A 144,179-nucleotide genomic window follows, 5' to 3' on the forward strand; every position below is an offset into this window, starting at 1 on the left:
TGTTGATTAAATCTGCCTCAGTAAGAGGGTACAACTTTTCTTCTGGATACAAAATGGCTGGAGATCTTCAGTTTCCTGGTGATTGGGTGTTAAGTCTTCGCTGAGTTTTCACATAAACTAACACGAATAAGGGAGATCAGATCCATAGCATGCTACCTCCTTTGTCCTGTCGTGGGTTCAGAGTGCATTCCTGTCCCTCTCTCTTCTCAGAAGTAGCCCTGTGTAAGGGTCTGCGTGTCCCCACACATCAGAAGCTGGTGGCCATGGTTTCCAGAGGTGACCGGGACCTGCAGCTTCATGTTGAAGAGCGAGATCATCTTCTTTGAACACAAGGTCCTGCGTCCTTAGCAGTGGAAATAGCTCATCCCACAAGTGCAAGCCCTTTTCCCTTCCATGGGTGGAAACCTCACAGGCATACATGAGATTTCATAGTTTGAGACCAAGCGTGTCATTCCACTCAAGTCAACAAAGACTTTGCTGTTGAACTTAGCAGGGCTCCTCCCCTTCTGTTTTAGGCTGTGGCGTGAAGGGCTGGGCAACATGCCCTGCCATGCATGACGTTCAATGCACTGAGTAACTGCAACTGTACTTTCAAAAGGGAGGTTTGCAGGAACCAGCTTGCCGATGTACACGCTCGTTTTGTGTGGGAGATGACACGACCTTCACGGACATCCCTAGATGCCAACTGTGGTCAGGTACCTGAGCTCCCAGGGCTTGTCTTCCAGCTGTAGCCAAGGGCTTCACACACATCTCAGCCCTCTCCCAGATTGTGCCTGCTAGGAGAGGCCACTCTCATGATGGACAGTGAAGCATTTCCACGGTGCGAAAAATGATCATTTTTCCAGGCGGACGGTCGCTGTGCTCAGAGGGAGGGAGAGGGAAAGCTTATGGACCAAGGCCCTGGCCCTCAGCAGGAGCAAAGCAGCCGTACTGACTCAGTCTGATAAGAAAGCAAAAGCAACGTGAGCGACTGGCAGCCCAGGGTCCCAGCAGCAGCCCCCGAGTGGTGGTTTTTCTTCTAAACCATTAGTGATTTCCGAAGTTTCAAGGCACTTTAAAAGGCCCCTATGAGTGTGGAGCAGGATTTGGGCTTATTAAATTAAGTGCCGTTTATTTTTTGTTATTCTCTAGGAGGACATTATATCAAAGCCTGATCTTGAGAGGTATTTACAGTCATTAATTTTCATTGGCTTCAGTGGAGAGGTGCATATTGCATACAGCTTGGAAGCAGTTTCTCCGAGCTGCCTTAAGAAAGCCACAGAGAAGAAATGCCTCTCCTGTCCGCAGGTGCACCCCCATTTGATGCCCCCATTCAATACCTAACGTGGGTTCAAGGGTAGTCTGTATCTCTGTTTTGGCCCAAGAAATCCCTTTCCATGGTAATGTTATTAGCTTTTATGGACTTCCCTTTACATATTTAAAGTGACTGTAGTTCCACTAATGACTATAATTGTTCCAGACACCCATTAATTTTGATTTATTAACTTATTCAATTTCCCATATTGTACTCTTGCCCACTCTATAAGTAATTTACTGTTTTAATATTGTGGGTCAATACTAATCATATAATCTGTAAGTTGTTTAATTAATAACAATTAGCACCTCCCATCAGGAGATCATTTTCCTGCATGAACACTGTTAATGTGATTTTCAGAATAAATCTACCCGTTCCCTCCCTCAGCTGCCTAGCTAACTTGTTTCACCAGAAAAGATGCTTTAAGCAGCCACAGTAGCTTGCCATCTTCCATGATTTTATCAAGTAGGTTGTCATATTTGCTTTTCTTAAAGCCTTGGCCTTTCAGCTGAGTAATATCATGGGAGCCTGGTTTTCAGTATAACAAAAAAGTGTTGATAACAGCATATGAGTGTAAGAAAAGCCCTTGCAAGCATAAACAGCATTCTCAAAAAACAGAAGGTAAGTAATAACCAAAAAGAATATATATATATATATTCCTTTCATTCTTTTGATTTTAAGCTGACTTCTGCTTTTTCTGAGCCTACCATTATTTTTTAATATCGGCCATAGGTGTTACTGCAGTATTTAACAAGGAATGCACCGGTATAACAGTATTTAAGCTCCTTTCAGAAAGACCTCTGCAACCTCCTTACAGCGTGGCCACTTAGTCTTTCATGTCAGCACAGCAGTAAATAACAGAAATTAATATTCATGTTAGTTAATATCTATTTGCAAACCAAATACTCATCTTCTAGCAGTTTTTTTCCAGAACTAACTTAAATCTAGCTTCTGAAATTCAACTGGCTTTGCTAAATCTTACCCAATTCCCCCCCAAAAAATGCCACATTAATATGCAGCAACTTGCCCAGTGACATAGGAAAGGCAATGAGCTGGTACACATCAACAGGTGGGGGTTGTTCACGCTCATTTTAACAAAGGAGCTAAGCAGGAATGGAAAGGAACTAGCAGGCAGTGTGTTGAAAATGGGAAAGATACTCATCTGCACGGTGGCTAGCCAAACCTGGCAGCACATCCCGTGGGTGCCGAAAACTTACAGAGGTTTGAAAAAGGATCAGACGAACTCCTGCAAGAGAAATCCCTCCAGCACCATTACACAGCAGCTTTAGCTGGGGAAGCTCTTGCTGGGAAACCCCACTGTACCTCTGCTTTCCCCTGGGTGCCCACCAGTGCCCCGGCTGGAGGATGGCTGCTGCTGCACCTCCACCTGCTGCTGGGTGTGATTTCCACCAGAGGTCTTCTCCTGTGTGTTTTTAAACCCAGAAGCGAAGGCAAGGGATCAAAGGTCCTGCTGGAAGGTACGTGCTACCCGAGTGGGTCAAAAAAGCACCGCTCACGCAAAGCCCCAGCAACAATGGAAGCAAAATAGAAGACAAAATATACGTACAGCAAATTTATACATCATGATTGTAACCAAAGCGATTGTTTCTCATTCCACTTCCTACTAGTATTTCACTATGAGGAGGATATCTGCTAGATGTAACCAGCTTAAGCCACTCACAAACCACACATCGCTTTTGTTGCTGCGTTAGCGTAAACCCGGACTTTCCACGTGGTCAACAGAAACGCATACAGGGCAGCACACACAGCAGCTATTACGCTCTCAGTACCTCCCGAATCAGCCCGGGAAATGTGGTTAACCCCACATGTGGTACAGCAATGCTAGCAGTGACAGAGCAAACGACATGACGTGGAAAAAAGAAGATCAATATTCCTATTTTTACACAGATAAGAAAGTGATGCAAAAAGAGGTGAAGGAAGAGCTCGAGCACCACGGGAGGAAACCCACAGCAGACCTGAGCTGGCTCCTCCAGCCATCCTTCCTCCTCATGCTCCCCTCGTGGGATGGTCCCAACTCTGCGTGGTTTCACCACATCCTCGCCTTTCCTCCCCTGAAACCGGCTCTCCTGTGTCAGGTGTCCGTTCCCAGTTTGCTCTTTCCCAAAGGAATGGGAGGCAAGCGAGCAATAAATACAAATACTCAAGGTTTCAGAAAAATACCAGACGTGGGAGTTAGCATTAACTGCTCCCAGGAAGCTTTAACACTGTCAAAAAGATGTTTACCCCAACATATCTGGAAAAGGTGTTACAAGGCGATCTTTGGCAGTTGCTTTATCTTAATCTTCCATGTTAAAAATTAAAGACTGTATTAACACAATGTCAGACTTACTTAATAGTACTCTTTTATCAAGTTGATATGATGGTAGCTAATTATTAAACGAGTTAATGTATGTCTTGTTATTTAATCTACCATGACTGATAATGAACCGTGTCAAATACTTATTAGACACTCGTTCCCTCTACACCTAGCTGACACTAACATGGCCCACAATTAAACACCAGTGCTCCCTCACTGCCAGGCACAATCACGCTGTCAAACGTGATCCCACTAGCTATTCCTTGCTCATAAGTGGGAGACGTGTCATCCTCCATTTGCCTGGTCCCAGAAACTGTCTCAAGAAAGAAGAAAACCAATGAAAGTCTGCCGGGAAGTGGTCAAACTGGCTTAGGTATGCCCAGAGGTAGCCAAAACCATTGGTGAAAGGTTGGTGTCAAAAGTGACAAAGAGTGAAATCACCCTCGTTGGGTTGGAGGTTTCTGCTACATCTTGTTCTCGAGGAGACGCTGAAGCAACATCCGGGCTAGTAAAGGGAAGGGCTGATGGTGAAAGGCACAGGCTCGCAGGCTCTCCTTCCCACCAGGCAGCATGGCCACTCCTCCCTGGGCGCCGACTCAGGGAGGACAGGTGGGCATAGACCAGGGTTGCACCTGGGAAACTCATCACAGTTCAACACTCTCTGGGAGCAGTGCCACTTGACTACATGGTGCACATATCCTTGTCACACTGTGGTGACTACCTTCACAGACCCCCTGCTCTCAGCCAGCATGGGGTGCCCCCAGGAGCAACTGTCTCTGCTCCTGTCCCCACCTCCCAGCAGCTGGGAAACCTCCTCTTGGCTAGTCCTTCACTGTCTGACCAGGAGAATGGCAACAAACGCAGCAATTTTGTCTTACACTGACCTTCCTTCATCCAGTTCAACATCAGCTTTTTCATAAAGGTGATAGCAGTAACCCAAACACAGCCAAGATACTTAAGAAACTCTAGGGCTTGCCAGGCCATAGAAACTTCATTGAAACATCCTTGAAGCTTCATTGCAAGAAGTAGAGCTGCAACCAATTCAGACCAAGATTGAAGTTTCCTTCGACCAGAAGAGGTCTTGCATTGCCAAAGGGTGACCACCCCTCATCAAGGGGCAGCTACCACAAGGCCACCAAGGACTGCTGAGAGCAAGCAAATTTCTTAGGCCACGCTCTCATTGCCTCTCTGCACCACCATTCAGTCCACCCTTACCCCCAGCATCGGCACCCAAAAAAAAAAAAAGGTAAACAACCCACCTACCTTCATCTTCAGCCAGGCCGACTGGCCACCCCTTTTGGGGTTGCTGTCAGGGCCAAACTGAGCCTGGAGGTAGGAGCAGTGAATGCTGTTGTTCTGGAGCGAGGCTACTGCTCTCAGAGCCAGAAAGAGTGGAGATGAGGAAGAAGAGCAAGATGCAAAGCTCAACATATCTAGTTTGCTTTAGGCCTCAAACAGCTGCTCTCTCACCACTAAAAGAACAGTTTCCAGTCAAGCTGATGAGCAGCCTACTATTGTGGTCACTTTGCACATTAAAAAATATATCCTTCCTAGCAGAGACCTCTGAAATGTCTCACAATCACCTAGAAACACCAATACAGTGGGGAGATTTCAGTCAGAGGAGCATTTTCTGAACAACTGCGTGGGCCATACTGCTAGCTTACCAACCTGCCCCATGATTTTGACTTTGTTTCAGGGAGCTGAAGCTGGGATATCAAACGCTTGACTTCATCGCTTAGTTATGGAGCTGGCTTCGGCTCGTGTCCACTTTCAAACATCCTGGCCAGGGGAATGTTCCTACGAGCAGCCTTAAAGTCCTGGTTGCGTGTTAGCTTGCTAAGCGCGTGGGGTGCATGGGGTTTAGCAAGGCATCTGTGTCTCTGTTTATACCTCTAGAAAATGTCCCAGTGGGCTTTCATAGGAATCTGAAGGCTGGGAAAATGAAGGGCTTGAGTTATTCACACGCTACTCTCACTTCTCTGGAGAAGTTTGTATAGCATCTAGCAGAGTTAGGACAAGTCTTGGCCAGGGCTTTTGGCCCCTAAGTTGTAATAAGGCCTTGCAAGATGCTAGGGCATTTTGAAGTTCTTTTTACTGGCAAAATCAAGAATGAAGCAATGGGGTATTTTATTTTATTTGCTGACTTACTTGGGGGAAAGGGCAGAAGTCAGAAAGTATAATATTAAAAACCAATCATAACTTCAGCTCATACAAAGTCTCAGGAAAAGGTTTAGTCCTAAAAATGGAAGAAAGTTGTTTGTTTGCTCATCAAGAAGTAAATTGAAAATAGATTAAAATACAGCCTGTATAAGAACAGCTTCCCACCTGCTTGTGAACGCCTAAGGAAAATTACCTGAAAATGCAGAAATCGTTATACAGATCAAACAAAAGCACTTATCTATAATTACTGGACTTATCTGTTTGTCTCGGGACTAGCAGCAACAGCTCCTGTTGTTAGGAATAAATTTGGTGCTGTGATTTGTATTCTCTTCTTCTATCTCTTCCACCAAGATCACTCAGGAAGGATTCAGTTTATAAAAGAAAATGGTTTCCTTAACTTTACTAAATAAAGGCAGATTGAAGAGATTTGGCCAGGTAAATGAGGGAGGGAAAGACAGCAAGAAAAATAGCCAAAAGCTCTTTAGAGAAGATTTTTTTTCCATTTAATAACTTTACAGCTGGACCTGCTAGTATCCCGAAGACTTTGGAAGGTCTCCTGGGAAACTCCTCGCATTTCCGCTATGTCCTGGCTCTCATCCTACCTATTCAATAATAATTATTAACGTTTTAAGCATTTGCAAAAGAAACTTCCTGTTGCTAAGACTGCGCGGGCTCCTGCCAACTTGACAAGCTGTGCTGGTTTTGGCTGGAGTAGAGTTAATTTTCTTTCTGTATCTGCAGGTACATCTCGAAGCATCTGTGGCTGTGGTTATGTCTGTGCCGCAGCAGGTATATCTCTGAAGGGATTGTGGCCTAAGGATAAGTCCACACTGGAGAAGGTACACCTAGAAGCATCTGTGGCTGTGGGTAAGTCCATGCTGCAGCAGGTACACCCTGAAGCATCAGTGGCTGTGTATGAGGTCATGCTGGAGCACCTCAAAGCATGTGGCCATGGATAAGCCCATGACAGAGCAGGTACACCCCTGGAGGGATTGCAGCCATGGGTAAGGCCATGCTGGAGCAGGTTTACTTCTGAAGGGACTGTGGCTGTGGGTAAGGCCACGCTGGAGCAGGTATATCTTTGAAGGCATTGTGGCCCATGGAGAAGGCCATGCTGGAACACATGCACCTCAAAGTGACTGTGGCAGTGGATGAGTCTATGCCGCAGCAGGTATACCCCTGGAGAGACTGCGGCTCATAGATAAGGCTCCACTTGGAGCAGGTACACCCCTAAGGGACTGCAGTCTGTGGGTAAGTCCAAGCCGGAGCAGGGGCAAGGGGAGGAGTTCATTGCAATGTTAAACCCTGTGGTCTGGTCCAAAGGGACCAGGGGTGGAGACTGTAATGGAAATACCTTTAAATTGTTGTTACCTGGGATTTGAGTTGCATGTTATGGGAATTACTATAGCAAGAACCCCTTGTTGCTAGCCAGGCTAGGAGCAAGGGGAGGAGTTCATTGCAATGTTAAACCCTATAACCTGGCCCAAAAGGACCAGAGGTGGAGATTGTAATAGAAATATCTTTAAATTGTTGTAACCCATGATTTGAGTTGCATGTTATAGGAATTACTATAGCAGGAACCACCTGAACCAACGGAGGACAAGCCTTACAAGAAGCAGTGCAAGTGCGGCAGTGACCTGACCTGAGCTGGCTTTGGTGCCCAGTAACTCCACGCAACACACCACCTCTCCTGTCCTGAGTGACCACTATAACAGATGGAGCCCAAAGTCATGGACTAAATGAACTCAGTGGACGTTTTGTGGATATTTATGGACATTTTACAGACATTTCACGGAGGTGGTCCATAGACTAAAGGAATGATATCTGTGCACTGTATCAAAGGATGGGAAGGGAGGTGGTGGTTAATGAGGATGTATTGGATAGTGTGTGACCTGAGCATGACGTAAATGGTACGGAATAAGGGGTGGAGAATGTGCGGGTTTTGGCTGAGGTAGAGTTAATTTTCTTCATAGTATCTCGTATGGGGCTGTGTCTTGGATTTGTGCTGGAAACAGTGTTGATAACGCAGGGATTTTTTTGTTATTGCTGAGCAGTGCTTACATGGAGTCAAGGTCTTTTCTGCTTCTCACCCCACCCCACCAGCGAGCAGGCTGGGGGTGCATAAGAAGTTGGGAGGGGACACCGCTGAGACAGCTGACCCCAACTGACCAAAGGGATATTCCATACCATGTGATGTCATGCTCAGCATATAAAGCTGGGGGAAGAAGAAGGAAGGGGGAGACGTTCGGAGTGATGGCGTTTGTCTTCCCAAGGAACCATTACATGTGGTGGAGCCCTGCTTTCCTGGAGATGGCTGAACACCTGCCTGCTGGTGGGAAGTAGTGAATGAATTCCTTGTTTTGCTTTGCTTGCGTGTGTGGCTTTTGCTTTGCCTATTAAACTGTCTTTATCTCAACCCACGAGTTTTCTTGCTTTTACTCTTCTGATTCTCTCCCCCATCCCGTCAGGAGGGAGCGAGCAAGCGGCTGTGTGGTGCTCAGTTGCCAGCGGGGGTTAAACCACGACAAGCCAACACTGCATTGATGATACCGGCATCAAAGCCAAAGGATAATTATCCAGTTTATGCGAAGCTGAAGGAAGTGGGTACCCCTGCTAGTTTGTAATCATTTGCCGTTGGCCAGTGGCCATAAGAACTTGTCTCCATCGTACGCCCTCAAGTTTACAGCTTTCTTCTGGGAAAAGCTGTGCCTGTGCAGCTCCCACTCAGGGATGAAAGTGGTTAATCATGCTCTGCTAACTGTATTAGAGTTAAGGCGGCAATTTTAAAGTGAATAGAAGAAATCTGTCTGCTATCTCCTAGGTATGCCTAAAATGCATCTTGAAACAGAACAGGATGGACAGCATACAACATCGACATCCAGGCAACCCATTTGTGTCACACCTGCCCCCGTACGCAGTTAGAGACCCTTTCTCCATGAGTTCTTGCACCTCCAACTGCAAACGCGCACGACATGCTGAGAGCTGCTGAGAGAAGACAAGTCACTCCTACCTGAGCTACTGCAGAGTGTTGCTGGATCCCCAGTGTCAGCAAACATCGAGGTCCCGGCTGAGAAACGAGATGCCTGCACCCCAACTCCTGCACCCAGCAGCCACCCCCGCATCTGCTGGCACCTCCCTCCCTGCCCCATGCGCTTAGCAGCCGGTGAGAGACCAAGCACGGCCCTTGTGCCACGGCCAGGGCGTGAGCCATTTGCCCTGTCTTTATGTCACATTTACAGATGTTGCAACAAGGTTCTCAAATGCAAGCAGGCAGCCCAGAGAATGGAGCATGGGGCTCAAGCACGGGGGACAGCCTGGTCTGAGAGGGATGGGAATGTTGGAGGGATGGGGTGGGACTGGCCCAGGGGGGTAAACCGCACAGGCATCGGGATCAGAGCTGCTCCCGGTAACTTCTAAGCCATGAAACTGTCATTTCGGAGAGGATGTAATTGCTAGAGGAATTACTTAGTTAATCACCGGGGGACAGATTCATTATACAAAAAAAAGAAAAGCTCTATCCGCGGGGCTCCCAAAAAATCAATTACTGGAAATGGTCTGCCGTGGCTCCCTGAAACCTCTGTTGGCTTAACTGATTATTTCTAATTTAATACGAATCACACACTCCCCCTCACACTTTCATCCACCCACTTCCTGGAGGTCGACCTGATGCCTGTGCCTGGATAAAATATTCGATGAATCCCAAATGAGTGTTGCTGCTGCCTTTCAGAGATGAGAATTTAGCTGTTACATATTTCCAAGGACTTGATTATGCCTTTAGGTGCAGTGCTGAGTTCATCCTCCAGGCCTCTGTGCAAGAGCAGGTCCCAGGAAATGCTCAGACCATTATCCATTTCGAAGGATAGCTCCTCCGCCTTTCTTCCCTTTTCCCCAAAGGTGATAGAAAGTCTGTAGTGAGGCGCATCAACAGCAAACTGTGGTGCTCTTCCTTGGAGAAAGGTCCAAGCTCTGTTCATCTTCCTCCCACTTGCTCCTCAGAGGAAAGGTGTAAGCAGATAAACATACGTGTCTTGACACTGCAAGTCTTCAGATAAGGGTTAGGATGAGGTTCTGAATCAAACACAGTTTTAGGATAAAATTAGATTTTCCACTAAGCAATTTTTTTGCAAACATTTGGCAAGCTCGCTTTTTCATTAAAACATCTAAAATCAGATCCTTGGATGAGGAGGGGAGAGAAAGTGAGACATTTTGGCTATAAAGTTCTATATTTTAAATCTCTCTAACAGGAGCTGAAATTTGTTTCTCCAGTGCCTTTGCCTCCCCCATCTCAGGCTCCCTGGGCAGATATATTTCTGCATTTTCCATCATGGACTGTCCCACACATCCCACCAGTAACCCTGGAGGTGGTGCTTAAAGGAGGTGGTGCACCTGCTTAGGAATGCAACGCTGTACACCCGATGCGCGACAGCGTGTGGAGACCAGGGAGGTGAACCCCACAGGTCGGTCTGAGGAACCCCAGAGTTTCCCAGGAGCCAGTCGCCATCTCCCCCTGCCTCCACCAGCGACAAGCCCTGCCTCGGCTGCTGAGGAGGAGCGTTTCATCACGCACTGTGGCTGGGGAGCTGACAGGGAAAAAGCCATGTGGGAAGAAAACCTGGATCCTGATAGCTCTGGAGACTTTCTAAGCAAGTATTTTTATATTTGTAAGGAAACCAGCTTCTGTCTGTGTGCAGCTGTAATGGTTATTTGGGCCAAGTTGTGGCGGAGGTAAAAACCATCAGTTTGCCTCTGCACTCTCCCATCCCACACGTTTCAGTCACTCACCCGCCAGCCTGCTCACCTTGCTTTCTCCAGCCTCACTGCAATGGCTTGCAAAACAAAACACTGCGCACTGCAAGCATGGTTAGCAAAATTTAGCCCTTTCTATTTTTTATTTTTTTTATAGTGAAGGAATGACTAAATTCACAGGCCAGGTGTATTTGTATGGTGAGAGTGCAGTAGGCTGTGTGATGTCAATATTTTCCCCTTTAAAGGCGAGTGATACTGAAACTAGCCTCTTTTTCTTAACTTCATCTATTTTTTGCTAGCTTTGTGGTTTTTAATACGCAGGAGGGAGTATTTTGGGAAATGTTTTCTTTTCACGGCTTTTTTTTTTATAGTAACCCTTTTTAAAATGCTGACTATACGCTTGCTCAGATAAATGTGTATCTGAACACACAAGTGATTATCCTATTTTCATATAATTAATTTTTTTTGAGTTTCCATGTGCATTTCCTGCTCATTTGACCATGTAATAATTAATTAGCATTAATTATCTTAGATTGCACCTTCACTGTCTACACACACATTCAATTAGAAAGGTAGGCTTTTCACAGCCCTCTTCTTTTCAGAGGGGGCATCCACAAGCAGTGAAAACATATCCGCAGCGAGGACACATTTTGCACCTGCTAGAGTATTCTGAGAAACTATTACTATTTTTCAAGAAACGCTAAAGTCAAAATCTAAGCCACAAACCCACGTGGTCTCTGCCACATCCACGCTGGGGACTGGACTTTTCCCCCTCTCCCTCACCATCCCAGTTCCCCGCATCCACGGGCATATTTCCTTCCTCTGGATATATCTCTACCTTCAAAGTCCTCTGATCTCATGACTCTTTGATGTCCACCTGGCCATCTCCCATCATCATCTCCCATCATCTCCAGCTGGTGCTCCAGCTGGTGCTCTAGCTGGTGCTTGCAAACACCCAGTTTAAAGCCCTCACATCCCCTCCCCACCCCAGTTATCTCCAGCAGCTCTTTCTTACCACCTCATGGGCCAACAAGTACAGCAGAGGACCAATATCTAACTAGCTTTATTGCTGGCAGCTGAAAGGATTTCACCTCAGTGCTCCTAAAAGCTGAGTATGTGCTTTGTCACCCTGGGCAAGTGTTTTGGTTTCCTTCAGGGGGGATGTGCCCACTCACTCCAGGGAGAGGTGTTTGGGGAGACTCTTCTGGTAGTGTGAGACATTTTCAGCCAAACCATCTCACCACCTTCAGCCAAGTCCTGCAGGAGTGAGACTGGAAGATGCCGTGGTAATCACTGCCCTCCTAAAATATTAGGGATGCGATGGCAAGGAAAATTGTTGCTCCCAGATACATGATGCTATCCGGATGCCACATAAACCCAACCGTAACTCAATAAGAAAGCAAAGAGCAGAGAGTGCAAAAAGCCCAGACGGCGCTGCTCAGCAGGGAGGGAGGGAAGTGGTGGCACATTTCCTAGAAGACCAACCACAGAAGACAGTGCCCCTGGGACTCAAACTTCTGAAGCACCGGCATGAGGACATGAATCATCTGGGCATTGAAAAAAAAAAAAAAAAAAAGAAAAAAAAAACCCATCTGACCTGAGACTATGCAGATGAGCATCGTACCGATGCCAGAGATGAATCATCTGCCACCTGCACTGACTCAGAGAAGTGACAGCCACACGCCACAGGAAGCAGCCGGTGCCAACGGCAGTGCTGCCGAGCCCCTGCGCCCACACACCGGAGGAGACCACCCTAAACCCCCTGGGAGGGAAGGAGGGAGCCAGGGACGGCAGGGGACGTGGCCTGCTTCATCTCTGTGTCACTGAGTCAGACCCCGTTCACCGCTAAATGTTTTGGGTGCACATGCTGTATATATGCATGTGTGTGTATATATATATCAGTATTACGCATGTATGTATATATTTGTGTGACTGCCTATATAGTCATACATATACCCACAGAAAGCACGCATAATTTGGCAGCTATTGGCACTGAGTGCCGTTTGTGACTTCTGAGAAACTAAGCATCCTTAAGGCACATGTCACAAACCTGTCACCCGGAGGAGGGAGAGGGGTTTCCCCTCGGAGGCAGGTAAGCAGTTTGATGCTGCTCTCCAAGCTCGGATGAAGGTCTGGCAGGTGTCAGCAGAAGTGCAGGACTAGACCTTAACTGCCTGTGGTGGCAACGGGATACTCGCCATGGAAATAATTTTTCTCCAGGAAATAATTTTTGTTTACCAAAAGAGGGTACCACAAAATGAGCCAAACCCGTATGTCGTCATCAGTGGGCCCCAAGTGAAGGGCCGCTTGCACCCCATGCCTGTGCCACCCCCTCCCCATCCCACGCATTCCCGGGAGCGCTCGGTCCATCCTCGGCAGCCTGGTCCAGCCGCCCTCCCCTGCCCTGTCTCTGTGCAGGGGATTAATTTCCCCAGCAGCGTTTTGTGGTGCTCCCGAGGTCTCGCTTCCTTGGAGGGGAGCCGGCAGTGAGCTAAAGCCCCCTTCCCTCTGGGAGGCAGGCCCCTTTCTGCAGCGGGAGCCATTTCCTCCCCGAACAGATGCTGTGAGGAACAAACCCGGCCTCTAGGAACAGCCACAGGTGTGAAGCCCCCGCACCTGCCTGCACAGCTGGAGGCTCAGCTGTGGCGGGGAGGACACCGCCAGCACCCCTCTTCCCCCAGCAAAAGCACGAGACGATGGGATAGGAGGGGGAGAGAGGTGCAGGAGCCACTGCTTCAGACTGGTCCTTTGCAGGGCAAGGGGAAGGAAGCCCAGGGAGCAGAGAAAGGGAAACGCTGAGGGGGGCTCCAGGTGGCAAACCCCCAGACTGATTGTTCCAGCTAAAATAATGCACATACATACATGCATATTTTTATATATATCTATATATACTGTTCTTGCTTAAGCTACCTTCAGGTTTCCCATTCCTAAGACCCTGAGCACCCAACCCTTCCCTCCTGATGGCTCCATCACCACCTTCTGCTCCCAAAAGAGATGGTGCAGGGAGGACAAGCAGGCGATGCTGTCACTGCCAGGGTCCTCAAGCAAAGGGGTGCAAAACTGAGGGGGGCAAGGACAGGGAGCCCCTACCTGGAGCACATCCCCGGGCTCACACCTCTCCTGCTGGCACTGTGACACCACGGTCCTGACAGCAAAGGGGGTTTTGCTGCCTGGGAAAGCCCAGGTGGTTGTTCTTTGCTGCTTTCCTGGAGGAAAGTCATCTAACTTCTACAGCTTTTCCTTTTCCTTTTCAGTTCTGCCCCCCCCTACACTGCAAATAACAGCCTTCCTAAAAATAGCAAGCGTTTCTTCCTTGATGTCACCAATGGCTAGGCTTGTTGGTATGAGAGCACACAGGGTAGAGGATGCCTGCATCTCACGCCAGCTTCTGCTTTGGGCTAAAGCAGCGTAGTCCCATCCACATGAAGATGGGGGGTCTCTGCTGCTTCCAGGGGGGACTGGCCTCCCTGTCCCCTGCCACCCCGACTGATTTTTCTCGAGCTGAAAGATCAAACCTACTTCTCACATTCCTTTGTAACAGGGGGATGAAGAGACTTACCCCACAGGAGATTTGTGGGTTGATTGAGGAAGAGCATGTTGAGGCTGTATTTTGAAGTCATCAGCCTGGTGTTCAACTGCTGGTCCTGACTTTGCTCCTGGAGCACCTCAGAGCATCTACCAAAGTGCCCTTCTGTTCTCCTAGGCTTCCTACATCTGCCTGAGGATTTTCAGTGCATGTCTCCCTGGAAGTATGGCCATTAGGCAAGCTTGGCGTTTGTTTGTTCCTTCAGCCTCCCTTGAGACTATTTTAGGCAGATGAGATTAAACCAAACGGTCCCCAAATCACCCAGCAGTCCTCCGTCCCACCACGCACGCAGGGACCAGCCCCCAGGCCAGGTCCATCCACGGTGCACAGAGCTGAAGGAACGAGGGAGGAAGATTTTCACGTGTTGGTGGGAAGCTGGCCAAAGGATGTGCCACCACCCAGGGGTGTATCTGCCTCTGGTGGCTTCCCAGACCCCCCCCCCCGAAAGTCTTCCATGGAGGAAACTGCTCACCAAAGCATCCCTCAAGTCCTGGAGCAAGAGTTAGGCACATCTGATGGCTCTCCTCGACTGGGGATGTGTGCAGCCTCTGTTGGGAGGCAGTCAATAGGATTACTGTGGTTCATTACAGACAAAAGTGGGGTTGTTAGGTTTTATTTGCTTATATAGATTTTGTTGTGTAAAGTAACACCAAGGAGCTAAACTTTGCTGGGCAAATTATTTTACTTGCAGTAGGCTAACAATTTGTATGTAGCTATTTATGCCAGGGTTTCCACGCTGACAAGATATTTTCAGAGAAGGTGGTTATAGTTCATCACATCATGGGGCCGTGACTGAAAATCAGAAAATATTTCCTCAGGACAAGGTTTTCCAAAACCCAGGGGGGCAGGACGAGGGCAGATGGCTTTTGAATGAAGGTTGCCCATGTCTGTAGATCCCTCCTGCAAAGCAGACCTAGGGATGCAAAAGCTGGCCTCAGGGCCAGCATCCCAGCCAAATCCTACAGGAAACCTCCTGACATCTTCATAGCTGTGCAAATGAGAGAGAGAGAGACTTATACACGAGCATTGGGGGCGAATTTATGTTCCTGGGCATTTTAAAACCTTTTAAACTACGTTGCCTACAGTTAAACATTGTAAATGAATTAATGCTTAACACTACCACAGGCTGCGTCAGCAGCTGGCACCCCCAGCAGCGTTTCATGCCCGCGGATACCGAAATGGCAAGCACTAGGCAGCACTGGCGGCAGCCAGCAGCTTCACACCTCGGGTGGCCAAGGGAGGTCTGCAAAGGGAAATCTTTCAGAAGGCTGAACGGCGGCTCCAGGGGCCGGTGCTGCGAGGCATCTCCAGCAAACAGCATTTCGTCCCAGCTGCCCTCGCAAGCCGGAGGGGATGGGGAGGAGGGTGGGAGGCTCGGGAGGTGCCCCGTCCACTCAGCAAGCGACTGACCTCAGCACTGGGATGTGTCACTGAGGGCCAGGGTTGCACGAAGGGCTGCAGGAGGGGCTGGTGGGAAGAGGGGGCTCTCCACACTCCCCCTTGTTTTGCGTCAAGAGGAGGAGTGGAAAGGTTTGAGGAGGAACAACCTCTCCATTCATGTTAAAACAACACTGTCTCTTCACCTCTCTTTCCCCAGAAAGATTAAGTTTATCCTCATGCCTGACCCAAATCCCAGCTCCATGAGAGTGAGCTCCCCTCGTGCCTCTTGCGCTGCCCCTTCAGGCCAGGAAACCCCCCAAAAAAGACTTGTGCCGCATCACCTTCTCCCACATCTTGGAAAACAAACCCAGTAAGGGACAGGGACAGAGGATGAGGATGAGGAGACAGGTGGGAGCAGCGGGCTGGTGTCCCCCACACACAGCAAGGGCCACCTTCCCTCTCAGGCTGCCCTTGCTGCAGGCTACGCTAGCCCAAAAATGGGCTGCCGGTGCTTGGCCCCACGGGAGATCAAGCCCTTCCCCAGGCTGCCCTCTGGGAACCACGATGTTCTCATTGGAGCAGGAAAAAAAGCCAGAAAAAGAAAAAAAAGCCCCAACCCAAGCACTCTCAGATTTTTCTAAATAAGAATTTAAACGGCTGCCAGCCTATCTGCTGATAGCAGAAAGCAGATTGCAAGTGTAACAGGATGCAATCGAGTCAGACGATTCCAGGGAGAGCACCAGAAGGCTTAATATTAGCACTACTGGCATTCACAGCCTTTGCTAATGACTTAACGATTGTTTGCGCTGATTTGTGTTGGCTTCGATATGCAGAGAGCAACACTTTCCGTTTAAAACTGGGAGAGACCATCAGGGATCTTACTAACTATCCGATGGCTGCTTTCTCATAAATATATGTTTTCAACACCTTAATGTTAAATAAATATGTGGAGGAAATGAACAACCCCCCCAGAAAAAAAGTCAAGTCCCCAGATTGCGCACTCCCCAGGACTGGCATTTTATAGGCAATTTCCTCCCCAGCAGCATTACCTCGGGAGACGAAACACACCTGCAGGACTCAATAGGATTTAGTGCCATTGAAATCCAGCAAAAAGCACCAAAAGGAGAGAAGAGGTTTCTGCTGCGCAGGGCTACATCTCTCTGCGGGGAAATCCCTCTCTAAATTCCCACTCCTGCAACAGCGAGCTGTGCTGCCCTCTTAAATTAGACGGGTTAAAGCCCAGGCAGGCTGGACCACACTGTTGCTCTCAGAGATTTCTCTGACTTTAAAGAGCCTGTATATTTAAATTAAAAGCATTTCTCCGTGCTTGGGATGTGAGTTTTGCTGCTCGTTGAGCTGCACCAGTCGGCACCCGTCCTTCCTCAGGACGCCCACCCTGAAGGGTGCTCTGCCCTTATGGTTCATCCTTTACCAGCACAGAGGCACTTTGGAAAGAGGTCCCCAACCCTCACCTCAGGAGAAGCAGCACCGATCAGAGCAGGCACATGGGGACAGCCACCCCATGTGCGTACGCTCCCAGCCACACGTATGAGACTAATTAGCGTACGCGAGGTAAATAATGACAGCTCCGTGCCTATTGTTCGGCGCCTAACAGCAGGAAGAGTGTCAACACTTTTTTTCGGGGGCTCGGAAATAGATGTTAATTGTTAATTCCCATTTAGCGCTTCCCTTGGGATGAGGCCTGGCATACTGCGAGTATCTTTTCAAAATCCACTGGCAGAAGGAAAGCCCAAAAGTTAAGTGGGGAAAAGTGGAAAAAAAAAAATTAAAAAAACCCCAACAACCTGGAAAACAACACGGCAAGCAATAAATCTATTAGGAGGGACAGCCCCAGCCCCTCGGGAGCCTGCAGCATCCCGCCCAGGGCACCTGGTTTGCTTCTCCCCTCACTGGGCAGTAGTACCGACAGCATCCCGCTTGCCCCATGCTTGGGCCAGCCAAAATTTGGGAGCCCTTAAAACAGGGCTGGGTTTAGAGCATGGGGAAAAGGAGATGGATGCAGGCCCCCCACTTCCCCAACATCCCTGGGGGGGCCATGCCTTAAAAAGAAGCTTTCCACGGCTGCAGCCTGCAGATGCTGCTACGGCCACGGTGATGGGGCTGCCAACCAGCTCCCCCCAGAAAGAAAAGGCTGCTGCTTTTCTGTGGGACCAGAGGGCGGACCAGGAAGGTGACTGGGAAAGGAAGCAGGGGATGGGAGAGAGGGAGGGAGGACCAGAGGAAGACAAGGCCAGGTTTCATTAAACCTCACTCTTCTTACCCAGGTCAGCGTGCCTGGACCACCCCGGGACCAACCCTGACCCACCTGTGACCCACACTCACCCCAAGAGCCAAGGCTTGGGGTCACCCCAAGTCACCTGGCTTCCCAGCATCTTCTCATTTGTAGGGGGACGCAGAAAACTGCAGCCCAAGGTGCTGGTTTTGGAGAAACTTCAAGCAGTCGCTACCCACTCAAACCCCAGATGGTTCAACACAAACAATGCAAAAGTTATCACAAAAGGAAAAAATAACATTTTTTTAAACCAATCTCACAGACCTTTGCTGACCAGATCATGGGAGTTTTGTATTTTTTTAATACCTGACAGTGCACTTGCACATTCCCCCGCTGCAATCCATCATGGCCGGGAGGAAGCAACACTCTGTTTGACATACCAATGCAATACCCTCCCGGAGCAGATACATCATGCCCCAGGCAGCTGCCGGGCTCTCTCCCCAGTGGCCTCTGCAGCAGGCAGTCACACCAGGAGCACACACGAGACCAGCCCGTGGGGCACCAGACCATCTGTGGAGAGGACGGGGAAACCCCCTGGAGCAGGAAAACGCTTCTGCCAGGCCCACAGGGGTGAGGAGACTGCCGATGCTTCCCTTCAAATTGGCTGCAAATACCAAACAGAAGCAAGCCGTGCCTGCGCAGTTTCCGACGGTGGCCCACCCCTCGCTCTGGCAGGCGAGTGTTTGCCGTTTGGCTTTCTGTCCGGTGCTGCCTTGTACCCTGAGCCGGTGCCGTCACCTGAAGGGTGCCAGCCGGGAGCTGGGGCTGCATCCCCGAGCGCGGCGTTGCCCCCCCTGCCCGCCCCTCAGCGCTCTGCCAATGGGCAGCTTGCTGCCTTCGCCGCCACCATACCTAAGAATTGAAAACAAGCCAGGGAAGCAAGACGGGAGGTAACAAGGGAATTGGTTAAAAAATGCAAACTCCTTGTGGCTGTTGGATCAAGAGGACATGCACACGAGGTCTCTGCGCTCCCACGTCGCTCTTCTCCGCTCCTCCCCATGCATGGATGCCACTGCAGATGTGCACGAGCCAAAAGGGGTTGGAGACATCATTAAAACAGGCTGTTCCCTCCGGACACCAGGTGATGCACGTCAGGTACGGTGATGGCACAAGGAGGCTTCAGACAGGGATTTTTACTTCCCCGTTGCTGCTGATTTGCATGTAGCAAAACCATGGAGTTGGGAGAAAAATATCAACAAGTTTAAATAGACTGAAATGCAAAAAACATCAATTCTAGATGATGTTCAGCTCCAAGACCAGATCCTGCCCTCCTCACCCCGGCAAAGTTTGTCCTCAGTGAGACTCACAGACTCCGACCTGTACTGAAGCTCCCATTGACAAGACACATTTTGTTGCTCAAGGGCTTTGCCGGAGAAGATCAGTGTGAAAGAGCCAGCACATTATGGGGGACATGATGAATGTTATCTGCTGGGAAAACATTGCATTTGAAATGCAAGAGGAGCAAAAGAGAAATTAGGAGCTTGGTTTCCAATGTGGAAGGTGTGGGTCTCACCTAAGTTTGGAGTGAAGGGGTATTTAGTTCATCAACTGCAAACTTTTAAGCTAAGATGTCTTTCCTGAGAGCATTTATGCACACATATGTATATGTACATACCCTGTCACTTATCTAATATAGACACATATGTACATATATGGTGCCTACCTTCACTTGAGAGAGGCGTCTTTACCTCCAGTGCAGCTGACCCGGTGAAATCTCCCAGCAGATGCCCGGAGCTGCTACAAGCACCGGCCTCAGCAAACATCAGCTCTGTTGCCCGTTCATTCCCTCTAATGCAATTAGAACAGATTAACATGGGTGACTAGATGTAAAAGACAAATGCACCTCACCATCTCCGTCCCACTCACATTTATTAATTTGAGTCCTGCCCTTTTCATAAACTTGTTGCTCTCTTGACCCCGCTCAGATGGAGCACCCTTTTTTTTGTTGCTTGAAAATTAAGAAGAGCTCTGGCAGGGAGAGACGGCTAGCTGAAACAGTCAAAGCCACAGGAGCCCTGTGGCAATAGCCCACAAAGTTTCTTTTACCAAGCAAGACACAGGTGGGAGCTTCACAGGCTCACTAGTGAGCTAGCAGCCGCCTCTCTTGACTCCTTCGGCAATCCCTGGCTTAAAAAGCCCTGGAAGGACTGTGCAATTATTACCATTACAATTCTTTTGCGTGGGGCATCTTGCACTTCACCTCTTTGCTCTCAAACACCAGATGTCTGCTCACTGGAGAGACCTCCAGCAACAGGGCAGACATCTTCAGGTTAACCACTCACGTCGCGCTTTAATCACAGTAACAGCACAAATGACATAAAATCATGATCCACAGACTAGATTGGACCACACAATCTTGCCTGACCTCTCATACAGCACAACCTTCAGGTAACCAGCTAAAGCACCGCAACATGTCTTTTAGACAAACCCTTGATGGAAAGGCTCTGCCATTTCCCCTGCTAAATTGTTCCACAATTTAGGAAAAGAATGCCACTTGCTCTTAAAAATGAGCACCTTTCAGACTGAATTTCTCTAACTTTAGCCCCAGTCCACTGCGTTTTGGTTTGCCTTTGTCTGACCGATTAAAGAACTTGCAGCTACCAAGAATGTTTCCCTTTGTAGACATTTGAAGACTGTGATCTTAACCTTGGCTTTCTTAAAATAAATAAGTTGAACTTCTTTACATCTCTCAGAGGGAGACAAGTTTTTCTGACCTCAGAAAAAAGGTCAGGAACTGATGGCAAGCTGGCAGGTCCTCTCCGAACCCTTTCCAATCTGTCAGCATCATTTGGATGTGTGTCCCCCACCCCCAAATGGGTATAGCCTTCCAGTAATTACTTCGAATGTCCCTGCTTCCCTATGTATTTCCCATCAGAATTTTATTTCCTTAATTTGACTTCACATTTACATATTTTTATTGTATTTAAGTCATTTAAAATACTTCTGAAACTTGGCTTTGTTGGACTGCCATCTCTATAAATCAAAGAACGTTTTCCATTCAAGTCACTCCTCAGTTTACAACTAGCCATATTTTTTCAGTGCATATTTTAATATTCCAGGTTCAGTCCTCTCCCCAGCATCCTAGAAAAAAGTAACGTAAATTGTGCGCCCTCCTTCACCTGTGATGATGTGGCCTGTAACTCTATCAGTGTGGATAGCCCAGCAAATGGCACATCTCCGCTATTTATCTTACTTTCAGCACCCAGATTTTATTTTCTGTATGGTCTCCAACTGGGATGCTGTTGTTCTTCCTGAGACTCTTAAAAAAGTCCATAATTTTCTCGGTGTGATGGAAACGTGGGTCTGAGAAGGACTGCAAGTGGTTTCCTGGTCCACCCTTGGCCTGCGTGGGTGGACGTATCCTGACAGGCTCTGCCCTACTGAGCCTCCGGTGCAATATCTTCTGTAGGCAACTTGTTTCAGCACAGAACTATCTTTACAGTCAGAAATTATTGTCTTGGCAGTAGATGTGCCTTGCTGCCAAGTACCCCAGGTTTTTCTTGCTTTATTTCCAGTGGATGGGAAGGGCAGTCGATGCTCAGCGTTTTAACAGAATTTAACACGGAGCAGACGACTTAGCATGTCCTCACAGCTGCCAAAATCCCAATTCAGCCGTCCCAAACCCTTCTGCTCGGGGGAGAACCTCGCTGTATAAGCTGTCGTTCCTGCAGACCATCTCTGAACTCCCTCACCTGATATATTACTGGAAGCACGGCTCTCCAGCTGGCTGCATTTCTCCATCTGAAGCTTTACCAAGCTGTGAACAACAGAGGATACCTCCCCATGGCAAATACACCGTGGGGTGCCGTTTGCCCTTGGACATCACCGTCCGGCTGCTGGCTCCAGAGCAGCACCCACCGGCGCCTTTGGAGCCTTTTCTGCTGTATGTCCCCGGTGTCCCAGGCATGCCGAGCCTGTGCCCCTCTCGGGGACTGTCCCCCTGCGGGCAGGGGGTAGGTGAAGTCCTTCCTCGCCAATGGGTGACTGCTTAGCGGCTGCTTACGCAGCACCTTCCCAAACATCTCCCTTCCGACCAAGTGGGCTGTAACAACCCTCCTCTTGACACCCTCCTCTTTTCCCTCTTCATCTATCTCCAAACTCATTCAGTAAATCTTCCTCTTGCTTCCTCCCAAATGTGAGATGGAGACCAGCCTTTCTTGGTATTTGCTGCAAAATTTAACCCCTGTTTTCTCTGCTTAGTTTTTCTAAATCAGCCATGCCCTTCCCTACCCATCTTTCCCCCTTTTTGTGATCTGTCCCCCAGAGTCTCCATGGTGCCTACTAAATCCTGGTTTGCTTCTGTGCTGAGCCTCCAAATACTTCTTGTTTATTTTCTGTACTTCTGGCATGATTTCTGAAGGAATTAAAAACAAATCTGTTTATCTTCACTAAACCCCTCTGCTGATAACGGTATTAGTGGTTTTATTTACAAACAGAAAAGCAAGGCAAAGTGGGACTGGAAGTAAAAATCTCATAAAGCAGGTCCCTAATTTGAGATGCCCTAAAAGCATCCAGCAGCTGAATTTTCTGAAAGTGCCAGATAACTATCCTCTAAAACTCATGCCCCTTAAGATGCTTCAGTTTGGGGACCTCCAATCGGTGGCACCCCCACTCGCTTGGCACTGCAGAAAACCACGGATGCTGTCATGCAGGAGGGGAGCTCATCCACAGCTTTTTCCTGGATGGAAATAAAATAAATACATTGCAGATGATGTGGCAATCAGAGTCTGCGGCCGCAGACAATCTCCTTCTCTCACAGCAATCACTTTTTAATACATCTTCTAATTTTTCAGAGATGGAATTAGCAAGGCAGAGATTGTCCCAGCAGCTACAATTTTTTTTTCTTACTTTTTACCAGCTTCATAAAATAATTTTTTCCTTGTCTCTCAACACCCCATTAAGGGAAGGAGAAGACAGGGCAGGTTGTCACTGCCGAGCAGCACTGCGGCTATTTTTCATTTTGACAGCCGGTGGCATATTACATTGGAGGCATCAGCTGCGTGGAAAGGTGCACAATGCCGGTTGAAAGCTGACCACCGGCCGTGCTCTGGCCACCAGCCTGCAGCCCTGCCCTGAGGCACCAGCCAATGCCAGCGACCGAAAGTGAGTCCCACCTGCTGCGGCATCGCCCCACCACCCGCCAAAAAGGGGTGCAGGATGGTGCATTTTGCCCATGGAGAAAGGCTGGCAAGAGTGAAAGCTGCACCAATGAGCTGTGAAAGGCAGCCAGCTTTTCCCCACTGTCCAAACCCACCAAAAGAAGACGCAATTTGGGTTTTTTTTTAAAGTTGCTCGGGGTGGCAAGGACTTCTGCTGGTGCCTTGTAGCTGCAGAGCCCTGCCAGGCTATTCCTCTTGTTCTTCAAATCCTCAGACAAAAACATACCTTTTAATACATATATTGTGGTGACTGTGTGTCTGATGTACGTCTGCATCTTTCAGTAGAGCTTTTCTACAGCTTTTTGAAGAAGGGAGGAAGGAAGACCACATATAACATCCCCACATTCACCAAAAAAAAAAAAAAGGACCAAACGCATAGCTCCTTCCCCAAGCTGCAAAACCCCAGGCTGTTGCCAGGTCATGTCCAAACCCAGACCTCTTGCCCGCGAGGAGCTACGGTGCCGACTCCCTGCCTAAAAGAGTAGCAGGCATGCAAGAAAAAATCAAAGCAAGCTGACAGTTCAGCTAGGACCACAGACAAACTGCTCTGCCAGAGAAGGAAATCAAAAGAGACAAAGACAGCTATAACATTTATCTTCTTTATACATTGCTTCTAGATTAGAAAACCTGCATTAACGGGATCACAGGTACACAAGCATTTACATTGCTTTTGAACACCATTTAGCTGCTTAAATGCATGCTGCAAAGCAGTTGGCTTTGCACATAGCTTTTATTTATAGGGCAAAATTGATTTAAGCAGAATTTAACTCAATATAATTGTGCCTGCACTAAGGATATGAACGGAAGTGACACAGTCACTCCTGCTCAGAGGCTGAGAGTTTCCGAATCATGGGAGCAATGGCAACCCCGTGATTAGGTTTGGGCTTCTCATCTGGATGCACTGGGAGAAGGGAAACCAACAAGCCAAGTCCCACCGAGCTTGTTAAAAAGGCAAATGATAATTAAAAATTAAAAGGTAAAGCTCTTTATGAGTCACACGACCATGCAACCCCTGCCTTTCCCAGCTCGTGCCCAGGCACACAGCTAAGGCTCCTTCCAAAGGCCAGCATTTGCTGTATCGCAGCCCAGGTCTTCTGTGTGTCACCCTGTTTAGCTGTTTCATCAGCCCCTGCTGGTTTTCCCTCAGCGCTTTTCCCTTTGCAGGACTTCTTAGGAGCCAGCTTTCATATCTGCCAGGAAATCACAGGCTGCACTGCCAAAAGCAGCACATCTCCTTGGCTTCTCCAAGTCAACGGCAAGACCTCTTCCCTCCTACTCATGAGATGAACTGTAGAAAATGACCAAATTCCTGATATGTGGAGTTGTATGTTTAATCTATATATTGGAAAATATCTAACTAAAAGTGACTGGTACTGATTCCCTGAGACTGTCACTAGTGACACCAGTGGACATGAAGCTCACCCGAAACAAAGCCACCTTTCTTCGGTGTCTGACTACAGACACAGGGAGCCTGTCTTCAGACACCTAATTTGAAAATATAGTTGCAGGAGGTAAGTGCTCAGTCACTCCTTCATCTTCTACCCCGATTTTCCGAGGAAGCCAGAGTCAGTTTCCAAGGAGAAAAGACGCCGAGTACCTCTCAGGGACCAGCACCCATAGGAATTCAGCCCTCCATCCATCCCCTTCAATTCGTAGTCGACCAAAAGTCACATCCAGGGACAGAGGACAAAGTGACCCCTGAAAACAAACCACCGTTCAAATTGGGACACTTTTCGGTAAAGCTGAGGAGAAGGCAGGGCCCAGGAGCAACATTGTGCTGGCTGGAGCCAACGCTACTGATGTCCATATCAGAAACAGAAGCACCGAAGCCGCCTGCACCTGTCCCCGCTTCGCACGGGCTCTGCTCATGCACCTACTGAGGGCTTGTATGCAAGGGATCCTCCTCCATCACCGCCACCAGCAGAGACCAGGGAGAGCACGTAGGAGACTCCATGGCCTCGTCCGCCTGTCTGCTCCCGTAACACCACTGCAGAGCCGCAGGGCAAGCACAGTGACGCCAGGCGGTGCAGCAGACCCTGTGGGCAGTACGCGAGGATGCATGCCAGGATGCCGACCGCAAGGCTGTGGAGGGCTTTGAAGATGAGGAGAAAACCAAATGTCAGTAGAGAAACCAGGGAAAAATTTTGGTAAAGGGATTTGGCAGCTGTAGGCTGCCTCTTCTGCTCAGTCCACCCGAGCCCTTAGCTATTCATGCAGCAGTAAAATGCTCACAGCTCATGGGTTATCAAAGGATTTTAATTCCTCCAACAATCAGAGAATCAATGGATACAGGTACTGAATGTTGCTCTAGCCCAGAAAGGCAGTGTGAAATGCACGCTGTTACATACAGAGCCCAACACCGGTGGGCTGATGGCAGCGGGCAGGAGCACTCCCGTTCTCACATCATTGCTTTAGTGATACCGTGGAGGGCTAACAGCACAGCTCTGCACTGGCGTGGCTTTTCTCCCCAGAGCTGGATTGACGGTGACGGTGGGGTTTCGCGACTCCTGATGGCTGCGTAATGTACTTGGCAGAAATGCAGCACAGCTCACCACACTCTGCTACGACAGGCATTCGCCTGTGGGAGAGCATTCAGCCACGGCAAGCAAGACTGATGGAGCAAGACTGGTCGCCCCCTCTGCTCCCAGAGGCAGATATTTTGGGGAAGGGCTCCCACACACTCTGCTCTTGTCCACCTGCGTATGTTGGTCTGTGGTATTGGGTTGATTAATTTGCTTTCTCAGCTTTGCTGCCCTCCCAAAGGCCCTGCAGTCCGGGAGTGGAGACGCCCAAGGGATGCCGGCAGGGTGGGGAGTGGGATGAACAGATCAGGGAGAGTTGGCTTTGGTCCCAAATGTCACCAACTCAGTTGCGTCCAGGATCTATACACGCTGCTGAGAGCCCTTTCTTTGCGGGTCAGTTGCTGGCCTTTTTTTGGAAGGTTATTCCTGGAAGTCAACAAAGTAAAGTGCCAGTCCTCATGAGAAACCAGAGACCAGGTCTCCATCCCTCAGCCCTCACCTTCCCCTACAGGCCCATGAGAGGAGTCTCCGCTTCCCTTGCATGAAGAATTCAAGAGTTTACTCCCACAGCCGTGGAAAAGCAAGCCTGGAGCCCTGAAAGAACAAGCTGTGCCTTCAGACCCGCAGAGGGTCCTCCCGCTTCACCTCTCCTTAAGCCTCCCTTACCCCTGCTCCCAGGCCAGGGGCTTCCTTGCCCCGGGGTGTGCATCCCGGCCATGGTCCTGGGGGCAGGCACTGCCCAGCGGGTGCCTGAGGTGCCCAGATTCAGGCTTTCCAGCCACAAATGCCTGAGCAATCACGAGGCTACCATCACCTTCAAGCCATAAACACTGAAAAGCAGCATAAAGTCATCTACAACCATTGGCACAAAGCCAATGGCTGAGAAGTTGAACCACCTGCAGCTCTTCTCCATCACTGAGAGACACGCACCTCTCACCAGCAGAACGATGGCACTGGGCGGATAACACACTACAGCTTTGATGTCGTCCCAGCAGGTATCCCAGCTGTTGGGCACCTTGTTCCCCAAACTCCACACTGAGCTACTGCGAACAGACCGGGCTCCCCCCACGTTTCCTCTGCACCATCTCATCTGTGTGGTCCTGGAAAAGCCCCCTCCTGTCCAGGGAAGGAATGCCAAGAAATGACAAATACTGACCTTTGATGAATTCAGGGAAAAAATAAAGCTGCATCCTGTTGTGTTGGGGTCTGACAGGGCCACCCCCCACTGCCCGCCGGCGTGGCTGCAGCCCCAGCATCAGTCCGATCCCTCAGCTCTGAGGCTGGACTCTCGAGCACATGGACAAGCAGATGTCTCAGGACCTGAAAAAGCCCTGCTAAAAGTATAAACCAAAGCAAAATGATGGCTCGCTGAACCGGTCCCATTGCCGTTTCCACACTGTGTCCCTGTAGGGCTTCTGGTGGATGCTGCTGTGATCCAGACGTGGCCCCATGAGAAATCGGTGTCCCTTGGTGAAATACAGAGACAAATGTCTACGTGGAGAAAGGATAAGAGAGATTTTCTGTGGGGTTTGCTGGAGGAGGTGAAACGGACTATCTAGCAAATTTGTTTCCCCTCACCTCGCATAGCTGTTCACACTTTATCACAGGGGGAAGAAAACATGAATAAAACAACATGAAGAGTGGCAGGCTCAGTAGAAACAATTTAATTACGGCTCTGAACTGGTTTTTGCACAGAAATTTTAAGTCAGAGTTGAATTTGGCCCAGCAAGCTACGTGACGTGGGTAGTTAATATAAACCCCCTTATTCTTCAATGCAGGGTAAAGGCTGAAAAATTACTTGCACTGTACGTCTTTCTGAATGTTTCACGCGGGTGTTTGAGGGGGCCAAGTACATTACATTCCTTCAGTAAGTCAGTCGGGTTTGGTTGTTGCAGCTTTAGAGTTAGGAGGAAACTTCGGCTGCAGCTCGTGCCCTGGCCGTCCCAACATCCTTCACGGGGAGCAAGCTTTCCCTCTAGCAGAGGGGTAAGGCCCACGCTCTTTTAAACCATTCATCTAATTGTGCGCAATTACACGTTGTACACACAAATGCTCTAATTGCCAAGTGACAGGATGCTTTTTACCTGACATTTTGCCTATGAAACGTTTGCCTCGCTGCAGTGCCCGTTGGGGAAATAAGAAACGCCGCTCCAGCCACGACCTGCAGTGACTCCCCCAAGCGCCTGTCCTGCAGTTGCACCGTGTGACAGTCAGGCCCCTGGACTTTATTGCTATTAACTCTGCTCAGAGAGATCGAAGCAGATTATTCTGTTCCTGGCAGGTCTCGAAAGGAGCAAAAGCTGTTCCTGATAAGGATAGCAGTGGATACACATAGTCTGGAGTGGGTTTTTTTGGTAGGATTCCCAACTCCATGCATTTAATCAGTTGAGATGTCCTTTTTTTTTTTTTTTTGCTTTTCGTTGCTTACAGATGCAAAGACCAACTGAGAAGAAAAATCGTGTGGCTGGGATAGCCCTAGAAACAGCTCCAAAATACTGCTTGAGGTAAGTGCATTTCGGTGCATTTCCAAGGAAGCTGCATACCGTTCTTTACAGCAGATACTTGTTATAAAAAATGCATGCAGCTTCAGGCTGGGAACAGCATGTTCGAGAGGTAAAAGGCTTTTTTCCCCCCAACTCCTTAAGGGTGAGAGGGTGTGGGGTTTTTTAAGTCACTCCTCGCTATGGTCAAGTTCAGGCATTTTTTCTCCCCGTTTGATAGGTAAAGATACGGCAAAACAAAATGGGTCAAATTTTCTCATTCAATAAGTACGTTGAAGCCAACAGAACTGCTCCACGAGAGAAATTAGATCCATGCCCCTCTCATTAGGCTGCTAACAGATACCAAGAAACGTGCGTTGTAGAGCAAGCTGCATTTGACAGAGGCATGCGTAACAGAAAGCCGTTGATTTGGAAGCCAAAAGATCCTGCGGTCTGTCAAAATGTGGCAGGACTACAGGAGGGCACCGGGTCAATTAGGAGGCTTGTAGGTCAAGATAGCTGAGCACAACCCAGCCGAGCAGGGGAGGCTCCGGTAAATGCGCCTTGTGCTCCGGGAGTACTGCTGGTTCAGCAGGACTGCTCCTGGGTTTATTGAGCCTGGTGATTACAACAGGCTGTCATTAGGGCAGTAAAGTTAAAAAAAAAAAAAGAGAGAGAAAGAAAAGAGTAGAGAAGCGAACCACACCTATGACAGGAAGCATTTCAAAAACGCACGCTTCTCTCACATTCATACGTGCAGGTCAGGTACGCATGAGTTGTCTCTTTCTTATCTTCAGCACAGGAGCACAGTCGGAAAAGAAAAGAAAAGAAAAGAAAAGAATCCCAGCTCAGTGTAAAACTCCTGCTTGTGGCTTTGGGGTTGTTTGGGGTTTTTTCTTTCTTTCTTTTTTCATTTTACCCACCCAGTTAGCCAGGTTTGCAGCTGCTTGCTCGTGCAAAGGGAAGAGAGAGCTGTGCTGCCACTGAAACCGGGAGCTGGTGTGGCAGGGTCCTGCCAAAACCAGCCGCCTGCTTTTTCCAGCCACGAAGGGCGCACGGGCACAGGAGGGATCTGAGCCATGCAAAGGAGGGTCACCTCACCCAGCGCAATGCAAATACCGGAGAAAAGCGCTGAGAGATAGCGGCCTGGCCGAACCCTGTCGATGCCATGCCCCGGTTAGGCAGAACAAGATGGTGCAGAGGACAGAGGTGTCTCTGCAGGTGCTGTAAGAGCAGCTCGGGGAGGAGACAGCACTTTGCACCTGCTAAAAGGTCGAGCGTGCTCATTCCTGGTAATGTCAGCTGGATGTGCCACACCAGGGGAAAAAGCAACCCTAGGCTTTAATAAATACGCAGACCTAAAAGAGTTTGAAATACTGATTAAAGCCTGCTGGAAATCGAGCAAGTGCTGTGAAAGCACAAAAAATCTGGCAAAATTGAGACAGACCTTGACCGTTCTTTGCGTCATTTACTCTTCCAAAAAGAGACAGAGACTGAGCCTATTTGCACAGGTTTAGGCTGCACAAGACGCTGCTGAAGTCAGTTCTGTGGAAGCAAACACAAAGACCTTTGTCTAGAAAACCCATGTATTTTCCTATGGGATAGGGCTAGCCAGGCCAGCACCTTTCCGAGGGCTGGGGAGAGCCAGCTGCCCGGCACGGGTACAGGAGTGACACTGCTGTCAGCACAGAGCTATTTTAGCAAGTTGTAAGGGCAACCTTTTACTTCCAGTCTGCTTCTGAAATATTTCACAGAAATTAAAGCAAAACCAAAACCCAGAGAACAACATGTGATGTGAAAAACAAATTATTCAGTGATGACCTGAACTTCCTAGAAATCACTCTGATCTGCATCGAGTGCACCGGATTTGGCATCTAACTAAAGCCCTTTCTCACCAGCCTGCCTTCCCTGGAGAGGGGACAGCTGGGGATTTGGCTTCTCCCAGGCACCGTTGATGAGCACAGCACCTGCAGACCCCCTCCTGCCACCCCCGGGCTGAAGGACACATCCGCGGGTGGGAGAGGGTCTGGCCGGGAAGCTAACGCTCTCCTAAAATCCCCCCCTGGCCCGGCCACGCCTCCCGGGCAGGATGGAGTAGAGCAGCCTGCAGGCTGCTCTAGTTTGCACCGTGGGGACGGCACCGTGGAGGGGAGGCCATCGGGTCAGTCTGGCGCCCAGGACTCCGGGGCGGTGTTTCGGCGGTGTGAAACCCCAGCGCCGGTTCCCACAGAGGCGGTTTTGCATACTCTTACTTCTGCTCCCCATAGCCGCCCAGCTGGAAAGGCTCCAGCTCCTCCAGCGAAGGAGGGCGGCGAGCAGCACGGGAGCGGGGCGGCGTACAGGGGGGACGGCAGCGGCAACCTGTCACCCGCTGGCGAGGGCTGGCAGGCCGGGGAGGCACCAAACCCCTCTCCCGCGGCCGCGGGGCTGAGACCGGCGGTCAGACCTCCTTCTGCGGCTCCAGCTGCCGCGGGCACGAAACCGTTTCTCCCGCGGCGAGCAATAAAACCGGAGTTTGGGAGCGGCGTAATTAGCCCCGCTCGCCAGGGACGCGCGAGGGGTCACGCACCCGAGCCGCGGGGCCGCGGGGTTTGCAGACGCGTGGAAGCGGGTGCTCGCCTGGCCGGGTCTCCAGCTGGCCCCGCGCTAGGCAATCCCCGCGCGCAGCCGCGGCGCAGCACGCGGGCCCGGGTGTCTGCGGGCACGGGACTGACTCTTGGGGAAACCTGGGGAGATTTTGGCGTTGGTTGGTTTTTTTCTCGCGGTTTTTTTTTCGGCTTTTCTTTGACGCTGCCAGCCGGCTACCGAGCGGCGTTACCGGTCCCCCAAGCCCCCAGCCGCAGCCGGGGGAAAGCAGCCCGAGGAAGAAGTCGCGGCCCCCGCAGCCGCCCGGCCCGCGGGGACGGCAGACGGGCTCCCGCGGCCGTGGGAAAGAGCCGCCGGCCCCCGGGGAGGGGGGGGGGGGATGCGGGAGGGGGGCGCCCCGGGTGGCGGGGGCTGCCGCTGGCGGGCGGTACCCTGTACCCCGCGGTGCCCCACGGACCCACCAGCTCCCGCGCAGCGCGGGGCGCAAGACGGTGTGCGGCGAGAGGCGAAAGCAGAAAAAGCGGGGGGGAGGAAGAGGGAAAAGGGGGGGAAAAAACCCCAAAAGGCCAAAAAGCGGCAGCAGCCGGGAAAAAAGCCTCAGGCGGGGCCGCGGCCCCGGGGACGGGGACAGGGACGGGGGCGCCCCCGCACCCGCTGCACGGGGGCGCACGGCGCCGCGCCGCGTGGAAGGGGGGGCGCCGGGGGGGTGTGCTGCGCGCGCGGGGCGGTGCGGCGCGCGGGGCGGGCGCCGACGTCAGGGCGCCGCGTGCATATTGATGCGGGGGCCCGGCCGCTTTCGTCAAGGAGCAGAAGGAAGCAAGATGGCGGCCCTGTAGGAGCGGGGAGCGCGGCGCCCGGCTGTGCGTGCTGGATGTCGGCAAGGCTGAGGGACGCGGCAGAGGTCAGAGCGGGCCCCCCGCGCCGGCCGCCTTCCCCCCGGTCCCCCGGGGGTGTCGCGGGGCCGCGCCGCGTCGCTGGGTGTCGGCGGGGGGTGGGCGCCGCCGCGGCTCCCCCAACATGGCTGACTGACAGAGGCGGCGGGGGGCGCCGCGGCCCCCCGCCGCCCCCTCCCCACGGGGCCGGCCCCCAACTTTGCCTCGCCGCCCCTCCCCGCGCCTTTGTCTGCGCGGCGGCGGCGGGGGGACGGGGACGGCGGCGGGAGGCGCCCCGCCGCCTTTGAGCCCCCGCCGGCCGGCCGGCGGCTCCCCGCCGCGGGGCTGCCCCGCTCTCCCCTCCGCCGCGCCCCGGGCGGCGCTGCGCCCCGCGGGGACCGGCTTCCCACCCCCACTCCCCGGCTTCCCGGGGCCGCCCCCGCGGAGCGCGGCCGGGGGGCCAGGGCGGCGGCGGGCCCCGGCTTTGTGCCGCTCCCCGGCCCCGGGCGGACACAAAGGCGGGCGCAGCCTGGGGGAAAGGGAGAGAGAGGGGGAGCTTGCGGAGTTTGGGGAGGGCGGGAGGGGGGTGTGTGGGAAACGAAACCCGGTCCTGGGGGGCGAGGGAGAAGTGCGTGCGGGTGTGGGGGGGGCTCCTTGCGAGGCCTTCCTTTTTCTGTGCAATCTACACGCGCGTTTTGTCCGCGTTGCTAAATCCTGCCGTCGGGGCCACTTGCACAATGTGGCCACGGGAAGAAAAAAAAAAAATTACTTTCTCGTGCATGTTCCCCTAAAATAACGCTTTCGGCGAGGTCAGACTTGTTCCCCGCCAGATGACAGACAAGAGCAACAACCTTATCACGTTTGTAAGTCGGACGCGCGGCACTGTATGCGCTCGCATCGTGGCATTTATTGGCGTTAAATCACCCCCTTAGACACCAGCAGTCGTTTTCGTGCCCTTAGTTAAAAGGAGGCTTTTCGACTCGCGGTTTGAATCTTGGAAATTTAGCAGACCAGTCCTTTTCTGCTAAGTAATTTTCCTTTTCAGAGAGTGAGGTGAAGGGAGAAGTGATGTGGTCTAGCGTGCTTCCATCGAAATGTTGCAACCAAAGATCTCATAACAAGATTTGTTTTCCATGATGAGCAGCATGCAAATGTGCAGGCTCTAAGCAGTGATCAGCAGCTCTGAATACGAGTTCAGCATAATTTTTTTCTTTTTTTTTTTTCTTTTTTGAATGTGAAGTTTAGGAGTTTCAGAGATGAGGAGATATTGTCCCTAGTGAAAGCAGGTCAGTGGGTGTTGTTTGTCGGCTAATGAGGCCATTCTATTTGCATGTTAATGACAGGTTGACTTACTGCAGCAGGGGGTGAGTGTAGTAACATGTACATTCACTTGTGTATCTGCATGTGTATTCCACTACGGCACTTTCTCTGGAGGTTGTAAAGTGCAAAACAGGACGTGGTTGCTGAAGATATTCAACAGGGAGATGTTAATGGTCAAGAGTCATGTATAAACTCGAGTTAGAGAGGGATCTGACTGAATAAAAGGTGGCAAAAACAACATCGTGGTACATGCAGTGTCTTTTTAAGAGATGCCCTCAGCATGGTAGGCTGACCGTAGATTATAAATCATTCCTTCTCTTATCTTTCAGGAGTTAGACAAATTTCCTTAAGTGGCGTGTGATGAACGTATTGGTTCCTTTTACCAGGAGCCACGGAAAATGAGCACGTTTCTTTGAGCCCTTAGGGCTGCTTGCCCCTCAACTACCGTTACACTTCCCAAAACTTCTTTCGTTCTTGGTGGTTTTTTTTCTTTTCCTGGTCACCTCACAGTCAATTTCTTGCACGCCTCCAAACAAAAGTAAGCTTCTGCAGTTTCTATATAGATTATCATTTGTATATCATTGCTAAAGGTCTGTGACTAGCAATGGTGAGGTAACAGTTTTTAAGAGTGTCATACAGAAACACTACTTCTTTCAGCTCTTTCTCTCTCAAACACATGGCACTTTGGTTGGTGTTGTCCTTTGACACTTCAGTTCTCAGTTGCTAAATATCTGGGGGTTTTTTTTTCAAAAGACTCAAATAAAACCGGATACAAACATTGGTACTATTTTGCTGCATCTCTATTAAGACAGTTTTGTATTTTTCTTTTCCTGTTCCCAATTTATATTCTTTCTATTATATTTAAGTCCGTTGTGTCTTGAAAACATTGTTAAATCTCACAAGTCAAGGACTTTTGGTCTAGCCAGATCTGCTGCTGTTAACACTTTGAAAGAATGTACACGTCTTGAATTTTATCCTGCAGAAAACCAACAATTTGGAACCAATGTAAATAAATCACTGTTGGGCAATATTTTGTCTCTCTTCCTCAGTGTCACAGAAAGCGTCGTGTGAACCCTGCCAGTGAAGTCAGAAAACATTTAAATCTAGCAACCAGGGTGTAGGGAGGAGTTAAAAAGGGGAGGGCAAAGACGTGAAGAATAACAGTGCTTAGGTGGTGGGACTAAACTGCTGTTTACATGAAATGAAGAACTCAAAAGTCATCTTCCAGTGGAAACAGTTGTTTCATTTTGGGAAGCGACATCAAAAAACTTTGTGAATGCATCCAGGGAACCTCAGAAAGTGGTTTTGTATTGCCCATTTCAGAACTAATTATTAACAAATATTCAAAAGAAGAAAAGGTTGAACGGGAGACACTGAGGCTCCCAAATTTGCCGAACTATCACTGTTCATAGTAAGGCTTTTAACGAGGACTTTGGCATTGTGCTGATTCCTGGCTTTTAGCCAAGGAAACTGGTATTGTTTTGATATAGTGCGCATGGTCCTAGACTTTGGCATGTCAACATTGTTTAAAGAACAAGAAACGTGTGCCCGCTGAGGAGTTATTATGACGGACAGATTTCCAAGGTCTCTTGTTGGCACCAGTGCTGCATTGGGTAACAGAATAGGAGGTTGTAAATGTTTTGGTTTCTGTGTGCGGAATCGGGAGACCCTGTGGTTGCTGCTGGAACGGGGATTTCAGCTGCTGGAGTTGGAAGGGACCGTTCCCTCTTGCCCTGAGCACTTTAGATGCTGCTGGGACTCTGTCTCCCATATGGTTCCTTTAAATACTAGCAACAGCCAGACAGCCCTAAAGGGGAAAAACAAAACAAAACAAACCTCACCATGTTTTAGAATAAACCTGCTGCTCAGGTGTTGAAAAATATGAAGTTTGGGTTGGACTAATGTTATGGACCCTCTTTGGGATTACAGGGAGTGCTTCACTTCTAAGTTACTTGCATGGGCAGTAGAGTGGTTTTTTCAGTGTGCCCAAGCAGTGACTTTAAATCCCTTGCTCTGTTTTGTTCCGAGTGGAAGATGTGTCTCATGTTTCTATCGGAGTCAAATAAGGGCCTTTTTTAAAAATTGTCCATTTTTCAAGGTGGAATTTCAGATGAGCTGTCAAATTTGGCTTGTCGGAGCGAGTGACCCTTCTACCTCTCTCACTTGACTGCCACACAGTAGCTCTAAGCGTGGTAGCAGCATCTGTAAGCCAGCTTCACAATTGGAGCCTGAAAGTGGTAGAACAAAGTCGCCAAGTTTCAAGTAGAGTTGGTGGTTATCTTGGAAACTGTGCTGGAGAACACAACCACAAATGATTTTGCCAAATAATATACAGTATTTATTTAGTCCAGCTCTCTGATTGCTGTTAAGGCAGTCAGCCAGCAGCAGTAAGTGTTGTGACATCATTTTGAAAGGCAATGTGCTGGTTCTGAAATGGAGTGGGATGTACTATGATTCATTATTTAAAAAAAAAAAAAAGCCGTAGTCTGAACAGAGATAAAGCATATGACTGCATCATGGCTGAAAGCCAAAGAGGGAATTATATGAATCAGTCACACTTGTAGCATTATTCCGATCCCATACACTATAAGGCAGTGAATACCTTCTTACTCATTTAATGATATTCTGCAGGAAAAATATCCTTTTGAACACTGAACAAGTAACTAGTAACAAGTTGCCGTAGTTCCGGTTGTTACACTTTCAGATCGCCACTGCTTGCATGTGCAATTGGCATAGCTGCTCCCAGTATCCTAGATAATAAAATGTTACAAATGGAAAGTACCATGAGTAATCAACCCTCAGTCACCCATTGAAAATAAGTCACTTCTGCCTTCCCTTAGGGCAGACAAGACTCCAAAAAAAAAAAAAAAAAAAAAAGTCACCGATTTTCCCAAGGAATTGCTCAGTGGGTGGAGACAGAGGTGGTGGGGTTAAGGAATAAAACTCTGAACCTCCAGCATCAGCTGAACTAATCCCAAGGACAGCTGACGACTGACCCAAAAAGGTTGTTTGGATTAAAACACTGGGAATGTGCCTCGCATTGTGTAGTAGGGAGTAACAGAAGGAAGGTAGAGAAAAACAAGGTTTGAGAGATAGGAAGAACAGCTAACTAATTTCACCCACATATCTCATACTGTTCTTGAAATGGGGAAAAAAAAAAAAAAAAAAAAAGCCCTGCTTTATAAGAGGATCTGAGTGTTCTACCAGTTGTTCATAGTAAAGGATTTTAAATCTGAGGACAATTTAAAGAAAGTTGCTATGCTTTGAAAAACACTTTAATAATCAAAAGCTGTAAAGATTTAGATTCCTGTCTATGTTTTCAAGCAGGCTTGTTCATCTCTGTCAAACACCTTCCAGAAAGCTGAATCATCTTAGCAACCTGAACAAAATTCAGGCTGTCCTTCAAAAATAAAGTTTTCTGTGGAGGTGTGGATTCCAAGTTGGAGTGTTGTTGCCTTGTATCATACATAAGGCAAGAAACCCTAGTAGAATTATTCTTACAAATAAATAAAGGTTTGCAGTATTGAGGCTTCAGTTTGACCTAATTCTTGGTGTGTGTGGTTTTTTTCCTCTTATTAAAATAAAATAAAGGCAGCATTTCTATTGCAGTGTGCAAAGGAATAGGCTTGTTCTATGCTCAATTTCAGCAAGAAAGGAAAAGTCAGCATTTTAATCTTAATCAGGTACAGCATATCTTTTAAGACAGTTTCAAAGAAGTAGCAAAGAAGTGAGCAGGTGAGTGGTTAGATAGCTAAGGCAACCAGGAATAGCTAAATAACCAAGTACCCCTTGGAAGTGTCTTCCACGGGTATGGGGCAGTAGCCTCGGCGCTTTCTGATTAATTACTATGATGCAATTTAGACAACATGAAATATCTTCACGTGTTCTATGGCATTACCTCTAACCTCAAATATATTCCACGTGGGTTCCCAGCATATGAATATTGGTTTCACCAGGTGTATGCATAGGGTAGGAGAAGTTTCCAGGTTTAAATTGAATTTTTCGCAGGCATATAAAGAGGATAATGACTTCTGCATTCTTTACTCTACACGAGCTACCCTATCCTTAAACTTACATTTCAATGACTAAAATTTAAACAACTTCTCTGTTCAATCTCCTTTCTAATAATGCGTAAACAGTCCAAGCTTTGTCTTCCAGTGTCCTGGCATGAGCTGCTTTAAGTCACATCGTGTTGGAAAAGGATTTGGCTCCATTGCAGTAATACCCTGGCTTACCAAGTGGGTAGACGTTTAGGTCAGGACGATGACTCTCCATGTGGTTGCATGCACGTGGTTAGAGTGTTTACAAACATTGTCCCAGCATCCTCGGCAGCTGCCTTGACGCAGCCAGTGAGGACAGAGTTCTAGGAATGTCCCTGGTCCTCACGGGCAGCGGAGGAGGGGGAAAGAAATAAAAAATGCAGGGTTTAAGAAAACATATCGTAGTTTGGGTTTTGGCTGAGCTTTCTGCATCTGTGTTGCATTCTAGATCATTGGTTCCTTTGTCAGACATCGCTGTTTTTTCCCCCCACTCGAGCGCAGTCTGGGCTGTGTTGACGCGTTTGGCTGGAACAGACTGACGGGGGTTAAGGGAATTGTTGCAAAGGTTTCAAATTATTTCCCTGCCCCCCCTCCCCTTTTAAAAAATTTATAGGGAATTCAATCCCCGAAAGCCTTCATGACAAAACAGCTCTTTGCAATACAAGAATCCCACTGTAAATGGTTATATATTTTTTCCTTAATTAGGCATGACTCACTGCCTGTTAGAATACTAGAACAATTCCCCTTTTAAAGAACAAAAAAGAAATCATGAATCCTACTAACTTTATAAGTAAAATCAAATAGCTGACAGTCTTTATTACTTAATGAGACATGTTGACACAAAGAGGCGTTGCTGTTACGAAAGCTAATACCACTGCAAGGCAAGTTTTGGATCTCCATTAGACATGAGAAGCTTGATGGAGATTTCTGCATTTACTCAACCAAACGAATAATGCCACCAATCTGTTGTTTAAAAAAAAAAAAAAAAAAAAGAGGGGGGAGAAGTGGTGGTAATTTTGGGGGTTGTCTTGCCAAGATGGTTTTGGGAAGCATGGATGAAAATACATCGTAGCTGGTCAGAAGCACCCGACTGACAACATGTTTCATGCCCTCCTCTGTGGACCTAAACCAAAGCTGTCAGACATGTTCTGGTCTCTGGAGACACTTGAAGCCTATGTGGGACCTTACTAGCAGAGGTTCTGCCCCTCATCCAGAAACATTACTTTCCAGTCCCATGCATGTTTTCAGACTTTCTCATGCAGTTTTGCAGCAAGCGCTCGGGGTGGTGTGCAAAGCACATCACTTGCTCTACAGAATGAATCCTAAGAACTGGTTTTTCCTCATAGGGAGGAAGCAGTTGGTACAAGTGTCTCTTCCATATTCTGAATTTGTCTATATGAGTCATGGTATTCACCATCATACAACGGAGTACGAAGGCCAGTCCGCAGATTTTGTCATACATGGGACTTCTGCTATTAGTTGTATGTTCACATCAGTTGCTTCCATTTTATGTTAATGTCAATTACAATCACTGTATCTTTGTTATTGCACTCCAGTGGTTTCTTTCTCACCTGTCTTCTCATCTGTGAGACGCAATTATTTGGGTCACATCCAGAACCTGCTTCTGTTTCACTAAGCTCTTCACCTCCTTTCATTTTCTTTGCTGACTTCTTTTTGACCAACAGTTCCCTTTACTCTTGCAGCAGCTGGGTAGTAGAAGGTAGCAAGCAAGAATAAAGAATATATGAAAGAATATGTGACAAGGCCATTTCTGAGTTTGCACTGACTATTTGTTCCTTCTCTCGCCACTTTTAGTGCTGTTAGAGAGATCAAAGGGTAAATGTTAACCCTGGGCCTGATGCTGACAGGAGAGTTTTGCCCTCAACTTCAGTGCCCTTTAATAACTTTCCATATTTGTCTCTTAGCATGAGAGACAACAACTGTTCGTGCAGCACTCACCCCCATCTCATGCCTCTGATACTTTTTTTCATCTTTGTTTAATCTGTTTGTTCTTTCAGTGCTACTTCACTTGTGTTTGAAGTCACGTACTTTGAAGTTATACAATTTTTATACTTGCCAAAGGACACAAAACTCCTTCAGCTCTTATGTAAGCAAAAAAGAGAAAAGAATTATTGCATATTTCCTCTTGTGTGCAAGTAGCATTACTGTCCTGTTCACGGTAAAATGAGGAAAATTAATTGTTGCAGTAAAGCAGGAGTTGCTTCCCTTCCCCCAAAGTTACTAAAGTTCACAGAAGTAAGATACTTCCTTGAAGCTTAAAATGCATGTATAGCTTAATAAAAGGAATGCAGTTTGTCCCTGAAAGAGAACATATGAAAGCTGGAAAATACACTGGACTCGCCTCTCCCTGGGATTTGGAGAAGTGGGGGTGCGTGTGTGTGTATGTATTACAGACCTTAGCATATTTTCTTTTCAAATGACCAACTTTTTGTTCCCACTGCGCTCCTTTGCTTGCTTGTCTGTTTGATTTCAAGTTTGTCTGCCCCAAAAGGTCTGAAGTATTACTAAAATGGCAACAGTAAAAATCAAAAACATGAAAGCTGAGCAACTGAAAAGGTCAGATTTAACACTTACTTAACTCATATAACCAGTAGACATTTTGGGGGAAAGAAAACCTATGTTGGTGAGTCTCCATTCCACGCACAGTCAGTTTGCAAGTGTACACATCACATACCCAGGAGCGAATGAAAATATTGACCAAATAGGAAAAAGCACTCGATATTTATAAACATGAAAAATGCACAAACCAGAAAAATACAGCCTTTCAGTTCTCTGTTGTTTCTATGGCGCTCTACCATGCTTTCCACAGAACATTAATTCTCTTTAAATAAGTTTGGACCTGTACTTTTCTGCTTCCCTGTAATCCTTAATGCAGAGAAGAAGCTTTTGTAGGTGTGAGAAAGTAGTAAGAAAAATAAGAATTGTGTTGATTATTTTCTTTCTCTCTATTACTATGTGTAGTGCCTGAGAAGTGAGAGACCAGCTGGGAAAACACAGATTTCTATGTATTTTTCCACTGTGCCTATGTTGTACAGTTGACAATACCCTAGGTATAGGTGGCTTTTTTTTTTCTCCCCCAATGCTGTCAGCTGACTTGTGATCCTGCAAACTGATGGCAGCCCTTGCCATTTTCACAAAGCCCTATTCATTTTCCTTGGGCTCACAGAGCTGTAGCAGTCTGCCTATGTAGAGACACTTGCAGGAGTGAGGCACTTGGTCACATACTTTGTAGTGACTGAAAAAAAGAAAAGTAGTTTTGAGGGTATTTTTTTTTTCCTTGAGCAGGGAGGGAGAGGAAACGGATGGAAAGACTTAGAGGCAGGTATAGAAGCTAAAAACTAATTTTTGCTTTTTAAAAAAAAAGTTTTCAAAGCAGTTGCAAGTTAACCTGTTTTTTGCTATAAAATATAAACTCTAGCTGATGGATTGGAAAGAAGTTTTGCCTCTGGAGGAGTGAGTCTGTAACTACCTACTGAATAGCTGCTTTTTCTTGAAACAACTGCTACTAGCTGGTTGGAGATACTTTGTTGGACAAGCTGGAGCATGAGTCTAATTCAGGATGGCAACTCTGATACTTCTAAATATAAGGAGAGTGGATAGAGTGAAATTAATTATTGCATGTTAGGAGGCACCTCATATCCCAGCCATGAAACAGAATCCCACTGTGCTTGGGGCTGTACAAACATAAGCCATTTTTATTCCATTTTGCTATTTAATTCAGTAAAGGAGACAGAGAAAATGGGTCTGGCAGCACACAAGGGGCCAGAGTGTTAGTAACTCTTGTTTATAAGCAGAGCAGAGGCAGGCAGCTCCCTTCCAAAAAACTAAATATTTGCAGTAAATAAAGCAAAGCTGCTATTGCTACCAGCTCTGTGTGTGTGTGTGTGTTAAGAGGAGTTCCTAACCAGCATTGCTGCAGTCTTTTCCCTAGGGTGCTAATATTAATGAGCAGGCAAAACATGCAAAGAGTAAGAGAAAGGGTACAAAATTAATAAGCAACAACTGAGAGCCAAAGCACACACAGATCATGCAACGTGGTACAAGCCCTGCTGGAGCCATTCATTTCAGTGCCCTTTTTTTTTTTTTTTAAACCCTAAAAGACATACAGGAAAGCTGTGGTATAGCTGGGAACTGAACCCATATCTCCTAAGCCCCAGTGCTTTACCCATGATACCCTCCTTCCTGCTCACTCAGAGGTTTACAGATAGTTTTCTCTGCTTACTAAGATAACAGAAGTATCAATTTTAAGAAACAGAAACTAGACTCAGAAACAAGTAGCTTTTCACTTTTTTTTCAGAAGTTGGTTTTCAGTAGCATTTTCTGTTGATTGGCAACATGTTCTTTTTTTTGCTGCCCAAGCCTTTGGACTTGTAAACCAGCAGTGCTCATCCAAAAACAACCCAGCAAATTAAATAGTGTTGTTTATCTCCTCAGTGAAGAGGACGGCGGCTTTTTGCACGCTGCTTTGACTGCAGCACTGTTGAAACCCTCCACTCCAAGTGAGAAGGGGTGCAGGAAAGGATGTTATCTCAGTTTTACTGGCACTGCAGATGTCTCCATGCACCTCCAAACAAATAAGTAAAATCTCACAATGAGCTAATTATAATTAAAAATAGTATGTTGTGTCAGTTAATTACACTGTGTGAAACTTGAGTTGTGTTATGTCATTTCAGTAAGTAGGTACTCCAGTAACTCCCATTAACCTTTAATACCCTTGATCCTCCTATTCATTCAGGCAAGATTTCCCACAGTCTGCAAACTGTTCCCGTACATCAACCTACCACACGACTCCCGTTTTGATCTGTTTTACCAATTAAAGGTTCGTCAGGGTTCACGAACCCTGACGTTGACATCGTGCTTGGTAGCAGAGCTCAAAGGAGGGAAAAAAAACCCCAAACCCAAAAAACAACCAAAACCAACTTTAATTTGTTGTCAGAAATCTCTCTGCTGGAGACAGGATGCACAAACCCACGCAGGTGACACCACCTTAGCAGCGTTCATAGCTTTCTATACAACAGTCACCTGTTATCTCCTAGACCTGAATTGGAGAAGGTAAAATTTAATGCTGTCTCTCTCCGGTCTTGTGGAGTTCCTTTGCTGGGGGTAGTCATAGCTCAGCCTGCCTGGTTTGTTACATAGTGCATTTAACTAAGAGCCTACCCTAAGTAACTTCAGCACATTCACAGACTCGTGATACAATCCATGATGAAATGCATTTGGAAATAAAATCCGATGGGTAATTTAGCTCATGCAGCGTCTCTGGATGCTGACAGAGGCAGTTGACCGTGAAGGACAGATGGATTTTTCCCTGCCATGTTTAGAGATCCGATAGCACTGCAAACTACTTTGGAAAAAGATGGAGCGGGGGCATTCGGACTTGCTTCCCCCAGTTGCTCCTCTCCCCACGGCAGTTTGGAGGTTCAGCCGGCCAAGCCCCCACGTGGTTTGCATGCACGTGGCTACGCTGTTTACAAACACCCTCCCAGGCGGCCCCGAGGCTCCACGTAACAGGCAAGAGGGTGCCACGCTGCAGGGCCGACCTCCCTTCGTGCGGCTTGCGAGAGCCCCTGTTTTTCACCCGCGTCCGCGGCTGCTCGTAGCAGTCGTGGCCAAAGGCAGGGCTGTGATGGGCTGACGGAGTTAGCTAGCTCGTTTGGATTTGCTCGTTTTACATTTAAGCGATATTCAGGCCAGGGGTTTAGAACAAGGTCGTCCACAGTGAGTCAAAAATAGAAACTTTATTGCTCGATAGAGTAGTAGTGCTGGAGAGCGCTAGCTAGACATACATGCAACAGCAAGGAAGGTACTTTTCTGCTTTCCAGAGACGCTATTAGGGAATTGGGTAACATTTACAGTAGGGCAGGATTTCAGAAAGCCTGTGGAAATGAATGGACACATTTTTTTTATTTCCCGCTAACAAACTGGGGACCACTTTTTGTCCCGGTTTAAGAGATGGGTCTCAGTGAAACATAAGTAGCTTGGAGAAGCTAGTATTTGAAACCACAGTTGCATTATCGCTCGAAGACTGCCTTGGTTTTGTTTTGTTTTAGCGGGCCATTGGCATACAGCAAGAAAGAGGTTTGAACAGCTGGTGTTGCTGCATTAAATGGCCTCCCATAGCTGAGGCACAAAAAGACAAAGCATGCTTCTTTCCAGCCGCTCAGCTAAAATTGTATTGACTTACTTTTTGCTGCTCTCCTCACGAGTTCAGAGTTCAAGGACTGGTATATCTACTGTACCTTGAATTCAGATAACAAGATATAACTACATGGAGGGAAACAAACAGAAAAGTTCGTGTTCTTCAAAGATGAGCATTTTTCTGTACTTGTTCCCCTGTTTTGTTTCGGGGTGTGCACTGTTTATTTTTCTCCTTTTGTTTTACTCTCCCCCCCGGCGCCCCCTCCCGCTTACCCTCTGCTGCGTGCACACCCTCTTCCAGCCGCCTCCCTGGCTTCGTGGCCCAGAAGTGCAGACTCAGCAGGGACTGGTAACACTTTAACTCTTTGTCCTATTCTCAGCTCTCCCAGCAAAGGTCAAAGCAAATGAGACTTACAGCTGCACTTGAAACAGAGCTGGTATAGGAGGGAGGGGACAGCGACCACGAACTGTTCCCCCCCCCCCCCCCCCCCCCCCCCGCCCCCAGCGTTTTTTTTTTCTTGAAGCATATGAAGTATGTGGCCAGGGTGAGATGAAACTTTCCATAGGCTTTGGGTGGTTGTATCTGCTAATTTCTCGTTAAGAGGAAATGAAAGACTTGTGACTTTTGTTTGTACTGGCCATATCTAGCTTCATGCAACCTCTACTGATAAACAGAAATAATTTAGGAGTTACTTCCTCAAATGCCTGAAACGTGGTCTTAATTTCATCAGTGCAAAGCCAGCAAAAAGCTATTACAGACACAAAGTCTCGGTTATCTGTCTTTGAAGTCATTTTGGAAACTTTGGCAACCTGCCCTTATACAATTCTTTTTCCTAATAGCCATAGTTTTGCATTGTGTTGTGGGACCACGCTGGCTCCAATTTCAGTGACTTAGGGCAGAAATGAGCTTTATTTTTCTTGAGAACAATTCAGTGCTGCCATTTGCTTACGGCTGAGAGAAGGAACCTGCCTGGACACCATCAACATTAGCACATGTCCACGTGTGCCACGTACAGGAAAAAGGTTCCCATTTGCCCTTCAAATAACGCACCGCAGCATTTCACAGGGCTGTGAGGGGCGCGCGCCAGCAAGAGAGTTGGCGCTAGTTGGCTTAGCGACATCGACACTGGCGCCAAGGTTTACCTCTCCGCTCGGCGCTCCAGGTCATGCTGGTGTCTCGCCACGTGCTTACGCGCACATGGCAGCAGTGTTTACAAACATGACCCCAGAACTCTTACGGGCAGTTATGAAAGAGCCAGCGAATGCCGCATCCCGCGCACGAGGGTGACCTAGATCGCCAGTGCTGGGAGTGAATAGCGAGGCGCTCGTACCGAACGCCGGCTCTGAGAGCACATCAGACATTTGAGGCAGATGATTTTGCTTCCAAACTGTTTTGAAATATCATTGCCACCATGAGAGAGTTTTCCACCGTAAACTAAAAATAGCTACTATTAACTAGGAGGAGCGGCGGGTAAGTGATTCAGCAACTCGGAGATAGAACTGACGGTGTTCTTCGGCACCGTCATGCTGTTTCTGCGTTGAACTAACTCAGAAAGTACATTAAATTTTCAAAGCGGGAAGGAACTGCAAAGCTGGCTTACTTTGGCTAAAAGAAAAGAACACCGCGTGATCGTGTGGTTCCTGATTGACAGTTCCTTTTTTATTCCTTTATTAACACTTGCACTCAGGCACTAATGAATGCTTTGTAGTCAGGTTGTGACCATCCATTTAGGAAAAAGATGACTTAGTAGTTTCAAATGACATACCTCCATCTACAAAATACGAATACCACTGTTCGGCTGACTTGGTTTTTTGACATGGGCCTTAAGAAAAAAATGCATAGCTGAAACGCCCCTTTAGCAAACCAGGCATTGTATGCTCAACTGTGAAATGTCCACATTCTGTCTTGATATATATATTTTAAAAATCACTTTTGGACACAGTAGATGTCTACTTTATAAAGAAAAAAAGTGTGCCTTCCTTACCCTTGAAGTTCTCCAAAGAAGTTTGTATTGTACGCCGAATTACTCTAAAGCAGTTTCCTTCCTAGAAGTTAGCAGTTTATTGTAAAATGGAAGTACGTGGTCAGATGATTAGTTTTTGACAGATTCTAGCATTCTTGAAGTTTTCTCAGAAATACATGTACGTGGAGGAAGACAGGCTATATAACTGTGACTGGTTGCCAAAGATAAACTGAGCTTTCTTGAAAAAGCTGCTAAACTAGCAAAAATAACCCATGCTTGTTAATAAATCACTTCCAGTTTTTACTTTTGGACTCAAAGAATTTAATCCCAGCTTTGCAAAAGCCTACTAAACGGTGAAGGATTTTTTTTTTCCTCCTCCCAAATAGAAAGATTGACCTTTCGAAGCAGATGAGATGGTAGAAAGATGGTAGTTCTATTTTATATTAGTTACTATGATACATCTTAGTGTTTGTAAATATCATAATGACAAAGCCCTTAGGAAAGATACACTATGAGCTTCTCTGTGCCTCTTCTCCAAAGTGATTCAATCCCATTACTGAATAAAAATTAGTAAGTCCATAGTCCTCACTTTTTCCATCCATACCCATGGCAGCTCTGCATTAGAGGTTGTCAAAGCTCCTGCAGAGTTTTTTCACTATGTGAACAAAATAAAACAAGAGAGGATGACACGTGTCCACTCTGGCCTGGTCACTAACTCATTTCATGTGGTCAGATAGCTCTAACCTGAGCAGGTGAAGTGCTCTGCAGGTCAGTCGCTGACCCATCGCTGGTTTTGTCCAGTCTCCTAGCTGATTTTTAATGTTGCATTTTGAATGTGAGCAAATGTGCTTGCATCGGTTATTGATGTCTTTTCACTGCTGAATGTTCGTTACAATGTTCATTACAGTGTATATAATAGACCTAGAAATAAGAATGGCAGTACTGAAAATAGGTTGCTGCTGTGTTCCTATTTTAAGAGTTCTTTGTGGCATTTCTCCTGCCTGAGGAAAGCAAATCCACCTTACTGTGAAACTGTACAAGTATGGGCAGACTCGGAGAAAGGAGAACTAGAGCCTTACTATAAAATCTTCCCTAAACGTATATAGCTTTTTTCCTGGGTACATCATTGTACATCTTCTGGAGTCTTTCTCCAGAAGCCCTGAAGTGCTTTTTAAAATGTTCTGAATCAGAAAGTACTGAGGTTTACAAGGACTGGTTTATTAGTATTTATGATGTCTATGGGCTTTACCAGTACATTTAACTTAACCAGTGTAAGATCTATACAGATACTCAAATGATGTGTCTGGTGCATCTTTGACTCAGAGAATCTTCTTATTGTTACCATTTACGATATTTTCTTACATGAAACAAAGCGCTTCTTTTAGTTGCCCAATGAAGAGAATATAAGGAAAGAAATGCTGCTTATGATGAAGATTATTTAGTCAATGCTTTTAGTTGGGGGCAGGATGGAAGCGAATAGTGTAAGATTACCATTGTATGCTACAGGGTGAATACCACCATTGTGTCAGTTTAGATGAGTATCTCAAAATAAATACAGACTCTGTCATGGGTTTGTCCTCTAGGTAAAAAAGTAATAGAAATCCTGTTTAACAAGTTCAGCGAAAGGCACACCTAAAGTTTAATTATGTCTTCAGATGCATGGGTGCAATTCTTACTAAAGAGTTTTACCCAACTACCAGAGAACAGACGTGGGACTTCTGATTTTTTTTATATTTAGAACATACGCTGATCAATAATCATGTCAGTGCATAGTTTGGGGAAAGAATCCCTTGGCATAATAAACAACTATCCCCAGCCATAGCTTTCTCTGCCGCATGTGTGTGTGTGACAGCGAGCGAGAGATTATTCACCAGTTTATAATTTTCTGCCAATCCCCTTCTCCCCACCGCCCTCTCCAAAAGCCAATCTACCAAAAAAGCAGGGGGAGCTGGAGAAAAGATGAAACAGCGCCTGTGGTATTTACCTGAAGGATTTTTCATTGATGTCTCCTGGAGCTGGGAATCTTGGATGGGATCTGAATTGCGCTACCAAAATTTGCAGCACTGAATGAGGCAGCGGGAGGACTCCTTGGCCCAGGGGGTAGACAGACAGGGACCACATTGTTCCTCTCTCTTACTCATTGTTTTCTCAGCAGAACATGGTTCCTTAACAGACCAGCTGCTTATTCTTCTTGTGCACAGAGAAGAAAACATACAGAACACCTGCTGGACAATACATTAAGTTATGTTAACGACTGCCCACAGCGCTCAAAGGCAAGGTAGGAACATGCAACAGGCCTGCAGAATATCTGCTCAGCACAAATCACAGGCAGAAAATGCTTCCCATCACCCTACTTAAAAACAAAACAAGTCCTGTTAATTCCAAAGTCACAAGAACTACAATGTGTGGCAAAAGAGAACAAAAACAATGAAAGGAATAGGGAGTATTTTAGATTTTTACAGTACTGGGGAATGTATGGGGAAAAATGCCCAGAGATGTTCTTAGGAAAGCAAGAAAATCCCACATTATTGAATAAGTTTAAAAAAATAATAGTTGGCTGGGCCATGCCAGTAATGGCTCTTCATGTTCACAGGTTTAAACCAGTGAGGTGCTGATGTTTCTTCCCACGTCTTTCAGTACTACAAGAAACACTACTGTGCTTTGCCCACCAGCCTGCCTTTGGCCAGGGCCAACCTCCAAAGCTTCAAAATACGATGAAACCCCCATTTCTAGAAGCCAAATTATACATCAACGAAAGAAAACAGCCTTTATTATGTAACAGGCAAATAGCAGAAACCCTGATTTATGAATTCAATAGAGATACACCAGAAGCAGCAAAATCAGGCCTTCTCTTCTACTCATGTTCCACTATCCTGGCAGCTTTTTTTTTTCCCCTCATTATTTTTCCTTGCCATAGGTCCACGAGCACGGAGAGAATGGGTGTCTCAAGCATGGCAAATATCATGAAACTCCATGTAAAAGAATGTCATGCTCAGGTGTAAAGTTTTGATGTGGAAAACTGGGGTTTGTTTAATTTTGGGGGGAAGAGTGGTCAGCATCTTCCCTTTGTGAGCCCCTGTGCAAATTTGCTTGCACCCTCATCCAGGAAAATACTGGATATACTAAATGGAGTTTTCCTGTACCAGTGCACAGCAGTGAGAAAGACAGACAAGTTGTTCCTAAAAGTTGTATGAAATAGCCATGGAAGAGACAATTTAATCCATCTTCTTCTCCCAAGCCAGATAAGTCATAACTCTCACTTTTGACAAATACTTGGATGATCTGCTCTAGAAGACCTCTGCTAGTGGAGATTCTGTATTCTTCCAAGTCTTCTCGTTTTGATCAACTTTTTCCTTTTTGGACAGATGTAGCATTCCAGCTGAGGCCTTGCCAAGGCTGAGAAGAAAGGTAACTTAATGCCTGACAAAGCCACACAAACAGGACTATAGCCTGTGCAAAAATTGCCTTTTTTCTCAAAAGGATTGACATCAACTGTTCAGCTTGGTATTCACTGTAACTCCGGGAACTGCTGTTCCTCATTCAGTGTTTGTGCTCATGATTGTTTCTGCCTTTTGAGACACTGCCCTTGGGTTACCAATACAAGAAACCCCAGAAGAACTTAGGAAAAAAACCCAGTGTATGAAAACAGAGAAGTTGGTGTCATCAAGGAGGAGGAAATGCATACTGGGGGAATCTTAAAATAAGTAATTACACATTTTTGTGAGGGTCCGGTTCTAGTGGTGATCCACTAGACTCCGTATTTCTTGGACAAGGACAGTGTCTGTGTTACCTGGGCACACTGCCGCTATTCCATGCATAGTGCAAAGAGTTCTCTCCCACAGAAGAAGATCTGGACAATATCATAACCAGCTTAGTGTAGGCACTTGCTCAATGTGGCAGTAAAGAGAAGTGGGAAAAACAGATGCAATACAGTACTTAATCTTAGTAGTATGTACGGTTTTGTTAAGCTGTAGCAGGTGGAGATAGAAGTGTGTTTCAGAGAACCCAAAACACTAGAAAATATTTCTCTTGAGCTACAGTGCCAGAGGTGTGTGTTTTTGCCATGGGAAGATCTGAATTCTCCTCCTCTTGTTCCAGTGAAATTTTCAGATTAAATTTGCAAATTATGAGCTTTCCCATGTGTTCTGACTCCAAATACAATAGCCTGTGCTGGGTCAGGGCCTCAAAACGGGCAGCACAGAACGAGGGAGCAGGAAGTAGAGCACAGTGAAAATAACGTTGGAGAGTGAGCTAGGTACCATACGTTAAAGGCAGAGAAGAGAAGGGCTCTCAGGAGCTTACCTTCAGATCTCTAGCACAGTTTGAAGAAAGAGAGTATTTGAAGAAGTAGCAGCCAACATATTTCAAATTGCTGAAAGGAAACAGATAGATTGGGTGTGCTTAATCCAAGGACCTTGCTGTCACAACCTGTTGCTGATGCAGGTTCTTTTGTAAGTAGCAGGCGTTTCTGTGAATTAGGACAACGTCTAGGCTCCTGCTCCTTAGGATACAATCTATGGGGGGTTTTAAGTCTCATGGTTTTGGCTGTAAGCTGGAGGTTGGCTGAATGCATTACTGAGTGTTTATACCTTTTTCTGAGGCATCTGCCCTTTAGCAGACTACGATAAAAACAGACAGCTGTTTGCTCCAGTGTGGCACTTCTCAGCTGCTGCTGCCCGTTTCCCTGTGTGCTCCCTCCTCTAAAGACTTTGCCACAGTACGGCTGAGAGTACTGCTACAAAAACAGGGTCAAGAAAATCTGTGATTAGGAGGAACATATACAAAGTGACCACCTACCCCAAGAAACTATTTTCTTCATTTGTTTGTTGTTGCAACACCCAGCAAGTTGTAGTTTATGCCACCAGCAGCTAGTGTGGTCACTTAAACAGTTCTTTCTAAAGCAGTGGCATGAACTTAAATTATCTAAAAAGAGCAAAGCAGTGTTAGGGTTTTTTAAAATAGATTGAAGGAACAGGAAAAAGCTCTCTCCTGTAGTTCTTTCCTTTTTGTTTCTAGTTTTAATATTTAATGAACATGTGATATTGTTTTAAGCTAGTCCTGATGGTCTTGTGAAGTTAATATTTAAAGCAGATGGCTGCAGTGCTTTAATAAGATGGTTACTATAGAAACACAGCACTGTGAAAGCAATAGTTTCTGTAATGCGCGGTCTCCTCACTAAACATTTTAAAGACTCTTGATCTACATGTAGCAGGCTTGAAGAGGACTAACCAAGAAATGGAAAAGAAAGATAGGATGCCTGTGTGGAGTATTTACTTCAGCTGGGGTCCACTTAAACCTAGCTGGATAGCTAACATTTTTGTGGCTTGCTAAAGAGCTGCTTGAAACAACATGAAACATGAGAAGAGAGATAAGCAAAAATATTGATGGAGGAGAGGACTGTGGGCAGGAGACAGATCATTTCAGTTATCTTTTTTTGGAAGGTGAGTTGGACTCAAACATTAATACAAACGAATTCAAAAGCGCAAAACACCCACGAACAGTTAGCTAATACACCCAAATATTTACTTTGCAATCCTCAGGCTTTTTGTTTACTTCATCCTTGCGTATCTAATGTTACCTATCAACACACTTGTTGCAGCCTAATGGATGGGGAAGGACACATGTACTTTCAGGGATTTGGGCTTTTTATTACTGCTTCTAGTTTTCTTTATTCTGCCAAAACTGTTTTAACCTGAAAGTACCTAAATTCCTCTGCATGTGCCAAAGAATTTTATAGGCTATGACACAGACTTTAGAAATCCTTTTAAAATGTTAATTGTATATATGAATATGAGTTTGCACTAAATCAGGATATTCAGGGGGGTAAATGGCAGTCTTTTTGGAAGGGTTACTGGTTCTCCTGTGCAGAACTGGGCAGAAAAGTGCTGCCTCATCTGCCTGTGTCTCTCCCTCCAGGGAATTAAGAGGTAGTTTTCAGCAGTCACAGAGGACGAATACATGGAGATATTGGTTGTAGAACTGTAGAAACTATGAAGCAGAGAAGGTTTCAAAGCAACAGTAACCTGATGTAAAGATAGCACTTGTGAGAAATATCCATCCTTCCGTAAAATCTGGGCATCCTGCTAGAACTCCTATCTTGTGGTATAGCTAGCAACAGTGCTGACCTGGACTAGGTTCAGAGAGAACTGGAGACAACCTGGGCATTTTCTTTGCTTCATCCTTTCTCGTTTCTTTCTGTTCTCCTAAACTCAGCAGGTGTTTGTGCTTGCATGTTTTTGCTTCCCTTCACACTTTAAAACTCTTAAGCTGGGCAGGCCCAATTGCAGCGTTTGCCTCTTTTATGAAGCTGAACACATCATCATTTAAATGAAAAGAAAGAAGGGAAAAAAGCTGTGAGAAACACTCAACTAATAGGGTTTTCCTCTACCCCGAGACTTAATTTGTTTCATCGGTTCCTGTTTCTGTATGGTCATATCTGATTCCTCTACGGGCTTTTTCTATGACTTAAAACTTTCAGAAGAGGAAAACCACATACGATCTAAAACGCCTCCCACCTTTCTGCTTTGTCACTATGGTCCTCACCACTATCATCCTCTAAACACCAGTCAAAGTACATCTTGCTTACTTTGCACCATCCTTTAGTTTCTTTCCTTGGAAACATTCAAATATTATAGCTCATCTCACTCGTGAGGCTTAGCCTGCCTCATTCCTGCTTGTATTTTTCTCGCTCTCACCCCTGCGAAGTATTACTGTGAGCAGCACTGCCCACAGCTTTGCAAGTCTAGAAGTCGGAGGTATTCCCTGCCCTGCTTTACATATTGTCTGCTTTGGTTTAGAAATATTTATAGCACAGCAGGAGAGCTATAGCCAAATACTCTGAAACAAACATCAAGCCCTTATTCGTGAAGCTCACTGTTTTAGTTAATTCTTCAGTGCAGCATTCACGCTCCGTGGATGAGGAAGCTCACCCTCAGGCTTACTCCACATGCACTTACACATACGCTAAACACACAGGCACAGCACACAAAAACAGACACAGTATCTCTGTCTCTATTTTCATAACAGGAATATTTTTAGGCATGACAGATATTATGAAGGAACACTGCCCAGCTGCACTCAGGGTAGATGTGGCAGGCTATTCTAGGTTATTACATAGCAGTTCTCAAAAAAAGAAAGCTTTATAGCATGCAGGCGAAAGCTTAGCAGGGAAATCTGTCCCTGGGACACCAGCAAAAGGAGCCCTAGGGGAATGGGTAACCCTGTGGTCTATATGTAGATTTAGCCCTGGACCCACTCGGTGGCCTCAGGAGGGCTTGCTTGATGCGTGAGCATCTGTTTCCAGTCCTAGCCTTTGATTGCTGCTCCGTGTAGGATTGTAGTCCCTGCACTGAAAAGCTTTTTTCCCCTTTTCCCCTTCATTAACTATAGACCTGAACATGAGCGCTTTTCCACAGTGATGATTAGTTAATCTCACAAATAATGTCATTGACTGCAGTGAGATCACATGTGGTTTTAACTGCATCCATGTGAGAAACTCACAATATAGCCCTTTGGGAAGAAACAGATAACAGTGAGGAGAATCAAAAGCACATTATATACCCTTACAGTGTCTAACAGAAGGAGGCCCCTAGCTCAGCTGAGGCCTGAAGACATTGCTGTGGTACATAAATAGCACATAAATATTTTTTTCTGTATAATCTATTAATTATTTGTAAGTGCAAATACTGGGTAGAGGTGCAAAACTCAGAACCCCACCAACTGAGACAGTGTAAAGTTGAGGAAATCCTTGCACCCTAGAGCTCAAAATACTGCTTTTATGGTAGAATACAAGAGTCAGAAGAGGCAGAGAGCTCTTTGTAGGAAGATAACAGTGGAAAAAAACAAACCCAGGCCTAGCATGGCTTGCAATAGTAACATTTTGCCACTTGTCTGTGGTGCGGTGGCTTATCGTTCACACGAGCAGAAGTAGCAAAAAAGTCTGGTGATCACAACCTCTGGGAGTACTGCTGTTGCGATTATCTCATAATCTTTTACGTTGATGCAGTCATAATTAAATGTGATCCCATTGCAGTCAGTGGAGTTATTTGTGGAATTAACTAATCACTGCTATGAGTAAGGGGCTCATAAGTCAGCCAATAGTTACTGTGGGAAACCTCTGTGGGTTAAACTGAAAGCTGTTGAGAAATGTTGATATTTAAATGGCAGACACAGTAGCTCAAGAACGTGGGGAATAAGAAACTCTGCTTCTAACATTTCCTGGCATATGACAGTTTTGATAAAGGGATTACTCTAAACAAAATTCTCAGTCTCAAGTATGTTCATAGCTTTAATTAGACCAAGAGTAGATGGAAATTTACAGTCTGCTTAACCTTCTATTTAAATCTCTGTGATATGTTCCCTTTGTACACCTGTTTGAAATAAAGTGTGAGTGGAAAGAATAACCTCGTGGTGCTCTTTCGGGCTTTCATTGTACAAGATAGGTGGCTGTGTCTGGGTAAGTTGTCTTAGTTACTTAGTATTTAGAGTAATTTTTTTCTAGACAACTGGGATCTGTGTGTGGAGAATGCTTGTTAGTGGGTGCAGTGGGCAACTGCAAGTCGGGGACTACAAGAGGATACTGTAACCTAAGTAGCCTGAAGACTCTCCACTAGCTAAATTGCCGTGATAATATGCAACTACTAAATAATCCCGTCCCAGTTCTGTCTGTAAATTATATTTTCTTGAGTAAAAATACACTGTTCACTCTTCTAAAACCACAAATCTGAATGTTACAAGCTAAGGAGGTCACTTCTGAGAGGCAGGACCTATCCTCGTAGGTGAAAGTGTGAATATCAAGTCTTTAAATGCAATTTCACATGAATTTTGCAATACGTTCTGTGTTTGCTAAAGCGGGTCTTACATTTGTTTAATCTTGAAAAAACTACACATATGGGGGCTGAAGATCCTTACTACAAAATAAAAATTCACCATTGTGTGGTAAAATTAAAGGCCTGAAGTGGCAGCTGAGAGATTATGGCATCGCAAGGATTACGCAGCTGTACCCACCACACCTACCAGCCTGACCGAGGAGACCACAACCCGCAAGCTATGTTCTAAATTACAGGCGTTGCATATGTGCTGACACTCTTTTTATACATAAATTCTGAAAAGACCTTCTCACAAGAAGATGTAACCACATGAGACAACTCTTGATTTATTTTTAAAAAAAAAAAAGCACGCTCCTTAAACACCCCTGCTGCACCCCCATAAAAATGGTGTTTTTTCAAACTTAATCCTAAACCCACTGAAGTGGCAGAAGCAAATCTGATTTCAGTGATCTTGGGATCAAATCATGAAGTTTGATTAAGCAAATGCTGCCCAAGTGTATGGATATGAAGAACTGCATTGACTTTTCATTAGAAAGCTCCCATTAAAATCCCACCTGAATTGTGTCTGTAATGAGGGAGGTAAGCCCACCAACCTTTGGGATCAAAGTTTCTGATGATTTATATTTTAGCGGCAAGCTTGCCTGGATGCTGAGTATTCTCTTTTCTCTGCCTGTTGACTTCCCTTCACCCCCTTCTCCCTCCCCGTTATTTACTCTGTTCTTTTCCTATCAGTACGTGCCACTGTACTGTACGTTGTGCAGTTACATTACCATTTATCTGATGGAGCTGAAAGCCTAGATCTTTCTCTGTAACTTTTGTGAGCCAAAGTTTAAAAGCTTCTCCCTCTCCTCCCCCTCCCAGATCCCTTCAGGGAAGAAGCAATATGAACAAGAATACACACAGATCTCTGAAGAATACAAATTATGTTCTGAACAGAAAGTTGGCTCATGCACGTCAATTACTTGTTATAAAGAATAAAATGTTCGCCTATAGTTAACCTTTAGAGGGAATGGAAAAAATAAAGTTATTGCTTGCTATATGCTATTTACTAAAGTGGCAACTGGCAGGATGAACTGTAGAGGGGAAAAAAAAGTTGCTCTAGAGGATTCTGGGAGAGTAATTTTGAGCCGGCAGAGAGAGAGAAAGTCTCACAGCAAAAGACAAAGTTGATCTGTTGCCAGCGTGTGCAACATGGGAAGAAGAGACATGCTCAGCAGTGGCGCTTAATTGTCCTTTTTTTATACTTTCTGCACTGTCTGTAGTCAGGCCAAAAAAAAGCCCAGTCCTGAGTCAACTAATAGAAACGCAGAGGAGTTTTGGCCTGCTTGATCCAATGGCCCCTGCTTAAGCTCATTGCTTACGTGTGTTAATGAAACACTTGTGGTTTTGATCACTAGGAGATGTGCCGTGGATTATTTTCTTCAGAGAAAGCTTGTTTCTGGTGTATCTATTAGTACGTGCTTTTTCAAAACGCTTTTGCTTTTTCGTTGAAGAGGATCCCTCCCCTTGTATTAATGCTAGTAGTGTTTGACGCTTGCTTTATTTATTTATTTATTGTAGATTTTTTGCCCTCTATTGCGGGTTCTCAAAGCAGTAATATCTTTAGGAGAAGACTGCATTGGCCTGTAGTGGCATAATTGTAAATCTGCCACTCTCATTAGATAGGATTAGCATACTCCTTACTTACTAATGTAAACATCTGGAAAAGTAATGATTAGGAGGGCAGGGGGAATAGAAATTGCCTGGCCAGCAGTAAAAGCATCAGAGCTGTTGGACAAGGTAATGAAACATGCTGCCAACAGAAATCAGATAAATATTTTTTGTGATAATGCATAAATACAACTAGAGCACCTAAGTTTGAAACTTTTTTTGCCCAATGTTCATGAGAAACTGGACCTCACACAGTTCTCCCCTTGACTTGAACCCATGCTGCTTCACAGTGCTAGGGAGAACAGACTCACACCCTTCACACTGAAGTGTTGTGCTGTAGACCTCTTCATACATGGCAAGGCCCAAAACATCCACTACAGTTTAGTGGATAAAATAAACCTCTTAGGACACACTATAAGCTACAAATGAATAGTGATTTTTAATTTTTTTTTTTTTTTTTTTAAGAATAGAAATATTATTTGCTTGGGATCTCTCTGGTCTCTGTGTACAGGTATACAGAAGCCAAAGGCTTCTCTGTTCACGGTTCAGACCCAAGTGGGAAGTTGACATGTGAGGTTATTTAGTAGTCTAGATCCTGATCTGATGATGTGTGCCTCAAAAGGCACGAGGAGTAGTTCAGTCCCATGCTTGCTCCAGACACTCACATTCCTGAGAGAGGGAGGCTGGTGCATAACTGTAATATTACCCATGGTGACAGTCAGGTGATGGGGATGTGGCTGGGATTGCTCAGGTCTTTACATTACTCTTGACTTCTGGTCACCTTCTGGAGGTGAAAGCAGAGCACTTGAGCCAGTCATCCAGCTAGACCACTGGGATATCAAGGGGTGCAGGAACTGCGATAAGTCATTCCTGGTTTGTTTGGGGTGGAAGGTGTTAAACAAGGGCATTTCCTTCTTCGGGAAATGGGTACTTGCAATAGAAAGTTATTTTTAGTCACTCTGCGCTCCAGGAGTTGATACATAGAGCCCTGACCTGTCTGCTGATAACACATTACCTCATTTGCAGCTCCACTGTTGACGTGCGCTCCACTATGTCCTTGCTTGAACCTGGCAAGCACCGCGTGGTACAGTTGTCGTGGCACTGTTTGAAGGATTAAACTGCAGCAACGAGGTTGCTACCTGTTCAAACCGACGCAGAAACCCCAAACAAACTCTGAGCACCAACGTATCTTAGCAGTAACGCACGAGGGGACAGGCTTACATCTATGTTATACCAGAAATACCTGGAACGGTACCGTTTCACAGCAGCTTAGGTAACACAGCCTCATTGTGCTAATGCCATTGTTCAGGCCTTGAGCCAAAACTCAACCGGTGTAGCTCTGCTGAAATCAGTGGAGCTACCCCAATCTACAGCAGCGCGACATCTGCCCTTGTCTCCTCCATTTCTTGCAAAATTACCAGGTTTTTTTCGCCAAAGCAAACAGGGCATCTTCGGCAAGTGTTCAGTCTCCTTAGAAAGCTCATCACGAACGGCCAACGACTACCCAACAGACTCCCTTCCCCCTCTCTGCCAGGTTTTCACTGCTGCCAGCACAGCGCCACATCCATCTGGACAGCCAGACGAGTCACTCCCTTCAGAGGCGGCCCGGTTGCCTTTCCATGAATTGGCGCGGGGATGGCGTGGCGGCGTGCCGATCGGCTGGAAGCCTTCCGCCCGGGAGTACGCACGTCACCTCTGTGGCACGCTCGACATCCCTTGGCCCAAGGCCCATGGCCTGCAATCCCGAGTCAATGCTCAAACTAGGTTTGTCACCCAGCTGACAGTGTAGTGACCTTACTCCGTGACACAGATTCAGTTCCATGGGTCACAGGAAAGATATCGTATAAGCCATTTGATCATTTTGAATGGGATGTTCATAGCAGCTATTATGAACTAGCTAGATGGGCAAATTCATCCTCACGTGTATTTTTGCCTGTGTAGTCACTAGAGACCTTTCACTCGTCATGTCCATCTCTATTACCATTTGGTCACACCACGCTAGCTCTAGAAGTAGGTAAGAGCAACAATCGTCATTCACAGAAAGCCAAACCTCACAATTTTATTAGTGGCATGGCTTTAAAAGGAACAAACCAGAAAGTCTTATTTCTTTATCGTCTCCTTTCTTGGCTATATAAACTTTGTTTCACCTCTCGCTTGCTCTGTTCACTTTCTGCAAGCTGAAAAGCATCACTGCTTTATTTCAAAACTTGCTTTCGTAAGCTTTTTCTTCCACTGTATCCAGAACCTCTTTTTTCATATCTAGCCTTCCCCATTTCACTCATCTATTCTTGCCCTCCTTTAAGATCCTTCCTTTTATCTCACTGCTTTTTTTCCCATGCCCAAAGAAGGCCAGACATCTGATTTCTCTAATCTAACCAAGGTCTGTCTCTGTATCTGGATAGGTACAGCACTCTCCTTACTTAATTCTCTGTAGCCTGCTTGCTCCCAAAGCACCTACACATTTTCTGCTTGTGTGACTATGCTGCTTCCTTTCATAGCCTTCAAACTTCTCTCTTCAGTTCCCACCACCAAACTTTGCAACTACCTTCAACTGTTTCCGAAACAGTTCCCTTTCTAAATTAAAAATTAGGAATGGACTTCCTCTAACATGCTCCCAGCTTCCAGGCCCTTTTGGTTCTGAGGCTCTCCAGCCTTTCATGTGTGTGTCACTTTAATGTGTGTGAAATTGTTCTCTGGGAAAACTTGTTGACTGGCACAAAATTCCTACCCTGCAGTTGCATGACTTAACATGCATTAAAACAACCCAGAATTTTTCTAAACTGCACCACCTGTCTGCCCTGCCCCTTTCTGAAGCACTGCTCTGGGTGCACTGTCAAACACTTCTGATTTGCTTTTCCCAAAACATCAGTTGCCAAGTTTCTCTCCATAGAAGACAAGAAAGCTATCAATCCAAAGTACTGTCCTCTAGCCAGTCCCAAATTACAGTAAGTCTATTGCTTGAAAAAGGCTTGCTTGGTTTTACTTCTTACCTTCTCACCTCTCTCTGTGAACCCAAACAGTGAGTGTCTTCCATGAACCTGTTCCAATTGCCTCCAGAGGATACACATAATCCCCACTGACCTTGCAGGGTCCAGGAGTCAACTACTGTCCAGGCTTGTTTAAAAATTACCCTTCTCTGTTGTCTCCTCTCCACTTCCACTTCTTACAGATAGTGTTCCCTGATGTCCTCTGACTCATGGTTAAGGTGGCATGTCTGACAGCTTTCTGCTTTTTGGTTTGAACAGATTTCCCTTACCCATTAATACCAGCGACCACTCTGCTCACTACCACAAGCTAATGCCGTCACACATCCCTCTTGTGACTAGGAAAATATATATTAAACTAGTTTCTCAGCAAAATGAATAATATGTGATGATACCATGCATATGCGCCTGTCCACCTCCCACAAAGAGAGTCTGAGTCAACTGGCTGGTTTCAGCCATGTGTGATAGATTTAGTGCTCCAACTGTTGTGACGATCGGAAGCTGGGTAAAGGAGAAAAACCCTGTAAACATCCTAAGTGAGGGAACAACAAATGCATAACTTCACATGTTATTGAATGCCAGAGAACCCTCATGGGAGAGAACCTTTATACATGTTCCAGCCACAGGAAAAGCTTCTGCTGAAACTCACAGTCACCCAAAAAAAGCAAACCAGTGGGACTCTCAGGCTTCCTGAGGCTTGCTGCTCCCAGAACTACCTGCTTGGAAAGGTAGTTTCCATGGGTCCCAAATCAGGAATAGTTCCCACTCCAGTGAGAATCATTTAGCATTTGCATTGCAGCTCAGGAGTACCAAATACTAGTTCACTGCATTGTGTTCTTAAACCTCAAAATACAAGTAACAGAAGTGAAACCCCTTGTGTGAATGCATGGCCTGGAAAGACGTTATTTCTTAGGTTAGTGTTTGGGTCTAAAAAGTTCTGTAAGTAATTCGGGTAACAATAGGTATGTACCAATTCTGGAGGAATCATCAGCCTGTTGGGGTTATTGATCTACTGACTCATGTCATAGCACTTCTACTTCTCCAGTGATGAGTTTTTTTGTATAACCTGCTCACTGCAGAATAACCTACTCCAATGGGATGGAGGTGGAGCTTTACAAGATCCTAATAAAGGTATTTATTCAGTAGAAACTGCACGACAAACTGGGACGTTTTGAGGAAGTCTCAGACTACATAGTATTCATACAGAAATAACTACCGTAAAAGGCAAGAAAAAATTATTTTAGATAATGCTAAAGTGATTTAGAGTAACCTACGCAAGGCTAGAGGGGTGAAGGAAAGCACATGGCTGAAAACACTCGGGAATATTCTGGCTTGCACACAGCGTCACGCTCACTAATACAGTTACTCACATTTCTATATATAGCTCTGTGTATCCCAGAGATTGTCAAGGTGTTCTGTATAGTTTATATAAATAAAAACCCAACATGTAAAGATCACTCGTTTCAGTCCCTGCCCTCTCCTTACTCTGAACAAAAATGTAGTTAACTATTTCAGAGGAAGACAGATTTTTGTGCCTGTAAATCAAGCTACTTTGTCTTTCTGTGTTGAGGGTTTGGTGCTAACATAAGGGGAAGGTGGTTTTACATACGGAAATACGAGCCCTACTTCCTGCAGTATTTGGCTTTTCCTTGTAACTGAGTTAATTTACCTGCTTAGCAAGGGAAGTCCAGCATCACGGCTCAAGGTGGAATTGCTACTGCACTTTTCTTTTTTTGCATAACACTTTGACCTCAGCTTCATAAGGCTGGTTCTGGCGACTGTCCACATATTGACAGGATCTCGCGGAGGTCAGCAGCAGTTCCACAAACTACGTACAGGATGGCTGATTGAATGCCAGAGGCAGGCATTTCGGAGAGCTGGCTACCAAAACACCAGCAGTACACAGCAGAGCTCGGGTACCTTGCAGGAGAGTTGCGTCCGCAACATCTGATCCGTGCGTACTGTGGTCACCAAACCTGCATACCTGACTTCTGGTAAGACAGTCCCTAAGGACCGTCTCTCCAGGGGCATTTAGATGTCTAGAGAGTCAGATAGGTACTTCTGTAATTCCCATGAAGTTTCTAATTACGTTAACTACCAAAACGATTTTGTAAATCCCCAGGAGGTGCCCATCTGCATGCCTATGTGCTTGAACACCATTGCACGTTTTGGCCCATCTTTTGCTCATTTCTTCAGTCTTGTACTCAAGTTTTGTTAAGGTTTCCTGAGCAGTTGCTGGGAAGAACAACGTCCACCAGCCACCTGGAGGGTGGGCCCTGTGCCACACGGTTGTCCCTTCCTAGCCTCGGCAGGAATAAACACGGCTTCCCCTCCATGTCCCTGTGCATTGTGGGCCCTCAACCAGCAGCCTGGCTGCACGGAGAGTAGAGAGCTGCTTCCTCAGCATGTTCCTATCGGGCAGCTGGCTCAGGCCCAGCGAGGAGGCTGCCTCCAAAGCACGTGGATGCGCATGCAGCTTTTTCCAGCACAGCAAAGCTGTTCCCCTCCAAGTCTAGAGATCAAGGTCCTCACAAGGAGCCAACTCCTTTCTCCCTTGGGGATTTGTCCACTCTGCCTACAGGAAAACTCTTATGCACTTGAAAGTTTCACCGCAATTATTCCCAAGTTTAGACAACAATGAACACACATGCAGCGGAGTAACAGTGAAAGCAGTTCCTCAGTGTTTCAGGTGCGCACAGAACTCGTGTTAGTCAGGTACAACAGCTAGATAAAAATCCAGCCCGTTGCTTCACAATCTCCGATCAATGTGGAAATCCTTCTGTTGCCCGCTTTGCAGCAGTCACCTCACCATTGTGTTCTTCTCCTGCATTTGCTGGTTTTCCCCATTACACAACCCGGTTAGCTCTTTTTCCTGAATTAAAGCTACTCCCATTCCTTGCATGTTTCCGTGATTACACCATGGTTATCTATGATGTAATTAAGAGCTCTGCCCATTTGGCATCATGTGTGCTTTCTGGAGTAACACAGCACTCTGCACTCCTACTTGGTGCCTTCTGGTTTCCAAGCAAGGCCGTGGGAGGACAGACACTCCGCTGAGTAGCAGAACCCAAAGGGTTTCCTCACCAAGACCTAACCTTCTTGGCTTCACAGAAAATCTGTTTATTCTCATATCGAATACCCAAAGTACTTTTGGGACAACAGAAACAGAACTCTTACGCTTAAGCATATTTCGTCCTTTTTCACTATAATTAAAAGTTGCCTGGAACGACCCACCTTTCCCCATACAACCCCTCTTGCAAGACTTCCTCCTGGTTTGTACCTTCCCAGCAATGCAGGCAGCCATCAGGGCGTGGGGGAAGAAAGGGACAACCACCCTTGGTATTTTCTTCAGACAAAACTGTTCCTGAAGTGCTCTTTCCTTAGCGTGTTCGTTATTGTTGTCCATAAAATAATGAAAGGAAAAACGTGCCTATGTTAACTGGTCGAGGGAAGGAAGCAGGGCAAGAGGCTTGTTTTTAATTAGTCATTTTGTGAACATTTGTGCAAGGACAGAGTCTGCTGCCAAACAGCGTCTCAATTAGTATGTCCCTGTGGGCAGACCTTGCTTGGGCTGATCTGTGGCTTACAAAGGTGGCAGAGGGAGAAGATGCAGAAATGCTTTGTTTGCTTTTTTTATCCCCCCCCCCCTACTTTTTGTGTTGCTAGGAGAGGAGACTGGTACAGTGGGTGGTGTCTGACTGGGACCAGTGACCCAGTTCAATAAACCCGGCTTGGCTTCTGTGGGATTGAAGTGGGGCGGTGCAAAAGAGCAGGCTGCGACCCCACCAGGCACGGAGCAAGAAGCTGTTTCTAGTGCTTTTTTAGGGAAGAGAGGTGAAACATGAAGCAGTCAGACAATGACAGGGAAGGATCTGAGGAAGTACAAGGACACGGAGCAAAGACATGCAAACCCAGCCAGCAGTTTTTGTCACTGACCAGTATTTCTTTGCAAAGACCACTGTATTTATCAAGTTCTCCAAACTTGGAGGGTATATTGGGGAGTGGGGTGGCAGGGAGAAGAATTGAAGGAAAGGAATATCTTTTGCTTCAGAAAAAGTTCACAAAGAATAATTTTTCCTGGCAAAAACAAGGTGTGCATCCAGGCTTCAGAAAACACAGGATATTTTACCACACAGGATGTTTTAAAGGTTTTGGCGTTTTTGTCACACAGCAAAACAGTGTTTTGCATCGCTGAAACTCCCTGAGGAGTGCAGTAGCATTTCTCAGCATGTTAATTGTCAGATAATGCAGCCGGTAGCTTCTGCTCAGGAGAGGGGGGTGGCAGTGAAGAGATTAAAATGACGATTCAATCAGGAGACTCTCAGAAATCTGCCTAGTGACAACTTTCTTTTTTTTTTAAAGACTCGGGCTCTGTGGCATAGTTACAAAGGAGGAGTCTTAATTAAAATTAGCAGGCAGATGAAGCGTTTGAATGGGCATCTTTCAATTCTTTTCCCTTTCAGCTCACAGTAAACCCTCTTCTCCTTTTCTGTCTTTTCTCACTACAGCTTACGTTTGCTTCAACAGTTTCGCTTGTCCATTTTCTTTCCATCACAAAAAAATTTCCCTTAAATTATACTCTCTCTAGAATGTGATGCAAATAACTTGCATTTCTATGATTCCTTTCAGCCAGGAGCAATTTAAGAGGCAGTTCTGCTGCTTATCAGCCTGCGAGTTAGTCTGTATATCACTCACTATCCCCCATCACAGCTTGTGAAACAGGCACAGAAATTAACTTAGGGTCTGCATCACGATTAGCTTTTGCTGGGCATCCATAACAGAAGTTACATGTGGTTTATTTGCAAGTTTATCAGATCAGAACAGAAATGTTGTTCAGCTCTGGCTCCAGCTGCTTCTGTTTCTGACACCTGTTGACAGTTAGGGATAAAATTTCCTGCACTAGGAAAGGCAAGCAAAAACTCAAACTGTGCAGATCACAAAGCTAAAATAAGCCCTTGAGCATTCATATATATATATATATATATATATATAAAAATAAATATGCAAGATTCTACTGTTAGTGGCAAAAATCATGTCATACTACATGAATTCAGATATAGGTGTTATAAATGAGGGTAATCAACAATTTGATTTGCACCCTGTTTCACTACCCATTAATCATGCAGGAGAGCAGGCAAAGCTCCATTGCCTGCTTTCACCAGAGAAATGAAATGCGTTTGGGTTTTCTTATTTACGGTGTCACTTCCTTAAACCAAATTGTCCTGACAGAGCAGATAGCAAAGAAAGCACATACTCTTGAGTAGAGTAAGTGCATTTAATGGACAGACTGATGAAATTCATTTTCTGTTTATCATCATCGTACAGTTAAACAGAGCGCAAACAAAGCCAGGTAACTTGGCTTTTAAGTTTGTTACATTCCTGGATTTTGGATCAGCTTTCAGCTCTGCAACTTGCTATGTGTGTACTTTGCCAGGCAGAGGAAGCCAGCTTGCTTCATTTCTTGCTAGGGTTTGGAATTAAAATGTAGATTCAAAGCAGATGGGGATGTTTCTGCAGCAGCTGAATAGAAATACACAAAAATTGAGAAAACTCCCTCTCCCCCCCCCCCCCCAAAGTCAGCTATCATCTCATTCTGACAAAGGCCTATTCTTCTGCGGACCACATAAAATTATCTGTCTGGTGAAGATCTGAATTTATGTACTATCAGGGCTTTTTGTGAAGTGCTGGCGAGCCCTTCGGCCAGCAGCAGCCACATTGCTCACAATGCTGCTATTACAGAGGAGCAGGGCAACCTCTGTTCAGGAACTCCGTGAACGCATGTTTTACGTACAAAGAGAGGGGAAAACAAAACAACAAGAACCAAAATCAGTGAAACAGAAAATGACTTCCTAGCTGGCCGGTACCTCATCGGCATTCAATCTAACCTGTTCTGTATTGGAGCAGCACAACAAAGCCGTCCTCCTGGATTAGAGGTTAGAAAGTACAGACAGCTGGTCTCCCCCGGGGATCTCTCCCCCACACTGACCTTGCACAGGGAATCCCTCCCTCCTTTATCCTTAGATAAACTCCCATCGTCCCTGAAACTGGAATAACTGTGCCATCTCACAGTCACGTTGCTTCTGCATCTGTCACGCATCATTGTGAACCACCTTTGTTTTCAGCAGGGAGTTTCAAGTCATTACCTGCTTAAAACAGGATTTATTCAATGCGTTAGTGACTCTGAGGGTTTTCTTAACCCCGGCACAGGAAGATTTCCTGTATTTGCATTTTTCTTTTCTTCTCTATTAAATAAACATTTCATCAGATGACGATAAAAAAAACCACCTCATCCCATCCTTTCTTTCTCTAAAAAAACAGGACTTTCAAATCTGAATGCCAATCTCTGCCATTCCACCCGTGGTGGGTGCATTTTCCTTCTACAAACTTTGGATCCTCCCCACACTCTCTCCATCTCTTTCTCTTACAGTCTTTTCAGTGTAATTGATAGCTGTGATACTATTTATTTTCTCCTTCCCCTGGGCAAAACATCCCCCCCAAGAAGTTTCTGTCTGTTCTTTCCCTCCCTCCTTAAATAGTAACTTACCTTTTAGGAAAACACAATTGCCTCCCCCTGTGATACTATCCTTATCTCCTCCATGCACAGCAAGAACAAGAATTTCTGCTTCTTGAGAAAACACCCATAAGCTCAAGGAGAGAAAAGGTCAACTGTGACAAGGATTATGCATTTCTGTAACTCCTTTTTCTCCTAATCTAGAAAGATTCCTATTTTATGTCTGAACTACAGAACTAGAGTTTACCCTTGCAAAAACAATAATCTTGCTACAGCACTTGTATCGCCTACTACAAGGTGAAGATACTGCTCTTCATTATGACAGAGGTTTGTTTTTCTGGATTGCTAAAATGCCATTTAAAGCTAAGAAGTAATCCCTTTCCCTCACCCCTGAAGGTAGCCAAGAAAAATCTCAGCTCTGTTTTAAAACTGGGAAGAATAAAAGAAAAAGGAATATAGAACTTTTTCTGTAGGACAAAAAGTATAAGCATGAGATTTGCCTAGATTTTCTTCCTTCCTCAGCAGCTCTCAAATACAACTAATGTTGAAATGAAAACAATAAAAACAACCAACTGTGAGGACTGTGGAACTGAGGAGAGAAAGAGATTTCTGCCCATCCATTACAGATTCAGTTTTCCTCTATAAAGCATTTTGCAGTTCTGCTTATAGGACAGACACTGACCATGGACCAAAGTCATATGGGATATGAAAATACATACCTTTGTGGTTGTGGGGTGTCTTTTAGGAATATCCCTCTTATCTAAGACTTTGCGGTGGCATTGTGACTTCCCTGGGCTTTGACTCAAATGCTCAGATGCTAAATTGTCATGAGCAGAAATGCAGCAACACAGATGAGGGGGATTTTGGAATACACATTCAGGAGCAACATCGTACAGGGCAGGAAACTCTAATGCAACTACTTTGTGCATTTTAAAATCACCAAAGATTTTAAGTGAAGAAACACAGTTTCTCATTTGTCATCTGTGGTGACTTGACTTTAACTAAGCTTTGTGTCATGACTAAAAGATAACAAGTGAGAGAACTGTGTAAATCTTCCCAGCAGATGATCTATTTGACAGCATAACTTTGTCAAATGCACTTTCTAACTATAACACTGAAAGAGAAAGCTGATGATCTTTGCTCTTTGGAGGTGTCAGGTACTTAATATTATCCGTCTTCTTCATTCAGATATTACAAATCTATTTTTTTCCCTTTGAGAAGATGAGAAATACAGAAACTAGACTTCAAAATTAAAGTGTTGTGTTTTTTTTAAAGGCTCACAGAAGCGTTTCCCTTCGAGCAAAAAATACAAAGAACGCAAATAAACATTGTCAAGCAATGAAAGACTCAGTATTACAAAAGAAGAGCACAGTGGGAGTTACTGGGGCATGACCAATATAAGAAATACCACCACTGACTACTTTTCCTATTATTGAAAGTAGCACCTCTTAAGTTACTAGAGTCTCTAATGTTTCTGTGTAAAATCTGGTCTCTGGTCTAGTCAATGCCAGTTTTCCTGTCCATTGCAATGGATGCAAAAGTGTATGATCCTCTTTTCCATGTATAGTACATGTAAATGAAAGTGTAAATAAAGTAACAAATCACTTCGCACTTATTTAAGTAGTTGTAGCTAAAACTAAATCTAAATGATAAGGCCACAAATGAATACGACAGTTAACAACAGATGTTGCAGCTGCTCCTCTTTTCAGTCTGCCTATTGAAAACCCACTAAATCTCAAGTCAACAAAGTTCATTTAAAACTTAAAAGTATAGCTATTTCTTTTACAATGTCTATGAAGAGTTCATCCCTGAACTTCTGGTCACAGAAAAACACCCTATATCCTGTACTATGTGCTCTACACTTTGCCATGCCAAGCTGGCCACTGTTTTACAGATACGCGAGCTGTGATTTGAACAGGCAGATGCATAGCCTCCCACTTCTCATGTTAGGTCCTAAGTCTCCTAAGTATTCAAACGAAGAACCGTGTATAGATACAGACACAGTGCCTACCAGGTGCCCAAAGGGGAGCCAAAGGTGGGAACAGCATTTTGCAAGCTGCATTCCCCAGGGATAGAAAAGGTGCTGGGGTTTCCCAGCCATGTAGGTCTGGGATGCGGTGGCAGTCTGGCCACTCTGAATCTTTCAAGGAGAGTTACTGTTCAGCGTAACATGTGCACTAGTTACCATCTTCATGTCTTTGTGTGTGAAATGCAAATCTGCTCTTAAAAGATAACGTTGGCAGTACTTGCCTTAATTAATCTGGTTCTATATATTATAAATATGTGTCAGTACCTTTAACAGAAAGAGGTAACAGCGAGTAATTGAAGTGCTTACAAAATGTGTTTCCTAAATTTTGCACATTGTTATGTATTGGTTACTGTAATTCCCTGTGAATCTGTATCTATCTGCAGTGGTGACCTGTATGAGCAAAATAGCTGGTGAAGGCTGATGCCCTGTTTCAGCTGGAACATAAAATGAAGGCTAAGTGGTGTCACGTGCAAGCCCCGCTATCATTCAGTAACCCGCTGCTCACTGCAGGGAGTAGGAGGGCTCTCCAGAGACTGTTAGCCTCAAAGAAGTGGCTTCATAAATCCCACAGTTGGTATCTCAGGTCAAATGAGCGTGTCTCCTGGTACCAGGCTAGATCAGAGGAGAGGATTTCAGTGCAAGTCAGCAGGATCAGGGAAACGTACAGAGTTGCTCTGCACTGGGAGATACAGAGGGTCATGTGGGTGAGACTGATTTGAATCAAAGTTTTTTCAGTTACTTGGAAACGCGTGCCATAGTTGCAAAGCAAGAGCTTAAACTTTCAATTAAGAAGGAAGGCTTTTCTCATCAGCCTTATCTGGAGGAACTAGCTTGATTCTCCTGCCTTTTTGGGCCCTTGAATCACTATTATAGTTCTAAGCAACAGACAAACAGACCACAAATGCTCTATGTGCAGCAAAAATGCTGCAGTCATTTCAGCCAGAATTTCATTAGTCCTCTTCTGACTCCTTTGCACACACAGGTATTTTGTATGTATCCTTTTGCTGTTTTTTAAACAAAAACTTTTTATAACCAATAAAAACAGTGATAACTTTTAGTTCCACGGTCAGCACAAACTATGCAGTAAGTTCCTAGCTGACCTGAGCAAGGGGGAAGCCTTCCGTAATAAACACACTATGAAGGTCACTGCCTGCCAATCCCTGGGGACAGGCTAACCCCGGCGGGTGCCGCAGGAGCATCCCAACAAGGGGAGACTTGAAGACCGGCTCAGTTGGCAGTCCTCGGTAATTTCATGTCCAAAAACTACTGTCAGTGTTTGTACTCATCTTATCAAAGTCTTTAGCTCTAGTCTCTAGTTGCTGCACTGCCTTCCTCCAACTTCAACCTCCTGCAGCTCTGTGGAGCACGTTCCCCCATCCCCATCCACTTCCTCTTGTTAACCTTGTCATGGAAAGTCTCTCTCGAAACCTCTCTCTCTCTTCCTTGCTGCTATCTGAAGTACACCAATCTTTCCTCCAACACAAATACAATCTGAGACAACAGAGGGAGAGTTATTACTGCTGACAGCGTATTTTAATCTTTTGTAGCAATTTCCTTTGTAATCCTGATCGAGCTTTTCAGTATTTGGTAGATGCAGGCTCTCCCCAACAGGTCTCTTCTTGTAAAAGGGACTGCAAATCCTTGAGCTTTGTATTTCCCTCCTCACAATCTAAAGCAATAGCAATGCTTAGTAGCGTCTAGTTATTTGCATGATAGCCTGTTTGATCAAGTCAGGATTTAAAACCTAGCATCAAAGAAGTGTCTCTCATATCACGGAAGTTTTATTCTTTTGCAAGGCTGTGTACATTGTTAGAAAGCAGTTCCTCAGCCATCAGCTGACAATACCAGACTGGTTTTAGCGTAATCTCAGGATCTTTTCTCAAACTGATTGGCAGCAGCACCGCTAGAGTTAAAGTGTTTTGGTTTTCTGTTTTAGCTTTAATATCTTTTTGCAGATTTCTGAGTATCTTGTTTTACAATAGCCTCCTTCAGGCAATAGAGTCCAGAGCAAAATTTAATCTTCAGAGAGCATAACAAAAGAAATCAGCCTTAGTTACCAAAAGATCATTAAGTAGTAGCAGCTGTTTTTAAGACATTGAATTTTTTCAATGAAGCCAGAAAAACTAAAGCATAAACTAAGACACTGTGCTGCCTGATTATATTGCGGTGTATGAGGAAGTGGGACAGGAGGAAAAAGAGCAAACAAATATTTAACATCAGAGTAGCCAGCGTCCTGATCGTACAAGTCATCTGTCATAAGCGTCTGACAGCTCTGAAGACATCCCTGCCTCCACACCTCTGGGAACAAGGCCTGGGGCAGGGAGCTCAGGCGGGGGAGGTCGGGAGCTGCTGGGATCCCCATCGGTTTCCAGGACGGGACTGGGGCCTTGTGGGGTGGTGCTGACACACACCCTGTATTGCTTGCATGCCCTGGGCCCGCGTGCCAGCCGTGAAGAGAGGAGCATGGTTTTGTTGAGACCAGCCAGTGAAAGGACCTTAACGGTGCCAAAGGGAGAAGGTAGGAAACAGGATGGGCTGGGAGGCATAGCCCTGAACATAGGCTCTAAACAGCTTAATGCCATAATTTCTCTGAAGGACGTGGCATGCTGCAGGGTTGATGCACAGCAGTATGGGAGCACATATCCAGTCTCTAGCGCTCACCTGATTGCTTTAGTCCTCCACATGCTTTTTTAAAGGTTAACTGCAGGTACTCCAGAATATTTTTTTCTGCCCATCTCATTTTTAGTTCTAATTTTAGGTGCAACTAAGTTTTCAGAACATTTGCTTAATCATCAATACCTATCATAAACTTTTAAGATCATTTTGGTTTGGGGAGCTGAGGCATGCTTCTGATTTATTACACATCAATTACACGCAAGCTTTTGTGAGCTAGATGAGGCTGTTAGGAAGAGTTGTTTGCTGGGGAGTGTAATGAGCAGATCAACTTTGCCATTCATCATTGTCCCCCACCTTTCCCACAGTAAAATTATTAGTTCATTTTCTCATAATCAACCTGGCTGACCCTCAAATTGTTAACAAATCAAAAATAAAGCGTCCTTATATTCATTTGACAGTGTTAGCTTAAATGACTGCATTAGACATTTAGTATCCTGATAGCTGTCTCCTCTCTTCTCCCAACCCCCCTTTTTTCTTTCTTGAAGGAAAAGCAGCTGTTCATTGCCCCCAAAGACTGTATAGAAGTAATACTGCCAAGCGCAGACTGCGTTGCATTTTCTTCTGAGCAAAACTGGTTGCATATGTTAGAGCTTAATGCCTGTCATCCTTGCTTTGCCCCCAACCCTGTTCTCTCCCTGATGTGTTTTGGGGGAGGGGGGGCAGAAGAGGGAGCAAAGGTTTGTGTTGGCAAGAAAAGCAGCGACTGTGCTACGCAATCACACTTCATGTACAAGGACACACATAAGCTTACGGGAACTCGACCAGCACAATGCAAGGTGTTCATCCCTTCCCCTGCATTCCTGAGCTCAAGACCACCACAGCTATTAGACTTCTGGCTGAAGGACTAGCCTGGCAAACACTTTGCATAACCTTGCCAGCTAGGAGCAGTTCTGCAGGACTTGCAGGATCAGGTCCTTGTTGCTGGAGGTGTGGATTTAAATAACAGAAAGTCACCTGATCCTTTCGAGGAGAGCTCACCTGCCACCCTTCCAAGGAAGAGTGAAGAGAGGCATTTAAAATGCTTCCATTAATTTTCACCGTCTGTGGTAAAGATGTTTACTTAAGCTGAAAAAATTCTCAACTATGATTTATGAGTTTCATTCAAAGTAGTCCCGTATCTTACGTTTGTCTATAGTTCCCAGCTTTCTAAATCCAGTTGAGTGTGTACTTTACAATGGTGAGCTTTTCATCCACACTGCTTCTTTGTGCAATAAGAGCGTGACTGTGTTATGGACAGACAATAATCAATTAGTGAAACGGTATCTCGTGACTGAGAATATGAAGCGGGCTTTGCAGGAACTGACAACAGCTCTTTTAACTCACCCGTTTCTGTATGTCTCTTAAATATCCCAAAATATCAAAGGTCTTTCATTAGAGCTTCAAACTCTCTCAAATCCATGCGGGCCACTGGATACCTCGGAAGACTATGAACTGATGTGAGCCGGCAGCAAATGGCAAGTTGCCAGAACGAAGAACAAACGACTGTTTTCAAAGCTTTGAAAATATTTGAAAAGGAAGGACAGAGAGAGGAGTGTTGCAGTTCCCTTCAGGACTGCTCAAATACTGCTCTTCCAAGTGTCAGCTGCAGGAGTCTGAAAGTCTTAGCGAGAGTTAAAACACAATCTGACAGTTTTTCCCCCCCTCTTCTAGCTTGGCAGCAGCGAATTTTCTGTCTCTTCATGTTGCGTCTTGCCATAAAGAGGAAAATTTAAACAGGAGAAAGAACATGCTTTGAATTATTGGAAATTAAAGGAAAGCAGGAATTTCTGGGATTGCTTGTTCTGGGATCCCAACCCTTTCTCGGCACAGCAATCCCAAGTTTTTATCCAGTCTTGTAATTTGGTTAAAGGGAGAAACTTTCATGTGAGAGCTGTGTTTTTAAACAAACATCCCATTCACAAAATCTAGACTTTTTACTGGTTTCCAGTTTCCCTGAAACACCGAAAGGAGATTCCACAGAAAGGCAAACGCCTGTCTCCTTGTAATAAACTTTTTTCTCTAGTAACTTTCTAACTAAATGTTTCTGGCCACAAAATACATAAAATTCCCCATATACTGCCCATTTATGCTTAAATGTTAAGAAGTTTTAAATGGCTATAGATAAAAACTGCGTTCTATGTAAGCGAGGATGTAACAAGATAAGAAGGAACTCGGAAATGGCCTCGGTTGTGTGGAAGCACGAACTGGAGCCCGTCGCTTGATCCTCAGAAGAGGATTAATAGTGGCCTTCTAAAGAAAAAGCTAAAAATTCTCTTGCCAAGTAATAAAAAGCTAAAATTAGAAAGGGGGGGAAAATTACTGTAGCCAAGATGGTAACTACAGAAAATCTGTTTTTCAAGCCAACCCTAAGAAGCTAGGCTGTAACTCCTTGATAAATGCTGGCATGATGTGAAGTGGGCGTCTCTTGACTTACAATTTGTTTGGGCCATTTTATCTAAGATTAGTCAATGACCAAGTTCTTTTCAAGCTCGTATGTTGAGTATTCAAAATGAAAATGTACTCCCACATCTTCATCTCCAACCTAAAACTGAAGGGTATAGCAACAGTACCCATGCCAAGCGCTCTTGTGTGCTCAGAACTGTGGCAAGGCAGCACCGGCTCCCATGTTTCGTTTCTCTCCCAGAGTTGTGCTTTTATCAAGGTTAGATCTCGACTGCTCTTAGGTCGTCGGCTGGCTCTGGTCATCAAAAACACCTTGTCTTTCATCTCTTGTACATCTGGAGAGGCAATTGTAACTATTTTCTCAGATGTAGATTCCAGCACGATAATCCATGCCATTGTTGCATGTAGATTGCAATAACCCACATGAAAACTGCTCTTGAAGACCACACACGAATGCAGAACGAAGCTGAATGGCAACTGTGGCTCCAGGGAGCATCTTCTAATAGACCTCTAAAAATGCATTAGATTCTTATCTTCTGTGGTGCCTCAGCAACAGTGGAAGTCAGAAGAGATGTTTGTGCCAGTAGCTCACAGACTTAAACATACTGAAGTCAGAGGTTTTAAGGAAACAACCTCCTCTATAAAGCTCTGCTAGAAGTAACAAGCCTGTTCTGTTGATTTCAATATGATTTATACAGTCCCTCTCAAGCTGAGGGAATACAACTGATTTTAGTTTGATTTGCCTCAGTCTTCACCAGCAAGTGCTCAAGCCACTCTGCCCGAGTTGCAGAAGGCAAAGGCAGGGACTGGGAGAATGAAGAACCACCCACTATAGGAGATCAGGTTCGAGACCGTTCTAAGGAACCTGAAGGCGCACAAGTCCATGGGACCTGATGAGATGCATCCGTGGGTCCTGAGGGAACTGGCGGATGAAGTTGCTAAGCCACTATCCATCATATTTGAGAAGTCGTGGCAGTCCAGTGAAGTTCCCACTGACTGGAAAAGGGGAAACATAACCCCCATTTCTAAAAAGGGAAAAAAAGGAAGACCCGGGGAACTGCAGGCCAGTCAGTCTCACCTCTGTGCCTGGCAAGATCATGGAGCAGATCTTCCTGGAAACTATGCTAAGGCACATGGAAAATAAGGTGATTGGTGACAGCCAACATGGCTTCACTAAGGGCAAATCGTGCCTGACAAATCTGGTGGCCTTCTACAACGGGGTTACAGCATTGGTGGAAAAGGGAAGAGCAACTGACGTCATCAACCTGGACTTGTGCAAAGCATTTGACACTGTCCCGCACGACATCCTTGTCTCTAAAATGGAGAGACATGGATTTGACAGATGGACCACTCAGTGGATAAGGAATTGGCTGGCTGGCCACACTCAAAGAGTTGTGGTCAACGGCTTGATGTCCAAGTGGAGACCAGTGACAAGTGGTGTTCCTCAGGAGTTGGTATTGGGTGCGGCGCTGTTTAACATCTTTGTCAGCGACATGGACAGTGGGATTGAGTGCACACTCAGCAGGTTTGCCGACAACACCAAGCTGTGTGGTGCAGTTGACAAGCTGGAGGGAAGGGATGCCATCCCGAGGGACCTTGACAGGCTTGAGAGGTGGGCCCATGCAAACCTCATGAGGTTCAACAAGGCCAAGTGCAAAGTCCTGCACGTGGGTCGGGGCAATCCCAAGCACAAATACAGGTTGGGCGGAGAATGGATTGAGAGCAGTCCTGAGGAGAAGGACTTGGGGGTGTTGGTTGATGAGAAGCTCAACATGATCCGGCAATGTGTGCTTGCAGCCCAGAAAGCCAACCATATGCTGGGCTGCATCAAAAGAAGTGTGACCGTTAGGTCAAGGGAGGCAATTCTCCCCTTCTACTTGGCTCTTGTGAGACCCCACCTGGAGTACTGTGTTCAGCTCTGGGGCCCCCAACATAAGAAGGACGTGGAGTTGGAGCGGGTCCAGAGGGCCACAAAGATGATCAGAGCGCTGGAGCACCTCTCCTATGAAGACAGGCTGAGAGAGTTGGGGTTGTTCAGCCTGGAGAAGAGAAGGCTCTGGGGACATCTTATTGAAGCCTTCCAGTACCTGAAGGAGGCCTGCAGGAAAGCTGGAGAGGGACTTGTTACAAGGGCACGTAGTGATAGGACAAGGGGTAATGGCTTTAAACTGAAAGAGGGTAGATTTAGATTAGATGTAAGGAAGAAATTCTTCACTATGAGTGTGGTGAGACACTGGAACAGGTTGCCCCAGATAAGTTGTGGATGCCCCATCCCTGGAAGCATTCAAGGCCAGGTTGGATGGGGCTTTGAGCAACCTGGTCTCGTGGAAGGTGTCCCTGCCAGTGGCAGGGGGGTTGGAACTAAATGATCTTTAAGGTTCCTTCCAACCCAAACCATTCTATGATTAGTTACTGGGGGGAAAGCCAAGTTAATTCATACAGGTATTTGAAATATTATATAGGCACATATTATGGCTGCTTCTATATCAAACATCTGCACTCAGGGAAAATCTAGCAGAATGTGGCATGTGCGTAAGGTCTCCGAAGAACAGACTGTTGCATTTGCTTTGTGACCTCTGTGCATCTGGTCAGAGAACAAATGGTATGGATATAGATCCACCCGGAGAGGAGATCAGATGTCACGAACCGGGCTGTTTATTCTGTCTAAGAGGGGACCATTAGTAACAGTCTTCAGTTACACGAGGAGAAAGAAGCCACAGCACAGAAGAAAAAAAACTGCTCTGTGAGTCTGTAGTAGATGGGCAGAGATGATCTAGGGTTATGTTTTAAATGGTAGAAGCTTTCTAATAGGTAAGGTTAATGAAGCACTGCATGTAACTGTGGGTTATTATGCAACCCTCATCATCAGAGACCTTTGAAAACAGGTTGGTGTGGACTGGTACAGGTCTGGCTGGTGCTGCCCTGGAGCCAAGGAACAGGGCACTCATCTCCTCAGGCCCCTGACAAACCTATTTCTCTCATGTGTTTATGAGTGATTGGTTTGGTTTGGTTTGTAAGTCGTGCAAGGCACAAATTGGAAGGAAAAAAAAAAAAAAGAAAAATCACAAGTGGGCATGAAAACACATTTTTAAATCAAATCACGCAACAATTAAAACAGCACAAGATCTTTCCAAAGCAAGTACCCTTGTTTTGGCTCAACTCCTCCAACTTCACCATCTGGAAGTAAATCCCCAGAAGGATGTAGGAAACCACGCAGAAGCTGCAGTGGCATGCAGCATCTCGCATATAGACACATGGGTATCTCATGGCTCGCCGCCCCCGGCAGGGATCCCCAGCACCTGCCCCTTGGGTACGCTGGCGCACACAGTGCACACTGTGTAGCGTGGGAGCTGTCTCTCTGTGCTGCCTCTCATTTCTCAATGGCCAAGAATAGTAGCTGAAAATTGAGTTCACTACAGCATCCCAGCCTAGGTGTGGCGGAGGCATGAGAAAAACAGAGGAGGAATGTGTATAGGGGTGTAAAGGCTACCATAGTGAGGCCAGTGAAGGGGCTGAAAGCTATGCTTTATCATCTGGACATGTGGGAGAAACAGTCAGAGTAATCCTTGGAGTCATCAACCTTTGTCTCTGCATTCTCCCCACTCTCCTCTCGGTATGACCTTCACCTTCAACTTTTTGAGAAGAAATTTAAGAAAACTGCATTTCATCCACAATTATGTTTTCATCAGAACTGGGAGACCAACAGGATTTCCTATCTGAAGTTCAAAGGATAATGGGAAACAGAGCTGTGTAAATAGGCTTTCTGAGGATGCTGCAGCCCACAACATTTTACTCTTTTCTATCAGTTCTTCCACCCACATGCCAAACAGGACCATTTTTATTCCTATTTTCTAATGTTACTGTCCCAACATGATGAAACCCTGAAATCTTTAGCTTGCCAGTGGTTTTTCCTTTGGGTCCTCCCTTTGTTCTTTATAGTATGGGTGAAGAGAGCCAAGAGAATCTCCTCCACTGCTTCTAGTTCTCAAGGAGGATGTACTACTTAATAGCAAATTACTAACTCTGCCAACAGCTGTGATGAAATCATCACGGATAACCGACCTTCGACTGGTGTCAGGAAGTCATCAACCCAAGAAATCCGTGTTATATCCAGGTCTGAAGCCAGATGGACAAAGATCACAGAAACTGGAAGATAATGATGACACTGACCTCTTGGTAACCTTCCCTAAATGGCAGGTTGATAACATCAAGCGTGTCTTGAAGAACGGTTCAGCCACCAACGCTTGCTCATTCTGGCGTGCTCATGCAGAGGCACACTGCACTACAGAGCTCGGTCAGAATAGCATGAGCAGTCAGCTATTGCTCTCAGATAGCTGATTTGAATCAGCGGCCACTATCATCATTACCATTTGACACATGGGGTAGCTGAAGTACTGAGAGGAAGATCATGCCTCAAATTACACCATTTCTCCAGAAATCAAAAGCAGGTCTGAGCACCACTTGTGCACCTGATAACACCGCCCACCCTACCTTGCTAGCCTTTGCTCAACACACCTAACCTAGCACGATAACTGGCTGAGATGAAGAAAAGAAGAGACTTGGTTCTGTTTTCCTACCCCAACATGTTTCCTGATGTTGAATCCACAGGCACTGGTGAATTACCCAATTGATGCCCTGTGTGGGTCACAATTTGAAACAATTTTGCTGGTCCAAACTTCACAGGCACACAAGAGAAGTTTCTCATTATACCCAGGCATAGAAGCATCTCACTCAGCACACACTTATTTGAGCATCCCCAGCATTTAAGACTGTAACTCCCATCCCCGCAGCCTTCCTATTACAATTCTCAACTGCAATGACTCTCAAAAACAGCAAAGGCAAAAGGGTGTTTTAGTTCAGCTTCCCTGTATTTGTGAAAGATGTATAATAGTCAAGGTGGTGCTCAAGAAATTGAGCAATACCAGTCTTAGAGTATGTCGGCATACCAACACACAAGGTAATGTCAAACAGGCTGACTTGGGAAGTAATACAGCTCTGTGCGACGGCCTGTCAGTATAAACCACCTGGATCCACCATACTCCAAATCTAAACCACAGAAACGAGCTTACAACCGGCAAGAACAAGCGTAGGTGCCAACCTCATCTTGAATGTTCTGGTTATTACAGCGGGAAGGTCCTTTTGTCTCTTAAATCCAACCTGGTTCTAAAGTTCGACCTTTCGGGAAACATTTCTAATCTAGTCATACTATGGTGGCATTACAAGCGACTTGAAGAGTTGTGGTCTTCTGTTAAAAGTGCTACATGGTACAAAGGTGCAAAGTTTGTATAGGACATAAATCACAAAAAATAGGAACTGGAGAGCTGTGTGATGCGACACTGTAATTCCTATTTACTCGCATTTTATATTCCTGAATTCATTTCCTTCACATAATTGGTTTTTTCCACCTATATTATAGAGGCATTTAATTTTCGCTCCCCTTGATTTTATGCAATTGTTAAAATAGTGCAATTTTTCATGTCTGGGTAGATATTATGCAGTATCCAGTCTTGTTGATGGTTATATAATGTAGCAAGGGGAAATCACTGTGCAGACCAGTTTAGTTTTACTCTCTTGCCCTCTGTATTAAGGTCAAAAATCAAACTGATTCAAGTGGTTTTGCAATTAGATCATTGCATCACTGAAATGCAAGAACTGGTGTCAATAAATTGAGGGGGGGTTTAGCACTAGTTGATTTAAAAAGCATGAATTATGAGGCTTCTGGCTTGGATAAGATTTAATGAATTATTAATCCTCATATTTCAAAAATCCCATGCTCTTCATTCCCTTATGTCTGCTTATATCTATATTCGCTAGTCACCATTTTCCCTGTAAATTAAGGATAAATTAGCTATAAATTAGGTAACAAATTTTAGCCATCCCACTTTTTTTTTTCTGTTTGACACAGATTATTCGTAGATCTAAATGCCAGAGAAGACAATTATATTCATGTAATATGACCTCCTGCAGAATACAGTCACAGACTCTCATCCAGTAGCTTCTAGATTAACCCCTTAACTGCTATTTAAAGCTACAATGAGAAAGCAATACGTATATTTTAGAAAGAAATATAGCCTTAACTTAAAAACTTCAAGGGACAGAGAAGGCATGGCATCCTTACGCGAGTTTTTTCCAAAGCATTGCTAATGCACTGAATAAATATACTATCCAAATGAAGAGACAGCTGAATGCAGTGCAAAAGGACCCCATTGTAAGCCATAGAGCACAGCTAACAACAGAGTGTCCTTGTCCTTCTGGGGCCTCCTTTACATCTGCCTTGAAGTTTCACTCTTTTTTCCTCAGCCACCACACTTGCAACGGGGCAGCAGTGATGCTGGCAGGGAGCAGAGCAAATCCTTAGGGCGTGTTGTGGGGTTCAGAGCCTCAATTCACCTTGGGCATGAATGCAATCTCTCTTTCGCATCTGCTTTGGACAACAGGGTTAAAATTCTCTCTCGTGGGTGCCTTGGCTTCAGAAAAGCACGTTAAACCCATATTTAAACAACAGGCCCACATGGGGTTTGGTTTCTGATGGTATTGTGTTTATTACAAACTGCCAGCAACCCTGGCTTGGTAAGAAGCTGTTCTGTGAATGGCAAACCACCCAGAGTCTGGGCACGCGTCGTCCTGGTCTTGCCTCGCCCATTAGTTTCCACGTGGAAGCTTGCTTTGTTTCCCAGTGTATAAACACAGTGCACCTTAAGTGCAAAACATACAGGAAATCCTTAAACTATACCACAGTTTTCATGTGTGCAACATTTTATCCCAGCAATAATGGAAATGTCTCACTAGTAAGGAGCTGTGATGTGTTACATTGCCCATTAGCCATGTGAATTAACTGCACTTCTTTTCTCCTCTAGTGACGTTTGCAGCTTGCTTACAGGTGTTAACCCAAGGCACAGCTGAAGCAACTGCTACTTAGAGAAGCCAGAGAAAAATGACATCCCACGATAACCACACGGCTATAAATCATGGTGTTGAGCATCATTATAACTGCTTATACCTCTTGTTCCGAAGTTAAAAAAGAGAACACTTTGACACAGAGTTAATCAGAAACAATTTTGCATGTATGCAAGTCCAAAAGATTTAAGGTTTTAGTGCAGCAATTGAGCTTTCTGATAATGCCGTGTATGAGTGTCTTTACTTAGGAATAACTCTGCTCAGGCCTTTTCTCGAATTTTCATTCATTCTTGAAACAGGAAAAAAAAATCCCTTCACTTTAGGAGCTTTTTCACTTGCTGGAAGTTCAGGATTTAGACCTCTTTTTGCCAGCGGCATGAGCTTCAGAGGAGAGAAGCAACTGCACAACAGCACATAATAATACAGAGCAAATTAAGCCAGAAGTGAAGCCCACTACTGTACTCAGGCGATAGAAGCAGGAGAGTGTAAGCAGAAAGTACAACTTACCAAACTGGAGTTTGGCAAGGTAAATTCACGTCCTGTCTAGAAAGTGCTACAGGGGTTTCTTGTCTGGGAGCAATTTAGACCTCTGTGTCATCTGGTGGTGGCAGAAGGGTGCCAGTGGGATGGAGGCTGTGGCACCACTCCAGGAACAACCCAGCGAGCCATCGACAAGCTCCCGGGTATCCTGGGACTTCTGCTTTCTTGAGTCTCATCCTGATAATCACGCGAGCACAAGTCAGCTGAGGTCGTGATCTGAGGAGGTATATTTCTGCCAGGGAGAAAAACCTTTGAGGAGATATATTTCTGTCCCAGCTAACCCCAGAAGGGGAAACAACCCATCTGACATCCCACCTTTCGGTCCTTTTAGGGCCATGAGTACTCTAATACAGCATCCCCCCACCTACTTTTTCTACTGGGAATCTTGCCCAGCTTTGCAGAAGATTGTACTCCCCTGCAGTGGGTGTATTTGTCCATTCATTCATCTGAGCTGCTTTGCATTCACAAACTCCCCAGATACAGGTGCTATATAAAATAAGGTATGAACCTCTAGAACTGGCTAAGTAAAGTAAAGAAAGATTCTCCATGAGAGAAAAATGACATAACTAAGAGTACTTTCGTTGCTGCAGAAATGTTTGTCATGCTCATAACAACACCTTCCACAGTCTTTCGGTATTCCCATATTGGTAGAGGTGGCAGGAATATTCCAAATTTGCCCATAAAACAAACAAACAAATAAAATCTCAAACTCTCTTTCAGTAGCTGGTTTTCAATTTGTGCCCCATATGTGGCAAGAAATAAATGTACATACATTGCTTGCATCTGAAAAAGTCAAATGGTGGTGGACTGAATTATAACTTGAATGCATATTGGTAGGATGAGATGCTGATCCATTTGCACAGTAACGTGCTATATTTAAGTCACGCATCGTGGCATCTTCAAAGAGGCCAGTCATAATTATGATGGATTAGACTGCAGAGTCAGTCCTAGATGCAGTAATTGTTTCACAGATGCTGCTGATGTGACTTGAATTTCTAATGAATTATAGCTGAAGAAAAATATGTGGAGCTACTAAATGGTCTGGATAAAATACGGTTATGGGAAAGAGAAAAAAGGCTAACTGCTACGCTTAGGGAAAGGTAAATTTATTACTTTGCGAGGCAGACAGTTCACCCCACAACAATTATAACGAAGAGCACAGAGACTTTGTAAGGCACAACCAGGTCTGTTTAGTAGTAGCATCAAGAACATCTTCATGGTGTCCCAGTTAAAAACAGTAATAAAGGTATCATCACTGCATTGATCTTTTTCCAGTTTTAAATTACAAATAATTGCTGTGATTTGTAGCTGCTTGAGCAAGATTTGTACTCAGATGTGACTCGAGAATTGTGAATAACTGAGTGTAGACAGAGAGAGAAAGAAGTATAACGCAAAGTCACTGCAATCCTAGATGCATTTCAAAGAATGCAAATCTGGCAATTCTAATCGATGAATTAACTTTGTATTTTAAAGAACCAAATGATTTCCGTGTCCTTTGCAATGTCTAACACCAGTGCCTTTTACACTGGAAGTGATCAGAATTTGGGGGAACGGGTTGACTCATACCATGAGGTCTTTGAGAATACTGTGAATAATAATCCAAGTCACACAGTAAAGATAGCCTCGCGGTTTTTGAGGACAGCATGAACCTAAGACACTTTTCTGAAGCACAGATGTGCTTCTTCGAGGGGTTTACAACCTAAGTTTAGAGAAGTCAGGCAGCCCCCACTTCTAAACAAAAAGGTGTTTTTACCAATCAGTAAGGAGTTGAGAAGAAAGATTGTCTGGGAACTCTCGGAAGGAATTTAGTTGCAACCCCCATGGTACACCAGAACACAAGCAGCAAGGCAGACTTTGAGGGCCAGAGGAAGTTTCTCATGGCTCAATCACATAGACTCAAACTTTTTTTAAGGAAATAAATATTTTAGAAGCAGCTTGAGAGCACAGTATTAATTACTGTGGTGCCTTTTATTTCATTTCATACTTGTGAAATACAGCAGCCTACACGTTCATGTCTGAGTTGTGGTTCAGCTGCAATTTCTAGGTATGAAAGGTGTGAAGGCAAAGAATGGTTTCCAAATTAGGCTGACATTTTATTTTTGAGACACTCTGGGAGCATCATTCTGCCGCCCGGCCTAGAATGACACATCAGAGGAATCCTTTTCACGGTGCTTTCTGTTAAGCGTGGAATATCGTCTCCCTGGGAAAGCTGCAAAGGCTCGTGTCTTGTGGTACTTTAAAGCTAGGTTGGGAAATGTACTGAAATATATCTAGAAGGGAAGAAGCCTACCTTACCTTGTCAAGAAAATAGGTAAGATGGACAAACATTCTTTTCCATCTCCCTATTCTTAGCTTTCCCTTCAAAAACTCTTTTTTTAAGTACTGTTACCAGCAGAGAGAACTTCTCTACTTCTGTCATACAAAACATAAGTTGAGTACAGAAAGAATCTTTTCTTCAGGAGGTCAAAAGTAAACCTAAAACCAAGTTTGGGATAAGGAGGAAGTGGATACAAGTCATCATATAGGTGCTTGCCAGTCAAAATGTATGTTTGAATTGTCCTGATACTGAAATCAGAGCTGCAAGCAGAGGGGATTCTGCTGGATGTAATGAATCTCATGAATTAATATTACTTTTAAAAGCATTTTAGAATCATATTACTCAACTGAGTAAGGCAATACTGCACTGGAAACTGTATAAATTAGATGTTCCTTAGCATTTAAAAAAAAAAAAAAAGATTAGTGTAGGATAAATACATAAGCAGAGTAACCGTGATGGGAGAAATTTTTCAGTATAGTAGTTCTTCCTATGTAGTGGCAATATCAGCCACGTGTAGTGCTGCTCCTGACCTTGCAGTCCAACCGAGATGACCTGGTAATGGAGAATCCTTCAGATTCCCCTTTATGCAAACTGAAAACAAAAGCTTCAGGACAAAGACATGCATGAGTCCAAATTTTCTCTGTGCAATCTCACATCTGTAAGACCCTCTGTCAGTCTGTCTTCTGTCATTTGTGACTGGTTGAGAACCATAAAGCCGGCAAAGAATAAATTACAGGCAGAGTCAAACAAGGTCTTTATCTATGTTAACTGGGATTGTGAATCCTGGGAAGATCCATGTGAACAGGATTAGCTTGTCATTATATGGAATTTGTTCACTGCACATTGTCAGTACTTTTATCCAACGAAAAACTTCATTTTATAAATAAAATACAAAGAGTATGTGAGAAAATGGGATTTCCCATCCAAACAAAGAAGAAAATTCTAGCTCCCCAGCTGTGGGGCTCAGTTCAAAACCCAAATGCATAGCTTAAGCCACGCTTGATGTCTATATGTAAATTTGAAAGGATATTAATACCTGAAAAAATACCACTTCCATCAAACCTTTCAGGAATCTCTCGGTTTGTTTCTGTCAACATTACCAAGATGTTGACGAAGTGTAAGAGTTCCTATGGACAGCAATCAAGCATGGCTTTGTCTCACATGTGTGTCGTGCCACTTGCGTGGTCTTTAGGAATGCCAGTTTTAAAAGACCTTGTCACACAGCTGAAGACAGACAAAAGGAGGTTTGCCCCTCTAATTGGCAAGCTTGGTGGCAATAATCCTTCAAGTCACGCAAAAGAGGTTTGGCACACTTAATCAAATAACGGGATTAGCACCAAGTCTGGGAACCATGGTTTTGGCATGACTTTCTGCCTTACCAAGGAAAAAAAGTGAAGACACAGGAGTCTATGCAAATCATTCAAAAGCAGAGAATATTTTTTGCACCATTAGGAGAGATTTTTTTGGTAAAATATCTGCTTGTGTGTTAAATGGGAGTAAGGAGCTACTCTGTATTTTCACTCTCTTTTCATCTTGAAGAACAAACCTTCAAGAAAAAGGGAGACACGGGGCTGCAAAATGTGATAGGATAGTGAAACACCCCTCAGGTGTGCCTGCAAGCTCACATGGTGTGTGGGAGCTGGTCAGGACAATGGGTGCTTGAATGCTGCAGGAATTGTCGGTAATTGGCTGTCCATCGATGGAAACTAAAATTGACTTAGATTCTCTCCTGTTTCTTTTCTCTTTCAGATACGTTCAGAGGGTAGCCTTGTGGATGGCCCCGGAGCAGGCCAGATGGAACAGGACAGAACCAACCATGTTGACGGCAATAGATTGAGTCCATTTCTAATACCGCAATCTTCTCACGTTTGCCAGGCGGAGCCTTCTGCGGTGAAGCTACAGAATGGAAGTCCAGCAACAGAGAGGCCTGAAGTTGAAGTCAATGGAGACCACAAGCGGCTATTCATTAAAAGCAACTATGGAGTGCCCCACCTGAAGGGAAGTCCAAACAACCGCGTTAGCCCCGACCTTTTACAAGAAAAGAAAGTATATTCCAAATATATGCAAAATGGTGGGATAAAACGCACTTTTAGTGAGCCCTCTCTGTATGGACTTCATGAGAGCAAGAAAGTGAAACAAGACAAAGAAGTAAACGGAGAAAAAGCTGAGCCAGAGGATAATAATGAAAAACCAAGCATCTCCAATTGTTACAGTGAGAAGAAACCCGAGAGTTTTACAGGACAAGAAAATGAAGTTTCAGATTTGATACAGTCTACAAGATACAACAGTGGTGGTTCAGAAAACCCTCGTGACCTCCTGATTCAGGATAAGCAAGAGCGGGAAAATGTTCATTGCCACAACAGGGACATTGTCTTACTACTTAAGAACAAGGCAGTGCCAATGCCTAATGGTGCTACAGTTTCTGCCTCTTCCATGGAAAGCATGCATGGTGAACTCCTGGAGAAAACACTGTCTCAATATTATCCAGAACATGTTTCCATAGCAATGCAGAAGAACACATCTCATATCAATGCCATTACCAGTCAGGCTACTAATGAGTTGTCCTATGAGACAACGCATTCATCCCATACCTCAGGGCAGATCACTTCCCCACAGACCTCAAACTCTGAGCTGCCTCAAGTGCCAGCTGTAGTGGTTACTGAGGTCTACAATGCAGAAGACTCCAGTAAACCACCTGTATTGCCAGGTAGCTGTTTGCTTCAGAAACCAGAACTACAGCTACAGCAACAGATTCCAGGCTATGATCCACACCAGTTACCCGTAGGAAACAGTACTGTTCGTGGAAGCGTAGGGCAGGTTCCCAACCAAGACCTCTCTCTAAGTTCCAGCAGTAACCTGCGAGCTCAGAGTGCCGCTCTGGAAAGGTTTTCTGAGCAAGCAGGAAAAAATGGTGCTTTCTTTAAACAGAACTCAATGTTTCACAAAGATTCCTCCACTCCTCCTGCTCCAGCAATGAACAGTGCACTGTCCGTCGTGGTGCAAGAAGGACACCATTCCTATGACAACAGATGTGATGAAACTCTTCCTGGGGAGATAAAGAACGAAGGGCAACAGCAGGGACCAATGTCAGAAAGTCCCAGCCTCAGCCAACAACAACTTCACCCTCAGCAGAGACTTCCGCAGCAGGCACGAACGTCACAACAAGATGTCAGTGAAAGCAATCCGCAAGCTGCTGTGGCCGCCTCAATTCAGCAGCGCCCAGAAGAAATTACGCCGGCGTCAGAGCCTCCCCTCCAAAACCTGCAAGTGCGCGGAAGTAACGGTGAGTTGCAGCAACACTATCAGCATTTCCCAGGACAGAGAGAACCCGAGATTCCTCCCAACAAAGAAAAGGACCAAGTGAAAGAGCCTGTGCAACAGGCTCAACATTATTCAAAACCAGCCTGGATAGAACTGGTTTCCACCCAGTTCCGCCAGGGAGAGCCTTCCCAAAAGCCCAGTGAAGCTTTATTGCGATCAATTCTTCAGTTCCAGGCAAACACAGCCTATACAAAACAGTATGCTGGAAGTCCTGATGCATTAAAGGGGCCTTCAGGACAGCCCCAGAGCCAGAAGATAATGCAACAGGAACAAATTCCTCCGCTGTACAAAAGCGAGACCTCCCAGCTGCAGCCGCATCCCACAGCTGACCAGCAGCTGCTGTTCCAGAAACACTCACCGCAGCCACAGCTCACAAAGATGGATTCCCTCCTCAAGTCTCAAGTGCAGCGACACCCTCCGCAGCAGCTCCATTTCCAGCAAAGACCAGAACAGCAAGCCGAACAGCCTTTAGGGGCCCCGTTGAAACAACAGCACTTGAATCCCCAGCCAGGGGAAAACGAGCAATTCTTGCATTCACACATTTTGCAACAGATGCTTCAAAAACAGGCACAGCAGGTGCAACTGCCGTGCAGTCCGCAGCTAACCCCAAACCAGCAACAGGCTCTGCAAATGAAAAATAAAGACCTGCCCCAAACCATTTCCCACTCCCAAAGCAATGCTGAGCAGCCGCTAGACAGGACATCCTTCAATCAGCTTAAAGTAGATGAATGTTTTCAAACTGGGAATAAGTACATGAAATCAACTGCATTCCCACTGCGTAACCCTCAGCTAGGCCTAGAGCAGGTACAGAGCATGAACAACAAAGCTCCCCTTTTCACTCAGAAAGCAAATGCTAGTCTGCAGCATCCCTGCCCAAACAACGTGCACTTGATTTCTGAGAAGAAAGAAAACGCCGCAAATATCGAACGCTTTGGAGCCAACAAAATGCAGGACTTGCAACTTGTGCAGTATTTTTCAAATAACTTGACCACAAAGCAAGATGTGAATCACTGTTTTCAAGAACAAGAGCAACAGACACAACAAGCTTCAGTTATACAGCTACCACCACTCCAGCAAACACAATGCTACGGTGGTAGTCTGAACCAAGATCTCCCGAGCCAACAAGCTACGCAGATTCCTCAGCGGTACTTACCACACAGCCAGCAAACTGCCCCACACTCCCAAGACCAGAGAGGCTGTCATTTGCAGTCCCAAACCCCTAAGGATTTTCAAAAGCATGCTGCTCTAAGGTGGCATCTCTTGCAAAAACAGGAGCAACAAGCATACCAGCAACCCAAAACTGAGATTGGTCCCAGTGCAGCACGCAAGCCTATAAAAATTGAGGCTGGCACAAAGTCTAATGTCTGCATGCGTCCATCAGCTGGACAGCTGGAAAACAAAATGTGGAAAAAAACAATCAAACAAGAGAATCAGCACTTTGGCTGCGAGAACATGCAACAAAAGAGCATCATCGAGACAATGGAACAGCAGCTGAAACAGATACAGGTCAAATCACTGTTTGATCACAAGACTTTTACTATCAAACCACCTAAACATGTGAAGGTTGAAACAGCAGGCCCTATTACCATCCTATCAAGAAATACCAGTGCTGCAGATTTTGACACTCAGACCCCAATCTTAGATCAGCAAGCAAACTCATCTGCTGAGAAAACCCCGACCAAAAGAACAGCTGGAACTGTTCTCAATAATTTTTTAGACTCACCTTCCAAGTTATTGGATACTCCTGTAAAAAATTTGTTGGACACACCTGCCAAAACCCAGTATGATTTCCCATCTTGCAGCTGTGTTGGTAAGTGCTGAGATGTGCTAAAAACGTACTAGTTCACAGGAAGGAAATGAGCCTTCAAGTTGGGATCGCGGGGTTAGTTGGATGTTTTTGTTGGAGGACTTTTTGGGTTGGTTTTTTTAGAACAGTAATTAGTAAATAGTTATAAAATTGCAATTTTATACACTTATGCCTACTCTACTGATCCAACCCTACACACGGGCCCTTTCTCAATATTTCACAAAGCAATTACCTATTTGCTTTTTCAGTCAGTATGCTTATGGCCAGTAACGTATCCCCTCACATCCATTCTCCTTGAGCAGCAGACATGTAATGACAACATGCTGATAAAAAGTAGGTCATAACTTTATAATCTAATTTATTCATCAAGGTTAGATATAGCATTTATAAAATATGTCCTGGGTCCAAAACTTGAGATCCTTACACCATTTTTTGCTCTAACAGTGAAATTGCTGAAGTTTCCCTCAGTAAAGCCTAAGCAAAGAAGGGACGACAGATTATTCCTCACTTGTTGCAAGAGTTTATCCTCCCTTTCACGCACTTGTCTTCTGCAAGGCTAAAGAGATCAGCAGTTTCTTAGAGAAGCTACGCAAGCAGCACCAAAAAAGCAGCAAGGGGGATCCTCAGTGTTTCGTCATGGCATACCCAATCTCCAAAAGCTGGAAGAATAGAGCAGAGGGAAGCAAAGTAGAGTGACAGGCATGGCCCCGTAGCCCGAGCTTCCATACAGCACTGACACTGCACATAGCCAGGTCTAACAGGCACTTTCAGACTCTACTGGATAAACTATTCAGGCTGAGACAAAAGGTTCAGCACCAAAAATGGAAAAAAAAAGTCCTTGTTATAGTTTCACTTCCTACCAACTGTAAAAAAGGAAAGTTGAACCAATGCTCCTCCAAAACTGCAAAATGGACCTTTTTGCCTTTTCGAATGCTTGGGGCTATGTCTCAGAGATGATCTATGGGAACAAAAAGAGGAGGTCGGGGATTTCCAGAGCTCCCAGGAAGAAAACTGGAAGTCAGTTCCTTGCTGTTCCTTGTTGTTTTATAAGAAACAACCTACAAAATGTAGTTTTTTTGAAAACACTGAAGTTGTTTGGTTTTTTTTTCTTGAGACGGTTTCTCCAACGTAGTTGGCACAAGTTTTTATGGCAATCATTTCATTATTCTCACTGTTTTTTTAGCCAGTACTGCAACTGCTAACTAAGCAAAAGAGCTTATTCTCCACTTGCATTTTAATGCTTCAGTCTTAGCAGACCCTCTAGGAAATAAAGGAGCATGAAACTTAGTTCCTGTACTCTTTGAAGAACCCAGTGCCACAGTGTAATCAATAGGGTTTATTGCTCTTTGCTACCAATACTTGTCCTTAGGAAGATTAAATTAAGCCATTCCCCCATTGACACGTTCAGGTTTATAGCATGCCTTCATCATGCTTCCGGAGGCTGTACGTCAAGAGCAGCATCACCTCATCCAGCCTTTGGAGTTAGCAGGGCAGAAAGCATAAAGTCAGCCCTCAGACAAGTCAGCACAGCTCCACCATCTCCTGAACCCAAGCAGAGCCTGGCCATTTCTTTCTCACTGCTGGAGCCTGCCTCCTGGTATCAAACCAAACATACAGCATATATAGTGAATGCTGACATGGTCCTACCTACACACAGAAAACTGAGGCCACATTCTCAACATAGAAGCATTTTGACTAAGCCTTGTGCAGGATTTCTTTCAGCAAACTTGCTTTTTTTCATTTCACAGAGTCTTTCTGTGGGTGGCAGAAATTCACTATGTAACCTTACTGGCCACTTTCTCAAGCTGTAGGTTCCTACACTGTAACAGGTCTGCTGAAAAACAAGTACTGTACAGCTCACTAACGCCAATATTTACCGTTGTTATCCCATTTATCCTCCTTTCTAGATACTGGGAGAGGAGGAAGTGAGAGAAGGAGAAACAATTGTTCAGTGATAACAGGAAAATGCCTTTTGAATTTCAGTGTAGAGCCCGAGATGCGAAACAACTGTTTGCTAGCAAAAGGCACACAGTCCGTATCACGGCTATTTGCAGGATTAGCCACATGCTTTGCATGTTTTGTACAAATTGCGTGGGCATACTTTAGACATAAGTGTTTGAAAACTCTGACCCCAGACCCATACAGCAGTATTCTAACGAGCTAGATGTAAGCTTTGCAATGTGACTTTTTACATTAAAGAATTAAGCTTCGAAGTAATAACCTTTATTTTGTTTTAAACAGAGCAAATTATTGAAAAAGATGAAGGTCCTTTCTATACCCATCTAGGAGCCGGTCCTAATGTGGCAGCTATTAGAGAAATCATGGAAGAAAGGTAATTAGTGCAAAGGCACAGGGCAGATTAACGTTTATCCTTTTGTGGATGTCAGAACTTTTCCAGCTTTTGCACATAAAGAAATAAACAATTGCAAACCAAGTAATTACTTGTAGGCTTAGCTACTCCAGTGTTGCCAACATTACGCACTGTGCTATTCACCAGAGAGTCACAATATTTGACAGGGCTAATAGTCTGCTGGCTGGCACAGGCTGCGCACTTTGAGACAGATGCCAGCAAACCCAAGCAGGAACAAGTATTCACCAGCCTGCCAAGCAAGACGGTTGGCAATGGCTGCAAAAGCAGGCATGGACCTGGTGTTCTCTCTGGGTGGGAGAATGCCAAGGTAGAAGGAAGATGAAGGGCAGAATACCAAACTCCAAAAGTAGCTCCCCGCCCCCCCCCAGATTACTAAGCATATAGGACAACCCTAAAGGGCTAAATCTAACTCGGACACGTCCAGAGGAGTGCCACAAAGTTGTTGGATAGGATTTCAGCCCAAGAATCGATAAGTAGTTTTGTAAAAAACCATCCCCCTTCCTCAGAGTATTGCACAAAACCAGCCTTATCTTGATTGTGGACAATCCCTGTATCCTGTTGCATCCCATGATACATATATTACATCAAAGCCAAGCAAACCAGGAATTTTGAATGGCACAGAATGGATACATGATCTGTGCTATTTAAAAATATGTGTAAGCACAAAACCCACCAGCCTTTCTTAGGTATTTAAATTAAAAACTGCCGCAAAAGTGACTTCTGCACTGTGAATTATGCATTACTTGTAGCTTTTGGCGTGCATAGACATTAATGGCCAGATTTTTAGAGGTGTCTGGGAATTCAGTTCCTCACTGAACAAACAAGCAAACAAAAAGCTCCCCAGTAAGTCAGAGACAGATGGGAATTTGATTTGTTAATACCTGAAAAATCTGGACTCCAGAACTGCAAAGAAGCTCCAGCTAGTTGCAGAACCAAAAGCAAATGGGCATTATTGCAGTGCTGTGTCTGAGCTAAGGAGCACCGTTTCTTAGCAAGGTCTGTTAGCTTGTGCTCATCACTGCACGACCATGGGCCACTTAGGGCATATTAAACCCTTCGCATTACCTCTAAGTCCTAAGGTCCTTTCTCTTTCTTAGCACCTCCTTCCCTGTGACTCCTGTGCAGGGCTTGTCCCAATACTTGTTTTCAGCTTTGTGAGCAGCTCGAATGCATGTAAGCTACATAAATCAGCTTCTTCCTGCAAAGGAGGAGTGAACACTGACCCTCCTGAGAAGCTTCTTACAATTTGTTATCTCCAGTGCTCTCATTGACTGGTTAATTCTTTAGTATTTACAAATAATAAATAAAAGAGGAAAGTAATTCATGTCATGATGTCAATTATTAGAGATGAAACTTTTTTCATTTCTTTACTTTGAAATGTAATTTTTCATCCTTAATATTGACCTCACCTTTTTTCTTTTTTTTTCTTTTTTTTTTTTGCATTTAATTTCATTTCATGTTGGCAGAAGGAAATCCTGAGAGATTATAGATAACATGCATCTACTCAGCCAGGTTCAGCAGAGTATAGCAGCAGCCACTTGAACAATGGCTAGTTTTCAACTGTTCATATGATATGAACTGTGCGATTCCCGACTGAAGAACTCCAGAACTCCTCCTTGTTAGTCAATTTTGTATCCCTAAGTAAAAAAAGCACTTAACTATAAAGATACCCTCAAGCACATGTGTGCAGTTGGTGACACTAATCACAATTGAAGCACTTTTAAACTGGCTTCTCGTGAATATGGATTGACTTTTAAGGTATCAGCACTGCCACACAAACCAGGATTTGGATTTAGACTTGCAGTTAATATTTTAGCTATACCAGAACAAATTTCTTGCAGAATCCATGGTGAATACACACATTTTACCTCTTCCTTCTCCCAATGCCTACTTCATGCTCAGTGAGTTTTGCTCCGGTTTTAAAGCCAATCAGCTTTGGCCTGAAAGCAAGCATGACAAACATCAGGCACAAATTCCTTTGTGACAGTTGAAAAGATTTGAGACAAAGTCCATTTTGTTTCCAGTGTGTAATTTACAACATATTTCTATAGTGGCATCCGCACAGTTGTCCTGCAATCCAGATTAGCAAATTGATAGAAAATGTTAAGATTTAAAAATGTTTTTTTAATGTGGTTAATTAAAGAAACAAATGTATACTAACATCCAAGCCTAAGTAGGAAAAAGTGACCTAACAGTTGCCTGCAGAACACGTGTAGTACAACTTGATTTTATTTGTATAATTTCCTGTGACACTGAAATTTCACAATGAGATCACATCTAAAAATAAGCATTTTTTATTTCCTTTACAGGACAGAAGTTTAAATACAAATATTTGCTCTTAAATATGTCACCAAGATTTTAGTGCAAAAACAAGAGGGATGAAAGGTCAAAAGTTCTCAAGGCATCATTAAATGGCTGCATAACAGGAAGGAACTATCTTGATTGCTCTATAGGTAACAGGCAAAGAACCAAGGAGATTGTGATTTAGTCCCCACACTTGGTTATTTAAAAAAACAAACAACCAGCCAAACAAAAAAACCAAAAAAGGTACCGCCAATGAGAGCAGCAGAATTCAAGAAATGGCGATGGAAGTGCAATTTGCCCAGTCCCCGAAATGCAACCGAGTCAACATGGTAGCTGGATCTGTAACGTGGCAGACACTGAGGTTTCTAATGCACAGCCTCACCTGAGACCTGGCGTGCTCTAGTGCTTAGCAGGTGGGCACCCCCCAGCTGCAGCAGCCCGGGGAGAGGCCTGGCCAGAGAACATGCCTGGAAATGGCTTAACAGGTCTGGCGCTTTTTATTGATTCAAGATTTGCTTCACTTTTAGCATTTGCCACATATTTCCACCTGGTCCATCAGAGGACGTGGAAAGTGGATCCCATTTGATCTGGGTAACAGCACTACTTGCATGTGGGGCTAGATTCTGTCTTGACGGCATAATCACCTTGATTAAATGCTTCAGCAAAAGCCGAGCTTGCCCGCTTTGGTCGCAAAAAGACACACACAAACGGCATCATTTGAGGGCACCTTGTGATCCTAATTCAGTGTAGAAGTCAGGCAGAAGTAAACAAGTAATTTATGAGCGGATGATAAAGTAAAGGAAATAGATATGATGCAAATTAATCATGACTTAACTGATTCACACTGTATCTAAGCCAGAAACAAGCACAGAAAATTAATAGAGTGACTACTGCGTGCCAGCTGTTCCACGACAACTTAATTATATACATTTCAGAGTAATAACGTTAAGTTTAACCCAGAAATCAAAGAAAAATGTAAAATTCCTCCCCAAAATAGAGAGACTTCAAGTCCACTTTTCAAAATGTCATCTATAACAAATTCTCTACAGAAACAGTTAAAAGGTTTGGGAATTTTAATATGATATGGATAAATTTTACTCATCCATGATGTATTAAAGACATTTGCCTCTCTTAACGTATCAGTCCAACACTATAATAAAATCAGCAAGATAAACCACATTGCACATCCCTCCTTGTAATTCAGTGTTTATTTTTTAAGATAAGACTGGCAAATGTGCTCCATCTTTTCAGTGTTCACACAGAACCAAATGAATCTGCTTATTGTACATATTTTTGTTTGTTTAAGATTTGGACAGAAGGGTAAAGCTATAAGGATTGAGAGGGTTGTCTACACTGGGAAAGAAGGCAAAAGTTCTCAAGGATGTCCAATTGCTAAATGGGTAAGTGATATACACAAATGTTAAGACTACTCTAGTTCAGTATGATGGTTCATGTAAGAAGACAGCAGAGATGTGTCCTTCTGTTAGTTGACACTATGAAACTTAAAATAGCTCAACAGCAGCAGTACCACAGGATGCCTGTAGCCTGCTCCCACCCGTCTCTCACACTCCATTTACTTGTTGCATGGAGAACAGCAAGAAGAAAATTTGGCTTATAGGTATGAAAACCTGAGAAGGAAGGCAGTTTCACTTAGATTTAAGGTTCACAGCACCAGACATTCTCATTGCTGTTTAAGTTTAGCTTACAAATAAGTCCAGTAAGTGCACTCCCAGTTCGAGAGAGGCATTAGGACACCCTCTTAGCAAATGCTGTCGTACTTTGGCACAAATTACCAAGTGGTTTGGGTAGGCTGGGGAAAGACAGGATGAGGAAAAACTGATACATGATTATAGTCTTTATGCATGTCAGACTGCACCTTTTTTTTCAGAAATACCCATAGTAGCACAAGCACTGAGAAGCAAGGACACTCAATTATTTGAACATCTACTGCTTTCCTCTCATCACTGTAATGTTCATATGTAGTAAGGGGAGGTCACAAAACTGAGTGGCTGATTACAAGTTTAGCTGCTTAAGTTTGGGAGGGAAAGGGAGAGAGCTCCCATGTCCAGTTATTTAGAATCATAGAATCATAGAATCATTTAGGTTGGAAAACACCTTTAAGACCATCAAGTCCAACCATTAAGCTACCACTGCCAAGTCCACCATTAAACCATGTCCCTAAGCACCACATCTACACGTCTTTTAAATACCTCCAGGGATGGGGACTCAACCACTTCCCTGGGCAGCCTGTTCCAATGCTTGACAACCCTTTCGGTGAAGAAATTTTTCCTAATATCCAATCTAAACCTCCCCTGGCGCAACTTGAGACCGTTTCCTCTTGTCCTATCGCTTGTTACTTGAGAGGAGAGACTGACACCCACCTCGCTACAACCTCCTTTGAGGCAGTTGTAGAGAGCGATAAGGTCTCCCCTGAGCCTCCTTTTCTCCAGGCTAAACAACCCCAGTTCCCTCAGCTGTTCCTCATAAGACTTGTGCCCTAGACCCTTCACCAGCTTCGTTGCCCTTCTCTGGACACGCTCCAGCACCTCAATGTCTTTCTTGTAGTGAGGAGCCCAAAACTGAACACAAGTATTTGAGGTGTGGCCTTACCAGGGCCGAGTACAGGGGGACGATCACTTCCCTCCTCCTGCTGGCCACACTATTTCTGATACAATTCCCTTCCTTAGCTGCCTGCCTTTCCCCACATGGCTCCTGCCCTAAGCGCAGGTGTGCACCATCCAGCTCTGTGCGGGCAGGCATCTCACTGCTCACTTCCTTTTGCCCACTAATCAAACTGGGCCACTTGTACCATAGCACAGATTCAGGAGAATGTTCTTGCTGAATCAGAGCATGGAGGATACCTTTACAAAGCTGGTTTCCACCACCATGGCTTTCCATGCCATCAGTCAAGCTTAGCCTCTTGGAGTCAACTTCATTAAACAGAAAGGGTAGCCCTGGCCCGTATCCCTAAATGAGAGAAATGGACTGAGCTGGCAGAAACAAAGAGGAAGACAGAAGTAGAAGTAACCTCCCCACACGTGCATGAATGCTGAGGTTTCCTATGCTCTTGCTCTTCACATTAAGAAACGCATTGTTTGTGTTGGGGCTCTGGGGGTGTGTGTTGCTGTGCATGCAGGTAGTCCGCAGAAGCAGTCAGGAGGAAAAGCTACTCTGCTTGGTGCGCGAGCGAGCGGGCCACACGTGTGAGACCGCTGTGATCGTGATTCTCATTCTGGTCTGGGAGGGAATCCCAACAAGCCTGGCCGACAAGCTCTACTCCGAACTCACCGACACCCTGAGGAAGTACGGCACGCTCACAAACCGGCGGTGCGCCCTGAACGAAGAGTAAGTGGAAGAAAGGGTATGCTCGCCAAACTTGCAACCCCACCTTCAGCCTCGGACCTGGCACCTCCGCTCGTGCTATTACCCTGAAATACGCATAACCTTTCCAACTATTTCAGGCAGTTTGAAAACCCACAAACCTTGTGAGAAAAGCAAAGTAAACGTTCTTATAAATCAGGGAAAAACATCTTCCCAGAGTTGTGAAGCATCTCAGTATATTTAAAGGAAGAGATCTCAGCAGGGCCCAGGACAGCAGATACCTCAACCTTGAAATAAAAACTAGATGCACTAAATCATACTGTAAGCCTACAGAAGCTAGCCTGAATCTAAAGAAATTGCACTATATCGTTTTCCCATGTCTTTCTGATAGTGAAGAACATTTAGACCAAAATTTAACGTAGTTATCACTGTATGTTACTTTGGCTTCATGGGTAGAGTCATATTTCAGGAATTATTGCTTAGCCCCTGTCAGAAGGCTCCCACATTCTTGCAGTGCCATCAGCATATGCCCCTTTCAGGTACCATGAATATCACTACCTAGCAAGGCACCACGCAAACATACCCTCTTTGGAGCAAAGCCAGGTTTCTCACAGAAGCGTAGAAACCCCATAGTCCTTGCTTTGCAAGCATGAAATTATTCACTCCAATAAATTCTTCTGTTATAACGCGTTTGCCTCCCTCTTTCATTTCTTCATTATTTACTGATGGAAGACGATCCAAGACCAGTGATTCCCCAGAGCGCTGGCAGAACGCCGATGCCCACTGCAGGAGCGCCCCGGGATGGCCCACCTGCTGCTAACAGCCATATTCTCTTATTTTTCAGACGGACTTGCGCATGTCAAGGGCTGGACCCTGAAACTTGTGGTGCTTCATTTTCCTTTGGTTGCTCCTGGAGCATGTACTACAATGGTTGTAAGTTTGCCAGAAGCAAGATTCCAAGAAAGTTTAAGCTGATGGGGGATGACCCAAAAGAGGTTGGTGTCCATTTCTAAAATGAGCCTCATTTGCAAGGAAATGTTTTCTGTCACTCGGCAAATAGAGATACAGTACAAGAGACCAGGGGCCAGAGCCCTGCCTGAATGGCATACATGCAGGGTAATTAAATAACTGCCAGTCAAAACTGATTGATTCCAGTCACTGAGCCAGCTGAATTGACTGTCCAAATTCTGACAGCTGGTAAAAGCCCTGAGACTTGAAACCATGTTTGCAGGCTTTCACAATTAGAGGAGAGGGCACGGCCTGAATAATTGTGGCTGTATTAGGCCTGCAATTGGGCATTCCCCAGTGGCAGAGTGGAAAGTTTACCAACTGAAGGCGCATAACATTGCAACTGAGAACCAGAGCAGACTGCATGGAGACAAACATGATGAAACTCTGAGATGACAATAGGAAGAAGAGGATAGGAAGACTCATTCTAAATACAGTCCTGCCCCACTGAATGTTTCCAGACTAGGCTCTGTATTACAGCAAGCTGGCAACTGTTTAAAACGAGTCAGAGTAGTAAAAAAACATTGACCTTAGCCTGGGCACATGATACACTTGAAGTTATGACTGCAGCAACTCCTGGATGCTGGAGGCTCCAATGGCCCAGTCTGGTTTTTGGCAAGCACGTGCAATTTAGTCCCTTGCTTGTGTACTGACACATAGCTCCACAGCTTTCACTGTATCCTGGTGTCTTACACAAATCCAAGCATTTCTTTCACATGATCAGAGAGCCAGGTACTTGTGCATCCTATGGCCTGTGCTGAGAATAGCACACCATTTAGAATATCGTCATAATTAACATACAGTTTTTCCTCCCCACTGCTCTTCTACGGCCCCAAGAATTACAGAATAGTTCTCCTTCAATCATGCTGTGGCACAAAGCCTTCTTTATTATAGCCTGCAATCCTATACCCGCTACATTTTCTAAGCTGGATACCTGGCCAGAGCCCACCAGGGCACTCTTCCAACTTGCATTTCTGGATTTACTTCCCATGGAAGCCAGAGCTGGGCAGGGAAGATGGTTTTACCCTCCAGTCTTGTTCCCACACAAAGTCGGGGGCAGCCAAGGCATGCATCCAGGGGCTGGGTCCCATAGCATATACACAGTTTATAGACAACACAAATAGGATCCTCACCAATAAAAACTAGAAGTAACACTTACAAGTGGTAACCTACAGGCCATACAAAAGCTCCAAGTTCTGGCAGCAGCCACAAGGTCACAGCAAGATATTTTTGACAGTTTCATAATGTCATTTTGGAGTCCCAAACTAGGATATAGTCCCATAGTAGGAGATACAAACTTTTAATGCACCAAACACGTCTCTCTCAAAGGTTTTTCACAGCTCTTCACACACTCCCAAAATATACAAACTCCTAAAAACAAGTATACCACTCCAGTATGCCACTGTTCTTTATGCACTTGAAATTAAAAATAAGGGCCTCATGTAAGCGAGGTTTTCATAGAATAGAATCATTAAGGTTGGAAAAGACCTCTAAGATCGAGTCCAACCGTCGACCCAACACCACCATGTCCACTAAACCATGTCCCTAAGCACCACATCTACACGTCTTTTAAATACCTCCAGGGATGGGGACTCCACCACTTCCCTGGGCAGCCTGTTCCAATGTTTAACCACTCTTCCAGTAAAGAAATTTTTCCTCATGTCCAATCTAAACCTCCCCTGGCGCAACTTGAGGCCATTTCCTCTCGTCCTATCGCTAGTTACTTGAGAGAAGAGACCAACACCCACCTCGCTACAACCTCCTTTCAGGTAGTTGTAGAGAGCGATAAGGTCTCCCCTCAGCCTCCTCTTCTCCAGGCTAAACAACCCCAGTTCCCTCAGCCGCTCCTCATAAGACTTGTTCTCCAGACCCCTCACCAGCCTCGTTGCCCTTCTCTGGACACGCTCCAGCACCTCGATGTCCTTCTTGCAGTGAGGGGCCCAAAACTGAACACAGTATTCGAGGTGCGGCCTCACCAGGGCCGAGTACAGGGGCACGATCACTTCCCTTTTGAATTTGGGATTCTCATCCTGAGAGGATGGGGAACAGCTCTGGAGTATGTTATTAGAGTACTTCATTTTTAGAGAGCCCTTCATTTTGAGAGTGTGTACCTCTCCTTATAGAAAAAAAGAAGTGTGGTCATTCCTACTTCCATATCAGTAACTACTGGACACGTCCACAATTCTTCATTGCTTAAGAACTGGGAACTTTTTGAAGTCTGAAGTATTTAAATTATTTTAAACTGCTGCATGAAAAGATATTTCAGTGTGTTAAAGTGCTGTCATTGCAATGCGCAAAACCCTTAAATTAGCCAGATTTACTTGAGGGACCATTCTGATATTATTTCTCTCAAGCTTTCTGAAGAGTATTATTTTCCCAAAACTCCAATAGGGAAAATAATGAGGGTCATCATGCTTGGATCTAAAACATCTCCATGTTGAAGAATGTGATTCTTTTTAACATAAACCAAATTAAGATTATAGTATGTGATGTCTTCTTGCAAGGATCACACTACACTACTTTACTACTTCATTACTTTAAAGGCCATAAAACAATAAAATTAAAAGGAGATTCACAACAGTTATTGTCTAAACAAGAATGACAATGGTCTAGGCCTTTACACAACTATCAGTGTAAACATAATTGCGTAAAGACCCTAACTTCTTAGATCCCATACATACAGTATGGAAATGTCACTGAACTCTATTTCATCTCCTAACAGGAAGAAAAACTAGAATCCAATTTGCAGAATCTGTCAACCCTGATGGCACCTACCTACAAGAAGCTTGCACCTGATGCATATAACAACCAGGTATGCTGGGGAAAAAAGGAATCAGAGCAGTCATGGAAATAACCTGTTTTTTACCACACTTCCCACTGCTTCAACCTTGCGCCAAACCATGACGTACATTTTGTGCTAGCACTTGGGGGGTAAAGATGAATGGAAATGAATAAGTCCACTTAAAATTCTTTCAAAAGTAAAACAAGCAGAATTTGGTCCACTAAATAGAACTAATCTTTTCACCTACCTCAACACAATAAAATTACTTCACGCTTGAGCAGAACTCTTCATCTCTACAACACAAATTTCTGGATTTAACATGATTCACCAGCTAAACTAGCAAAACAGCCATGAAGATGGTGTGAGATTGGCAACAGTGTCAGAAGGCAGTGTATCATACTGCACTCGAGTCCTGAAGCCACAGTTTCAGTTCTGCTCTCTCAAGTGGCAGATGAATTTAGTTTTCACCAAAATAGCCATTACAAACATGCTTTTCAAGCGAAGTTTCATATTTGAACACGCTGGGTCCCACATATGCACACAAGTGCCTGCACCAGCCTTCTTGCATGAGGGGATCGTGAGTGCATATTTTCTGTGAAGCAGTGTTCACAGATACTAGCACATTCAAAGCTTTTATGAGGTTCCCAGTTGTGGCTGTCTCTCATCTGCATTCCTTTACCAAACGTCTTTCAGGTATTTGCATCAAAATTTGACAGCATACCCCTTGCAAACACATAGCTGTTGGCCTTCATATTCGTTGCTGAGATTCACTACCATTACAAACATTCACAGAACTTACAGTCTCCAAACTATCAGCATCACTGCAAAATATGACATCTTTCTTTCCTGTTGACAGCATTATGCTGCAGCAACCAGCACAAGACAGAGTTTCAACATTTTCAACTGTAATGGAAACACTAAACTAACACAAAATTGTCCATTTTTATTTGCTGTAAAACTCACTCCCTTACTGCATATTTAGTAGCAACTAGACAGGGTAAGCAGATTCAGTACAGACTTACCCAATTTCACTTACCTGATCAGATAATGTTTGGAGACTCATTATGGAGGAAACTGTGGCTGTGTGCCCACTAGCTGTGGTTATCTGTCCAAGTATCTGAGAGACATTCTGCAAGAGAAGAAAGGAAGAGGAAGAAGCAACAATGAGGGGGTGGTGAACAATAAAATGTTTCTTTGCTTGGGCTGCTTTTCTTTTCCCGCAAAAATTTGCAAAAGAACTTTTCTCCATGTAAGCCGTGGTCCTGCCTGACACTTGTTGAAAATACATGCTTTTACACGTTTCAATTTTTACCTTGTGTAATAAGGCATGTGTGTACCTTGGCCTATTTCAGGAATTTCATGCAGACCTTGTATTTGTGGGGAAACCCTGATCAAGCTACTGTCAGTGGCTTTAAAGATAGATGATCGAGGCCTAATTTGTATGGTATTGTAAAAGGTTCTAAAACCAAAAAGCCCTAAAACCTATCCCTCTTCGAATCCTGAAAAGAAATTCCAAATTCCGAGATTTATTTTAATCCAAGTCTGGATTGCTACTGGATCAAAATCTAGAAGTGGAAAGAGTCTGTTTTTCCAACTGAACGCAACAGAACATCTCAGAGAACAGTTGCACCAGTATACTTTAATCAGACAATTATAGTCTGGCTAACGTTTCAGACCACTCTCGTTTAATTCCAGAGAAGTTTACATGTTTCAAATTTTGTTCTGCTTTTATTTTCAGATTCCAGAGAAGTAAATACTCCAAATTTTTAAAATAAAGGTCTGTGAGCAAACTGTGAGCAGACATGTTTTTAGTGATCTTGGATCAAGACTTCGCAAAACTTCTAATTTCACCTCAACTTAAAATGGGATCCATTAAGTTCCATTAAGTGCAGATTTTTTTGCATTCACTTGAAAGGTTCAGGAATTTCAGCAAAGCATTTTACAAGCATGGTTTCATTTTTAGTTTTCTAAATAAAATATGAAACTCATTTGTCTAAGGCTTCATCTTCCATTACAAAATCCTTTCTTTTTGTGTAAGATTTATTGTTGCATTATCAACTCTTTGTGAAGCTCCTTAATAATGAGTGCATGGGTAGAAAGTACTGTCTCGACTGACTTATCTCTCTTTTTGGTCAGGGGTTAGAGTTGTACTTAAGCTAATGAAATACATGTTTAACGTGCCAAAATATTACAAATCAAAAAGCAAATTATTATTTTTCATGAAGTCATTATGAAGTCAGTTTTCTAAAGCCATTTTCCCTTTATAGCTTGGTATATTTCCAGTCTACACAAACATATCACTATTACAGTGCCAGACGCTGAAACCATGCGCTGCATTTGTCATGTAAAAACACCAACCACTGGCAGAGAATCAAAAGTAATACGCAAGGAAAAGTATTATTGGCCATTTTCACAATCACGCCAGAGACAGAAGGTAACAGGGAACAAAGCAGCAAGGAATGAAGTACAGGTACAAAATTGCCATCAAATTGCTTGATTTTATTTGCCTTCAAGATCTGTATGTTGCCACCTCCAAGATGTTAGGAGACTTGCATGTTGTCACGGCAGAGCATTCAGTGCTAATTCTGTGTACTGGAGCATCCAGCTCGGTTGCAGTGATACCTGTCATCTCTTTCCAGATCGAGTATGAACACAGAGCACCTGAGTGTCGCCTGGGTTTAAAAGAAGGTCGCCCATTCTCAGGGGTCACTGCCTGCCTGGATTTTTGCGCTCATGCTCATAGAGACTTGCACAATATGCAGAACGGGAGTACACTGGTAAGTCTGTGATGCATGTAGCCTTCTTACTCCAGCACTAATTTCACATATATAATTAATTCATTATCTCCCGTCTGTTTAAATATAAACTTGCGTAACACCGATTGCTACAAAAAGAAACATTAAGCGGTAATTGAGCTAACTTATTACCCCCTACATAATTTTTCATTCAAATGAATGAGACTTATGGTGTATTAATGAAAGGTTTAATATAGAAATGGTAAAAGAGAAGCCGTGGAGACAATGGAAAGAAGGTCCCAGCAGGGCTGAAATGCCTGTTTCAGCATTCCTGTCACAAAATGGTTTATATTTGTCCTCTTGAAACACTTTTTTTCTAGCAACTTTGGATTTTATGTTCTAATAAAATAAAAATGGAAACAAATAACTTCTTTCCAAGAGAGTTTTGAAAGTTGTGGATTTCATTCCTGCTTGGGATGAGCAGAAAGTCTGCAAGCCTTGCCATCCTTTGTATTGTACATGCGCCCTTTACTCTCTTCAGTTCTGATCTCAAGCATGTACAGCAAAGGTTCTGTACAAGATACCAGAAAAACAAGCTGGTTTTCAATGTGTATTGGATTATTTCTGTTCCCTGCCTACTCTCTCTGTGACAATGCGGTTGGGGTAAACGTGAGAAAGAATAATCTTCAGCTCTGAATAATCATCATGGTTGTAATTTGAAGCAACTACCTAGATTCACAGTGCAGCTCTTATTACGACCAAAGAGAATATCTACTTTTTTAATACCAACTCAATTTCTCCTGTTTCCAGGGTCTGACTTAATTGACAAGTCAACCACCACCAATACAATATATATTTCTAGCTGAGCTTTCTTCCTCAAACTGGCTGATGCAAAGATTTTGCTACAGAATATGTCTGTATCAGCATCTTTTTTTCCACTGAGATGCTCCCAATATGTTTTCGCTGGAGCTAACACAATGAGCATGCTGCATGACACAACAGTAACTTCCTTAAATCTCATTATTAACATTACAGTGACTTGCTCCTTTGCGAAGTACTGGAAGTTGCCATTGTAAGGGGGTGTGAAATACAGTGGTGATATATTATATTGCACACTATTTCTAATAGGTAGCTAGCTAATGTATTATATTGAAAAAATCTTCAGGTGAGTACAAAGTGCCAGGTTCCACTGTTTTAGCTCTCTGGCCACGGTACAATGGATCACACAGTTTATTTCACGTTAGGGTAATCCCTAACTATATTGTTCATTTCAGCACAAGAAAGAGAGATATATACTTTCTGTTTCCATTAACACTGTCCAACAGAGCAATGGAAGAAATGAAATTGCAGGCTTGTTGTAATATGCATAAATTGCACAGAAACTTACAGTTTACAAATAGCTTGCCAGATGCCAACGCCGACAGTGGCAGGGCAAGGTAAAATTCACAGGCTAGTATTTCAGATCTCTTCGTCTCAGACTGGTTTGAGAGAGTTACTCTAACACACCTTTCCGACAGGTTTGCACACTAACTAGAGAAGACAATCGTGAAATTGGCCAAACACCAGAAGACGAGCAGCTCCACGTGCTCCCATTATACAAAGTCTCTGATGTGGATGAGTTCGGAAGCACTGAAGGCCAGGAGGAGAAGAAGAGGAATGGCAGTATCCAGGTCCTTACCTCCTTTCGCCGAAAAGTAAGGATGTTAGCAGAGCCCGTTAAGACGTGTCGGCAAAGGAAGCTAGAAGCAAAGAAAGCAGCTGCAGAAAAGCTTTCCTCCTTGGAGAATGGGTCTAGCAAAGCTGAAAGAGATAAGTCTGCTGCAGCACGCAACAAGCAAGGCAACTCTGAGGCGGCAGGTCATGCAAAGCAGCTAGCAGGTAAACACATGAATCTGATCGGGAACTTTATCAACAGCGGTAAGCTTCCTAGAAATCAGGGCCATTTACAATGAGTCTCAAGAAAACCATTATTCTCAGCCCAAGAACAGTTTAAAGTAAAAAGGAAAGAGAATTCTTGAAAGTAAATATCAATACTGTGTATTTATAAATACTAGAGTGCCAAATTGTGGTTAACTGTGGAGAAGCAAAAAAAAAAAAAAGTTGTATGAGAAATCCTTTATTGTTGGATAGTTAGCACCTGTAGAAATCTGGTGCTTTTGCAAACTCTGCTTGCCATCCAGCGTATCGTAAAGTACTTTTAAAAGACTAGTAGTGCTAGAAGCCGTGAAGAGAAGTGTGTGATGCTGCTGCCAAAGAAAGAATGACCTACACATCACTCACTGTCTGCCACTGTTACAGAGAACCTCCTAACTTGAGGGGATTCAAGCCTAACCTCTTTACCACTATTTATACTCTCTGCCTCAAGACCAAAAGCAAAGCAGGTTCTTCCATAGTGGAGTAAGAGTTTAAAAATCCACTTAACAATCCCTGGCAGTTTTCATCAGTAGATTTGAGAGTCCTGAGCAAAGGAGTTCATCATGACTATTTTATTGTTACAGCAACTTTCTCAGAGAGGGAAAAAGCAATACATCCAAGGCCACTCAGAAGGTCCCTGAAATACCTATGAATAGAAGTCAGCTGTCCCATGACCCAGGCTAGGGTTGTAACCATTAAACAACGCCATTTCACTTTAATGAATGATGTTTTTGCTCTTATGTCTTCAGTTAATCTCACTTGTTACTGAACTGTTCTATCAGTGAATGTCACCGTTGGTTTTTTACATAAAGCTAGGGACATTTTTTTCAGACAGTTCTATTAATATAGATGAGAAGAATTATTTATTCTTGGGGAAAAGAAGGTCACCTTGTGCACGACTGTTTGGGAGCACTTTGATGCTCCATTTCATGGGCTACTTAAATGATGATTCAACTCTTTGGATTTTGTGCATGTGACTGAACAGATTGCACTGTCCTCTTTTTCCCCATTGCCACTAGCATCTGATCTCACTGGATACATGCCAAAAAGGATGAGTAGCCTTAGTATTTATTCAGCTCCTTAAAGCATGGTATTTGAGAAAGGAGAAAGGGAACCTCTGTTAACGTATCATATGATATACTTTTCTTAGAAATTTCGTAGATATGTATCATGAAAAGTCTATAAAGTATGTAGTTTGTTGGGTGTTGGTTTGTTTTTTTTTAAAAAAAGCTTGTTTGTTGTGTGGTTTTTTTTTCTTTTCACATCTACAGATCTTTTACGTCTTTCAGGACCAGCCACACAACAACAACAGCAGCAGCAACATCCACAGCGCACTCTCCCTAACAACCCTCAGTCAAATCCTATTAACTCTTACTCGGGTTCAGGTTCTGCAAATCTCTATGTAAGGTTGCCTAACCCAGCCAATGCTTATCCAAGCTCTTCATACACTTCAGATCCCTATGGAGGGTCCAGTCCCCTGAACCTCTATACAACCTCATCGCAGCCTGTGGGGTCTTATTTGAATTCTTCCAGTCCCATGAACCCTTATTCAGGATCATTAAGTCAAAATAACCAATATCCACCCTACCAATGCAATGGAAACATACCTATGGACAACTGCCCCTCTTACTTGGGCTCCTACCCTTCCCAGCATCAGCACATGGACTTGTATAGTTGCCAGAGCCAAGACCATATGTCTAAACTAAGTCTACCACCCATTCAAACATTATACCAGCATAGGTTTGGGAATAACCAGAGTTTTGGTCCCAAGTACTTGAATTATGGAAACCAAAATATGCAGGTAGACTCCTTCAGTAATTGCACCATTAGACCAAATGTACACCATGTGGGGTCTTTTTCCGCTTACTCCACCCATGAGGCTGACGGCCATTTTATGGAGGTTGCCTCAAGGTTAAAATCTAATCTGAGTAATCCGAGCATGGATTATGCCTCCATGAGTAAAACCAGTGAACATCATCATGTGCAACCCCCTCCACATTTAGCACATGACTACCATTCTGCTCCAAGTATGTTTAGTGGTCCTCCTAATTCACTGCATCTCCAAAATAAGGATAGTGAAATGATTTCACATGCAGTTAATGGTTTGTCTAACATGCTTCCAGGTCAAAACCATGACAGGACTACTCCCCAGGGTGGTTTAGATAAAACTGATGTGCTGAATCCAGAAAAAGCAGAGGATCCTGATGAAGTCTGGTCAGATAGTGAGCAGAGCTTTCTGGATCCAGAAATTGGAGGAGTGGCAGTTGCTCCATCTCATGGGTCAATTCTCATAGAGTGCGCAAAACGAGAGCTCCACGCAACGACTCCCTTAAAAAATCCCAACAGGAACCATCCCACCAGAATATCCCTTGTCTTTTACCAGCACAAGAGTATGAATGAGCCAAAACACGGTCTGGCTCTGTGGGAGGCAAAGATGGCTGAGAAGGCAAGAGAGAAAGAAGAGGAATGTGAAAAGTACGGTCCAGACTACGTGCCTCAGAAATCTTACGGCAAAAAAGCAAAGCGGGAGCCTGCTGAGCCACACGAACCCTCAGAGCCAACGTACGTGCGCTTCATCAAGTCTCTTGCACAAAGGACACTGTCGGTCACCACAGACTCCACAGTAACTACATCTCCATATGCCTTTACACGGGTTACAGGGCCTTACAACCGATATATCTAACATCACACCTTTGTTCGTTACCTCATTTGAAAAAACACCTTGTCAGTAGGGTAGTTCTTCTTTAGGTTTTGGGGAGGGCAAGGGTGGAGAAGAAAACAGTGTTTTTACAAAACTCATCGGTGGAAAAAGCCTCAGCACACCAGCAAAAGGAGGTAATCTCACTAGCGCACTTATTTTCCACTGATTTTTAAGTGGTCACAGATGGCACGTAGGAAACAAGACCAAAGCATCCTATGCAAAAACAAAAACAAAACACAAAAGTGTTTCACAATTTACATCTGAAAACACTGGCTCCGTTACAGAGAGAGATAATCTGCAAATGGATTTTTTTTTCCTTACAGTTTTGCACATCTGTGGCCACTTTTAATGTCATCAAGTTTGCATAGTCATGGAACAGGAGCAAAAAAAAACCCTGAAAAAATAATGCTGTAGTATTCCAACTGCAGGAATCTTAAAATAACATCTGGTGCTGAATCTATGATGTACTGAAATACTGGAATTATGGCTTTTTAACATGCAGTTTTTACTGTAATCTTATTAGTCTCTTGATTTTATTTAACAAAGTAGATAAGTATAAAACATAATGAATAGACAGCAAAACACTGAATTTGTTTGGATATTCTAAAACCATGGTGCTATCTAAGAGAATGGTGTCTTTATTTTAACAGTCAAACAGTTAATGCCTTTATAACAAAATGTCAATGATGTAGTCAAATGGTCTTCAACAACAGGGAGGACCTTTTCATTCATGTATGTATTGAATTTACCTGGTGTTAAAATAAGCTTACTTTTTAACATATGGGAATTACAAAGACCTCTGGATTTTGCTCATCCAGTCAAGTCCTAGAAAAGGACAATAAAATATATAGAGAGATATTTTTTTTTAAATAGTGTTTCAAAAGCACTTTGTCTACCTAAGCTTGGCAACTTGAACAATGCTAAGGTACTAAGACATTAAAAAAAAAAAAGAGTTTACTTTGATTTTAAAATGCAAAGATAATTTTTTTAAACTAAAAAAGCTTTTAAATACTTTTGTTTTAGCCGTGCATCTGCTAGTGGGCTACATATCCATTTTTAATACAGTCAGTTACGGTAAAAATGGGGCTTACTGGATATAAGGGAATACTTTAGTACACAAAACACATGTTTTTCTGGTGCTCATCTCACAGCTATACTGTAAACTGTTTTCTACAATTATTATGACAAGTTCATTGCTCAAATATGTACAGTTTTAAGGAAAGAATTTTATATTAACCACAAGTAATAATTAGCAGCATGCGACAGACTACAACTAGCTAGCTTGGGCTTCTGCTGTTTTTAAAGATCTGTATGCTCTTCAAATATTGAATGGCAGATTGCTTTTGTGTTGATAATTATGTACATTGTGGTGTAAGTCATTTCTCGGTGCAAGTGTCCTCTTTCCCAGGAAGATTGAGCAGACCGATGCCTACACAAGATGAATGAAACAGGGTTAGTTCTGTGTGATTCCGTTGATTAAATAGAAAAAAAAAAAATAGGCAGCTGGCTTGCTGTGGTGGTTTTAAATCGTTAATTTCTATTAAAAAAAAAAAGCAGGAGAGTTGTATAGTAAATTAAATTGTAAACAAAACTTTTTTTAACGCAATGCTTTAGTATTTTAGTACTGTAAAAATATTAAATCTATATATATTTGGGTTTTGAGCTGAATTCACATCATGGTGCTACTCAGCCTGCTACAAATATATCATAATGTGAGCTAAAAATACATTAAAAGGTTTGAGTGATGTTCCTACTTGTCATATACCTCAACACTAGTTTGGCAATAGGATATTGAACTGAGTGTGAAAGTTTATATATTGTATACCATCTTTTTCCCCCAATAGCCTTTGAAAAAAACAAACAAAAAAAACAAAACAAAAAAAAAAACCTCTCTCAATACTTGACATTTTAGCAAGTATAACTTGAACTTCAACTTTTTTTTTCTTTTTTTTTTTTGGTTCTAAAAATTCAGGGATATTTCAGCTCATGTTCTCCTATGCCAACGTGTCACCTGTGTGTATGTAAAGCTGTTGTAGGTTAAATATATTATTCTTGGGTTTTTTGTTTTGTTTTGGGTTTTTTTTCAGGGATTTAATGCTTTTCTTTTGAATCCCTTCTCTAATTTTTCTTGTACATGTATTGATGTAACTAAAACTAATTTTGTAAATTTGTTAGCTCTTTTTATTGTAATGAAAGCATTTAAGAGATTTAGAATGTTTTGCCTGTTTCAGATGAATAAACAAAAAGAAAGTAGAATGCACTGAGCTGATTAAAGGGAAAAACGTAAGGCAGGGGTTTGGCAAGTGACTGTTTGCTAGAGTTGTTCAAGTCACTCTCTAAACAAGGCTTCTTGGATACTGTAATGAATAAAATAAAATATAAAAAGGTACAGTCTGTACAAGGGCTTCCCTAAACATGTAAACCTCCACGTCCCAGATATATCTTGTGCAATATACTGTAAGATTAAGTTTGGTCAAAAGAAATTTTATCTAACAGAATCACAACCTGACTCGAGTAAATCAACGGAGGCCTTTGGGTTTAATGGTCAAATATTTATTAATGGCAATTTTGTTTTTTAAATCTCAGTCTGTGACTTTACCCACTGCATTGAAACAAAAGTTTCGCCTTTTTAAAAAAAAAAATTAATGATGGTTATATGTCAGATTAATTAAATCATTATAAATCTTCATCTTTCGGTGATTTTTTTTTTTAAGTCCTATATTATTCATGTAATCCATTGTAGATGTCTGGTTAATATGCCGTGCACCGTCATTTGCCAAACTGCTGGCAGCAGGAGCAGGAAGCTTAGTTGGTGAATCAGTTTTGTATTGTAAATACCCAAACTGTAATTTTCGGTGTACAGAACCCTGCCTCAGTTGGAACGAATGACAAAGCAGACATAAAATTGCTTGTATAGGATTATCAGGTTGACTATAGCCATACTTGAAGATGCTTCTGAGTGGTGTCAACTTTACTTGAATGAATTTTTCATCTTGATTGACGCACAGTGGTATAAAGTTCACTTCTAAAGCTAGTGGTTAACTTGTGTAGGAAACTTTAGCAGTTTGACACTAAGGTAATGAACTTCTGTGTGCATTTTCTATGCTTATGTTCTACTTTTTTTTTTTTTTTTTTTACTTTAGTTTCATTCATTTTCATGAAATGTTTGGTATGTCTATAAAGAATCTGAGGATGGTTATAAATACTGTAAGTATTGTAATGTAATGCAGGTTATTTGAAAGCTGTTTATTATTATATCATTCCTGATAACGCTGAGATGTGGGTGTTTTTAATAAAATTTATATTTATTTAATGCACTCTAAGTCTGTCTTGCGGAAACTTGTCTTTCCCTCTCATTTTTATCCGCTAACAACAAAGCCAGCGCAGTGAAACGTGGCCCCTAGTACCAGCCACGGGTCAAGAGCCCCAGGGGAACCGGACAACGCTTATAGGGCCGAGGAAACTGCTAGCCTGGGGAACTTAAATCTAAAACTGTGTTATGGGAAACGGAGGAAGTTGCGAACTGCAGCAGCTTAGAAATTGAATGCATCGACTGACATACCAGGACAACCCAAACTTTTCAATGAAGCAGGCCCACGCACCCACACGGGTTTAGCCCACCTCCATCTTCCCTGACTCAAGCATCACACTCAAATGAAATGCATCACTAGGGACTTCAAAACAGGAGATCTAGACATCACATTTATTCCTAGTTCTGCTTTGACTCTTGCCTCTAATGGCCTGGGACGCTAGCTACCTAGCCCAGGCTACTGCTCCATAAAACCTGTGTTTGCAGTGAAGGAGGGAGGCATTTTCATGGGCAGAAGAGCGTGTAGAGCATCACTGCTGGTTTCCTACTGGTGTTTGTGGACACAGATGAATATGGCATGTTCGCTGCTGGAATTTCCTCACTGCTCGAGTAACAGCCACAAATGCATACCTGGCAGAGGCAGGACAAGGGGGAGACTCTAGGGCTTCATTGGTTTGTTGGGGGTATTTATCTCTACCTGTTTATGCATTTTCCAGTTGGCTTCAAATTACTCCCAAATGGTGGGATGATCCAACGGATAGTATTATTGCACCAAGGGAGGTTTAGATTGGATATTAGGAAAAATTTCTTCACCGAAAGGGCTGTCAAGCACTGGAAGAGGCTGCTCAGGGAAGTGGTTGAGTCACCATCCCTGGAGGTATTTAAAAGACATGTAGATGTGGTGCTGAGGGACATGGTTTAGTGGCGGATTTGGCAGTGCTAGGTTAACGGTTGGACTCAATGATCTTAAAGGTCTTTTCCAACCTAAACGATTCTATGATTAAGAAAAAAACAAAATTATAAAAGCCTAAAACCTCATGTATAATCTAAATCACACATAATCTAGAGAAAAGCAGAAGCAATAAGAAAGTGTGTCTGAATCAATACCAGGACAGACATTCTTGCAGGCACCAGATAAAAGCTTGTTTTTGTGGTCCCTTCTTTTAACTTCAAGGGATATCAGGACCGAATCCTGAAATATTCTCTTCTGTGGGAAGAGACAGGAATTGCTCTCTCCACGGCTGCAAAATGTTTCTGCGACAATTGGTACTTGAAAGCTTCTCAAGCTTTCTCTTTTAAGACCCCGAGTTTGTTGTTAGCCCTGGTTACCCCATCCATCAATGCCACGCACCTCGGGAATGCCCCCCTGCTCCGTACATTCATATAGCTAAGTGTCTTGGGCATGCAGTGATTTGAAACTCAAAAAATCTGTAATGTTCACCCCTGGCTCTCAGCATATTCCCAGACGGGAATGTCTTGAGGCAGGCTAGCACACTGCAGCAGCCAAGTGTTGCTCTTTTCTGTGCGCAGGTGCACTTTAATGCATTAGACAGCTGGAACCGACAGATGCACTCGCTTTAACAAAGGTCTATCACCCCTTTAGCCTTCCCCGGAAAAAAATCCTGCCATTAATGAACATTCCCACCGGCCGCCTTTTAACGTAAGCGGCTCTCTCTTCAGTGCACTTCGACGGATCTCGCTTCAGAGGCGCTGCTAACATTGGCACAACGCGCCCCCAGCCAAGGCCACTGGGAAGTCAAACCATACCTGCCGACCGCGCTTCTCCCACAAACGCGGGCTCTCCCCGAGACAAGGGCAGATTGCTCGTGTGCCTCGGGTGGCTGTGACCAAGGCACCACTTACTTACCATCGCTACCCAAACCACAGGCTGCTAGCCCTGATAAGTTAGTTACAACTGGGGGTGCCCAGCTGAGCATCCAGCTCCCAGAGGTAGCTTCTGCCTCGCCTTTCCTCTTCTCTTACCCATCTGTTCTGTCGTTTTCTGCCTTTTGACATCTCAGAGAGGACAATGCAGCTTTTTTATGGGAATGACTGAAAAGCCTGTGATGACAAGCCAAGCCAGGGTGAACAAACCCCAGGCAAAATTTAAGAGCAACAGGTGATCGTGCTCAAGGATACAGAAAAGTATCCAGCATGGAAGAGTGGGGAAAAGGAAAAAAAAAACCACTTAAACAAAAGGATTTATTTTGGAGAAGTAAAGCACCTTACAGAAGAAGGCAGGGATTAAGAAGTGGTGGGTAATGGTGGTTTCTCCGTATGCACATTTTCACCACTACTTTCAAATATGAATTAGGAAATATTTAAAAAAAAAAAAAAACTCAAATCTTTTCACTCAAGTAAAACTCAAAGCAGGGGAACAAGACCTTGGATGTAAATGTGAAGCCTGTGGTTTACACCTAGTTGCAAAACAGCTTATAGAAACGCACATTCTCTTGCCCGTAGGCTGTTCAGAAGAGCACGGCACTGTGCCTGCCGGCAGAGCTGCAAGGCAGCGCTCTCCGTTACTTCTGCACTTGCGTGACAAGTGTCACGCCGAACTCACTGAAGGTTGCCGATAGTTCAGCAGCACCGAGATTAGAATTGGTAGATATCATCTCAACAGTAAATTAATACTCTGCTATTTAACTGACACAGTGACTTTTTTTTTTTCTGAAAAACATGCATCTGTCAAGTTTCTGTTACACTCAACTATGTTTACCTAATGCAGGTCCAACTAATAATTTTGAGGCACTCAGTAAATGACCATTTTGTCTCAGAGGACTGACGATTTTACCCCCACCACCCCATGAGCTACAGTGATAGCTCTCCTTCCATCACTCTGTGTGAGACATTTCGTTTTTCAACTAAGTTTATGTATTAAGTGGGTCCCTTTACTTCGACCTGTAAATGATTCCCTAAGTTAGCTTAATTAGGGCAAGTATTGTACTAGGACTGACTCTTGCAGAACTTACAAATAAGTCAGTCAGCTCCGTGTTTTACTTGCCTCACCTCTAACCAGCAAAGGGAATAACTGATGTGCATGAAGTTAGCATAGAAAGTGTGGCTGATTTAAAGAAAAAAAAAAAATCCTCTGTTTAGAGGGAAGAAAAACCTTGCACTGGGGTAAGAAAGTGCGAAAGAAGGAGGAAAAGGTCTGTTAAAGATCTACTGCTATCCTTTCTACACTTTCCGATCAACAGAGAAAACCGAGGCTTGAAGCTGTGTAGTTGACTTGCTCATTGCAGCATGAGGCACTCGAGCCCCAGACGAACACCACGCTCACTGTAGCCACCCTGCAGCAGAGCGGGGTGCCGGTGGCCCCTGTCTGCACAGGGGAACAGAAGGGAGGGACCCCCAGATGCCAGGCCGTGGGGAAGGGAATTACATACTTCCTACAACATGGTATAAAACATACCCAAGGCTTTTCAGTTTAGAAATCTCCTTATTCTTGACTTCCAAGGGTCACCTTCCTTCCAGGTTTGGAGCCTGCACCTGTTTCTTTCAGACGTAGGAACAAGGCACCACTGTTTCTCCCCTAGACCATTTTGCCATCAATTCAGTGGTCTGAGTACTCACTACCTTGACATTCAGGTCCTCCTTGCCTGAACAGATTCAGAGCACCATCTTACAGGATGTAAAAGGCTTAAAATACTCTGGGGTACACAGAGGCACATCACATCACCCCCCTCCTTCCCACGTCACATAAAAAAATACTTCAAATCATTGTATGAAGGAGTGGGGGGAGGGAGAGCCTGCTGTTCCACTTCCTTTTAAGACGGGGTTTAATCCTCAGTGTAAAAAACAGTGCCACTCTCTTGATTCATTCCAGCAGAAACACGGCACTCGCTGCTGGAGGAGGCCACGAGAGGGTTTGCAGGGTTTTTTCTTTTACAATCCAGCCAAGCTAATCAAGGTTAACCTGTTTCTCCCACTCAGGATTTGCTTCAACTAGCACATTAAATACTTTGTCTTTGTAGTATTTTACACAAGGAAAACCATCCCAGGGTAAGCACATTTCCTTCTAATGTCATGGCAACACAGCTGTACGCTCCTAAATCACGGCAGAAAAGCCAGCCCGGTGCCTGGCAAGAACAGCTTGGGATTGTGGTTCAGCTTCCTTTTAGCTTCCACTGCATTAGCAATTGGAACCTCATTGGATTTTCAGGCATAATCATCTTCCTCCTATTTTTCTGCTCCTGTTGTGATTATTTGTAAAAATGACAGCACCATTATCTTCTGGTATGTAAGCCTTCATACAGACCACTTTTGGTAAAGAGATTTAACTGGAGGGGATGGCTTAAAGTGCAGTCTGCTCTGAAAAGGGATGGGGAAAGTGGCATCCTGGGGCTCTCAGTCCGCATTTCAATTATTGTGGTAGTTAACATGCCTGATTTGGAAGGGGGGTGGCATTTTCCCCCATCTATCCCTCTGCAAACAGATGCAACAGATCTCCTCTGACTAGCCCTTCTCCCCACCTGTGTAGTCCTGGCTCTGTTGACATTTGTACAGGCATAAAGCTGGTCAGATGGCAGGAATCCAGTTCTAATTAATGGGAGCAAATGGTTTGCTATAAACAGAGGAAGGGTTGGCATGGGGGGAGGTGACAGATGTCAAGCAAGGGGAAAACATCTATTAGCTGTTCCCTCCTCCACCACCACCACATTTGTTTTGCATGACAGCCCTTCAGTTCAGGCCCTGGCTTAAAACATCCAGACTCCACATATTGGATCTGTATTTGAACCTTTGCAGCATCCGCACAGCCTTCCTGAGGAGAAGGACAGGATACTGGAAGGGACCGTATAAGGCAGAATTTTAAAACCTCAGGCTTGCCTGCTCTTCAAGAATTTATACAGTCTTATAATCAGTAACCCTGGCAAATCTCCCCTCTGCTTGTCTCTCTGCTGTTAACACTCTCTATACCAGAAGCAAGCATGGATTTTGCCAGAGGGCTGCAGTTTGCAGGCATTTATTCTCCCAGCTCTTAAGATGAAAACGACTGCTCCTTTGCACCAAAGCACTCCAATGTCTCTGGTACAGGATGTAAACAAGAGCAGCCTATTTCCACCTTGACCCAGGCTCCTGCTGCACCCTTAAGCGAGCTGCAGAAATTCCTCAGCAGAGCTGCTCCAGGGAAGACGGCGACCAAGGCCATGGCACAACACACACGCCTCGCAGGGGACACCCTGGGCTCCTCCTGTCCGAAACCCCAGGCAACAAATACCAGCTGATCTAATGGTAGCACAGAGGAAACTCATCTGTATCAAGACAATGACACTGTGAGGAGGTGCCGGGCGATACCAGCCAAACCGAAGCCGTACAAGGAGGAAAAGGGGGTCTGACAGTTCCCGCAGCACTCAAATTGCCAAGTGTAAAACCCAGACACGTAAGGGGACAAGACGAAGGTAAGCCTCTCTCACAGGACTACCAAGAGGACATGGGGAACGTTTTAGACCTGCTATCTTGGTAATTTTCCCAGCAGCAACCCGCTGGCATTTTACAGAAGGATTTGCGACAGGATTCCTAGCCCCGGCGCAGGCAGAGGCATGGTTTCCAGGTTAAATCAAATTGAAAACCAGATGTGCTTTTGTCAAGGAAACCAGGTCAAGTGTAGCCACGAGGTTTCAGAGCTCCTGCAGCTGTGCCTGTTACGTGAAGAAAGCAGTGCTGCCTCCGCCTCCTCCACCACCACCACATTCACTGTTGCTGCACAGCAGCAGCTGCTTCCTTGGGAAAGGCAGGCAAGCAGCTTACTTACACAGACTTAGACCCAAAAAACCCCCCACATTTTGAGTGCAAGGGAAAGAAGAAAACTTCACAAAGTCTGAAGAGGACCTGACAAGTTTCTGTGAATCCAACAACTATTCCTATGTGCTCTCTTCGTGCATTTGTAGTAAGGTGCTATAGAACTACTCAAATACACAGCTAAGTATAGACAGTCAGGTATAGCTGACATTGGACTAGCTGGGAACCTTGGCAGATGTTTCCTTCCTCTTCCTAAGAAAGTAGTTTGCCGCCAGTTGATAGTCACCAGTTACACCTGGCTGTTAGATTTCTCTGTAGGTAGATCTCCACAGCATAATTTATGGACTATCGTTCTAGGAAAGCCACTGCCCTCTTTTGGGGGGGTTATGCGTTATACTTGTGCTGATAAAAACAAACAAAAGATTTGCTGCATATTTGATGTCTGCGTGCTTGCCTCTAGAGCACAGGCTAAGCAGTGAGCAGATGCTGTTCTATCCATGGAGGGCCCTGCTGCTAGCGAGTATTCCCAAACAGCTCCTGGTAAAAAGCAAATAAAGTTCTTGCTTGTTCAGTTAACTCTGATCAATCAATTACAGTTAAGAAGAGAGATTATACGTTACACATGACCTCTTGCCACAGAGGCTGGAAAGAGATCTCTTGCCTACCACGCACACAAACATTTTCCAAAAATGTAGCTGGGTTCCTGTTAGGAAGCATAGTCACCATTTTTTAATTACTTTTAACTTAAAGTATCAATACAGGCTGGGGGATGAAGGGGTTGAGAGCAGCCCTGCCGAGAAGGACTTGGGGGTACTGGTGGATGAAAAGCTGGACATGAGCCAGCAATGTGCGCTCGCAGCCCAGAAGGCCAACCATATCCTGGGCTGCATCAAAAGCAGCGTGGCCAGCAGGTCGAGGGAGGGGATTCTGCCCCTCTACTCTGCTCTGCTGAGACCCCACCTGGAGTCCTGCGTCCAGCTCTGGAGCCCCCAGCATAAGGAAGACACGGACCTGTTGGAGCGGGTCCAGAAGAGGGCCACGAAAATGATCAGGGGGATGGAACACCTCTCCTATGAAGGAAGGCTGAGAGAGTTGGGGTTGTTCAGCCTGGAGAAGAGAAGGCTTCGGAGAGACCTTATTGCAGCCTTTCAATACCTAAAGGGGGCTTACAAGAAAGATGGTGGCAAACTTTTTAGCAGGGCCTGTTGCGACAGGACAAGGGGGAATGGCTTTAAACTAAAGGGGGGTAGATTTAGACTAGATCTAAGGAAGAAATTTTTTATGCTGAGGGTGGTGAAACACTGGCACAGGTTGCCCAGAGAGGTGGTGGATGCCCCATCCCTGGAAACATTCCAGGTCAGGTTGGACGGGGCTCTGAGCAGCCTGATCTAGTTGAAGCTGTCCCTGCCCACGGCAGGGGGGTTGGACTAGATGACTTTTAGAGGTCCCTTCCAACCCAAACTCTTCTATGATATTCAAGCCTTCAGTGCAGGGGAGGGTGTGAGAGCGTTAGTCCAAGACATACCCCTTCTTGAGGAAGGAGATTCCTCCTGCCACTCAACCTAAATTATAATAATGTATTTGCTGGGTCAGAGGGAGAGAACTATGCCTAAGGGGAAGCGTGACTTTGTAGTATGGGAATGGAGAGCTCTGCTGCCTGTTCTCACTTTTCCTTATGGATGTGATGTTAATATTAAACAGTACATTAAAAGACAGTGCTCAGAGATAGCGCTTGACCCCTCCTTCCTCCTCGTAGGCAAGCAGCTTCCTCAGTAGGCTCTCTCCTTCCCCAGCTACGTTTTAAAAGCAGCCAAAACAGAGGCGTGATGCTTGTCGGGAGCTCGGTTCCCCTGAGCAATGAGTCTGCTTTGATCAGAACTTAGGCAGAGGAACACTTTGTTTTGAGGTCAGGTCACACTTCCCTATGAGCTATGCTGTAGGACTCCCATTCTGAGCAGTCCTGGGTGACTATGAAAGCAAAATCCAGCTGTTCATAGATGTCAGGGAGATGCATCACCTCCAGGGGTAAAGTAGTGACTGAACAGGGAATATATATGGACTGCAGTTACGGATTTCAGCATCTAAACTCTGCTTAGAACCTGCTTTAGGTACCCAAGCCCCTTAACTGGGTTTTTTGGTCACAATTCCCCTGCAAAAGGGTCTTCTCCAAACCACATGGGAATGTTATAGCAATAAATACATTAACAATTTAAGCATTCAGATACTATGGTAACAGCATCTGAATTACGTATCCTTGAACCGGGAGAGCTCAACTGCTTTTTTTCTGTTTATGTTGACTTTCTTCTTTCCTGCTTTAAACTTCCACCCCTTATGAGATAAGCCCTATTAAAACATTTGGCTTTTCCTCATCTTTGCCTTAAAAATACCTCCTTTAGAGAACAGTTCCACTGTCAACTTGCAGTTTATAAAAAAAAAAGATGGGGATGAGAGAGAAAGAATGAAAGAGACTGCTTTCTATAAAACCTTCCAATTCATCTAGCCCATCTCAAAGCAGGTATAGACAAGAATAGCTGCTCAGAGTGCGTGGAAAATTGTTTTACTAAATGTGGAGGGAAAAGCATTGATTCAGTCTCATGGACACGAGAAGTCAGAATTGCACAGAGTTGCCATTAGTGCTCTTGCTGCTGTGAAATCTGAAAGGAGTGGAACAGCCACTCATTCAGAGGCCAACACAACGGCAATGAAGGAAGCCAAAATTACTCTTCTGAATTTCCTCTCACTGCTGCTATAATTGGGCACCCCAAGGTATTCTCCTCTCAGCCACAATGGTGAGCTGTCACCACATACATAGTAGGTAGCGCAGAATTGACAGCCAGGGAAACTTTTTCATTGATTTTTCATAATATGATCAATAAAATATTTCATGATGACCCATAAAATCCTATTTGCATCATCAAGAGATGGGAAAGATGCTATCATGTCTGGAAAAAAAATCAAAAAATAACCCCCCCAGAGATGCAGATCTGCTGACTGCTTTTTTCCAGTAAAAATCCATTCAAAATTATTTCTTTCCTGATTCTAATCATACTACATCAAGTACTGGCTAGCTGCAAGGGAAAAAACCAAAACCCACTGGTCAGAATCAACTTTCAGCTAGAGAAGTGCCAGACAATTCAACAACGATGCTTCTAGTTGTCTCCGACAGCAAGTTCAATGTAAAAGGACTAGCTTTCAGCATTACAGGCACGCTGTATTGCCTTGTTCGGAAATAAGTGCACAAAACGCTGAACGAAACAGCCCATCGTGCAAAACTTTTCCAAGCTGTCTTCAGTGAACTGCCCCAAATGTAAAGCCGAGAAGTGCATCTTACCACTGGTTTATGGCTCTGCAGGCAGAAGGGCCGTATCCCAACTCATCAGCAGTGATCTCTAAAGAGCTGCTGGGGATTGCAAATGGCCCTGGGCCAAAGGGCATTTTCCACTCAAATGCACTCTCTAGTCCATCAGGGGTAAGATGATTGGAGATGAAGATATTTAAATTCTCTTCCCTTAGTTTAACTCCATATACGTAGAAAGCAAACCCCCCACTTTGTTTTTTCCCCACTCTTACCACTACGGTTTAAGGGAAAGAATGAAGCAACGTCTTGAAGTCTATAGAAAGTACGTGGCCAAATATGCTACAAGCTCTTGGAGCCTTCCAAGGTTTTCAGAGTGCACAGCTTGAAACCTTTTAAACCCACCTGATTATTGGAATATAGACAAGTACTTCAGCTTCTTTTTAATGTCGCACATTAACCATCCAACACTCAGCTAGCCACTTTGAAAAGTATTTGAGTGCAGACTAACTGTAGATCAGACTACAGTAACATCTATTTCCATACTTATTAAAATATCTTTTTTTTTTTTCTTCCTCCAATTACAGATTTACAAAGGTAGACCTTGTTTACACCATTTTTAATTGCTCATGAAACCTGATCTCCTTCTATGACCAGGTGACCCGCGTAGTGGATGAGGGAAAGGCTGTGGATGTGGTCTACCTGGACTTCAGTAAGGTCTTTGACACCGTCTCCCACAGCATTCTCCTAGAGAAGCTGGCGGCTCACGGCTTAGACAGGTGGACTCTGCGCTGGGTCAAAAACTGGCTGGACGGCCGGGCCCAGAGAGTTGTGGTGGATGGAGTTAAATCCAGCTGGCGGCCGGTCACGAGCGGTGTTCCCCAGGGCTCAGTTTTGGGGCCGGTCTTGTTCAGTATCTTTATCGATGATCTGGATGAGGGGATCGAGTGCACCCTCAGTAAGTTTGCAGACGACACCAAGTTGGGCGGGAGCGTTGATCTGCTTGAGGGTAGGAAGGCTCTGCAGAGGGATCTGGACAGGCTGGATCGATGGGCCCAGACCAATTGTATGAGGTTCAACAAGGCCAAGTGCCGGGTCCTGCACTTCGGCCACAACAACCCCATGCAGCGCTACAGGCTTGGGGAAGAGTGGCTGGAAAGCTGCCTGGAGGAAAAGGATCTGGGGGTGTTGGTCGACAGCCGGCTGAACATGAGCCGGCAGTGTGCCCAGGTGGCCAAGAAGGCCAATGGCATCCTGGCCTGTATCAGAAACAGTGTGGCCAGCAGGAGGAGGGAGGTGATCGTGCCCCTGTACTCGGCCCTGGTGAGGCCGCACCTCGAATACTGTGTTCAGTTTTGGGCCCCTCACTACAAGAAGGACGTGGAGGTGCTGGAGCGTGTCCAGAGAAGGGCAACGAGGCTGGTGAGGGGTCTGGAGAACAAGTCTTATGAGGAGCAGCTGAGGGAACTGGGGTTGTTTAGCCTGGAGAAAAGGAGGCTGAGGGGAGACCTCATCGCTCTCTACAACTACCTGAAAGGAGGTTGTAGGGAGGTGGGTGTTGGTCTCTTCTCCCAAGTAACTAGTGATAGGACGAGAGTAAATGGCCTCAAGTTGCACCAGGGGAGGTTTAGATTGGATGCGAGGAAAAATTTCTTTACTGGAAGAGTGGTGAAACATTGGAAGAGGCTGCCCAGGGAAGTGGTTGAGTCCCCATCCCTGGAAGTATTTAAAAGACGTGTAGATGTGGCGCTTAGGGACATGGTTTAGTGGACATGGTGGTGTTGCGTTGACGGTTGGACTCGATGATCTTAGAGGTCTTTTCCAACCTCAATGATTCTATGATTCTATTCTATGATTCTACAGTACATTGCAAGACCTGGGATATAACAGATTCTGGGAGATGGTTTATGAAATGCATAGTTTTCTCGGAGCCTTGCTTACAAGGCTGAGCTCAGACTGTGAGAGCTATTTAAGACAGTGCTGCCCGGACCTTCTTGCCCTTTCAAGATGCAAGAACCCCTCACAACGGCTTAGTTCTCCAAAGGTCCTTCCCAAAAGGCAATTCATAAAGTTTTAAAGCACTAAGATTACTCTGGATATAGGACTTGTGGGAAAGTTCAAGGCAAGACAATGCAGCCGTTCTGCAGAGTACTACAGAATAACCATGAAGATGTAAGAAATGACACAAAAGTGAGTGAACTGCGCTCACCCTTGCCTATTTGTCAGTAGTACAACAATGGAGCAATTTTTGCAGAACTCCAGCCAGGCTCACCACAGTTTTTACTCCAAGATGCACACAAGCTACACTGAACAAGAAGCACCATCTTGTAACCGTTACCAAGCAAAGCAAGACATGGACTGGGGATTTCTGAATGGATCATACGTGACGGAGGGAAGACTGGCTTGAGGGAGACAAAAAGGAGAAAGCTCCGTCTCATTCAATTTCCACCTTAAAGAAAAAAACAGAAATAGTGAAAATCAACATAATCCTGGCATAATACAGAAGGGGGGAGGAGAGGAAGGACAGTCTGAGGAGAGAGATTGCAACACTTTCTTGCTGTGGATGCAATTTTACAGTTGCCTGTTGCAATGCTGCAGGAAGTCAGGCCGAGACAAAGAGGATCATTTACACAGCGAAGGACGCTCTACTGAGTGTCCCGTTCCTCCTTTATACCATAGGCCTCCATCTGACAGGCTCCACAAGCAGGGACCTTAATGCGAACCGTGACCAGACAATACTACCTACAGAGCACACCCCTGGGAACCGAGCAGGAGGAGGTCGGGTGTAAAATGAATCCACAGGAACGGCAGAGAAATCGATCCGGGCAGCCAGAATACAGTATTCAGAGCTGGCACCACATGCGGCATAGGAGTACCAAGACATCAATAATGACCGTAAAATGTCTCAATCCTCTTCGGGGCCACATGAGTTTCTGCAGCTTCCAAATTCCTTCAGGGATTTGAAGATTTGCTTCTCTGCATCTATTTTCAGGTACTGAAGAGATCTATTTGCCCAACCTGTTAGAAACAGATTTGTCCTAACAGAGGAGGTAACCAGGGTCTTTAGTCAGCACCGTTACCCAGGCTGTTACTTCTGTTTGGGACACCCAGACTCTTACGCATCAGTAACAAGACCTCTTCCTTCTACTAAGAGATCATGCTCTCCTCATCCCTCAATAGTCTCAGCACTTTAAACCTCACCATATGGTGACTGCAGCTTTGCAGGAGCCACAGCACCCTTTCAGAGCTCTCCACTCTTCTACTAGGCCCAACAGCATCAGCTGGCAAAGAAATCCTGAGAGGGGAAAAAAGCCATTATGAGAATTATTAGGTGATTTCTGTTTATCATTATGTTATTTCTGTTCACAGCAGATTATTTTAGTAAATTGTTTTGAAGTCTCGGTCGGTGTGCTTGTCCACTGCCCTCCATCAGTCCAGCAGAAAAAAAACTTCTTACGCCTTCATGGTATTTTCCTGCCATGGAGCTTTATTACTATGACCACCCATACTAATTCCAGCAAGTGAATAAAAAACTTCAGCCATCAACAGGAGCTCACACACAACTCTGGAAGGGAATATCCTACCAGGTTCTGCAGCCACTGAAACGCAGCTCTTGGTGCTTGTGACTCAAAGCATTTCCAGAAGATGAGAAATCATACCTATGGTCTCTCTTTATTCCCTCCTTTTTTTTTTTTTAATTTTTTTTAAATCCTCTCTACCTCCCTTCTTAGCAACTCAATAACCTGTTTACCATACCTACAGGTGCCAACATCATAAAAATAATAGTTGTAACCTGTAAGAAAATTAATAGAAAGACTTTTCTCAGAGTGGCAAGGAATGGGATCTAAACCAAGATGCTATGTAGAAGTCAAAATTCATTGATATGCAATTTGACCCTTTCATCTCTTTCATTTTAAGAGAAGCACAAAAATATGAACATTAAAGCGCCTCACTTTGGATACTTTCAAAGGAAAGTCAGTGAACAACAAATCAATCCAATCACTTCAAGTACTCTCACATGGGAGCCACATCCAAACTGTGGGGTTTTATATTTGATTTTAAGGCACCTTGAAAACAAGAAAGGAAAAAAAGGAGTTGGGGATGACTAATTCCCTTAGGCTGGAAGATGGCATGATGACTGGATCGCTAATAAAAAGAAATTATATTCAGAAAGTCTAGAAAAAAGTAATACACTTTAAGGTAACAAGCAGACAGGAGGTAAGGAAACCCCAAGAGTGAATGCCAGAACTTCCACACACATTAGTCAGTCTCATTCTTTTGCAGTATCTTTCACAAGAAGAAAACACATACACTTCTGTAGCCAAAATAGAGCTCTTGTAAAATGACCTGACTCATTCTGGATACAGCCAGCACCCAAGTTTATTCATTTGGTTAGTAAACTGTCAGTAAGTTGCCTAAACTTACTGTTGCCACTCTTCTGCCCTTGAAGCTCAAGGGCAGCCCTGGCTGCAGCGACCACGAAATGGTGGAGTTCAAGATCCTTAGGGCACCGAGGAGGGCGCACAGCAAGCTCACTACCCTGGCCTTCAGGAGAGCGGACTTTGGCCTCTTCAGGGATCTGCTTGGCAGAGTGCCATGGGACAAAGCCCTGGAGGGAAGAGGGGCCCAAGAAAGCTGGGTAATATTCAAGGATCACCTCCTCCAAGCTCAGGAGCGATGCATCCCAACAAAGAGGAAGTCCGTCAAAAACGCCAGGAGGCCTGCATGGATGAACAAGGAGCTCCTGGACAAACTCAAACACAAAAAGGAAGCCTACAGAGGGTGGAAGCAAGGACAGGTAGCCTGGGAGGAATACAGAGAAATTGTCCGAGCAGCCAGGGATCAGCTTAGGAAAGCTAAACCCCTGATAGAATTAAATCTGGCCAGGGACATCAAGGGCAACAAGAAAAGATTCTATAGGTATGTCGGGGATAAAAGGAAGACAAGGGAAGATCTGGGCCCTCTCCGGAACGAAACAGGAGACCTGGTTACCCGGGACACGGAGAAGGCAGAGGTACTCAATGACTTTTTTGCCTTGGTCTTTACTAGCAAGTGCTCGAGCCTCACCACCCAAGCCGCAGAAGGCAAAGGTGGGGACTAGGAGAATGAAGAGCCACCCACTGTGGGAGAAGATCAGGTTCGAGACCATCTAAGGCACCTGAAGGTGCACAAGTACGTGGAACCTGATGAGATCCATCCGTGGGTCCTGAAGGAACTGGCAGATGAAGTTGCTAAGCCACTATCCATCGTATTTGAGAAGTCGTGGCAGTCCGGTGAAGTTCCCACTGACCGGAAAAGGGGAAACATAACCCCCATTTTTAAAAAGGGAAAAAAGGAAGACCTGGGGAACTACAGGCCAGTCAGTCTCACCTCTATGCCTGGGAAGATCACGGAACAGATCCTCCTGGAAGCTATGCTAAGGCACATGGAGGACAGGGAGGTGATTCGAGACAGCCAGCATGGCTACACAAAGGGCAAGTCCTGCCTGACTAACCTAGTGGCCTTCCATGATGGAGTGACTACATCAGTGGACATGGGAAGAGCTATGGATGTTGTCTATCTGGACCTCTGTAAGGCCTTTGACACGGTCCCCCACAACATCCTTCTCTCTAAACTGGAGAGGTATGGATTTGATGGGTGGACTGTCCACTGGATGAGGAGTTGGTTAGATCCTTGCATCCAGAGGGTAGAGGTCAACAGCTCAGTGTCCAGATGGAGGTTGGTGACGAGTGGTGTTCCGCAGGGGTCCGTATTGGGACCAGTACTGTTTAATATCTTCATCAATGACATAGACAGTGGATCAAGTGCACCCTCAGCAAGTTTGCAGATGACACCAAGCTGAGTGGTGCGGTTGACACGCCAGAGGGACGGGATGCCATCCAGAGGGACCTGGGCAAGCTGGAGAAGTGGGTCTGGGTGAACCTCATGAGGTTTAACAAGGCCAAGTGCAAGGTCCTGCACCTGGGTCGGGGCAGCCCCCACTATCAATACAGGCTGGGGGATGAAGGGATTAGCCCTGCCGAGAAGGACTTGGGGCTACTGGTGGATGAAAAGCTGGACATGAGCCAGCAATGTGCGCTCGCAGCCCAGAAGGCCAACCATATCCTGGGCTGCATCAAAAGCAGCGTGGCCAGCAGGTCGAGGGAGGGGATTCTGCCCCTCTACTCTGCTCTGCTGAGACCCCACCTGGAGTCCTGCGTCCAGCTCTGGAGCCCCCAGCATAAGGAAGACACAGACCTGTTGGAGCGGGTCCAGAAGAGGGCCACGAAAATGATCAGGGGGATGGAACACCTCTCCTGTGAAGGAAGGCTGAGAGAGTTGGGGTTGTTCAGCCTGGAGAAGAGAAGGCTTCGGAGAGACCTTATTGCAGCCTTTCAATACCTAAAGGGGGCTTACAAGAAAGATGGTGGCAAACTTTTTAGCAGGGCCTGTTGCGACAGGACAAGGGGGAATGGCTTTAAACTAAAGGGGGGTAGACTTAGGCTAGATCTAAGGAAGAAATTTTTTACGCTGAGGGTGGTGAAACACTGGCACAGGTTGCCCAGAGAGGTGGTGGATGCCCCATCCCTGGAAACATTCCAGGTCAGGTTGGACGGGGCTCTGAGCAGCCTGATCTAGTTGAAGATGTCCCTTGCCCACGGCAGGGGGGTTGGACTAGATGACCTTTAGAGGTCCCTTCCAACCCAAACTATTCTATGATTCTGTGATTCTAAACAGGTTAAGATCATCTAGTTCTTCCACCTGCTCTGTGCCAGCCTTGCTCACACTGGGCTTGTCCCCATTGAAACGTGAACCTATTCAACCATTGCTAATTAGCACTCCTAAGCCTCCACCCAGCACAACTGGGAGCTGTGTCTTAGTTTGACTAGCTACACTTCTAACAGCTTGCTCCTTATCAGCTGAAGGGAGAGGTTTCACACTTGCAAAGTAAATGCTTGCAAACTCCACGGGAAGAAAGCGTAAGCTATTATTTCTTGCTATAATGCACAGAAAGCATTAGCAACATAGGTAAACAGAGAGAAAGGTCAGTGACAGCCAGTTAACAAACCAATTCACACTTCTTAGCCGGAACTCAGTCTCTTAAATTAGTAAAAATCTAGCTGAAGCCTGAAACATTTCCAGATGCAGGCAGTTTCTCCTTTGCTTACTATCTCAAAATTTTTTGGTAACCTGGGGTTAAACAGTATCACTCCTCCTGACAAGAGGTTTCACCTGTTTTCTTGGGCCCCAAGCCACTAACCTAGTTTAGACATACAAGCTCTTGTGCTCAACTGCGTATTTACTTCCAAAATGTGTTAATTATTACACTAACACAACAGTTCTATCAATGCTGTATTAAGTATTCAGACAATCATCAGCTATAAGAGCATTTAATCACAGCCTGAAAACAGTTCAACGCAGGAGCGGACTCCTCCATACATCACAAAACTTCTTTTCGATTTCTACCGGTAACACACGCAAGCCTTTTACTTTTTCACAGCACATCACAAGAGCCTTAACCACAGCCTCACATTCATTCCCCTGCCACATCAAACCGTAATGCATAACACTCCCCACATCATGGCTCCTCTTTGGTTTTGCTTATGGAACACGTCCAGGCAGGGAGCCAGGGACACGGGATTACAGACACCCTACTCTCTCCCAGGTTATTTTATCACATGTGGAACACAGAAAGAACATGCATAGTTACAGCACAGGATGCAGCCGCACAACCCAGAGTGCTTTTGCCATTTATAACTGGATTATTTTTTCATTTAATGAACTAAGCTTTTTTTTTTTTTTTTTTTTTTTTTAAGAAGTTATGTAGTGAAAACAAGCAAACAAAACAAAAAAATCCAACTATCCCCTGCCAGTTGCCAGGTAGTCTATTACACAAAGTATTTCCACATATTTCAGTGATTTCTTTCCTGGCAGGGCTGGTGGCTAACAGCCAGGAATTTAGCCCAAAGAGGGACTCGAGCAGCTCCACAGGTAGCATTGCAGGATCTGACTGATCACCAGGCCTTCAGTGGAACTTGGGACTGCGTTAACACAACCGCTGAGCTTACCCAAAGCCCTTTGACAATCAGGTACCTCAAGAGGAGATGCAGGGGCAGACAAGCGGCACAGCCCAGGATCCCTGGCAGAAGCTCCCACAGCCTGCCTGGGGCCTTAAAGGGTTTATTAAGAAGCAGCATCACCAGTTCATGATGTACATCCTCTGATTACAAGTAAGGACCTCTAGTCCTACCCTTACAGCAGGAGTCATTTTCTTCAGACTGCTAGTTCAGCATTTAGCTGAGATGTGGTAGATTAGGCCTTAAAGCCCCTCTCTTTCTGGAGGGGATCCAAATTTATAATTCTTAGTTCCCAAGAAAGCATCCTAACGCTTAAGCTAATAGCATCCCAGAGCCTGAGCTTTCTCCTCTTTTCCAAGGGCTGCTCAGGCATTTATCATTATATGGAGAAGAGCATGAAACACTAGAGCCTCCCTCTCTGCTTCAGATACAGGCACTCGGACTGCAGCTCTCTCGGGTTGCAAGATTAATTCAAAAGGCTAGATGAAGGCTGCTCCCACTGAACAACTACCTATTCCCACCTCACCGGAGAGCTCCATTGTGAGGCGCAAGGTGGGGACTCCAAGCCCAGAGCTGAGGGAAGAAATTACTCTTGCTGCACCCTCACAATTACCTACTACCTTGATCTCCTTTCTCCTTCTAATGAGCTTTGCATCTCAGCCCTACTGGGAAGTGCCTACGTACAGCTGCCATTTTATGAAGGGAATTACACTTCCACAGTACCACAGCAATGGTATCTGAGGCAGCCGTAAAGAGCAACAGTCCTGTTAAATCCTGTCAGTCCAGCTGCGCTACAAGGAAAAGCAACACGTGCTCTGAGGCACAGACATGGTGGGAAGGGTAAGAGGCAACAAGAAGACAGCTGCTAGCGCCCTCCAACATACACTTAAACATACACTTAAGCTCCTTCAAGTTTAAGCTTTGAGATTTCTTGCCAGTTAAGCTGCTCAATGCTTTCCAGACACACCAGTAGTTTGGCTGTGTCCTTTTTAAAGCGAGCCTTAACTTTAACTAGGCTGATTTGAGATCTCGGGAACAGAGCACTGCATTCAAAAAACATTGCAGCTTTATGAAAACCAAAGGTACTAAACTGAACTCACCATCTTGTTTCCCCCTAAAGGCTGCTAAGATCTACCTTGAAAAGAGCCCTCCCCTCCTTTGCTTTTGTTCTGTAACCTAAGATTCAGGGGCAGCTGGCCTTTGCACCGCCACCAGCCAGCGCACCCTGGGTGGGGAGCAGCCCCCACCCCAGTGCTGAATTAGTCCCAGTCACACCCACTCTGCGCAGCTGTAAACACTCTCAACCAGCCCAAGTTAACAGAGGACAGGTGAACGCGTTACTAAAAGGCTGTAGTGTTGTGTCAAAACCAGAGCGGTTTCATTTGGATGCTTTCCTCCTCGACACTGCCTGTGATTTCCACCTAGAAACTGAAATACCGTGCCCTTAAATGATTGTCTCATAGACGTGCCAATTTATCTTAAAAAAAGTGGAAATGACAGAACCTGCTGTTTGCATTCCTCCCAGTTAATTGGATTTAATTGGGTGGGGAGGAAGGGAACTCTCTCTCTGCTGGTTTGGTTACTTTCTGTGCAATGCTGTAATTCAGATTTTCTCTGACACTACAGAACCCGGCCATCCCTTGCTCAACAGCAAACTCCCATTCCTGCAGTCCAGACGGTTTCTGTGGCTCCACAGCAGACTGTCTGAGGTTTCTGTCTAGGGCACAGAGGCATAATTATACTAATTATGAGAGAGAAAAGATAATAGATACAGAAGTTCTTTTCCCTAATCAGCTCTAGGTCAAAGCTTTACCTACAGCTAACAAGGAAATAATCTATTAATGAGCCCACATCAGGAACCAGCATAGTCACAGCAGTACAAACACAGAAAGCCATAATTTGCAACAAATGGGTTAGAGCTACATTTTAAAAAAATGGCCGTCTTGGGTTTATTTAACTAAAGACATTATTATCTTGAAACTACAATTGCCTCCGTGGTTGGTCTTAGCTTAGAAAGAAAGAAGGCATCCATCCAAAGCAATGAATGCAATAGACTGAAACTTCAGAGTTCAGGGCTACTGGAGTAAATGCTGAAAGTCCAGAACAACCTTTGAAAAAGCCAATGCGTTATACCAGCCATTTGGAAAGGTGCTTTTTTCTTATTTCTCATGCTAATCATGCTGCTTATTCAAGAGAAAGATGCCATCCATTCTTGAATTATGGTAACACGTAGATCACCAGGACTCCGGGTGTTAGACCACCCCAGGCAGCTTAGAGCATTCTAGAGAAACGGGACTGCTTTTTTCTTGTACAAATATTTTATTAATATTTTGTATGCAAGCGGGACACTGAGAAATTGATTGTTAGGTCCACAGAAATATCAATGCAGGCTTTGCATATGCTACAGCTGGATTTTTTTTGAGACTTCTGGTAGATATCCCACCAGCAGCAGAAGTGCAACGAGATGCAAGGAACTGATCTTCAGCGCTGCGTCATCTACGCTTCTAAGAGCAAAGTGATGCAAGTGTTATAAGCTAGCCTCGCTATGCCTTCGCTGTCACTATGACTGATAAGCTTTATCAGGGTAGCAGACTGGAAGGAAGCCTGCTTTTTGTTTTGCTTTTTTTCAGGAAAAACACTTGTGCAGATGCAAATCATGACTGACAGGTGCTCTGACAGCAGCCTGCAGTGCAGGTGGGACACAGGGTCTGGCTTTATGTTAGCTCCTCTAATTGCGCTTCAACTGTCTAACTTGTGTAGTTATTGGGGGGGGTTAATGTATATTTAATATGCAGACTGCTGGGAGGAGGGTTTGGGAAGAAAGTAGTACCAAATGCTACTTTTTCTCTGTACAAGCACATACTACTCTTCAGAGTATTGTGGTGTTAATGCCCCCTAAGGAAGAAACTATTAATCTATTTGTGGACCTACATTTTTGGCACAACAGTGCTGCACAAAAGCACTTAACTATTTTAGTCTCTAGATTTTGCAGCAGAAGCAACAGTTGTGATTTCAGCAAGTAGGTTCCCCGCGTGATGTGCAGCAAAGGGCTTGATGCTTCAGAGCGTGATCCACACAAAATGGCTCACTGTGCAATAAGTTGGTTCAACCAGCACCGGGGAGCACCGAGGAGAGAGAAGCTCCTTAAACCCACCTCTTCTGGGTGGGTCAGGCTCTCCGTGAAGGGCAACAGGAGGCCCTTCTTTTCATTTGCAGTTCAGCACGCTGAGTTCTGCCCTGCCTACCCCTTTGCTCTCACGAGGAAGGGCAACATCTTTACTACACAGCGTGGCCAGAGGAAGCAGCAGTTTCCTTGCCCTTCCTTAGCGGTTAGAGCACTCATTCAGGATGTGGGAATTAAACATAGCTCCCTGCCTACTTGCTGGGACTCAGATCCATCTGTTCGGCTTGGCAAGGGCTGAATTTCCTCAGAAATTGGAGGCCTGAACACTCTAACCTCTGAGCCATCGCGTAAAAAGACCACTCTGAAAGCTGCCTGAACAGAGCGCTGCAGGGAGAGCAGCCTGCCTACGGCTCAGGTGAGACGCATGTGCCACGCCACTTAGCCCTGAAGAAAAGGCAGGTGTTCCTGAGAACGGCAATAGCAGGACTGTCCGTGTCTGAGGATTTAAGGGTGAAAAACTAGGATCAAATTGTTTCCAAATTTGGATGATCATGAGCTGCCTGCGACGGGACGTGTACTAGTTCTTCCTGCAGACCAGCGCTCCGGATCAGAGGCAGGGGAGGCGGCATCTCTAGCCTACGATAATCAGACCCACCGGAACAGGCACCAAGCGCAATGCTTCCCACCAACGGAGAAATAAATAAATCAAAGGTCTATCTGCCCCTTCAGGAAATTAAACAATATCCAAGGCCATGCTTGTTGCCCTGTTACTTACTAAAATTTCCCAACAAAATATGAGGCTAAAACTCTGAACGTCTGCTATTTTTGTTTGCCGATTTCCTCCCACTTTGTTGATTTGCTGACATATGTGAGAGCACACACACGGTACAGTTTGAGTGTTTTACTTTCCATCCTCCCTGGGATAACCTTCCATGTTCTATGGCTGACCAGCAATCCAGGATCGTAGCCTGAGAAACACTGATATAATGAAAGTTCTTCACATACCACCATCCTTTTTTAAAAAAAGATTTCATTTCCAAAGATAATGGGGAACAGCTATCCAAAGCAAGGCAAGGCAGTACACCCTGTCTCATATTAAGAAAAGTCTGACAACCTCACATCAAAGACAGAGGTCATAGCTGTTTTGTTCGTGATCGTAGTTAAGAGTTCAGAGACAAACAAGGAAAGCATTTATCGTAATGAAATTGTTAGATTCAGTTGCAGGAACGGGAGAACTAGCTTGCACTCTAAACAGGATAAACCAGCTCATACTGGTTTATATAAAACGCCCTAAATAATAATGCCAACACGGTGTGTTAAATCACTGAACCAACAGAGCACGAGATCAAATTGCTGTTGGATAATCAACAAGTCCCCTGAGACAGACTGCGCTTATCTTCAAAGAACTGATATTCACCTACTGATTCTTTAAGGTATCTCACGCTCTTACCCCCTAATTTTCTTTATAAAAACTTACAATGTCAAAATGACGGTAAAGGGAAGGGACAAGCATGGCGTGGAGAACTTCTAATCTTCTCTGTTAAAATGCACCTTTTTTGGCTACGGCTATCACACTACTCTCAACGTATACAGGATGGTGCAAAGAACTACTCGCCTTCCAAGTCCCCTCCTCACGACTCCACTTCTCCTCATATTATCTTCCAGACTTCCATCCCATGCAATCAGCCAGCTGAAATGGCCTCAGCTGGGGTACATGTGAGAGTACAGACATCATCCAGGTATTACTTTGTACCGCTACATACAGAATTTAAATGTATCTGCAGTGCGCTGGGTTTCTGGTCTGGCAACTCTGTCTCAGTATGTCCCTGTGCTTCTATTTCTGTAATGCAGCAACAATTCAATCACAGTTCCAATCTCAGATATGATTCTAGAAATGACACAGCAAAAGTCCATTTTTGTTTGCCCCAGCAATTACAGATCACAGCTGCCTGCTGCTCAGCTTTTGGGGTAGTTTGCTTGTTCCTGAGTTTTTGGTGTTTTTTAGGGGTAGGGTTCTGTTTCAATTTGACAGCAGGAGAAAGAGAAGGGAAAGTAACTGTCAACCTTAAAAATCTGTAAACGTGAAAGTTGTGTGTTGTTTTTCAAGTAATGCATGTTATTTCCTGCCTTTTTATTTGTGATTGCAATTACTCTTGTGTTGATAATGTAGGAGTTAGAAGGCAATCTGCTCGCTTTCAACTATGTTGACCGTGCAAAGCAGATTTTAATCTAAACAATAAGCAGATTCAAGCCAGAAATAAACATGTTAGTCGCCAAGTAAAGGAAGCCTACAGGATATTCTCAGAGTAAGATTTTTCAGGATTGGTTCCACTGATATTTGTTAAGTGAAGTAAATTGGCAACAGCCCCTTTATTTGCAATAACACAAAACACAGCAACTCCAATCATGATTTCCATTTCTTAACATTTATACAGGCCACCAGTTTTTTGGGTTTTTTTGGCTTTTTTTTTTTTTTTTTTAAATGATTACACAGCATACATGTAGTTAAACAGAGGATCCAAAATGTGTCTGCCCACCCTTGTCATTGTTGCATTTCCCCTGACCTATTTACTAAGGAACAAATTACACTGCAGATTTATGGGGTCTGAAAAAAGCTATTAGTGAGAATTTGATTTGCATAATTCAAGTATCACCATTGAAAAGTAAATGTTATTTATTATCACAAAAAAGCAACAAGATTGAAGTGGTGTTATTAGGTGGTCACTTGCACTGCAATGGGGAGAAAGGTCAACAGCATTTAGCATTTTTAAAAAAGGAAAAATATCTTCAAAGTAGGTCACTTCCAATCACCTAATTCATTCCTAACAGCAATTCACTGTAGCTCCCATAATTTATGAATCCCAAGGATGCACTTAAACATCTGCAATTTCATTATTTCATTTTTTTTATACCGTTAGCTTAAAGTTTTGACGAGCCATTGTGCAGGTAACAAGTCGAGAAGTTGAGGATTACTATTGCAGGAGAAGCAATGAACCCAGCTGTTCACCATGATCAAGAAAGGATTATTTCCTGTGACAGGTCATAGCAGAGGATTTTCTTGCTGTTGTTTAATACCTGCAACAGCTGAAAAAACAGCTGCTTAATTTGAACATTTCAAAATTCCCCAATGAAAAAAAAATAACCTTTGTTTTCAGGGGCTTTTGTATTTGAGGGGGGGGTTGTTTGGTGGGGGTTTTTTTGTTGTTGTTCAAGAAAGAAGAAAAAAACTGCAAAGCTCACAACCAACTTGTTCAAGATCTCTCAAATTCATATAATCCCACTCCTCTTTTACCAAAACATAGCAGTCTTTCATGAAAAATAGTAGAGCAAGCATGTCATAACAGCCTCATGAAATAACCAAGGCTGCTCTAAGTACATTCAGCATAAGGTACTGAAGTCTTGGAGCATTTCCAGGATGGCAGAGAAATATTACGTAGCCAGTAGTGAAGAGCCTCTCACTTCTCCCGCCCTTCCACAGAAGCGGCCATGGCCACCGTGACGTGGCAGGGCAGAATCCTGCCCTATTGCCGGCCCAGTCTCATCATCCTAAGACGGACTCGCCTTTAGCCAGGGTCTGACCCCTAATTTCAGTTTCCTCTCTCCTTGTAATTACGGGAAGCGAAGCTGATGTCTCAATGGCTCCCCGGGCTTTCTGATTCACACACTTTCTCCAGGAGTTGCTCCATCGCCACATCCAGCCACACGTGCCTCTCCCATCCTTTTCTGATGTGTTCTGTGAAGCCAAAGGACTACAGCAACAGAACTAGATCAGCCACCTCCCTGTCTGCTTTTCCCTCCTCTACCTGATTTTTACATTTAGCGTTGGACTAAGCTTGGAGAATGCAAATAGCGGGTCTGATTCAGCAGTTCTGCTAATAATCAGATAAGTAACACCACCACTGGCTTGCTGCACCTTACTGGTAACAACTCCTTTTAGAAGCAGCATTCACTTATGGCACTGTAGTTTCAAAGAGGCTGAGAGCAGCAATTCACTGGCTTCCCTTCATCCAGGTCAGGACTTCCCAAGCTGTGGTATGCACGCCATGCATGATGTGCAAAGCTAGTTCGAAGAGATACGTGCTAAACCCGGACCCACCCACAGTTGTTTCTCTGGAGGAAATGGGGACAGTAAATACTGCCCATGCAGCTGAACGCTTCTTCCTGTGCCTGCCAGCAGCCCCGGACCCGCCACCACATCTCTTTGGATGAAAAAAGTCAATGCTGAAGGTGGAAATTAGCAATCTTTGAGCTTTTACTCATCTGCACAATAATTCTTTTTGCTGCTTTGCCCTCTAAGCCTGGGTTTTCACAGAATCGGGCTCTGTGCACAAAGGTATTTCACTGTTCACTATTTTCACATTTCCCAGCATGAAGCACAGCACCAGAGACTCCCCCATGCCACATGGCAGCGGGTCCCAGCAGTCCCTCTGCCTTCCCCTTCTGAAGTAACCAACAAACTACTTAGTGAGGATGTGGATAATGTGACCACGCAGCCATGCAGCTGTGCTCAGTCATCTGACTGCCATGTGGCATTAACTCGGAAGCTAATCTGGATGAAGCTGTCATTTCTCCTCATCTCAACCTTCTCTCTTCCCTCACCTCCTGTAAGTCTCCTAGAGATTCAAATGGCGTTTTTCCATTCAGGGTATTGAAACATTTGTCACAAACTCATTTCAACATCAAGAAAGCAAGCTCCAGGACATTCGACCAGAAGTCTTGCATCGGGAGGGGGGGAAGCAACGACAGTAACTCCCACCTCCATGCCCGCCTCCATGGGAAGCGGCACGCTTCCAGGAAAGCAGCCCTCTGAGCTGACACACTGCACCACTTCCCCTTTCCTGTCCCCGTCCCAGCGCAGGCAGCGAGGGGGGGAAGCTCTGTGGTTACTCTCTTGGCCCCTTCTGCCAGGCAAGGAAGAGCGAGGAAAGGGAAGGAAGAGGACTGCCGGAGAAGGCAGCAGCTCAGCTACCCCTGCTGATGGCAGGCAGAAGCACGGGGCGCCGGGCGTTACAGGGCAGCCCGCGGGGGCGGCCGTCCCTGCCCCGCTGTGGGGGTCTCAGCCAAGCTCAAGGGGTGCCCAGGGAAGCTGCAGCCATTCCTCACTGCTCAAGATCAAGCTCCGTATGTAGGTGTTTAACCAGGAGTCACCCAAAGGTCACTAAGTGACTCAGTCTGCAATAAAAGTTGAAAGTCCTGATGCTGTAAATCTGCCACTTGCCATAACCACTAAATCACATATAGAAATCAACATCTGTAATACGTCTTCCGTTTCACAAAGCATGACTGCACTTCAAATTTGGGATCTGGAATGCAAGAGACAATATTCCAACTACTTCAAGAGGAAAAATTAACTCAGACTTAAGCACACTGTTTGTTTTGGATAACGTTTTCATTTTAACTTAATCTTTACGCAGCTCCCTCCCCCCAAACGTATTTTCTTAAGGTTTGAGCTTCTTTTCATTTGCCTGCACCACTGAACTATGCTTTCCAACCAATTTCCACATGTGATCACCTTAATGAAAAAAACACTGTCTGTTCTAACTTGTTACAAGGAATTGGACAAAGTCACTGAACACAGGGGGAAAAAACCATTTTAAAAAAAAATTTGGAAAACCATGGTAAATGCATGACCAAATGTTAAAGTTTCTGCAAACATGGAAGTACTCCTTCCATTCCTCCTGACATTTCCAACTACTGTTTTCCTTCTTGGGTCAGTGCCTGCATCGTACAGGATCTTTTCCTGAGAAGACACTGTAACTAGGAAAATAACACAAGATGGCTTGAGAGCTTGATGGCTTTAAGAAGTGAATGAATCAACTGTTCCCCCTAAGCTCATCCTCCTTTCAAAAGTAGTTGGGACCTAAAATAAGTGGGGAAGTTGAGGCCACCATCTGTGTAACCCCTTTCTAAGCACCACCACAGTCTGACCATATTCTCAGAACGAGAGACAAGCTGCTGTGGTCAGAGTGTGTGTCACAGGGTTCTGCCAAGTGATACAGAAAAGCTGATGGGCACTGAGAAACAAACAAGGGAAAGAGGGTGTCTGTCATTTGCTCCCACTCACAAGTTTAAATTCGAGCGGTAACACACAACGTGGGAAAAGAGATCCCTCAAAAAAAAAAATCCACATTTCTTTCACCTCCACTGTCTTCTCAGAACCCTAATCTCTCTTGTTTTCATATATATCACCTCCACAGTGTGTATCGCCTCCTCTCACCTTGAGCACCCAGAAAACTCCAGTTCCAACGCTCTCTCCTACAAATCCGTGCTCTCCAAAAATGAGTGCACAGGCCCTCACCTTGCCTGAACACCCACCATCCCCAGCCTCAGAAACATCAGCTCAGCAAGGAGAAAACTGTCTACAGCTCTATTGCTGCCTAATCCCACGTGGCAGATCAATTTTTCCTCTGTGTGAGTTCCTCAGCTTTTCATTCTCCACTGTGGACCCCTTCTGCTGCCTTCTTGTCTCAACAAAAAGGCAGAACTCCTCTGAGGGCAGCCACGTTGCATACAAAATACACGTGGGATGCCAAAGGTCCATCTTCTGCAGAAATCACTTGTGGCTGGATCATACTATGATGCTAACTCCCTGTCAGCCCTCTCCAAGATCATCTGGAATGGGCCTAACTAGAATTAACAACTTTGGAAGGGGAAATGCGAGAGGAAAAAAAGAAAGAAGGAAAAAGAAAAAAAAAAAAAAAAGAAAAAATGGCCTAGTGTTTGCCAACAAACAAACCATAAAAGTGTCGTTGAACTTCTCCTTTCTGTGCTCCTCACACAGTTCTCTTTTTCAGATGGAAAGGGGAACTGCAAAAAGAAAGACTTTTCTCATCCTCTTTCCAAACTTGCATGATGAACATCCAGAGTTTGGGGTTGTTGTTGGGGGTTTGGTTGTGGGTTTTTTGAGGGCTGAATGCTTATTCAAATTCTGAGCTTCACGGTCACATCATCCTACCACTAGCTGTGACTCCGCTAGGCAACAACCTGTTCATTACTGTTTAAAACAAAGCACGGAGATTTTATTCCTGCATTGCAGTCCCAGTTCTGACACCATCTATGAACAGACCATTGCCCCTGGCTGCAACAAAGCAGAAGAGACGTCCATCACTAACCATTCACGCCATGCCTTGCTCAGAGTCACCACTTCCTCAAATCTGCTGACTTGTTTAGTCTGGTTATCCCTCCGTTAGCCATTTCTATCAAAATGCCCTGGGTTCAGTTATACAATCAAAACCTAAGTCTTTGCAAGCCTGATCTGAGAGGTGGAAACCTCATGAGGCATTTGCTACAGTTAGATACTGTGCATCCACAGCCTTTTGGGGACAATCTACTCAACTGCTTCAGTCTTACCTGTAAAATCTCTCTTCCAGAACTACTGCTTAATTTAAGATAGCGAAATCGTGCATTGTCGAAAGAAAGCACGTAACATTTTCTAGTCCCCTGACGAGAAGGGGGGGGGGGGGGGGGGGGGGGAGTATGGAATAAAATTCTGGATATGCTTACCATCCTATCCCTCCCTCTCAAGGGTTTCGGGTCCAAGCGGAATGCCTCCCGGAACCCCCTCTACCCTGCTGCACTAGGGCTTAAGATAGTAATTAGAGCACAACTTCCAACAAGGGCAGATCTGCCTGAGCCTGTTTGGAAAATTAAAGAGGAAAAAAAGCAAGAGATCACTCAATTGATTATGACAGCTGGGTTTTGCTGATAATACTGTAATCCAGTTAATAAAGTTGCAATTGAGTTTAACTTGGCTCCGCGTCCTTTAATGTAAATATTCTGCTGCTGGCATTAAACATGTTAACATTTGAGCATATGGTTGAAACACCACACTTTCACTGAAACAAACATCATCAGCTTGAATAAAAAGCCAAATACACAGACTCCTACACCAGAATTTCTTGTTAATGGAAAACTACTAACAAATATAGTTAATTATTGGGACTGTACGAATAGTTCAACTTAAATGGGTACAGTCCCATCACACAAATACTTTCAGTCACCCTGCCAAAGGAATTGCCTCTAGTTTACACTTTCATCAACATGACAAGATTGGAAGTAAGCAGAAAGACGAGACCTCAGTAGGTCTGCGTTAGATGCAGAAGTTTCTTCATCTAATAAAGGATTTTAACCTCCTAACCCTGGCACCAGCTGTGAGGTGACGGTTCTCTGTCAATGCTGTAAGAGTGTTTTACAGTAACATAGTGTAGGTCAGTAATCTCCAAATGCCAGCTCAAAGGGTTTGCGAAAACAATTCAAGCTTAACGCCTGGAAGGCAGTAACTCTTTACAGTTTGGTTGCACATTAAAGAAATACACGTTGGCTGTTGTCATTCATGGAAGCTCTAGGATTCAGCTGGCAAAAGGACACAATAGATAGGTTTTAGTCCAGGGAAAAGTACTTCCTCAAGATGAGTCGCACCTCACTTACTTTTTTCTGGGCCTCAGCAACACGTGGTACGTAGATAGACCATTGAGACATTAAGATACAACAGCATGGATCCAAGGTCCCAGTATCCTACATTTTTACTATTTAGGGTATACTAACTATCACTTAAACTTTAGTCCTGCTTACATGACTGTTTTGTGTTACAAACAGCCACTATCGCTCCGTATAATATATAGCTGTTTGTCAATCAGTAACACCATGATATTACAGTATAGAGGTTGAAGGGTCAGGATAAGTCTCTGCAGAGCTCACCTCCTTCACGTATCAGCCACTGCCACTGAGTAACCCACTAATGTTCACTGCTCCTCAAGTTCTCTCAACAGCAGAGCAGGAATAGCATTTCATTCTTCTCCCATCTCTTACCTGGCTTTTCTACTTAGATTGTTAGCTCTTTGAGGTGCTATGTATATTTCGACGTACCTACTACAATGATCATGATTACAACAAGTTCTAATAGATGAAGAAAATGGTTATGGCTGCAAAATGAGGGTTTTTTCATTATTCATATTCTGGAAAATAGCATCTTTAAAATCAGAAAGAATAGCTTCCTAGTTGTTATACGAACGAGCATTTCATTTTTATGGATACCCTGTATCATTTGATGGTTCAGAAGACTTCAGCACAACATTGTTTCAAAATGAAGAATTTAAAAATGGGCATTTTTAAATAGGAAAATTTACAATTTGAACATTCAGAAAGCAAAAACTGATTATTACAGAAGAGAACTGGAAATGAGTCAGCTACCTCTATTCACTATGCAACTAATCATCATAAACAATTTTTGCTACACTTTTTAAATAAACCTATATTTAGAAAAGGGTCAGGCTTTTAAGTTAAAAGGAAGAAAAATCCTGAAGTTTTAGGAGCTGGTGTGCATATGTTCATTAACTGATACAGTTTGCTTGGTCCCTTCCTGGTAAGGGGCACTTCCCGCCCCATTTTTCTCCCTTCTCTGAAAAAAATAACTTTTGTTTTTACATGAGATCACCAGATCATGCATTCAGTGAAAAATATCACACGCTGTGCAACTTGCATACATTACACTTTCAGGCAGACCATAAGCATATTGGTATGATTCAGATTAGCTATACTACGTATATAATAAAGAGCTTGCACGTCACAGAAACATCGTTATGATATTTTCAAGAATTGTGTCACTTCTTCCAAGAAGTGTGAATTGAAGAGAGACATCTAAGACTAATTTGCATTTCAGTTGGAGGTCCCACAAACCATTCCAACTCAAGATAGAGAGCTAAGTGAATCAGAGAGCTACTTTTACAAAGCAGATTATCATAATCAGGGAGCAACACCTGCACGTGGTTTGTAGATAACAGACAAAGATGTTCTGATGACACTTAGGTCCACAGAAACATGAATCTCAAACCTCTTCTCGTATTTGGATAGGAGATGCCATTTCCCTTTCCCTCATTTGGGTCCCCTCGTTCTCTTCTTGTTCTCCCAGTTAGTTGCACAACAAGCTTCAACTTTCTTTTCATATGCACTTCACAATGACCCTTGCTCAGCTGCCCTGCTCTTACCCTGACTCCCTTTCTCTTGCAGGATTTCCCTTCCACACACACACAGCTACAGAAACTTTCTCTGACAGGATTCCAAAACTTCTCTTGTCTGAACACTTAGAAGCTTTGTGCTGCCAGTCTATAGGGTCAGAGAGACATCTGTTAGTAATAAGGCTTCCTTGATGCTTAAAAACTTTAAACAACTAATGCCCACAACATTACTGCAACATAAACAGATACCGTCCCTATTTATAGACACAAAAAGAGAGAGAGATTCATGTGGTTTGTCCGAGTCAGAAAACCGCCCAAGTAAAGGCCCAGGAATGCCTAAATTCTTGATTCCCAAATTATCACATACAAGGAATAAATAATCTAGTTAAAGCAAGGCAATAACGAGGCAAGAAGTAAATTTTGGTGAACAGCTCTGTCAGGGGAATTTTGTCCTCACCTGACTGTGCCTTCCCTCTCATCCCAGCTCTCCAGGGAGAGCAGGCTGCCAAATGCCGCTCAGCCAGACGTGATTTTTTACCACATAGTAGGTTTTCTAAATAGCAGGAACTAGCAGGATATTTTCACTTTGACTCTTAAACCAGCTTTGTTCCCAGGCCTCCCATGATTTAGAGTTAAAATGCTCAGAACTCCCAGGTGGTCACAAGTTACACTTCGAAATTGGCTTTTCTGCACTCCAGAAACACCACGCATAGGCCATTAGGGGACTTAAAGACCTGCTTAAGAATCGAGTCTAGTCTCCCGCAGAACTCACAAGGATGAAGATGCCGATTTACACCTTGAACTTTCACCCCCATTGATGCTCTTTTCACTAAGATAATTACGCCATCAGACAACCCTTGGGCAGATCAGTCTGACAGTCTGAAGCCTGCATCTTCGGCCGAGTCCTTCAGAAAGCCTGTCAGCATAGCTAACCTCCTCACTGTAAACAAAGCTGAATGCATCCTATGTTTTCCTAGACACTGGAAGGAGTTCCCCTCTCAATGCTGGGGAAGTGTCAGGTCTCTGATAGAAATCCGACCACTCACAGAAGAAACTTTTCCACCCATTTTATAGGTAGCATAAAGATTACATGGTCTGCCCAAGCCCACTATGGAAAAGCAGAATTTAAAGTTAATTCTTTGTATTCCAACCCAGGGCTTTTGATACCAGGTAGATGTTTACTCTTCAGCATATTTAAATGCGAAATACAAAATGCTTAAGAAAAACCCCAAACCTGTAGCTGGTATAATAGCAGCAGACAGATACAGAGTAGACAAACCAGATTCGTAACATTCCAATATGCCTGTCCTGATATACGCACCAATAAATGAGCATAAAGCTAGTAACAGCTACAACGTGCAGCCATTTCAGTGACTACACTTACTCTCTTCATCCCGAAAGAGAAGCTTACAGGACCATCCAGTGATCTCTGCACTGAACACTGCACACAAAACCAGATCTTCAGGTCTGAAAAAAACCCCTTAATTTCCAGGCAAGCATTGATGCATATACAGAAGCAAACCACAAGAAGTGCAACTGAACACATAAATTTGCGTGTGCTGTAATACCTGGGTAATGCAAGTATTATTCTTCCAAAGGCAATAAACAAAAAAGTCAGTATTAAACTTGGTGACATCTGTGAAGAATCTAGAAACTTTATGAGGATATTCTAAGGGAAAAAGCTAACGGGCATCAGTGTTCTGGCACATAAGACATACTCTTCATGCACAGAGTGGTGCAATTCTTTTTGGCTTCTGCATTTTCCCTTACAAAGGGAAACCCTTTTTTGACCCTTACAGTAGACCAAATCTACATCAACAAAAATCTTACTTCTGACTTAGCATACTGAATCACTGATAAGATTGATTCAGTTGTAACTAGTCAGATCAAGAATGAGAGAAAACACGCAACAGTATCCGATTCTGCCCATAGTTCCAGAACACTTAAAAGCTTCTGCCACAAGAATTAGCAATGAATTAATTAGCCAAAACCAACAAATAATCAGAAAGTGACAACGTACTGCAGTGAGCTTGCCTTTTTTTGGTCTGCCCTCTAGACCCCATCTGTCGATTCAGGAAGAGAGCACTGCATACCTCCAGCATCCCGCTGCACAGAACAGTAAGCTGTGAGAAATCAAAGACTGTGTGTGGATCGGTCAGTCAACATTGCTGAGCACCCAGGTCATCCCTGCAAAACCCAAAAGACTCCCAGAAAGCCAACTCAGCAATAAATACAATTGCTGCTTTCCATTGTTTTCCCCCACTCAGGAGACCAAAGATTAGAGTACTACTTCCAGGCACTGAGGGGACGCAATTCCAACTTCTGTGTGGTAGGTAAACGTTCTTCTTCCTTGGCAAATGCATCCTATTGACCTCTCCAGTCGCATGAAGTCAGCTTTGTTACGTACGGCTGCAATATTTAGGCAAAATTGTTTTAAAGCATTTCAGTCACTTCTATTTAATGTTCTGTTCATTACTTTTATTTGCCTGAACCTCCTAGATCTGTCTTCCATTCTTTCTGTTCTCTTCCAGCTAACTTTTCACCTCTTTGTTCTCTAAACCCCAGATCTCGTCCTCAGGGGGCAGAACCCAGGTTATCAAACCTGGTAAGAAATCACCTTAATCTTTACAGCAAGGGCAGGGAAAAAAAAAATTTTTGCACCCTACTGACTTAACACTGGTTTTGCCTTTTAACTGGACTAAAATTGAACTACAGCCCATTAAAAAGATTAAATCCCAATAAAAGCAAAGAGAAGCTTGAAATAATACTTCGGTCAGTTTAGGGCTGCTTCATGCCATAGCTCTCAAGGGTTAATACAAGCAGCAACCACAGGCAAGTTATGGTAAGGCACTCTCCTTGCGTAACATCTATGAACAGTTCTCCCAAACACACTTCAGAATTACTTTTATTCTTTTGGGGGTTTTCAGAAGATGCCCGTTGTTACTAACAGCATGAAAATAACATACTAACAGTGACAATAGCATACTATTTTCACAATCCTTTTATTTTCACACTTTAAAGAATAATGAACATTATTTCCACATAAGTAGAATTCAAACCCCATTTTTGACTGGGGGGACTGAAGTGTGGACTCAGTGTCAGTAAAAGGTACTATTTTGAGCAGCAGCTAATGATTTACATATCTAAAAAGAACCTTCATCATCACAACAGTGGGGGGGGGGGGGGGGGGGGGGGAAGTAACCTCTCCTTTCTCTCCAAAACAGACAAAAAGAGGAAATCGAGATGCAGTTATCCTTGAAAGAAATACATACATATGTATATTATATATTCAACACAGAAAATACAGCTAAGATGGATTTATTTCCTGGGGGGGGGGGGGGGGGAAAAAAGAAGTTATTTCTCTTCAAGACATCTTTCAAGCAGATATTAGTATCAGATATGAAAAAGTTCTTTTCATAAAACTACCGAGAAGGGGACACTGCTACACTAAGCTTCCCACTACAATGAAACCAATTTTAAATACAATATAGACATATAAATACAGACAAACAGAAGACCTAGCCTGCGAAAAAAAGCCAAAATAAAATTTAAAAATGTGTTTATCGCGCAGACTTGTTTTTCCTGAAGAGATCTGAAAAATATATTCTAGTTTATCTGTCCCATCCCCCTAATCCTTTTATTAGCAGACATTCTCTCCACAGTTCTTTCATTACGTTTCATTTCTGAAATCCACATGTCAGTGGCATTCAGTACATTTTAGAAGCAAGGCTACACGTAACAGTACATCTTTTTATCCCACTTGGGAAAAACCTTTAGAAAATGTACATAAACACATGTTGAAAGTAGTCTGAAGACAAGAGGGTCATCTGTTTATATACTCTACATGTAAGAAATATTTTAACATTTTCAAATTTATTATAGTATTGGGTATTTCCGATCGCTTCAATTTTCAACTTTCCCAAGTACTATTTGTTATTTTCTTGCACAAAGTCTAATCTGATCTAGAAATACGTTTCTCCTTCTGAATTCCTAACCACATGCCATCAATACAGTTATAAATTAAAAAACACTACTAAAATTATTTGAAAAATGAAGTAACTTCTGACCTACTCTTGATAGTTCAGCATGGGTGTTTGTAATCAATACTTGTTTTTCATATGCATACAACTTTTCATTCTATGTCTCAAAAAAAAAAAAAAATCAAAAAAGGACAGCAGTGACCACTGTATAGGGAAGATAAATGGATTTTACACAGTGCCCTTCATTGTCCAGCTGTCCCTAAGCACTTTACAAAACAGTAAGCCTCCTAGACGTACCACCATACGGGCAAATACAGCAGCTGTTCTGCACTCCACAAGAGCTCACCTCTAACCAGAGTAATCTCGCTCTGAGAGGCTGCACATGAACCCAAGACACTAGGGAAACATTTACTCTACTTTAAAAAAAAAAAAAAAGGTATTATATCTGTAGGTATAATGCTACACATACTTAGAATTCTGAAGTGTAAAATAAAGTATGGAAAATCAGTACTGTAAATGTATGTTGGATGTAACATATCTCTTGACTAAAAAAAAAAAAGTCCTTAATATCTGAGGTTTATGTTGCATTTTTCATACCACACCCAAACTCTGTGTATAAAACACTGCAAAAATCTATGCAGACAGGAGAACTCCATCTTTTCATAAGCGTTGAGGCCCAAAGTGAGATTTCCCAAGTGACTAGTGCTTATACATTGGACAATATTCTAGAGGAAAGTCTCTAAACCAGGAAAGTCATCTCCT

The 144,179-nt window shown here is 44.6% G+C and overlaps 1 protein-coding gene across 2 annotated transcripts; it reads left to right on the plus strand.

Annotated features, from left to right (window-relative positions):
* Nucleotides 1-31,333: 31,333 nt before the first annotated feature.
* TET2 (tet methylcytosine dioxygenase 2) lies at nucleotides 31,334-109,279 on the plus strand. 2 transcript variants are annotated; one of them, XM_076336841.1, is made up of 10 exons: nucleotides 31,334-31,424; nucleotides 83,442-86,823; nucleotides 89,062-89,152; nucleotides 92,802-92,895; nucleotides 94,632-94,840; nucleotides 95,661-95,811; nucleotides 98,547-98,636; nucleotides 101,246-101,383; nucleotides 102,859-103,219; nucleotides 104,527-109,279. In XM_076336841.1, exons 1-10 carry the CDS (start codon nucleotides 31,395-31,397, stop codon nucleotides 105,936-105,938), a joined length of 5,958 nt encoding a protein of 1,985 aa, XP_076192956.1. In that variant the 5' UTR covers nucleotides 31,334-31,394; the 3' UTR covers nucleotides 105,939-109,279. The 2 variants fall into 2 exon arrangements, with proteins under 2 accessions (XP_076192956.1, XP_076192957.1); XM_076336842.1 differs by having other exon boundaries at nucleotides 104,545-109,279.
* Nucleotides 109,280-144,179: the final 34,900 nt, after the last annotated feature.

This window comes from Aptenodytes patagonicus, chromosome 4 (assembly GCF_965638725.1).
Source record: "Aptenodytes patagonicus chromosome 4, bAptPat1.pri.cur, whole genome shotgun sequence".
Taxonomy (NCBI): Eukaryota; Metazoa; Chordata; class Aves; order Sphenisciformes; family Spheniscidae; genus Aptenodytes; species Aptenodytes patagonicus.

Coding starts and splice junctions, on each gene's coding strand:
- TET2 (XM_076336841.1), top strand. CDS start 31,395: ATGTCGGCAAGGCTGAGGGACGCGGCAGAG. Junction 92,896..94,631: donor GATGTCCAATTGCTAAATGG/GTAAGTGATATA, acceptor CTGTGCATGCAG/GTAGTCCGCAGAAGCAGTCA. Junction 101,384..102,858: donor TGCAGAACGGGAGTACACTG/GTAAGTCTGTGA, acceptor CCTTTCCGACAG/GTTTGCACACTAACTAGAGA.